Genomic DNA, 144179 nt, shown 5'->3' with positions numbered 1-144179 from the left:
AGACTTCTGTTTCTTCATTTATTCCTCCCACACCAAACTTCTCTACCTCTTCCCCCACCCAGCTCCTCCCCCCTCCTTCCCCCCTCCCCCTCCGAAAAGAAAAGAAAAGAAAAGAAAAGAAAAGAAAAGAAAAGAAAAGAAAAGAAAAGAAAAGAAAAGAAAAGAAAAGAAAAGAAAAGAAAAGAAAAGAAAAGAAAAGAAAAGAAAAGAAAAGAAAAGAAAAGAAAAGAAAAGAAAAGAAAAGAAAAGAAAAGAAAAGAAAAGAAAAGAAAAAGAAACCAAGCAAACAAACAAACAAAGAAAGACAAGAGAGAGAAATTATGATTGGTAAAGCAGAAAAATGGTTCATGGTATCAACCAGAGCAAAGCACTGTCACGGCCCAGAGCCTTGGTGTGTAATGAGTATGTGACCCCAATGTCAAAAAGGTTAGGACATTCCTTGCCTATCCAGACAGATTCCCAAAGGGCAAAAAACATTTTGCCCTCCTTTACAGGACGGTAAGTGAGAAGGATGGGAGAAAAGGAGTGGGGTAAGAGTCAGAAAATAACTAAGGAGTAAATCGATTTACATTTAAACGTTATATTTTTATTACTTTTTCTTTCTCTATTTTTTTTTTTCCTAGTTGGTGTGAAATCTCATCTTTTAAACAGGACAAACCAGGGTAAACTATTTCTATAGCACAAAAATATGATTGACACTCTAAGGTAATACTTTTTAAATTCCTCCAATTAAACAAAGCGAATTTAATTTTAAGTTTAATTAAAAGGAAATTTAATTAGAAAGAAGATTAAATTTTAATTAAATTTCTCCAAAATCCTTATCCTTGCCTTTACTGCTAATATTTCTCTCGGAACCAAATCCCTTTTTAATATTCTTAAATTCTATTCTAGTAAACTTCCCCTTTATATTAAAATTATATCTGCCTGGATGTACTCACTACCAAGAAAAAAAAGATCACTACCCCTCTTAAAATACTTGAAGAGTACACCTGAGACACATAGCAACTCAAGAGCAACCAGTGGAACATTTGGATATGCTTTGAGTGAGGCATTGCTGAATTAACCCATGTGCTGCTGAGTGCCCCACAGTCAGGAAAAGTATCTTTGTTTGGCAAGATATTCCTTTTCTGCACACAGCTGTCTGCTGCTCATTACAGCCAGTATGTATCGGCTGTACTGCTGTACTACTTATTCTCTGGCACTGCATCCTTCTTTCTTTTCTTCTGAAGCATCATATTCTGTTGTTGATGATGCTGTACTTTTTTCCCCCATCTTCTCCAAACTGTTGGACAGGCTTATGTTGGTTGCGGTCCTCATGATGGACTGAGTCTCATTTTTCCTTGCTAACTCCATGTTCCTCAGGCATGAGATCCAGTCTCCAAGGCAGACAAAGCTGTCTGACAGCAATAAGGTTATTGTTATAAGGTACTACAGAGGTAGTGTGAGGCTTTGCAAATCTCTGCTCATTGGTTCCTACAGGAGACAGCTGGAGTGCTGCCCATGGCAGAGGGTTTGAAACTAGATGATCTTTAAAGGCCTCTCCAACCTATGCCATTCTATGATTCTGTGATTCCAAGAACATTGATACACCCACTCTGCCTGTGTTTCTGACACAGCTCCGATGTCCAAAACAGTGTCATGCAGGGACTGGGAGCTGACCCTGACTGGACAGACACAGGAAGCAACCATAGTAAACAACCATGCTCTCTCACTTCCATTATTATTATTAATAATAATTTTATTTTTATTTTTTTCAGAAAGCACAATTGCATCTGATTGCAAGAACTAGGTGAGAGTTCGCTCCAGTGGGAAGGGGATATTCAGGGTGGCAGTTGGTGAGACTTTCCAGGATTCAGGGCAGCCCTGGCATCATGTCCCATCATCCAAGTTAGGTGGGCTGCCATAGCCTATCTCAGGACTTCTGTCCCTAAGACATTCCTTCCTCATAAAGAGAAAGCTTAAATACATCATACCATACTCAGATCCACCCATGTTTATTTTAAAATGTTGTCACAGTGACAACATTCTTGTCAATGGACACCAGATTGTATAGTATCAGTATTTATGCAGCTATTCTTATATATAAAATTTAATCTGCAGAACTCACAGATTGTTAAACCTGATAAATACCTATTGCTTTGACATTCGTTCCTTATCAGTAGGCAAGACTAGACACTTCAGATTAAGATTTAAGAAACCCTGCAATGGACCAAAGTCTGCCCAAAGGTAATGCTTTGTCTGCGAATCTGTCAACCAGAAAAGTCACATGACCACTCAGAGAAATACCTGCAAATATCTGCATCTCACATTTTCATGTATTTTTCATTATTTTCAGACAACAGTCTCCACGGGGTGCCAGTCTGTACTACAGTTCATTCAGCATTTGAAGGGCTGATCGCAGAAAACGTTCCTTAGAATTTGCAGGGCTCCATTTTCTTAGTGAAGGAAGGCAACGAAGACCTTCCTTTCCTGCTGAAATCAAAGCAGCATTCCCAGAAGCTGCACTGCTTGCAAGGTCAGTCTCAGCAGCCTCACCACCTAACAGACCCATCATAACCCTGCATAGTGTGCTCTGCGTCTACAGAAATTCTCTAGTAACTATCTGCCTGCTTTGGTCACATCTCTCCTTCTTATTGATATTTCTGGGTTCACTCTTGGATATCAATTTTTTTATTATTATTATTTTTATTATTAGTGTTATTTTTAATAATCTTCCTATGTTTCCTCACTCTGAAATCACCTGTTTTGTCCCTGATGCCATCTCATTCACCTTCTGCTCTTCATGCTCTCCATGCTTCCCTCCTGCCTACTACAGAAGTCAGCGAGTGCTGACCTCTCTCCTCATCAGCTGTCAGACCTGGCTGAGGTTCCTGAACAATGGAATTAATGTCTTGCAGGGTTTTTTTGTTTGTTTTTTTTTTTTTTTTCCCTGCCTCTCTTAAAGATAAACATGGACTAAGTGATAAAAATTCATACACTATGAGTCTTCTGTGGCCAATGACTGGAAAACACACAAAGCAAAGACTGACAAATGAAGTGGGCCAAAGCTAATATTTGCCTTATTTTTTTCACAGATGCAGCCCAAACAATTTTCTAGGAAAAATCAGATAAGATGGTGATAATATTTTATTCACAGACATTAAATTGTTAACATGATGGAGATTTATGTTCTCGTTATTTTATACCATTATTCGTTTCCAAAATCTCCTTTTTGGGACAAAAGAATTTTGTTATTAGCTTCCATTATACTAAGAGCTGCACAGATGAGATCTAACAGACAATCATAAGATACTGAGTAGGAAAGGAAACAGAGGAAAGGAAACATAATTATTGTTATTTTTGAAATGAGAAACTGAGGCAAAGAGAAAACAGTTTTGGGTGCTGACATTTTGAAAATGCTCTCTCTACATAATTTGAAAAATTCCACAAAGTTGAACCAGAAAATCTCTGCATTAAATTATAATTCTTATTTCCTTAACCCTAGACTGCTACTTCAACAATGGATAATTTCATTAATTTATTTGGAATACAAACTTAAGATATAACACAAAACCAAAGGATATCTGGATTGCTGACTGAAAGGCTTAGATAAATATTATGTTATCCAGGCGATGAAACATGATACAAACTAGATATCCTGGAGGAAATTGACAGATAATTTGGATTCATCATTTGTATGAGGGTTCAACCCATTGAGATGTTTCCCTGTGTGAAAAAAAAAAAAATCGCCCTGTTAAGGCAATTACCAAATGTATGAGACTGCCAGTATTATGTAAAGTTCCAGTGTGTATGAGATGTGCTGTACATACCTACAGAACACCACCACCAACAAGTCTAATGCTGTTTCAGCCATTAAGAAAAGAAAAACAAAAACAAAAAAAGGCAAACATTAGGGGAAGACAGAGTACTTTTGCTAGTCACCATATTAGAATGTGTTCTTTCTGCAAAAATAAACTGGGCCATGTTCTTAACCAGCATGCATTGTGGCTCTAAGCTGGAAATTCTGGTGTTGTGCTATGGTTAGTAATGTAGACTGTGATATGCTGTTTGAGAAAGCGAGACTTAAAAACTAAACAAAGCAAAACCATGCATGAAACTGTAAATAAAAGTCCAAGAGCATTGCACTTTATCTGTTTCCTTTGATTTAGACTTTCTGAAGTGATATACTCTATCTGTAGATCTGAATTATTTGCAGGAGAGAGGGGAAACAAGTAGTGCCAGACTGCTTGAAGCCAACGCTTGACCTGATACAGCATGCCATCTTGCAGTAACAAAGGATGCATCAGAAGGAGGTTCAAGAAATTTCTTACAAAGGAACTTTCTTCCTTTCCCACAGCAAGGTAAGATCTTCTTATGTCTGGAAGTATAAAGATTTATCTCCCTTCTCTTGCTGATGTTGAAAGAAAACTGTTCTTTACCATTAAGTGTATTCTGCAGACTATCCAGAGAGTAAGGAGCTTTCATCACGTAGACACAAAAATAGAGAGAGTTTTATGGGGTGTGTTTCATTCCCGTTGGGTGCCCACCAGCCATGACTACTGCCCTTTGGGCCACACAATCAACCTCCTCACTCATGAAGATAAATGTCGTATCAGCCCTGCAGTAAGCCATCATCTATTCTTGAGAAACAAAGAGAGTATATAGCATGACCTTCCTTGAAATATTGGATCTATTTACACAGGTTTGCGTGGACCACATTACTTATGAGTCACCAAGGGGAAACTGAGCTCCTTGTAGATAAAGCGATCAGTGCAAACCACTGTAAATAAATCTGAAATTTCTACGAAGGTCGCACTGTGTCTGATTTATACTTCAGCACCCTATGAAATAATGTTGACCAGGTAAGTGGTTTTCAATTATTATTTTTTTATTCACATAAGAGAAAAAAAAATAATCTTTTTTTCTTTTTTCTTTTTTTTTTTTCTTTTTGGTAGTGTAAAGGACTAACCTATTTTAAAGTGCATCTGGTTAGAGAGATGACACATGCACAGGAAGTAAGTTATTATTGTCTGGCAAAAGGCTAAATGTTCCTGGACCAGATTCTGCCACTCTCACTCACCAGGATGACTGGCACAGAGATGCATAACTGAATCAAACCCAGTAGCAGCAACAGATGATCCTTAGAAATTCTGAAGTTTCTTTTTGCTGATTAATCTATAGCTTTGTCTTCATGAAGAATCCCAGTATAGGTCGAGTATAAGTGAAGGCTTTATATTAGCAGTTATCATCAGTATAGACTTTAAATCTTAGAAGATACGTGATGCTCCAGTAAACAAACTACAGGAGTAGATGGCGTGAAACTTGATTCTGTCTTTAATCTGCTTTGTTACTAATTTCATTTCCTTAAGCATCTTTTACTTCGCTTCTACAGTAAAGTCTCTGTTAGCAGATAACAATATCTAGTGCAATTATAACATAGATAATAACTGTTTTGACTTTATTTTATGTTCAGTAGAGTTTTCTGGTTGAATGTTTATTCAGTTGCTTCCATTTAAAAATTCAGAACAAAAGCCTATGAACAGATTCTCTAAAAATACTGACAAGATTTCTACTTTCTCTCCAAATCATCATTGGTAGGGAAAAAAAAAATAAAAAAAAAGGTATTTGGTAAGGGAACTTAGTTATATATGCATTTCTAAGGACACAAGCTGATGTGGGAAACAGTCTGTAGGATCATGCTAGAAAGCATGAAGTTGCCTGAACTGTTTTTCCTTCTCACAGAAGTAAGCTTTACTTAACACAGTGACAAGTCAAGATTCAAGAAAACTTAGAGGGCCTTCAGAAAGACTAAGCAGTGTGGATGATGATAGCAAAGAAATCTGGAACAGGCAAAGAGAATTACTTTTTTTGGAAAGAAAAGGGTTTGAGTTACAGAATGACTCTTCCACAAACTCATATTTCAAATTACATATGAACAAGACCTGCCCTGAGCAAAAGTCGGAGATCTCAGACACTTTGAGAGCAGCAAAATGTCCAAAGTCATCCGGGTTTATTCCCAAATCCCTCAAAACAAGACCTAGCCACTGTAGCAGTGATAATAATATGGATCAGCAGTTACCCTTGTAAGGAATTAGAACCTCTCAGCAGAACTAATTGTCTAAGTATTCTTGCATATCTGATGTAAATATTTTCCACTGATGCTGAATCCAGCCAATGTGTTTTTCTTGCTGTACCTGTCCCTGTCTATGCAAGCTGAACTGGCCTTTCTTCCCATCCAGGCTGCCTCTAGAGGTGAACTCTGACCACTTCCCACCACAACACTCAGGAAAGAGAAGTGGCTATCTGCATTGCTGTGCTTACATCATTTAAGCATGCACAGAAAATAAAAAATAAATAAATAATAATAAAAAAAAATAAACAGAATTGGTTTAATGTTTTAGGTACACCTGCACCCTTACTTGCAATATTAAATTTGATTCATAGTATCATCATCATAGTATCATAGTATTGTGTGAGTTGGAAGGGACCTTAGAGATCATCGAGTCCAACTCCCGGGATTCGAGCCCTCTGTGTAGCAGAGCGGCACTTCTACCCCTTGCACCACAGGGGGGATTCGAACCCAGGCCCTCTGGTGTTGCAAACGGAAATTCTACCGCTGCGCCTCCGGGGCACACAATTCAGTTCATCTTTATAAAGTAATAAAAGGGTGGGCTTCTTAGACTGGAATTTTCATGGCTGTGGTGTTTCCTGGTGCAGCAAATTAACAATGGATGTAAATCATTTTATTGGATGTGTTTTGACTCTCCTCTTCAGTGTGTAGAGCAATACCCAATCAACCTTTCTGATTTGTATGGCTAGAACTTCACTGCTAAGAAGGACAGGTGTTTGTTAATTTCTGTTTTGTTGGCCAGCAACTTTCATGTTATAATGCTTCTCTTTCATAAACAAGCATAACGGATTCACGAAAGCTGTTTCATTTTTGTTTGTTTGTTTGTTTGTTTGATGGTCAAAAAGCCCTGTTCTTCCCAGTTCTATTTCTGATTTTTCATTTTCAGACAAAAGCTCAAAAACTATCTCTATATGGATACTGCAGTTTAAATAAACCTTCTTTAAAATTTCCTGTAAAATATGCCCAGCTCTGCGACTTTAAACATTTAATAAAGTGAGCTAAGATAGAAATGGGTCTGAGGCGCAGTCCAGATAGATTAAGTTTTCTCTAAATAAGATTGAAATTTTAAAATCAGATTGGTTAATTTAGCCAGACCAGGACCAGCTTTTTGTCATCATCAGCAGTTCTGCCACACCTCAAGACCTTTTATCAAATCTATGCCTCAGCAAATTTAAATGCTAGTTTAACTGCAGTTCCTAGTTAAATGACAGTTAATTACATTCTTGTAGTTCAGATTAATCGCTTTAGCATATGAGTACCTAACACATTGGAGAGAATGTATCTGAAATGTCTCTGTAAAAGCTGAGTCAGAGCAGAGGGTTTTCTCTCCAATGTGAAACCACCTTTCTGTCCTACAAAGGGCAAATATTAACACCCATGAGCTCTGAACTGGGGAGGTGATTCATGTGGGTTAACCACTGCCTCCCTGAGGAAAGGATCACAGAATCACATGGGAGGGGATGGAAGAGGCATCTGCAGATCATCTCATCTGAAGCCCATGCTCAAGCAGAGCCAGGTTGACCATGATCAAGACCTGAAACATAGGAGTGAAGCCCCCAAAGTGCTAAAGTATCATTAGCAAGTTTAACAGGTGTTGGTTTTTTTTTTTTCATTGTGGGTTTTTTTTTTTTTTTCTTACTACTGTTATGAAATTATTATGACAGGTTTTATCACAAGTAACCAAACAGAAACAAAACTCAGATTTGCCTGTGCAAAAGTACATCAAAATGGCAATTTGCGTCCCAGAGAAATGGAACTCTAGAAAGTTTACAGATGAAGTATGTCAAGTGATTTCTATTTAATTTAAAGTGGTGCAATGACTTCAGAGTAATTGCATTAGAAAACCATCCACGCAAAATATTAATTCATATTTTCATTTATTTCATTTGGCAGTTTGTTTTACCTCATTTTCTTGGCCTAGATTTATCATTAGTCTGTTGACCCTCAAAGACTATTTGAGAAGTGGTACAGTTTTGGCAAGAGCTAAATTCTAGCAGAAGACTCTTTGAAACTCACTGTAAATCTCCCTGTTCTGTTGCTCTACAGACCCTGCTTCACCATCTGCCTTGCGAATTGCATTTTTGTTGCGGTATTTCACAAGTTTTAAAATATGGTTATTACGATCCATAAACTGGCTTTCACTGAGATTATTAATTAAGTCCAAAATATTGAACCGACATGCTTTGTGAAATATAGCTCAAATGTCACTGCACGGCTGCCATTATAACACATCTGCATAATATTAGATTGGAGAGCTGAGAAGCTGTAAGTTTTTTGTTTGTTGCAGGGGGGAGGTTTGTTTTGTTTTCCCTTGTAGCCGTCCAAGAAGTAAAACCTGGAGCCTTAAAGTCAGGTGGATGAGATAAATTGAAACGGATCTTATTGCTCCCAAACACTCTCCTGGAAATAATGGCATCTTGACATTTTATCAGTCACTCATGCGGTCATTCTCAGCGGTATCAGCCAGAGCTTGAAGGATAGAGCCGTAAAGAAAGGATTGTCAGCCATAAACATTCCTCAAAACCATGAAAGCCACAAATGAAAGCTTAAGTAATGGAGGACGGAATACCCTTGATATTTCAACAATTACCTGCAACAACAGGCTTTGTTCAGAGCCCTGGCCATTTTTTCAAAAGCCTTTAGTTGTCATGGCCAGAATAGAATAGGGGAAAAAAAAAAATAAAAAATAAAGGAAAAAAAATAAAAATAAAAATAAAAAAGGAAAGGGGAGAAAGAGAGAAAAAGAGATAAAAATAAAAGGTTCAAAAGCTCTGATGTGGAAGGATAAACTTAAGTGCTTGCACATATTAGGAAGTCTATGGAATTTTTTTAATCAAGACTTATTGCCAGATATTAGAATCATCAGGCTTGTAGTGAGATTCTTTTTCCCCTTTTCCTCCAAGATATCATTAGAAACACATTCATGCTGCTGAGCTGCTACCTCTGCAGCCGTTCCTAATGTCAAATCATGGAAGAAAAAAAATGATGGTTGCGAGCACATGGCAACTGCAGGAGCTTCAGTAATGGACAAAAGTGAGCAAGTGGGAAAGCAAAAGTGAATTCAGTTTCATTCCACTTTGGACAAACATGATACTTTTTTGGTGGACATTAAGTTAGTAAATAAATAAATAGTCTTTGTGTCATTATTTTAGCAATTTAGAGCTCATGGAGACTAAGTAAAATGTTGTGCTTGGTATCCAAGTCAACCCAAACTCTGGAGGCAGCAAACATGAAAGGTTAAATGCTCTAGAAATTACATTTGTAGAGTTTCTCAACTTAGGAGATTAATAGTTACACAAAGCAATGGATAAATATTAGCAAAGCACCATTAACAAAGAAAAACACATCAGTGAATCAGAGCTCCCCAGCTTATCAGATCAATTTTAAATAGGTTTATCTTGGACTTTTCTAGCACCTTAATGAGGAACAAATTGGTTTTTTACCCCTTTTTGTTTCCTGAGCTTTTGTTGACTTTTTGATGTTCCCTACATTCAACCATTAAAATAAATGTGTTGACAGAGTAAGTGTGTTAATTCCCTCTTCCCTGCAGGTTCCTGAATACAGTCATTTTATAAAATTCCCTTTTATTACTCTGCTTATGGTCACCTAAAGTTTCAGAACAAATGAGTTACTGTTGTTCAGTGATTCCTAGTAAGGCAGAAAAAGAATAGAAGAAGGAGGCCAGCTTTTCTTTCCTCTTTTATTTATGTAGACCACAATAAGAACAGCTAAGACAGTGTGTGTTCACTTGTGTAAGCCTGTGGTCAGAGAGAAAAGAACCATATCCCGTGTTTGCAAACAAGTATTGAATCCAGCCAATTGAACAGGAAAGCTCCATTTTAGCTTTTAAACCTCCAAGAGTGAAAAAAGGGAGAAAGAGACAGGGAGGGGGGGAGAGCCATCTTTCTTAACTAAGCTCATTTGATTACAGGTAGATGTTTGAAGCCACGTGAAATGCCCCAGGGCATCAGGGCATACCAACAGCCTCCTCTGCCATCTCAAAAAACTTCAGTTACCTGACAAATCCTGGACTATTTCAGTCGCTTCAATTTGGACAACCAAAGGTTGTCTGAAATGATTCAAAGGTGAGGGAAATTGAAGTAAACTGGAAACACAAACTTCCCCAAGTCATGTAGACAACTTCCTCTGGGCCACTGACTTAACTTTTGGTACTCAAATGCTTCCATGGAAGACCCTTTTTGCTGGGGTATCTGGTGTTCATAACATTGCCCTAATTGCTCGGGGCTGGCTCATCTATTACACACCTCAACTTTCATTATCCATGTTTGTTATACAAGTTCAGTTTATTTAAACTAAGCTGTCTGCAAAATGGGAATGCCCTGCTTCATTGTAGAATCCCCCCCCCTGTGGCGCAGGGGTAGAAGTGCCGCTTCGCTACACAGGGGGCTTGAAACCCGGGAGTTGGACTCGATGATCTCTAAGGTCCCTTCCAACTCGCACGATACTATGATACTATGATACTATGAAGTAACATCAGCCTTCTTTGGGTTCTAAGTGCAGAGGTAATAAAATAGCTCCCACAGGCTTTGAATTTTTTGGATGTTGAGGTGTTGGTGGTCAGTTTGAAAGGTGTGCCTTGGAGTACCTGCAAGATGGAAATCTGTAGCTCTCTGAATGTGTGAGCTCTTGCAGAAGAATATTCCTTTACTTTACATCAGCACTTACAACAGCTCAGGTCAGGTGAATCATATAGTCCCCTTCTGACCACAGATCTAATGGATGAGTGACATCTTTCTAGTCTCCTCCATGATCCAAACCCCACAGGTTCCTGCAAAAGTCTTGATTTAGGTGAAAAATATGTGGTTTTCTTTTTATTCTTTCTTCCTTCCTTCCTTTCTTTCTTCCTTCCTTTCTTTCTTTCTTTCTTTCTTTCTTTCTTTCTTTCTTTCTTTCTTTCTTTCTTTCTTTCTTTCTTTCTTTCTTTCTTTCTTTCTTTCTTTCTTTCTTTCTTTCTTTCTTTCTTTCTTTCTTTCTTTCTTTCCTTTTTTTTTTTTTTTTTTTTTTTTTGGTGAAAACATTGCTATTAGACAACATCAGTTTTATACAGGTTTGGAATGTACAAGGCCTAACAGTATAATGTAGGAAACTTTCTATACAAATTGCAGCTGACAAACTGGTGCATTTTTCCTTTACATTTTTCTTTACATCAGGATTGTCTGAGTTCTGCAAATAATGATGCTGGCAAGTACAGAAACCTCCTTTGGATTCATATATTCATCCCATTTTCATGACAAAACAGGTGCTTTTTTGTGTGCATGTGAATACTTCATGCTTTTATAGAGGGAAGAACACTGTTACTATGAGGTTAAACGTTGCAGTGTAGGTCTGAACAAGTTGAAATACAGAATAATATTCCTACTTCCTCCAATGAAATATGTATTTTATCTCCTATGAAGACTTGTTTCTTGCTAGTCTCTGTCAGCAGGAGCCATCAACATAATAGTGTTTAGCTGACCTGTGAAAGAGCTGCTGGTAACCACCACTCAGGAGCTCCATTAAGACAGAATCATTTAAGCTGATTCCATAACAATGTGAAACTTTTGTAAAATGAGGTTAGAAGGTTGATGCATTTTATATAACCAAATGCAACCATTTTGGGTCTGAACTTGTGAGCTGCTGAATAGTCTCAGCTTCCATTAACAATACAGACATGCTCAGCATGTTAAGAGATTGATAACAATGAAATCTGGAATTTCAGGATAACATTTTAGTTACAGTAATAACAGTAAAAGTGCACAGGAATTTGAAGACACTACTAAAATGTAAGAAAGAAAACCCATGCATGTTTATTCATTACTGATGACAGTTTACTGTTAAAACTTCCCCTTGCCTTACCTTGCTTTACCTTCCCTCCTCCTCTTTACAGCAGAATGCCTCGAAGACTACATAGTATAGCTTATTTGATTAAAGACAAATTATTTGACAGTGTTCCTTAACAATCATGAAATGTATTATGTGCCAATAATTACTTAGGCAATTTTAGCTTTCATTATGTGCAAAATAATGCATAGTAGGTCTATTGAACAAGAATAAAGGGCCAGAATCCCACGTAGATGAATCAGATGAGAAATTTATCTTGGAAAAATTGCAGTTTAGTTCCATGTTTTCTCAGGAAGATTTATAACTTAGTCCCAAATACAAATGCATTGAATACTGTTTAAAACCTAGAAGTTGACTCCAAAAGGAGACAAAATCCAGAGCCATCTTAATCTGATAGCAAAAAATCCTTATCATTTATTTATTCATTTCTGTTTTATTGCTATCAAAAAAATCTTGGTGATATCAGTAATGATTTGAACCTGCAGAGTATCAAACTCTGGAATATGTTCAAGATCTGCTGTTTCTATTGACTGCAGCAGGCCAGGACAGATTCCACATCAGAGCTAGGGTGCATTCAAAATTAAATTCCATCAATGTCACTAGAAAAAATCACTGCTAAGAAGCAGGTTAAATAATAGTTTGTGGGAAGTTATAGACAATTTCCCAAACAAACTCACTTTCCTCCTGAAAATCCTAGGACTTGAACACACAAATCACTCCTCTTCCTTGGGCTATTTATCATTTTTAGAGGTTATAAATTATACACACCACGCTCCACTTTTATACACCAGCAACCATAAGAATGCAGTTGCAAAACAGAACACTTTGAAGGGTATATTCCCCTTCCAAAAATGAAAAAAATGGAATAATAATGCAATACCCAGGTTTGCAGTAACATTTTCTACTCAGGAATCTCAGACTGGTTAGAACCTCATTAAACCCCTGTGAGGCAGGAATCTAGCTATTATCTTTGTTACTTTTCATTAAAGGGGACATGGAACTATCTTAAGTCTGTGTATCTTTAGAGGAAGTTTTGCAAATGTTTCTCACTCTCACTATTACTGTTCAGCTCCCAACAGTTTTAAGCGGGTCTGGGATCAGTGTGTTGATTTTTCTGAGCCAAGATAGTGTACCTGATTTATAATGTTCTGACAGCAGCCCTGAATAGCTCAGGGCTCCTAACACTGACCAACTGACTGTTGTTAGCACAGTTAATAAGTTAATTCATAAGAAGTAGCCATTGCCTCGCAGAAATCATTGTCAGGAATTAACTGATGGAGTTTGGAGGCATTCGCTTATTATGGGAAAGCATGCCACAAGTTGGAAGTGCAAAATCTTACTTCCTCAACTCCCTGCAAAGGGGAACATTCTGAGAGGAGGGGAACAATTCACAAACCTAGGTCCAGCAGAATGAAGCCTCAGAGCTGCTCTACATCTCAGTTTTCCTTCTGGCTAGGTCTCAGTGACTTAGCTGACTCCCGGATCACAATTCAGAGCTATCTCCCTCTAGTCACTGAGCAATTACAGTGACCTGGGATACAAATAAGGCCAGATGCAGACTTTCATATTTGATGTGTAGCTGGAAAAATCTACAGCTGGGCTTAGCAGCCTGAGATTTCATTTCATTCAGCAGTGATTTAGTCAGCACTGTATGAAGCACTATTCATTCCACCTTAAAATGTATACTAGAATTTTCTTAGCTATCTGTGGTATTAATTAATTGAAGAAATAACCTTCAATACTTTGACTATATTGTGCTGACTGCAACAGACAAACAGACCCATAACACTTATAGAAACATTTATGTCCGGAGGTCTGAATCTTGAGCTGAATCCCAGCCTGCATTGCACTCCTGCAGTCAGGTATCTATTTTTTTCATGAACTCAGGATGCCAAAGTTAACAGCCTGAGTCTTGCCCTGTGGCACTTTGGATCTTCAGTCTTCTCTTTACTAGCAGCACTTTTTGCAAAGTTTGCTTAGGCAAACAGGCCTAGGGAGGCACAGCTGATTGCTCAGGGTCATCACCACAGAAACAGAATCCAAATCTCCTTCCATCTTCTGCCCCCAAGTCACTAGGCAGAACTCCTTCTGCTGTGGAAGACATGTTTTTCAACAGAGATAGCTTATTTTCTGGAGAAAATCTCCTCTGACATCTCCCCATGTTCATCTCCAGAGGCTGTTAGCCTCCATTCGAAAATCACTCAGCTCAGCCCTCACACCACAGAGGCTCAAGGGGGTCGTGCTTTCTCATGACACATTTGTCCTTCAGTTTTGCTGGTTTCTCTCTTTCTAATACCACATGTAGATCATTATAAAACATTAGGAGATTACAGATATGCTGTATTCCCCTAGAAACACACAAACTAATAAGCCATTTCCTAGATACCTGAAGTTAAGTAATATTTAGGTTCAGTCAGTACTCAGGAGGAATTTTCCAATTTTTGTTTTACTTCATAAACATTAAGAAGGTCAGCCTCTGTTCACCCTCATTACAAAGTAAATTTCCTGATAAATGTCAAAACTGCAGCATAAGCAAAATATCTGTTGCTTTACTGCTTTCATAAGTTTGAAGATATTTCTTGTGTTCTGCAGATATTAAGGGAGTTTGACAGGTGTTGGGACATGTGGGAGACTGGTTCCCCAAACTCCTGCACTGCCACTGTGGAAAGAACTGTATGTGAAGTGCATCAGAGCATCCCTGAATATCTAAACAGGCAAGTGAGACAAGAGAGGAAAAAGGAAATGTCCACAGAGGTACCTGGACAGAATTATAGGATAGGTCAAGGGAAGAATGAGAAACAAATTTCAAAGCTCTTGTCTTTCTAAGTGCATTTTCCACATATTAAAATAGGAAAATGACTTGTTTATCTAAGCTTGATTATTTTAGTAAATATCACTAAATAATAATCTCCCAATCTTTGTTTAATTATGCAGTTTTTTTTGTTCCTGACATTACTTCATGTTCTGGTAGTCTGAAACTCCAGCTTCAGTCTGACGTCTGGACTTTCTGACATCAGTGTGGCATACAAAACAAAATGAACTAAGAAAAATAAAATCTATTTTCTTTTGTCTTGCTACAGATATATTCACAGAAAACATATGTGTCACCAGTTGATTTTCCCCGGGGAAGTCTACATTATTGCACTGCACTGTGCTCTTAAACAAAAAATGAACATGCAGCCTATACACTCTAGTTTTTCCCCAGAACCTGCCAAATGTGTGTAAAACCCTAAAGAGTGTAGGCTTTGCTCTTTTTGAATGTGCTTAGTTAGGATATGAATTCAAATCTGAGCTGTGCTTTGCTTGATCTGGAACTCACTTTGCCAAGAGGATGCAAACGAGAACATATAAGTGCTGACAGTTCTCCAGTGCCATTCCCACAAATCCTCCTCCAGGGACAGATAAATAATGAAACAACTCATTGGGAAATAACACTAAGCCATCTCAGCCCACAGAACCACGGGATATCTACCAGGCATACATGGGCAAATGCAGAAACACTGAGAACATTTAGCAACACAGACAGGACTATGGGAATCCTCATGCTTGTCTAGGCTAATCGAAGCGTAAATCTGGAGTAAATGGAGCAACAGTGATGCAAACTGTCATAACAGATTGAGAATAAAACTCAGAGCTCCTTCCATCTACCTACATGATAGGAAAAATCTCCATCATTTCTATGTAAAGGAATATTTCCTAATATTTCTCTTGCAAATGCCTACTGTGCCCATTTCAGCAGTGCTGAAATAAAAATTATTCATTGTACATTCACCATAGTTGACTCTTATTCTGCTAATTCAGTTACACAACCTCGTACCTCTCTTTTTTTTTTTTTTTCCTTTTTTCCTTTCTTTACTACTTTGTAGGCAGCCTTTATGTCTAAGCTGTCAATGAACTGAGTTTGATCAGGCCAATTTTTACTCCCAAGACTGTGCTGCTGAAATAGAATGGCAGAATGTGCTCTCAGCTAAGTGCATTAAGTAAAACAGCATAGCAGCATGCAGCATTTTAGACTTGTAGCCTACAATTTCCCTTCCTTCCCAGAACTTATTAGGGAGGTCTATTAACATCCTGCAAGCACAAGATCTTTCCATTCAGCCACCATTTCCCTTCCTATGCATTACTAACATACTATTAACCATTTTGATTGCTGCTGAGTGTTGTGCTAAAACAATTCTAAGACAGTCTTTTGGTGTGTATTTCCTAAAGATCTCTTTGAGGTTTGTAATGTGTATGAGAATATAAATATTTATTTATTTAGAAGGATGAAAGACTCTGGAGGAGGACCATAGGCCGTTACAGTCCCACATACAATCTTTTTGACTTATCAGACACATTAGGGACCCAAAGATAGTGGATTTAATTGCTCTTGGCAGAAATGACTTTAGTTTATTCTGAGCACAAGAGAAGTGGAGAATTTACAATTTTATATTATAGTTTAAGCCACATGTAGTTCTCCTTTCTCCATTCAAGATTGTACTCCTGACTCTACCCTCTCAGGCAGTGAAATTAAGCACTGGCTCTAAGATGACAGCATCAGTGACCCAATTTTGTTTTACTGATGTTAGGTATACCAGACCTTATGTTGTCACTCGGTACTTTTTTTTTTTTTTTCTTTTTTCTTTTTTTTTCCCCCCCCTTTTTCTCATTCAAAATGTCTGGGAACAAAACTGTGGGCTCTTCTTTATTAATGTGAAATCCAGTCTTCTTAGGGAGGAGTTTTCAGATTTTTATGCAATGCAGAAGTGTCCTGCTCAGATCCACCTTTAACAAGAGGCAAGAAAAAGCCTTTAACCGGTTCCAAAGGGAAATACTTTTCATATAGCAGCTCTTCAGTTTTCATATGGCTCTTGCTCATTGTGCTTTGATCCTATTGACGCTGAATGCTCTCTTGCTATACCTCAGTGTGATATAATGGAAGGAACGCCATGTGGTAGTCTGCAGAAAAGTCGATTAAACTAGCAGACATAAAACTGCAAACAGCTTTTACGCGTCACTAATGGACTGGGACCGCTTGGCTTTTATGATAGCTCAGAAAACCTTACACACCTGAGGTGCTGTAAAAATGAGTAACAGTTAAAAACAGGAAGAAATGTAAAGGATGAGGGGCAAAGTTAGATGGCTTTTGGCATTAGCTGTTCAACAATGCCAGACCATGATCTGTTTACAGGTACAAACAAAATGATCTCTCCATCTCATGGGAGGCTGTCATTGTCCCAAATATACACTGGAAACTTGGTGATCAAAAATTTTACTGTTAACAAAGTCCCCTTCCATCTGTTAAAAGGAGGGAATGGCTTTGGTCAATAGGGATACTTAAATTGTAGGTTCAGTATTTGGCTAACTAAGGATGTGATTTGGCAGTTTCCTTTGAGTTAGCAGAAATACTACTCATTAAATATTTCCCCATATTGTGTTTTGCCTTGGTTAGTGCTGTCTGCCTTTTGTTTTCAAAAGAATTAGTCCCTCAAGACTTTTTCTATCACCACTGTGTTGCCATATGCAAGTCCTTCACAGTGCTGTATTCCCCTTTAGGGCCCAGGACTTGGGAAGTCAAAAGTTCTGCAAAGTCCTTTCTCCTGTCCTCAAGTTCCAGACACATGAGCCAGTTCACCAAGACAAGCTTAACAAAGCAGTACCAGAAAAATGACGAATTTCAGTAAATAATGCTGAATATTACATCTGACATACCTGAAAAAAAAAAAGAAAAAAAAGAAAAAAAAAAATCACTCGATCATTAAACAACAAAAAATGTTTTCTCTAAAATAAATAAACAGAGAGAAGAGAGAACAAATCAGCAATTTAAGATTAGTATGGCCAAATGCTGAGATGCTTTGTGTGTGTGTGTCATATACCTTTGAAAGATTCTGTCCCAAAGCAAAACTCAAGTCAAGTCTGACACTTGACTCATACCAACAGGGAAGACAAAGAAATCTCCAATGCTGGCTCAACTAGGCAGCAGACAGCAGGGTATTTTATGGCAAAATCTTTTGACAATCATAAATTTTCATGCTCTGTACCTGGATACCACGGTGAATGGCGATAGATTAGATCCATTTGTCATTCCTCTCTGAGTTGCTGTGTTAAAGAAACGTGACACTTAGCAGTCTTGCCATGAAAAAAAATACAAAGCTCTGTGATGTCTCATTAATATTCCTGCTTGTAGTCAGAGGAAAAAAGTTAACTTGCTGATAGTGTAGCTCAATTAAGTGGAAAACATACATCCTAAAGAAATCTCAACCTTAATTGCATAGCTTTGACCTAAAATGAATTGGATTTGATTTTAACTGGCTGGGCACAAAAATATATATTCTATTATTTTTTATCTCGCTGTGTTAATTAATGTAAGAAATGTTTCATGCCAAGTTAGTTTTGCCTGTAGTGTCCTCAGATTAAAGGGAAATAGAAATAGCGTCTCTGTCAGAATGGTTGCACAGTGTTCTCATCCCCTGAAGGAAACCCAAGTCTTGCTGACTAAGAAGACTTCAGCTTTTGATCATGAGTTATTGGATATCGACCCGTCATTCAGTCAGGGTTTCAGACTGACTGTCCTGAACTGAAAGGGTTGGAATCAGATCATATCCAGAGGGAAAAGCTCTCCCAGCAAAACTTCCCTCACATCTAAATCAAGCCTACAAATAGCAATTCATGTTTGTCAGACATTCATCAAACGTGGCATGCTTCATGGAGCCAGGCCACAAAAACACAGGAACCTGTCATAATAACCTCATGGAAGACAGTAGACAATTCTGATGCAGTATGACAAGCCAGGTAGCAGATATCATGTTTCCTGAAGTGAATATAAACTTCGATCTCATAGAAAGTAAATTTGTCATTCATAAATTGGGAAAATAAATAAATAAACAAATAAATGAATAAGAAGATGAAGACTACCTGATCCAATTAAAATATATCTTGATTACTGTCAGGTTGTGGCAATGCTATCACACAGGGCTGTGCCTATGGGTGTTGCAGGAAACAGCAGGCCCCATCACTGGAAACTGTTTATCTCTCCAAATGCACAACCAGATGCCACTGATCACAGCAAAAGAGTTCTCTGAAACTAGTTATCTCAGTTTATCCTTTCAGAGCACTACTGTTTTGGGTGATGATAATCATCTTTTCGTTGTTCTTGTTGCTGTTATTTTGCAGTGCATCCAACTCTGGTTTAGATATTACAGAAAAAGCAGTTCACTATCACCCTGAACCACTGATCTTCCTGCAGTAAACAGCAGTCTGCAGGACTGAGGCTATGTAAGGACAGATGCAAAGACATCACAGAGGACACAATATGATAAGGAAGAAGAGACAGTGTTTATTCAAGTCTAGCTTTCTTCACAAGTACAGCAGGACTGCTTCCACATGTGGCATGATTTTGAGGTGTAGATGAAATGATCAGTGAAAGAAGAGAATGGCAAGCCAGAACTCTTCATACAGAATATGTTCATAATAAAACTGACTCATTTTCAAAACCGGGGAATGTCTCTGGAGAAAATTATTTGTCCTCATAATGATTCATCCTCAAAATTTCCCCTTTATGAAGTGGACACATTTTCTCTCTATATTGCTTTTTGATATCCTTTTCCTCCTATTTCTCATCCTACCACTTTCCAATTTGTTCAGCAGAGGAAAGCAGAAATACATTCAGGTAAATGAAATTACAGCCAAATATTGTTAAAAATAACACCACGACAGAACAGTCTCACATAAATAAAAAGTAACTTCATTGGTATAGTCAAAAAATAATAATAATAATAATAATAAAAACAAAAATTGTAATGAAAAAAAAAACTTTTTATTTTTGTTTTTATTTTTTATAAGGCTATTTATTTCCTTCTCCTAATTAAGAAAAAAAAAAAAAAAAAAAAAAAAAAAAAAGATGGATGGTTTCATTAGGCTGGTAAATCTGTGATGTTTTTGTTGTTGTTGTTGTGTTTTTGGAGGGTGGGGGGCTGCTGTTGTTTGTTTTTGACTTTTTTTAATTGAAGCTTGTTTTCCTATATACACTCATGTCAGCTTGATTGTATGTTAGGAGGAAAAAACAAATAAAGATCAAAGTACAGATGACCACATTGTTCAGGCAAAAATACAACCAGTTCCTAGTGAGTGGTTCAGATGACAAGCTGAATCTGGTAGTTCCGTGTATATGGACAAGTCAGTACTAAAGACAGTATAAAATTATACCTATGTATTTAGATATCCAAAGGTCCTGTTGCACACTAGATAAATGTATCCCCTTAAGAAAAATGACATTGATTTTTCTAGTATCAGTTAAAAAAAAAAAAAAAAGAAAGAAAGAAAAAAAAAAGGAATACTGACATACCTTGTGCATCATTTGGAAACTTCTGTTTAATCCATTGACAGAGTTATAGATAAGCAATATGAAATTTCTTTGCCCAATTTATCTAATGTGTTGATATCTTTTAGATAAGTAGGTAAATTGATGCTGAATACCAGGCAAATATTTAAATAGACTGGTCAGAAGGAACAAAATCTTCAGTGTTCAACTTCTTAATGTTCTTTAGTACAATAGTTAGTTGATATAGCAGGTAACAGTTTACAGATTTTATTTCTTTCTTTACTTAAGTAAAATGAGAGATGCCAGTAGTTTGCTGATAGGAATTTTTGCCCTCCTGTATTACTGTGACAGATGTTTTATTGCCATCCTGTGTCTGTACTGTCTGTTTGGAGACTGGCAACAACACCCATCTAGTTCATGCACACCTCTCACTCTGCGAGCTAGAACTCACAAACCTCCCAAAACTGCAAGTCATCTTGGAAAAATCTCCACACAGAACTTCAAACATCCTTCTTCTTAACACAAGACATAAGAGATCTACTATACCACAACAAAAAATGAACAAAAAAGAGCCCTGGATTATTGACAATCTGCAGCTGGAATGAGGTGCCGTATGATTAATGCCCTGTGGGGAGGATGCTGTAAACAAAACATTATTTTGTATTGCAAATAAATGGGTCTGCTAAGTACTGTGTAAATCCCCACAGGTACCAATGGTCCGTAGCTCTGACAAAAATGCATTTGCAGAGCACTTAGTGTCAAGAAATTCCATCTCCTGATGCCAAAGGGTTGAGTTTCTCCAAATCAGAGGATAAACTCATTAAAATGGGCCATTACTAGAGGATGAAGAAGCCCCAAGACTCCCTCCCCATTTCTTTGTAGGGTTAGCAGGAAGAACCAAAAAGCATAATACAGGTTTGAGTGAACATAAAACAATTGTAAACTCCATAAGGAGTGAAGATTCCAAAGTAAATAGAATACTGAAAGTCAGCAGAGGCAAAAGTTAACTTAATATAAAATACTTGACCCTTAGGTAAGGCATTAAAATGCTGTTTTGGCAGCCAGAACTGATAGCAGACTTGCTGAAAGGGTATTGGCTTCAGAAAGAAGACAAATACAATCCTAATCCCTTTTTTCTGCCACAGGCTGGAGATGAGTGAAACCCAAGGGAAAAATTCTTATTACAGCAAATAGGTGCAAGTCCAGAGGAAAAATTAAGTCAACTTGACAATTTACAAATTTCCTTTCAAGCATGAAAGGTGGACAAAAACAGAAGGTTATTTTTAAATCCAAACCACGGTATTTTGTATTTGCTAATATCTGTGAGAAAGAATAAGGGACACAGGAAAAGAGTTCACAGTGAACCCAAGCTTCATCTCACTGGAATGAAGCCAAGACAAAATAACCTTTGTCAGACAAGCAATATTAGAAAATCTAATACAAGGAAAAGACATCCTTCCCTCTTCCCATCAGGGGCAGTGAGACTTGGCAGTTGAAATTTAGGCACATATTCCTACACGAAGATGCAAACAAAGGTAAAATCTGCTTATACCTGACTTTTCTAGGGTAAGGAATATGCATCACAATGTTCCTGGGAAAAACAATGTTCCTTTCCTGTTTGCTTAATGTTTTTCTTAATTTATTCACCTGCAGACAAACGAGGATTCAGTATAATCAACATTTGCCATCAGCATACCTGTAGTATTCCGCAAACTGTGAAACAGAGCTTTATGGAAAAAACTTGTGCTATCAGAAGGACATCTGCTTAACTCTTATGGACCCTTAACATGTACGTTAAAATGCTCAGGCATACCTGGATCACAGATCTTAAGCCCTGGCAGTGCTAAATATTTCTTTGGTAGGTGGAAGAATTGCAAACCATGCTGTGTTACAGTGAAGTGTTCGTACAGATCAAATTATATCCTGCCCACAACATTAAGTCAGATACTATTTGATGTTGAGACCTGGACTCAAGTACTCCATCTCTGCTCTGACATCAAGCAAACTGCACTGTCACTCTTTATCTTAGGGGTGGCAAATAACTCCATCTCCAAAAGCAGTGCAGTTTGTATTTACAGCAATACACGCATGATAATGTCAATGAGGATTATACCTAGAATAAAAATAGCTACTTTGGGTAAATGCAAACCAGTTGAGATTTAATCCATTCTTGGTGTTTCGAAAGGAATTTTCTTGAATTTTCTTTTTCTTTCTTTTTTATTATTTTTTCCCCATTGTGCAGCCAGATGTGTCTTCCTCTCATGTGAGTATATCAAAGCGGACCACTATGTTCAAGAAGCTGCTTGAGCTCTAAGCACATGTAGTTGCTATGAAAGCATACCTTACAATGAGAAAAGATCTGATACTTAGGAGCAGAGAAATGCTGGAGGAAAAGAAACTACATCTTAGGGACTAGAAGAAGCAGTTTTGCCCTTCCCTTGCAGACCAAAGTGGTGCTGAAGTGAGGTGGCAGATAAGATGAGAGAATATGTCCAGAAATCTGCTTTGCTGCTTCTCACAGAGGTCACCTAGGTGGAGAAATACAGATATTCCTAGGGGCAGACAGTGAACTTAAAACTGAAACTGTGGAGAGTTTAGCAGAGATAATTGCCTGGAGGAGAGAACATCAATTAAAATTCTGAAATGGAAAACATCACGAAGGCTCATAAACAGACAACATTTAAATGTCTCTGTCAGCAGATACACTGGATTATCATTTGCTACCTCAGATAGCAAAAGGATGACCAGCCAATAAATAAAACAAAAATATCATGCCCAACCACAACAAAATGCCACTGGAAATTTCCACACCATTAGAGGAGTCCATCTGGTGGCATATTTTTATGCTTTTCCTCCGCAACTTATAGTTGATTTGTAGTCAGACATGATATATGTGTACCTTAGCTAGCTTGATCGGGCCCAGTGTTACACAGCTAATGTTAATTATGTAATTGCTACCATGAATTGCACTGTAATGCTATTTATATACAAGATTGGGACCTAAGCTACTACCTCATGCAAACTTTCTTCAAATCCAAAATTATTCTTTTTGAAATACTGTTCTTCTTTGGCAGTGCCTAATTAGAGAATTGCTTGGTGGAGAGATCTATATGAATATCTATAGCAATATATAAATATTCATACAAATAAACATATAAATATCTAGCAATGAATATATAAATATCTTTACATAGAGATTTGAATAAGTATTAAAATACACCCAGCCACGTCAATAAAATTAAAACTAGGATGCAGAACACAATTTCAGTTAGTTTGTGGTTTTTTTGTTTGTTTGTTTTTTTTTTTTTTTTCAGATTTGTCATCACAGATTCATCCCCTGTAATTTTATATACTTAGTTGATGACTGTAAGTTATTACTTTGCCACCCTTCAATTTCTCATATCCCAGAGAGAAACAACAAAAAAGGGAAAGATACTATTTGAAAAGGTGATCTTTTCTTGATTTGAAACATCCTCTAGGTGACTGTTTTATTAACTGCCAAAGCAGACAGTGTACTTCTCACTTAGCAAGTTTGCCAAGAAGCCAAATATTGAATGGAATTTGGTCTCTAGCTCCAAATTCCATGATCATCTGCATAAAGTAATGCCTATCTTTAACTGGTACGCATAAGAAAGATGTCCGAATTCAGTGAATTTGGCCTGATCTGTATGATGGTTGGCGTAATCTTGAGACAGGCATCTGCAGCTGATGACATCAGCACTCATAGTTTCAACCTAACATGATTAGTCAGGCTTCAGTGATAAAACTTTTCAACACATGAAGTTACATGAGATGTTCCTCTCCATCCTCTTTACAGCATATGCATATTTCCACTCATCTGGGTGAGTCTCAGATTTCCTCTCATAGCCATCTTTTAAAACTCCAGCAAAGCTAGAATGAAACACAGCAAGTTTTTAGCAATTGCTAACAAACGTACAGCACAGGACAGAAAATTATTTAAACCTGAGCTCGACACACAGGCTCCATCACAGATAATAAAAAGTAGTAAACATCTTCAGAGGGCAATTAATTCTTTAGCACAGTCTTACTTTTGTAAAGTGAAAGCCATTTTGGTGTTAATATGAATTGTAGGACTGTCTTTAAAGAGTGATAAATATAAGAAGCATTATGAGACAAAAAGAATAAAGACAACAGTACAGCTCCTAAACATCTGAACTAGGAATGCAGAAGTTTGCGTTTATCTTATCCAACTTTATCCGCTTTTTAAAAATCATTATCAGGTTCAAGTTAATCATTTAGACTCTCTTCTACCCGATGAGACAGCATGACCAGAGAATGTTATATACCTAGCATCCTATAATACAAATGCAAATGCAGACAAAAATGACTATGAGGAGTTTCTATCAACTTCAGCAAAAAAAAAAAAAAAAATAAAATAAAAAATGACTGATTATTAGATGTCTTACTTACAGACAACTTAAGTGAAGTGAGATGAATCCTGTACCACTTACCTTGTATTTAGTCATATTTGCTTCATTTAACAGTTGAGGTGGGAACTGGACACAGTCCTTCAAATATCCTTCCAGTTTATAGCCTCAGAGAACATAAGACCTATAAAGATTTTTCATCTCAGTGTAACCACTTGGTTATCATTAGCTATTTATGGACAAACAACTATCATTGTTCTAAGCCCAGTCACTAGGATTTGGCTAAAACACTGTCTTTGGATACGTTTACATTTCAGCCTTGAACTGAAGACATCAAATGTGAGAAAATTCCCCACATTTCCATATTTTACTACGAGAATTAATTCTCATCTCTATTATAAGTGCACACCTTTTCTCTCACATGAATTTGTCTGGCTTCCAGCCACTTGCTCTTGTTAAAACTACCTTCAAGATTCAAGATCCTTCTATTCCCCAGCATATTTCCCTTTGGAGGCACAGTGTACACGGTCACAAAGGTAAAATATAACAGAGCAAGGAACGAAATCTTAACCTTCAAAATCTCAGGCTAATGCGCAGATCATCAGCTCATCCTTGCTGCTGACACCCCTTTGGAGGATGGGTATGGATAATGGTTATTAATTCATTCAGAATGGTTTCTATCAGGGCAACAGAGAATGAATAGTATTACTTCTGCCTCTTCCTGTCACATGCAGATCAGTGAGTTGCAGCTGGAGGGCAACAGAAGAGACATAGTTTTACAGGACATGGCTTGCTGAGGAACTCAGTTCTATCTGACACGGGCCTCTCTCATGAAGCAGATTGTTTCCTACAGTTCAACTTTTTGCTAAGGTAAGAGTAAAGCTTTTGATTGTTCCCCGACTTTCACAAGCATGATGATGCTACCTGTAATACTTCAAGAGCTAGGTGCCCATGATTTCAGTACACTTCCTCCTCTAGGACGGGCACCAGGCACTGGGCTGTGACCTGCAGCCCCATTCCAACTGCTGGTTCTCCTGCCTCACTCCCACCGCTGCTCCAGCAGCAGGCTTGGGAGCACACATTGCTGAGGCATAGGGCTGGGGAAGAAGGCCATTCTCTGTTCTTACCGGGGCCTTCTCTCCTTCAGGCTCAACAGCTCCAGCTCCATCAGCCTGTCCTTGTAGGGGACACTTTTTTTTTTTTCATTTTTGTTGCCTTCCTCTGGACACATTCCTGGTTTTATGTCTCTCCTGTACTGATGTCTCCACATCTGGACACTGTAATCCAGGTGAGGTCTCACAGTGCAAAGTTCTGGGGCAGGATCACCTCCCTCGCCCTGCTCGTCACCTTTCTTTCAATACAGCCCAAGTTGTCTTTCTGGGCTGCAAGGGCACATGCCTGGCTTATGTTGAACTTACCATCCACCATTATCCCCAAGTTCTTTTCAGTGGGGCTCTGTTCCATCCTCACATCCCCAGCTAGCACTGATAGCAGGGGGTGCCACAAACCCAGGCGCAAGACCTTACACTTAGATCTGTTGAACCTCATGAGGTTCTCCTGGACCCACTGGTTGAGTCTGTCTAGGTCCCTCTGGATGGCATCCTGTCCCTCAAGTGTGTTGTCCACATTCCCAAATCTTGGTGTCAACTGCAAACTTGCTGATACTCTTGATCCCAGTCAGTGTCATTGGTAAAGATGTTAAAGAATATTGGTCAAAGTATTGACTCCCAAGGGATATTGGTTGTCAGTGATTTCCACCCAGACATTGACCCATTAGCCACCACATTCTGGGTACAATCCTGCAGCCTGTTCCTTGGCCATTGAACAAGCCACCCATCAAATCCATATCTTTCCAGTTTGAAGGAAAAAAAATGTTATGGGTGACAGTGTCAAAGGTCTTAATGAAGTCCAAGGAGATGATATTAGTGATTCTTCCTTTGTTCATTGACACAGTTTTGCACTCGTAAGAAGCAAGAAGGTTGGTCAGGAAGGATCTTGGCAAAACCATGCTGGTTATCCCATATCATCTCCCCTTCTTCCATGTGCCATAGCATAGCTTGCATTGCTTGTTCCACGATTTTTCCCAGAACAAAGGTGAAGCTCACAGGTTTTTCTTTCTACTTTTCTTAGAAATGAATGTGATATTGTCTTTTATTCCATTCACTAGGGAATTCACCTGACTGCTATGACTTCTCAGTTATCATCAAAATGTCTTGGTGACTACGCCAGCCAGTTCCTTCAGGACTCTAGTATGCATCTCATCAGGACCCATAGACTCATGGACATTCAGGTTCCCCACAAGGTCATGAACTTGATCTTCACTTACATCAGGAGAGGCTTTGCTCCCCCAGTTCCCACTTTCTGAACCATCTGTTCAAGCCCTGTATGTAGAGCAGTCACTAGTGAAGATTGAGTCAAGCAAAACTTGTTGAATACCTCAGCCACCTTCTTGTTTGTTGTTACTAGAAACACCTTCTTGTCATTGCTGGTTTTTGTTGTTGTTGTTGTTGTTGTTAGTTTTGTTTGTTTGTTTGTTTGTGCCAGGTCTATGTCTCAGCATTTTGCTTATTGTTACTTGGAAAAGGTTGCCCAGAGATGCCATGAATGTCCCATCCCTGAAGCCGCTTAAGGCCAGGTTGAATGGGGGCCCTGGGCAAGATGGTCTAGTGGTTATCTGTCCTGCCTATGGCAGATGGGATCAAAACTAGATGGTACTTAAGGTACCTTCCAACCCAAGCTACTCTGCAATTCTATGATTCTATGAGTCTGTGATTTTATGATTCTACAATTCTACAATTTTACGATTTAATGATTAAATGATTCTTCTCTTATTATCCTGATTCATAAATCTTTGATCATACAGCCTTGATTGAATCAACGTTTTCACATTTTGTCTCTTTTCTTATCAGTTTGTTCAGCTGACTTTTCTTATATCTGATCACTGGCTCTGAGATTTTAAATCCTCTGTCTCTAAACCTAATGGAATAAACATGCCGGCATTCTCATATGCTCATCGGTTAGTGTTACTGATCAGACTTGTTTTCTGCCTCTGCCTTCCTTTCTTATTCTCTCTTGTTATTGTGGCAAGACTCCTTGCCCAGATACCCTAAAAAGGAGCAGATGATTTTCTTATGCATGCCCTTACAGCCGAGAGACATGATAAAATGATAGCATTTGTAAATTTAATGGAAAGTAGCAAATTTCACATACAAGAAAGCACCTTCCCCCGCCCTGGAACTTCACCTTGCAGTTGTGAACTGAATCTCTGCTCTCTGTCTGCTGCAGCCCCACATAAAATGAAAATTGTTTCTCATAAATTACTTTGGAAGTGCACATTGCATGTTAATTGTAAAATAAACAGTTTAAATTCATTTCATTGAGCACAACATCAGAAAGAAAATGAGCCAACTGCAGTAGATTATTTTTGTTGGATAGGTTTCAATCATCTTTACTGATGCCCTTCATTCTTCTCCTGATTACCATCACTAAAAACCCCCATAGCAAATTTCATCTGAGTATCTAAAAATAGAGATATTTATAACTTGGCTGTTTTTGTCTCGCATCTCTCCTCCCCCTTTCCTCTTTGCATTTCTGATCAGACTTATTTCAGACCCTGGTGAAATATGTAAGCATCCATACAAGGACTATGTATGGGGGAGAATCTGGGGGCTTCAAAAAAAAAGTCTGTACCATAGTTGGCCAAAGGAGTAGCCACAGTCATCCCATGACAATTGCCACCTCAGCTCCTTGTGTGAACACTATCATCCTGACTCAGCCACGTGAGCAAAGCTTCCTTAATTAGTCTAGCTAAAATAACCTGCTTTTTCTCTGAGGAGAGGTGGAAGTGTCCACCCAGCAGGCCAGCCAGGGCTGAAGCGAATAGAAAGGGCTGTAACTGTAACTTCTTCAGCGGAAGGAAATAATGTCACCAACACTGCACCATCTAGGCCTTAGTTCTCATATGGAAGAGAAGTGGCATAGTTCTACTGCTGGAGAGCCAGCTTAAAAGATGGATACAAAACCAGCAAGTTTCATAAATCTTAAAAAGATGAGTTGAATGTCACCCTTCTGACTTTCTCCTTGACCTCTGAGTTGACATCTTAAACAACTAACACTGAAGCCAGGAGTCTACATGCTGGGCCTACACAGTCATTTCTTAGGTTGTAAGTACTACCTCTAAGCCAAAGATAACTTCAAAAATAGCCGAGGCTTGTTTAAAATTCAGCTCATGTTCAACAAAACCATGAATCTCAGAGAACCTTATGTGAACTTGGCTCACTTTTAGGGTTTGAGTAGTCCAGTTCAGGTCAAAATGCATTTAAAATAAATACGCGCGCATTTAATTTTTATTTCATTTTATTTTATTTATTTATTTATTTATTTCTCAGAGGAGCCTGGGCAACGACTGAAAGCCTTGGGAAAAGTTCCCCTGCATTGGAAAATAGCTAATGCATCAAGTTATGGTTTCTTAATGGCATTCAATTAACACATCACCGTTGTTAGTTGATTAAAAATTAACTGTGAATACACATTTAACATTTAGTACTTACAAATGTTCCTTGATTTATTAAAATTGTCAGGAGTTAAGGAGTCTTGGGATAAGCAAGGAATATTTTCTTTGCCTATTTTGGTAGCTCTGTAATGAAGCAAGCAGCTTTTAATGGAGAATTCAGACTTGCTGAAAACTTTTCTGCAAAGCACACTATAAATCATTCTTCACATATTAAATACTCACTTTGCTCGGCTCACGTTGTTTGTGAAAGTTTGTATCAGCTAGAAGCAATTGCAATGAAAGAAATTTCCAGCCAACTTTCCACTTGTACCAGCTTCTCCTAAAGGGGAATCGTCAGAACAGTACCTTTGGAATAACTTGATGCCTAATTCCTGGGTCAGCGTCAGCAGAGTGGCACTGTGGAGGTTTTCCACACTGACCTCTTAGGCTTCAGTGTGCCACTAAATGCCACCTTGGGCCCTTTTCTACGCAGCACACCATTGCCACTGCTGTCAGCAGGGTTAAAGGTGCCACGCACAGCCAGCAGTTGAAGAGTGGGCAGAAAGCTCTGCTCAGGAGAAGCACAGACACATGCCAGACTGTGATGTGCATCTTCTTTGTGGAGGATTTTCAAGGGACTGGTGGTCCCAACCAACATCTGCTGTCATTTGCAGGACCACCTCAGACAGACCTGTTGATGTAGGCAGCCAGTGTTCCCTATTCCCAGTGTAGTTCCTCCTCTCATGCATGATCTGCCTAAATTTGGACATATCAGCACTGATGTTGTATACAGGGCTGATTCTGACTGCACATGTGGTTACTGCAGTCACATGTTCAAATAGACATTTAAGCCTCTGAAGAAATATTTGTACTCTCAGATGTGGCTAATGTGTTTACTGAACCAGGTCCAAGCAATGACAGGCATGAGGACACTGCGGAAATAGAAACAGCCCAACCAAGAACTAGCAATATGAGTGTAACTGCTCAACATTTCAGCTAAAGAAGGCAGGAGAAAGAGGGCTTTCTACCTGAGCACCGACTTTCAGATCTGCCTGCTTTATCCCACAACTATGCCTCTCTGATTAAGCGTGTGACATATGGATGCAGATCGTGACAACAAGACACCTACAGTATGAGCATTTGGTCACCCTGCTCACGAGATGCTGGCAAAAATCTTTTAAACACAGAAGTTGGTTTCCAGCACTATTATTTTTACGTCACTACCCTCTCAAATTGCTCTGTTCTCATAATAACACAAACACACACACACACACTCACAAAAAAAAAGAGAAGACAAATGAAGAAAAAAGCTTGCGAACACTTCATGTCACATCCTTCTCTGACTCACTCCTGGGGACTGCAGCAGTGCTTTTCCTTATTTCTACACTTAACGTAAAGTCTTGTTGTGATAGAGGGATTACTCTGATTATTTATTATTTGCAGTAGGACGGTACCATCTGCCCATCCCTTTCCTATCTCCTTCCCTGCGTGATCTGTTGTGTTCAGCAAGGCAGGTACCGCGCTAGAAAAGGTTGTTATCCCTATTTCAAGGAATTGAATTGAGGTGGGGAGAACTTCATAACTTAGGAGGAGGTTGCTGAAGCATTGCATCCTGTTTGTTTCTGGGGGCTCTGAACCAACCTTTCAGCATAAACCTGCTCTGTGTAAGACAGCACTGTGAGACAGAGATTTAAATTGGTTCCAGAATAGCTGGTTATCTGCACTGCAGCATTGCTGTCAGAAGAAGTGCTAGCCCTGGCTGCAGAAAAAGGATGGCCATCCCAAATTTGTATTGGTAAACTGAGGTGCTTTGGCCTCCTCATTCAGAGATGGCTCAGTGAGAAGTGCTACAAGGTGCACTGAGAAAATATGAGCACAGATGCCCAGGATAACCTGCTTAAAATCACTTAGGAAGTAGTAAAATAAACAAAACAAAACAAATTTTTCCATTCATAAGCTCTTTATTTTACCACTGTGTGTTTAAGCACATCTGCCACACGGGTGACACAGTGCTCAGGATGAATCCAAAAGCAAGATACAGCTTTTGCTTTTTTCACTTCTCATATCTTCTGTCATGTTTAATGTGTCCTCCATCATGCCCAAGAATCTAGTTTAGCCAGTAAGTCAGTGACTAACCATTCCCCAGAGAAAGGATAAGCATTGCATTATGATACTGACAGCATAACACCTAAACACTCTGGCAGAAATATTACTTTGTGCTCACTTTTAAAACGAAGAAGTTTCTATCTGAAAGTTCCCAGGGAAGTTTCTAAAGACATCTAGATACTTAAGGATATTCATAGGTGGCAACTGAAGTTAGAAAATAATGCTTATCTTCTGCTGAAGTTAATAGGAATGAAATTCATAACAACTTTTGAAAACCCCCCTCACATCTGCTGATCTTTAATCTAAGCATCCTTGAAAATCTGTCTTCTGTGCACTTAAAAATGAGATTTCAATATTACTGGTGGCTTGCATGTCTGGCACTAACAGCATAAGTATTTTGCTAGCATTACTTACAGACTCTGATGTCACGAGAGAAAGCTAGCAGTAATATCCCCTTTTGTTAAAAGGAGATGCTGACTTTCATCTGGTACGAAGTCCCTGAGCTGATGACAGGACTCCCAGAGCCCCACCAGATACACCCTGCTGTATTTACTAGACCTGTCTTGTCTCACCATCTCCCCACAAGAACCACATTTCTGCTACTACCAGCATTCACTGCTTAAGTCTGAACCTGACATTTTTCAAGAAAATGAAGGGAAAGGGCTTACTCACCCTGATGCTCTTCATGTAATGAGTATGACAGAGCTTATGCGCCTCAGAGGCAGAGCAGAATCGAGGCAGGCAACAAAAAATCTCACGGAAAGCAGATATTTGTCAGCTAGTGAGATAAAAGGCTCATCTCCATGCACACAGAGGAGCAGAGAACCCAGCAGTGGGGGGTGGGGGGAGACAAAATAACCTGAGGAACCAAAATCCCCTTCATTCGGATTACTTAACCCTTTAGGTTTTGCTTGCAATAAGGCTGGGACCCAGGAGCAGCTACTGGGCACACTGAACTTTTGAGTCTAGCTTCTAGTAGATCTATGTTTTATATACGTGTGCCTGCAAATACATAGGTTGTTCCGGAAGTAATGCCTCCTCTTTATTTCCATGGCAATTACAACAGGTACAAAGGACACAATAATGCTATTTGATAGAGCAGATTCTCAGATACAAAACACTATTTTTTCAATGCAGACACCACCATTAGTTCTGCATTTTCACCAGCAATGAACAAGAGCTTGCATGCTGCACTCATAAAAATCTTCAGCACCTGAGCTGAACCATTCTCATTGTTACTGCAGCTGAAACACACCACTCACCTCCTTACCATGATGATACCCATTGATTGGTCTCCATAAGCACTCAGAAAACTTCAGTGAATGTGCAGCTTTTCCAAATGGTGGAATTCAGTGGCAAAACTTTGCTTCACACACACTTCCATGTCAGCCACCATTCTGTCAGACTGCTCTTTTGCTGCCATCTGTCACACAGCAACAAAATGTAGAGGAAGACTCAATCCCTGGTGTGATACCACCAACATCCACCTCTGACATCATGGACCAACACAATAAAATGGCAGCTATTACTTGTGCAGCAGCCCTTGTGTACATACTTACATACATACACATATATATTTATATTATTATTATTATTTTGCACTGACAGACTTTCAATCTCATCAGCCAGACAGAGGACAGGATGAAGTGGTTTGTACAGGCTGTTTGTATGAGTGCTCTCTGTGTCTACCTGTGACCTATGTGGATGCGTATATATATTCCTAAATGCATATATGCTGCATATGAGTGCCTGTGTGTGTGTGTATCTATAGGCAGTGCATATCCAGCATCAATAGTGGTTGGATATATGGCACAGAGCTAGCTACAGCACACTTGGATCTGTCAGGCTGCCGGATTCAGTCTTTCACTAACAGTGCTCTCAAACAAGTGCCATATGCTAACCTGCAACAGATTCAGTGATCTCTGTATTTGGGGTCAGACTTTGGAGACTTAGAGAGGCTATGCCGTTAACGCTCTGTTTGATAAGCTTTGCCAGCCAGATCCGAGAAAGGGAATGAAAAAAGGAGGTACCTTTGAACATGTTTGCCAGGAAGATGGACAGGGGAGCCTTTCTTTTCAGTTGAACGATTCCAAGCACAATTGCATGGAACAGTTGATGGTGCAAAAGGAAAGATAATAAGAACCTAATGTGGGGGAAATTTTTAGATAACAACTGCCTTCTCTCTCTCTAAAGACAGATATTGCTTGGTACTTTCATTTTCTGATGCTCTTTATAGCCAAGTTGACTTTAAGCTCTGTTAATGTATGTGGTGGGACAAACAGAAGTTGGGTGCCAAAATATCTGCAGGTTTAAATATCTCAGTGGATCTAGCTCTGAAGACCCTGAACACCTGAAATTCAAAATGGAGTTAAGTTGCTCCAGCTGCAGAACAATGACTCTCACATTGTTTCTCCAGATAGACTAAAAGTGTACAATTTGAGACTTTAAAGGAAAGCTTAGAGTAATTGAGGTATCTTATTTCATATTCTTTCAAACACCGATAGCCTGGAACTTGGGAAATCTCATCTTTTGGTTATATCTAGACTCGTTTTTTCTTTGAAGGAAGACAGAAACAAGGCCATGCATTGATCCTGAAGACAGTGAAGATTGTTCAGCTTGTATTTATCAGATTCAGAGGCTTAACTTTCCCTAATTCCAGGATCTCGCAGAGATTAATGTAGGAGTTAGGCACTTGCTTTCAAATTGAGGGTTCCCTAGGGTATGTTTTCGGGGTAAAAGCTTACACATCCAGAGAGTTTTTGCTTCCCTTGGATCAAGAAGTTAAGAGTAGGTGTGGTTTGGATGACAATCTGGGGCTACTTTCACAGCCAAAGTCCTTCTTTTAGATTGCTCCTAAGGTTCACTTGTCTTCATTTCACCTTGTTTTTTCTCATTTCACTGGCTAGTACTGATCCTAAAGCCACCTGGGACACCTGGAGTCCCTGCAGTGATAGAAGTAAGCAGGTTACCTTCATAGTTTTGTCTCTCCCTTTTGCCTGTGAAAATGAATCTGGCCATTTAGTGTAGGAAGCACTTCATGTAACAAAGCATAACACCTGAATCTTGCCCTAACTGATGCTCCTTCTTTCCCGTATGCTTTCTGGACCCAACACTGAGTGTGAATCAGGAAGAACTTTGGGAATTGACTACTCGCTTCAAAATCTTACTGAATAAGTGGAAGATGTTCAGTAGAGCAGTACAGCTTGTTCATTATGAACTATTAAGCACACAAGATCACATTTTGATATCTTGACAGTGGTGGCAATCTTGTATACTGATAGTCCCGCAACACAAAATTGCCCATTAGTGCAATGGGTCCTTCCCAAGACTGCGAGTGACTCAGTGTGAATCCAAATCTGACGACTGATATTTATAACAGGAGACTAGATGACTCAGAGCTTTGTAACAAAAGAGAGAGTCTTTCAGCCTCTGGCTACCTGCTTTAATCTCACCATTGTCAGCTGTGACAAAAAGTCAGCACCACATGACAGCTGTTCAGAGACATCCTAATGAGCGGGTGATGTTGGAGGCCCTGGTGGACATCACCCAGGCAAGCAGCACCATGCCCAGACCTCCATGCTGACAGCCGCTGGGCAGCCAGGTTGGGATCAGAGCATGTCGAGTGGTACAAAGAATCCGTCACCCCCTCTGCTTGAGGCTGCTGGAGGAGAAAGGCACATCCTGAGGACAGCACTCCCCATCAGCATGCATGACAAACAAAAAATCTCCCCCCCCACACACACAACTTTGGCTCACCAGTGAGGCCTAAACTGTGTATTCTTCAAGGGAGTGCAGCAAACCCAGAGACCATAATTAAAATATGTTAATCTACACTGGGCACTTACCCATGGATAAATACTTCAATTTGGCACCATTTCGTGCAGTCTTCTTCTGAGATTTGAGACTGATCTCAGAACCCCACTCCTTTCCCTTCTGACATTATTATTGGTCTTACTTTCGATCCGAAAATGAAAGAAATAGGGAAAAACAAGTAAAAAGAAAAGATAGAGGAAAAAAAAAAAAAACACAAAAACAACAAACGACACTCATTTTCTTCATAAGCTTTGTAATTCCAGTTCATTTTACTGGGGGTGGGAGACTGCTGTAGCTAAGCTGTGTGTTCATTACAGCCAGGGGGAAAAAATGAGGTTGGCTCCCAGTTTTGCTTATGTTGTTAAAAGAGCCTCTGAAGCTGCAGTTCTGGAACAGGTCTCCTCTTTCTTTGAAAGCATGCTGTTTGATAGACTGTCATTTGTCCCCTCCTTTCAGAAGAGCCAGCTGGCAGCTAAGTGCTAAAGCCAGTGACTTGCATGTGTTTTTCTGACATTTAACAAATGGGAACAGCTTGCAAATCTGCATTAACTCACTCTGTCTCACAAATAATCATCAGCTACGCGGTGTAGACATTCGGAACATTAGCACAAACACAAAAGGGAGCGGGAGTCTGTGGGAAAAACAAGTTGGCAAATAAAAGATGTTTTACTAAGGGACAGATACAGCTTTTTTTTTTGTTCAGATGCAGGGTTTGGATATAGATGCTGAAGGAGGGGGTGGGAGGGGTGGAGACAGGAGAAATGTGTGGCAAAGGGACCTAATCCTCTCCCTCAAACTGCGGGGGAAGATCTTGGATTTGCACCTGAAATGAGAGCTTCTTTCACCTACCTCACAAGTGTTTATCAGTCGAGCATTTTCATTTTGCAGCCACCACCTGAGATAGTCTGAGAAAAATAGAGAAAGCACACCCAATGCTAAGTTATTTCCTCATCATTACTTCTATGTGAGAGCTTATGGATGTCCCTGAGATTTTCTTGTTGTGAATTAACATAGAGTCTGTTACCAGGAAAACGGTTATCATGGGATGGTTAAGGTAATAGAGAAGCATGGATAGCATAACATGTAATTGGTTCTGAGGCTAAAATACAGAAAACAAAACATTTACCCTATAGGCTGAGGTCAGAGCTTTTAGACTTTTCACTCGAAAAAGGAATGGATATTTAATTCCCTTAGCCTTTCTGAAAACCACAGCCACAGCCTTTCGAAAACAAAAGAAAAATTCAATTGGTATTTCACCTTAAACAATCTTTTTTCCTCCTTTCGGGAATGAGATTGACATATCCACTGGTAACAATGGGCACATTTTCCCCTGCTCTAAAAAAAACCCCTTCTTTGCAGGCTCATGCTCTCGTAGGTCATGTGGGGATGCAAAACATATGCAAAACAAATGATGGGAAAGCCTCACATATGGGCCATGTGAGTTTGGGGTTCCCTTTGTAATTGCACCCAGCCAGCAGGAACACCCAAATGCCTCTCTTGGTCAAGTTGAGGAACAAGTCCTGTCCCTGAGAGGGACTGGTAGCACCTGCAGGCACAGCTCCTGCAGCAAGGAATGATGAGATGTTATAGACTTGGACCCCAGTTAGGGCAGAAGAAAATAATCACAACACTGGCATACCTGAGTGGAAGCTGAAGCAGGCCATGTGTTTTTCAGGCAGTACCTGATGGGTTCCAGTCCCATTAAAAGCTGTTTTGCAGAGCAGTACTTCCTATTTCTGGTGCCTCAGTAGCCTCCATGCAGTACACTAACATTTCATAAGGTATCACTCAGTGTGAATGCAGTCATATTTCTGAGATAATATGATCAAGAGGACATAAACTGTACACTGCATCACTTTGCCCCTGAGTTGCTCTCACTTTGCCCCTGAGTTGCTCTACCCAGCACTAATTAATGTTTAAAATATAGACTACATGCATGTTTGTAACTTGTCTTACTAATGCCAAAAGCTCTGAATCAAAGTTGTTGCCAGCTTTTCCCCTAGGTGTTACTCAGCAGCCCCAAACACCACATGAAGACACAGTCCTTCAGGGATATGTCCCTGTACATTTGCAGCCACAAAGGAATGAGTCTACTGCTGCTGTCTGGATCGGATAGCACCTGGTGAACACTCTTACCACCAGGACCAGTATCTATCCTACTCCCAGATGGAAAGCTCCAAAGGCTTTCCAGTGCAAGGTGTCGTCCTCTCCTGGCCCAGCAATGTGTAGGCAAAACTTCAGTTCATGCTTGAAATTGTAGGTGTCCGGGCTGTCCTTCCAGCAGCAGTAAAGCAGCCCCCGTACTTCTTGCAGTGTGAAATCTGTCTCAGAAAGGATTCCCCCCTTATCAGGACAACCTGTAGGCATGCCTTTTGTATTTTATGGGTTAAAGACAAAGGATCCTGGGTAAATTAGTTTTGTTTGTTTTTGCTTTGTTTTTTTATGCTCTTCTCAGTTCAAGCCACACTCCCCACCTGAAGCACTTAGTCTACATGTACGAGTCATCTGGTCATCCAAATCAGCTGCACGAAGTTCAAGACCACGAATGATAAATTATATGCACCATCTCTAATTACTCTGTCAGCTGTTTTCCCATAAGTATTGGGCAATTTCAGCGAAGCCTTAAGTAGGGAACTCAAGTCACACTTTCTTATCACGTGAGTTTGCATTATCACTGTAGTGTTTGCATTTCTGAAATATAAGAGATGCCATTTCTTCTGCAGCACCTACACTTCTTTTCTCTGCATCCCTCCACCTCTTTTTCTCTCTCTTTCCCTCTCTCCCTCACAGCACTTGGCAAATTTCTCCCTGACGAAATGTCCATCTGTAAAATATAAACAAAACAATAACACCTTGTAGATATGATGTAAGTGTTGCTTGGGTTTTATTTTTGTATGGGTATTTATATATTTAATTAAATACAGTCCTGGCAGCTTTGTAATTGCTTAAGAGTATTCTAACAAAAGCTTAACTGCTGAAGTGGGCAGAATTGCATGTTCCTTCATTTTTCTTGTTCTCCTTTAGCACATTCTGTGCAGTGCAGCAATGAGTGCATGATTTTCTTTTGTCCTGGAACAATCCCTGCAAAACCTTAACTAGGATTCCCCTCCCCAGCTATGGTTGTTCATATGCAAAGACAAACGTTTTGCATCTAGAGTGGCCCCCAAGGATGGCTGTGGATCAAAATCATCCCTTATTAAATATTTATACATATATGTATGAAATTCTTAAAGTTAATGAAGTTTCCCCATCACAGATGAATTTGGCCCACTCAAGAAAAGCTTTGTAGAGGTAATACGAATGTCTACAAAGAGGTATCCGAAACAACCTAAAAGACAGTGCCTTCCAGAATGCAGAGCAGCAGAACAGACAGACAGATGGAGCAACAGACAGACAGATAAGATTTGCTCAGAGAAATACAGAAATAAGAGAATACTACCACAGCCAAGTTTGAGGCTGTGCAGTTCAGGATGTAGTTTTGAAAAGAAACTGCAGAGGTTTGGAGACAACTTGCAATTACTACAACAGAAATTACCAGCTGTAACAGAGAACAAAACATCCTGACCCTGGTTGGGTCTCATAGTTGGACATCCTCCATGCCATAGGACTCATCTGGCCACCACATACAAACAGTGTGTGACTTTTGAAGATGCCTGGACTGTATTTTTTTCTGAAAAATGCAAAATGAAACCTGCCCAGGAGTTTATTTCTCAACAACTGAAAACAGAAAATATGTATCTCCTATCCAGAAGGTACTTGGGAACTGAGCGGTAAACTGTACGTTCCAAGCTTTCACACATAGACTCATTACAAAATCCAGGTCATCTGGTGCAAAGCTATTACTCAAGAGTAAATCTCAGTGATGAGATCAATGTTACAGCTATTCCTAAAGCGGTTGTAGTGAAAAAAAAAGTAAAAAAAAAATTACTGCTCACAGGGGCTGCCATGAAGCTAACAAATGGACTTTGTCCTCAGGGAGAACTTGTCCCATATACAAGTAGCTTTGTATCAGGCTCATGGAAGTCACTTTTCTGTGGTGACACTTGTCATGGACCAGCAAAGAATTATGGAAATGCAGACAGGGCTTCATCTTTTTCCTAAAGAAAATTTAGGCCTGGGTAACCAAGCCATTCTCTATTAACTTGCTGGGCTTTCTAATACTTAATAACGTTTTTAGAGTCGTCTTTCCAACCTTAATCTCATTCATAGCTATTTGTAGAAAGATGCAGTAGAATTGCTTGTTCTTTCTGTTTTTATTGTTATTATTTTTTTAATAGTCAGTGATGCCAAACAAATATTAGGAGGTTTTTGAACTCAATACCACAGAACACCTCAGAGACAAATCCCTGAGATAACTTTAGAAATGATCCAGTGGCGTTTTTTCAAAGAATAAGTACCAGACTAACCTTTTCATGTACATTAAGCAATACTATTGATCTGCATACCTCCAGGCACAATTTATTGGCAGAAGAGGCTAAGATGAAGCGCTCCCAGTTGCACAGCAGGGTGTTTGATGGGAGGAGCTCCAGGAAAAAATTTGCTATTCCCAATTTTCTAGAAAATCTTATTGATCTTCCCAGTGTTCTTCCCTGTTGTAAATATTTAGATGGAGAATGAACCCAAAACAAAGCACTAGAATAAGCTGTTGAGGTTGGGAATGGGAGAGGTCACTCATAACAGAAGTGTATAGCAGTTTTGAGCCCTAATGTTTTGAAGTTGGGAATGAATGTCCAAAATCTGAACTCAAAGTACATTTTCCAATTGCCAGGTTTCCATTGAGATACTTTTCCTATGGAAGGAAACATCTTCCCTAGTCAACTTTTGAAATAGATTGCCCTCTCTGGAAATAAGAGATGGAAAAAAAAATAAATAAATAAAAATGAACACCTGTTATTGAACTATCATTTCTTCAGATCCTGTACCCTATTTCTACCAGCCTTTTCCCCTGAAAATATAAATACTGCAAGAGGTCAAAAAGTACCACATAGACATTTATGGGTATGAGAGCATGTGGTTGCATGCGTGTCAAAGAGAAAGATGGGGAGAGGACTCCTGCCCAGATGTGTGATTAAAACCAAAGAAGGTTGATAAAGGATCTAATGTAGTAGAATTTATTAAAAAAAGAGAGTTATTGTATCTTCTGAACTGATCAAGGTGATAAAGTAACTGATCACCGAGAGGAACTGCTGGAACTGCACCCAGTTCTACTATATGAGTAAACAGAGTCCTGTGGATCATTCAAGAGGCTATAAATTTAAGCTTAGTATTTCAGGTCTATATCTAAAGCGTGACAGAACCTCATATCTCCTGATTCATCCAGAAAGAATGCATCATCTTTTTGTACCAATCTAATCAGGAACACTTCTGCTATGTCCATTTTTCTTTTTAAGTCCAAAAAGGCACAGAAGAGACTTTCCCCAACCACCATCCCCCCTCCCCCCTTTTTTCTCCTTCCTTTATTATTTATTTATTTATTTATTTATTTTCCTTCTACGTGGATACTGGGAAAATAAAACCAACCTTGACTTCGCTAAGCCTCTGACATAGGCACCCTGACTATACGTTTCACAGAGCAGCACTTCATTTCAACGCCGTGCTTTAACTACCATCTAGTGGTTGGAAATATATTTGCAGTTCTGCCGGAGGATTTATTAGTAGTATTATTTTTTAATTCAGATTTCGGTATCTTTTAGACACAAAGCAGTCTCATCATTTCCTAAAGTAAAGAAAAAAGAAACACGTTTCTGCTTATTAATCTCCATTTATTTTACAGCGAAAATATTGATGTCTTTTTAACTGCTTTGCTTCTGTTTTATCAGGAAAACTGCAGCGTTTAGCAATTAGACAGAAAAAAAGGGCTCAAGAGAAAAATGGAGCTGCATTTCTTTTTTTCTTTTTTTCTTCTTCTTTTTTTTTTTTCTGTTTGTTTCTTTCTTATTTCGAGGATGGAAATCAATCTAAATGCACGATCCTTCTTTTACTTATATTTTTCAAAATAACTGATTTTTTCATTAAGCACCGAACACATAACTCTCTGAATACACATCTGAGAATTGGCCTTCAATTTGATCCACTTATTACTTTTTGAAAGTATTGCTCCATCTATCTGTCTGTCTTAAATTAATATCTCTCTTTGTGTGTTCCCCTTTCCATATTGTCTGCCATCTGTTATGCGATCACTGAGAGATTATGCTTGTTGATTATTTATCTTGCTTTCTGTTTCAGTGGACATTGTTCAAGAGTACCCTCAGCATTCCTCTCCTGGTATTAAGTTACACCACAGCCAGGTAGAGGTGACTCCCTCCTTTTCACCAATTCTATGTGATTCTTCTCTAGCACGAGGATCTGACAGTTACGCAAGACTCTGCTTGTCACATTCAAATAATCATTTGGAAGAAATTAGATTCTGTGTAGACATTTTAGATAGATTAAATGAAAACCCTGCTGAAGGCTCCTGCCTTCTCCACTTCTTACAAAAGCAGCTTACAGGTGCAATCTGGGTGATCATCATTCCATTCCTTTCCTCTATACCAAGTTCCCCTGGGCTGTGCAGGATGTGTGGGGGGCATGGGTGAGCATGAAACACTCTGCAAGAGATCTGGCCTCTCCCTGACCAGCAGCCCAGGCTGGGCATGTTGAAATGAGACAGTTTGGAGAGGGTCCCTGTGCGCCTCGACTCCCCTGACATGCAGGGGAAAGCGGTCAGAGCAGATCATGGTGCCTGGGGATGATGCTGCTAACACAACAGTGGGCACCAAGGCAGATGAAAAAAGGCAACCTAGGTGTCCTTAGCAGCACTGAATGCTTCTGTGCCAGATGTAATAAATGCCCACCTGAACATCAACACCCTAGGTGTCTAAATTCATGTTTCTCCTTTGTACACCATCCCACTCAATGTTTTAGTCAGCTAAAATTTGGCAAGACAAATTCCACCTCGGAAGGTTACTAATTTCACCTTGCAAGTCTAACTGGCAAGCGATGTGAGAAAAATAAAGACAATAAAACATTTATCATTCTCAAACTGCCTCAACACGGGTTATTACCCTCTCGGAGTTTGTCCCCACAAACATTCAATTTGGCGTTTGTCACAAGTGATGGAGCAGGATCCCATAAAGAAGGTACCGCCACTGATGGAAAATGTTTCTGTCCCTGGTTCTTGGTCCCTGAAGCTCATTCCCTCTCCCTTGCACTGGAGATTTCCAGCTGTATGTGGTCACGGTCTGACTCTGGAGACAGCAAGAATGTGTGCATAGGAGAAATTCTTACATGACAGCTAAAAAAAAGTCAATTAAGTTCCAATTGGGAAAAGCAAGAATCATTTAACTACTTCCAATTTGACAAAATTTAGATTACCTCTTTTCCTGTTAGAATACTGCTCATGCTGCCTGGATCATATATCATCAATTGCTGCCTAATGTTGAGCTGCGAAGTTTCATCCTAGAAATTCTGCTGGAGACATTTTGACACAAGCACAAGATTTATTGCTGGGCAGCTAGTGGATTTGAAGTCTGTGATGATAGATATTCTTTTTCTTTTTATTTTTTTTTCTCTCCCTCTCTCTCTCTTTTTTTTTTTCTTCCAATTGAGTATAATGATGCTGAAAGGAACAGGATTAACCTTAAAGTCTCTGAAACCTTTTTCTGCTATGCGTTGTGGGTGTACACACATGCAGATTTCTGAGGAACCCCCATCAACAGAAGCATGTGGAGCAAGAAAAAATGCATGTCTCTGTTCTATAAAGCAAACACATTTTGCCTTCAGGATTGGGGGGCATGTGAGAGGGATATGAGATAGCCAAGTGGGGAGATCCTATCCTGTTCTTAGACTGGAAGATACTGCACATGTAGGCACTAAAGCACATTTCTGTTACGTTACCCAGAGCGAATAGTTTATTACGTATCATTACCTCTGAACAACAGATAATCAATTTGGATGTGTCCTTATTTACCTGGACAAACACTGGAAGGCTTTGCAATTTAATGGCCTAACTGTTTGTTAGAACAAATAGACCTATTCAATTCTGAGATCACAGTCAATCTGACGGTTTATAGCTGGTTGGTTTCTGCTTTCGAACTGTGAAACCCTGATTTGTTTTCAGGGTGTAAAATTAGCGGTAACATTTTCACTTGCTAACGGATAAGTCCCTTATTGAAACATATGACTGCACTTGCTTGCTGCAGAGTGAAAATATCCCTGCTCAAAAACCCGGCACAAAGCCTGTGGCCCGTCTGAATTTCACATAAGCCCTGGTGTGATGCCAGGTGTGAACTGGCCCAGACACTGTCTGTCTGCACAAGAGTACATTTCAGCTATTAATTTACAGGTTGAAGCAGGAGGGTTTTGATTCATTATTAAGTTGTACTATTTGTATACACTCTGTAGAACAGCAATGAGGTGCTCGAACTGAACATGGGCATTTAAAAGCATAATTCTTCATTTCATCTCTGAAATGACTAGCCTTGTTTAATCATTCCAACACTGAAAATGGATGTCAAATTATGCCCTCTTCGTTTATGTATTTCACCTTGTAATCAAACTGGTGTAAACAAGTGTGAGGTTAAAAGATGAAAAGAAATCTGGTCCCAAATCCCCGCCTCCAGATGTGAGAAGACAAAGGAGACAGAACAATATATAAAGAAAAGATACAAGAAGAGAAAACACATTCTACAGCATTAATGGTTTGGTTTTGGTCTTTTGTTCTGTAACCAAAATTAAACGCTCAGAATCAGACAGCCAAGGTAAATTTTGGTAATCAGTGAGTGATAGTGAGAGTTTTGAAGATGGAGAAGAAAAGAATGGGAGAGGCTGCAAAAGCAGCAGCTCCACTGGAAAGCATCGACCCTATAAAACTGCTTTTCAGCCAGTGTGGGACGGGTAGCTGTTTTCAGCTCAAACACCAACTTGTCCAGAAATATCCCAGCACTAATTTCCTTGGAAAACTTTCTGAGTTTGGTCTTCTAAAGAAGAAATTTATTAGGACGCAGAGATGTACATTTGCAGAGTGCACATTAGAAGGTGATACTCCAGAACATACAGTGATGTTATATGTGGTATGTGAATCTTCCAGCACATCCTACCCAGAGGATAGATATATCCAGCCATCCAGTTTATATTAATTTCTCTTCATTTTCTGTTGCTTTTCTTTAACTTCAATAAATTATCCTCTTTCCAGGGATTTGCTCCCATGAGGAAAGGCAATTGTACAGTAAGAATATTATTTCCCTGTTCCCTTTCCTTCCTTTGGTTTAAAAACATGTTTTCTTTAAATCCTTCCTCATAAAACAGGTTCTCTCTTTCCTTCTTCATTCTCCCTGCTCTGTGCCTACATTTTGGATTATTCTGTTTTCTGTTGGTGTCTCACAGTTCTTCTCAGAAGTTACTTGTCTTTCTTGTAGTTGCAGTAGACACCTCCAACTTTTTAAAGTCCAGGTCATTGCCCTGGTAGTAAAACTGAGAAACTTCTGGGTTAAAAATGTCTCCAAAGCTCACTGATGATAACACAGTACTGTTTCAAAAGTGGTCCTCTGAGCAGGTCTAAAGGATGCCTCACAAAAAGCCAGGTACAGCGTGCTTTGACAAAGTCCATGTACAGTATGATCACCTTACCCCAGTCCACACAAAAATGGATTCTTTATCCAATAAAAGTTCCCAAACAAGTTATCTAGAATGTAAATGTTTAATGAACCGGGTGTTACTTAAAAGGTACAACTCACCAATCTGCAGAGAGCGGGTGCCTTATTAGAGACCTGACAAGTGTCTCAGGAAAGTGAGCAGCAAAACTGCAAGGAACATGGAGTGCACAGCTACACCAGCAGCTCTAACTCATACAGAGGCATTAATGAATTTAGGAGTGTCTTATTACCAAATAATAACAACTGTCTTGTTACTGAGTTATACCTGGTAATACCATTAGCACCTCTGATTAAAGGGTTCACCCACAGATGGTGGGTGCACACTTTGATTTCTCCATCATGAAGCTTCAAAGCACTCTGAATAAATGGTATTCTGCTTACACGAGAAGTTATCATATTTGACAATCTTTTCTTTAATTTACAATTCAAGGTTTTCATCAAACTGAAGAAAAAAAAAGAGATTTCAATGTGAAAACTTCTCCTTCTTACAACCATTATTGCTGCTATTATCATTGTGAATACCGGTTGCATACGTAAGATCTTTGGCTCCCTTTAATGAGACTTGTTTCCTCAGAATATCTGCGAGTGCCATTAAAAGGCCTTTTTTGGAGGTCCTGAATAAACTTCCAGAAATATTTTTTGGCCAGGGTGCTCTGAGGATTTATTTAGTTATTGCAATGGATTCATCTTTAAATTAACTGTGCCTTTATGGTACTAAAATCCTCCTTTTTCATTAGTGACATAGCTTAATTGCTTCACAATCAGGGGGAAAAAAAAATAGAAAGGAGAATTTAAAAAAAAAAGGAAAAAAAGGAGAAAGGAAAAAAAAAAAGAAAAAAAAAGAGTAGCAAATACCTGCCTGACTTAACCACATTAAGCAGCATGGTGCAGAATATAACTTAACAGTCCAGTGAACTGTCAGCGGCAGAAGTAATTGGAAATTGGTGGGATAGTTCTTCATGTGATGGGGATGGGAGTTTTTCATGCCTATTTTTAATAGGCAAATAGCTCTCAGGGCAGCTTCATATTCTTTCATTAATTTGTGAAGATCCTTTATAATGTAGAAAAGTTGAGATACGAAAAAAAAAATTCCAATTACATGTTTAATGACTTGGCATTTGTGGTAATGCTATCTAGCACTAATTCACCTGTTAGGAAACAGTCTATCTTTTAGCCCCTGGGGTTAATAGAGTGCAAAAGCCTAGCCTTATCAGAGGGTGGGAGAAAAGTGATTAATTTTTTTCCTACAAATAAGAAAGAAAAGCAAGAATGACAAAATTGATTATGAGTTTTTAACTTGCTTTTTGAGCTTTGACTATTTATTAAATATCTTTTTAAAGAAAGTAACTAACTTCTAGCTGCTGGTGTCTGTCCAACCTTCTTCTTTTCAGGGAGTCCTGGGGAACTTCAGTCCCTCTGTACCCAACATAAGCACACACCGCTTTGAGCCATATATCCATACTGTATTTGCAGGCATGATGCTGTATAGCCTGGGCTTGAGATCAAGTCCAGCCATGCCTCTCTATGGAAATGGGATTTGCAAAAGTAGTAGTCTGTAGACTGGTCTGTAGTCTGACCAGTCAGTAGGTGGATGGATGGGTTTATCTTGTCCTTAGATGCCTGCTTATAACTACACTGAAATCACTAGCAGAAGCTTAAATGTAAGTGCAAAAATTCTTCGACAGCAGCAAAGAAAAACAATTTAGGCAAACACACATATTCATTCACATGTCTGTTGTTATCAGTCATTGCTGGATTTGCATTCCACTCTGGACAAAAAAATTAGAGAAGATATTTGTAATGAAATCTTACACTTAAAACTGCTTAGATACTCCGTAGTATAAACTGCACATTGCAATTGGCTGCCCAATTTGTGAATTCCTGTATGCGCTGAAAGAAGGAGAGGCAGAATTTACTATGTTTATGCAACACCTTCCCTTTCTTAATGTCACATTTGTCTGTGTCAAGGCTAAACCAGGATTAGCAACATAAATATAAAATTATGATACAATTTGTCCTGTTTTGTCTATTCCATGCAGAGCACAGAGATATGAGCAATATTAAAAACAAAACAAAAGAAGCAAAACAAAATGAAAAAGAACAAGCAAACAAGCAAACAAAACCAAATGATTGTCATCAGTCCAATCTCTAAAACTAGAAGTTTCACATTAAAGGTAAGTGTTGTCTAATGGCTGGAAAACAAGTCTAGTAATCAAGGCTTATCTCCCCTGTTCCTAAGGCAGCTCTTGGTTCATCTGTCAGATGCTAATGAAGGCTGAATACTGAGCACCCAGTATGCTGAAATCCTGTGATTTCATCCAAAATTCTGTACACTTGGATTTCCTGAGCAGTCAGTCTATCAGATTTGTTACTCACTTCTGTAGGGTCAATAACAGTTCTGTCATTAAGTTCAGATGGGAAAAACTGAACTTCATATTCCCTGTATCTCAGTATCTTCCATCTGCAGTACAGAAGCAACAGGATGGAAGCTCATCCTGAAAGACCTGGACGGGTCTGGTGCTGAGAAAATTAACAATTGTAATATCCCATATAGACATCTCTTGGTTACAGAGAAAACAATGAATATCTACCCTAAGGGTAACATTCTTTTAATTTAAAAATCTTATAAGAGCAATGTTTAAAACAAGCAGGTAATCTAGGCCCCCTTTTAAATTTTTGGAAGAAAAAAACCCAACAAAACAGTTTTGGAAATAGCAGTGCATCCTACACTCACAAAATTATTGAAGGTAAATGTGATTATATTGATCTTAAATGTTACTGTCTCCTTCCTCTGACTCTAAAGCAAGGTGAGGTTCACATAGATGAGATAAAATGATGCACCATGCTCTTGCAATCTAATTTAAAAGAAATGAACAATCTTTTGTTGATGACCTAAAGTTTTATTTGGATTCAAATGCAGTGAAAATGAATGCCAATATTAGTGGATGGATGAATGGAAGAATACATAGGTTAAAATCTGCCACTGTACAAGCACAATTAAATTCATTTAATTGTTTTAAAAGTTATTATTCTTGTTTCTTGTATTGGGCAATACTAAAAGAGATGTTCAGCTACTTTTGGAAAACAAGAGGTCCAAGTTAAAATACAAGAGTCAAACTTGTTTTCCCTAAGTTAGTTGAAAGTGATATGCCTTCATTCTCATGGCAAGAAACATTTCCTTTTAGTGCAGCTGACGAGGTTTTCAAGGTGTTTCTGCACATCATGTAGGGAGAGCAAATTGTCATCAAAATTGAAAATTCAGAATATGTTGGGTTTTTTTTCCCCTGAAGGTCCTTAGGGCTCTTGAAATGCTAAATAGAAAACCGAGCTCAATGCATATGGAGGAGATTTTCATATTTTAAAAGACAGACAGTGTCAGCCGGCAGACACAGCAACTCCAAGAATCTTCAAAAAGGCAGAAGCAGAAAAGTTTACTGCTAGTTCGGTGGACATGTTATTTTAGCCTGTGTTCTACAGATTGAGAGGCAGATTGCCTAGGGTCAGAGGGTGAGCCTGCCCTGCAGCATGAGCATTATTCCGCCTTTTTTTCCTTAAAGTGTAAATTTACATTTGTCTGCAACCTGCCTCCTTAATGATGGATCAGCCTTTTGTGCAGGTATAAGCTCTGATTGATGGGGCACAGGGATAGGAGAGGAGAATGGAGAAAACAAGTTTATAAATTTGACATAAGATTTGAATCTCAGCAGGAACTCTGCCAGTCTCCTTACGCATAAAATTGGACTGGCTGGAGATATGTACTGCATGTGTGATGTTTCAGCACTTATTGCTTTCATTATATCTTTACTTACTCAGTTAACAGACTACTGAACTTGCAAAATCTAGCAGCCTGGATTTTTATTTATTTATTTTTTTAAACAACTGTTGTGATATAAGAGGAGGATGGGGGACTGGGGGAGAAAAATAAAATATATGGAAGATCGTCATCTGGCATAATCCAATATCATTTACTGGAGTTACACTGATCTTCTCTACCTGATGATCTGATTAGTAGTAGTTTTGTTCTGCTCTAACATTTATTTATTTACTTGTTTATTTTCTTCATGGGCTTCACTAACATTTCATGTTTCCTTTCCCTTCTTTGTTTGGGAAATTATATAGTTTATTGATTAAACACCATTTGAAAATTAAAGTCTATGGGCCAAACTCTAACCCTAACCCTGCTGCAACTTTACTGAGTTCAAGTTATACAGGGATGAATGAGTTTAGAGACTCCTACAGAGAAGGTTACTGTAGAGGCTGATTCCATAATAAAAGGGAAGTCTACAACTTTGTTGTCATTTCAATGGAAATTACATGTTGTAAGAAGTCTATTGCTTTCAGCTTCAACTAACATAATGAAACCTGAGAATAATGACCCCCCAAAAAGTTAACATATATGTGATTTTAATGAATTAAAATCTAAGAAGGTACCTAACAATACTGCTTTTCATTTCTACCCATAAGGGTCCCCCAGGGCTCAGTGCTGGGACCGCTTCTGTTTTACATCTTCATTGATGTTCTAGATGAGGGGATTGAGTGCACCCTCAGTAAGTTTGCAGACGACATTAAGCTGGGAGGGAGTGTTGATCTGCCAGAGGGACCAGATCTACCAGAGGTGCCAAGGGCACTACAGAGGGACCTGGATAGACTGGTTCGATGGGCCAAGGTTAACAACGTGAGTTCCAATAGGACCAAGTGTTGGGTCCTGCATTTTGGTCACAACAACCCAGGCAACTCTGAATACTTGGGGAGGTGTGGCTGGAAAGCTGCCTCATGGAAAGGGACCTTGGTGTGCTGATGAACACTCAGCTGAATATGAGCCAGCAGTGTGCCCAGGCAGCCAAGAAGGACAATGGCATCCTGGCTTGTATCAAGAATGGTGTGGTGAGCAGGACTAGGGAAGTCATAATACCCCTGTACTTGGCACTGGGGAGGCCTCACCTTGAGTACTGTGTCCAGTTTTGGGCACCTCAGCACAGGAAAGACATGGAGGTGCTGGAGCAGGTCCAGAGAAGGGCAACGAGGCTTGTGAAGGGCTTGGAAAATCAACCCTATGAGGAGAGGCTGAGGGATCTGGGGCTGTTTAGTCTGGGGAAAAGGAGGCTGAGGGGAGACCTTATTGCTCTCTTCCAGTACCTGAAAGGTTCTTACAGTAAGAGTGGGGCAAGTCTCTTCTCACTGGAGACAAGTGTCAGGAAGAGGGGAAATGGCCTCAAGTTGTGCCAGGGTAAGTTTAGGTTGGATGTTAGGAAACATTTCTTCAAAGAAAGGGTAGTTAAGTACTGGAATAGGCTCCCCATCAAGGTGGTTGAGTCACCATCCCTGGATGTGTTTAACAGCTGTTTGGATGTGGTGCTCAGAGATATGATTTAGCAGAGGGTTGTTAGGGTACTATGGTTAGGCTGTAGTTGGACTTGGGGATCTTTGAGGTCTTTTCCAACCTGGGTAATTCTATGATTCTATGATTCTATACCTTAGAGTACTCTGATTCCTATGGTCAAGCAGAATGGCTATCTTCTCTACCATATTTACATCAGTAGTAATAGAAAGAAAGGGTAATGGACAGGTTCCATAAGCAAAGGTTTTGCAATTTAGGACCAGAGGAAATTGTTTCAAGCTGTGGCAGGGGAGATTCAGGCTGGACTTGAGGAAATATTACTTCTCAGAAAGGGTGGTCATGCACTGGAATAGGCTGCCCAGGGAGGTGGTGGAGACACCGACCCTGGGGGTGTTCAAGGAACGACTGGATGTTGCGTTGAGGGACATGGTTTACTGGGAGCTATTGGTAATAGGTGAATGGTTGGACTGGATGATCTTTTAGTTCTTTTCCAACCTTGCTGATTCTATGATTCTACCTATGAATACTGTGAGGATTTGGCTCCTGAAGATTGTAGAAATGCAGCTCCAGTCTGGATTGAGCACAGTGCAAACAGACTCTATGGATGGGAGGAAAAAAAAGTTTTCAAACCAGGAGAGTTCTGGAACAACGTTCTCATTAACTTAGTGGAGACAAAACACTGTTTTGCTTGTAAAATGGAACTTGAAGTGACAGATTTGAACAGGTGAGGTTGGCAGTAGTAAATGACAGGACTGAACTTGCAAAGAATCTTTAAGTCCCATGTTTCTCTAAGCACAAGGAATGGTGCTGTTGTGCTTGGGCAGAAAGCTGGCAAGATTTGGGAGAGAAAAGTTGTTCAGTGGCAGTGTCACTGAACAGGGCCAGCACAATTTTTTGTGACTGAGGGCTGTAATGTGAAGCACACAGCAGGAGTGCAAAAGGGTAGATGACTTCTTTCTCAGAAAACTCCACCCTAAATCTAATAGCCTTAAATTACAGAATGATGTATGATCATCTGGAAAGATAACCCTTTTAAGTGGAACATCATTTCATAAATTGATGCACTAAGTTTTCAAAGAGCTTTATTTTTGGCTTTGCGTTATATAGATGACAATCCACAGAACCATGTTTGTAAAAGCCTCAGCTCTCTACAGAGGTACGTATAAGCTACTGGCCAGACACCGTCTGTTATAAGTTGGACATCTGCTCTCTGCTCTACATGTTCCCTGAGTACATTACAGGCATAGTTTTATTCCAAGGCTAGAATTGTGAGAAGGGTCCAGAATGACACTCCTAAGTTTGAATTTAATTCAGAATTATATATATGTATATTTAACACATAACTATGTTTCTGCACAGATACTCAGAATTACTCAATATCTACAGTATATGAATCACTGACATTTTAATGCATCTATAAATAAATGCAAAGCATATGTTCAAGGAAAAGAAAGATATGTTCTTTTCTTAAACCCCAGTTTTTAAAGGATATCTGATAATTGTTATGATAGCCACTACCCCACTGTGTATCTGCAGACCTGTCCACCATAGTGGTATATGAACAGCAAAAACTCTGTCACATACATATTCAGTATGTAAAGTCTTTCTCAGGATATTACTAGAGGGAAAAAGGCTGTTGCCTGTTCTGTTTTGTTCTAGTTCATTAGTGACTGAAAGTCATTACTATTTGACAGATGTATAAAGGTTTATGTACAGCTTTTAGTTGTCTCAGTTTGGTTTCTAGTGGACAGATGTTCACATTTAGAAAGAACAAAACAAAGTAAGACTGAAAACATAGATAAATTTAAAAGCTTTGATGAAAGTCTTTGCCAAGAATGTGAGACCTGGCTGAAAATCTGAACTGATCAGTTGCTGTTCTTATCATAGTAGTCCTAGTAGTAGAAGATGAATGGTATATATAGAAGCAGGACTTTCTCTCACAGATGGCATGCATTTCTTACTAGGCCTGAGAGATGACATATTTATCTATGGCTATTGATAGAATATGGACTGCAAGTGACACTTTTGCTTCAAAACAAGGAAATAGAACCATCCCCTCCAAAGAGAATCATGTCAGCAGTAGTGCTCTCTACTGTTCCCCATATTTCCTTGATGCTTCACCTCAGCAAGCCTCAGGGACTTGACAGACTATCAGGTTGAGAAACAGAAAAGGGTTGAGGAACATTTTAATTCATGAGCAAAGCAATGAAAAATGTCACTCTTGTCATTTTACATACTTTGCCACAGTTCTTCCAACAGAGAGAAAGGTGCAGTATCCATAACTAGATCTAGGTAACCAGTTTCCTTTACTTTTTTTGAGGAAAACAAACAAACAAACAAACAAAACCAGAACAGATTTCACTTCGTGTTCATTGCTGAAAATTTTGGAAATGCTTGCACACATTGAGTTAAAATGATGTTTCAAGATAAAGCGCTTGATTAAACCTCAGGGTGCTGGATGAATATAAGTTTACACAGTGCTGTGGCAGAAAGCCAGGGCCTGTCCGACCACCCAGCCATCAGGCAGGTCATGCTGGGGCAGCCAGAGGAGCTGTGGGCACCCTCTATGGAGACAAACAAGTCTGAGGTATCAGCCCATGTGAGGCACCCTGCAGGATGCCCTATGGCTGCATCAGGGATCCCTTAAGAATGGACAGAAGAGCAGTCCTTAAAGCCTGGAAGAGGATACTTGCTGTTGCAGTTGGGATACAGAGGGTCCAGTCTGCATGGGCCAGGTACATATATAAGCCACACATGCTACCTGACTTCACAGACTTGTAGGTAACATCATTCCTAAACATTTTTTTTTTCCCTTATCTTGCATCAAACAGACTTAGTTCATTTATCTACACAGATACAACAGGATCTGAGAAAACTGGGAAATATACCATTTCAAAAACTCTTTTTTTTAAATGAATGCCAGTTTCAGAGGTCTTCTATATTTTTTCCCTTTTTTTTTTTTTTTTTTTTTTTTTGAGGAAAAAAAAAACAAAAACCTGAGCAATGACCTAAAAATGTCTCCGTAGTGGTGAAATTGATGCTGATAGTACTAATTAGATTAATTGAAAATGGATCAAATTTTTCCTGAGATAAAATCATATGGAAATGACATACGAATGTCTGAATACTTTCAGCTTGCATACACATGGAACTGACCAATTGCCTAGCTTTAAAATAATGAAATTTATGCATCTTTTAAATTTTTACAGGTCTTTCTTTAATGCTTAGGTTTAGTATTCCCGCATAACTAAGCAGAGTGATAAGTTTATTTATGTATCATCTGGCAAGCAGAATTTTTATGTAAATAACTGTCCAGGAACTAAACTAACAAGCACACAGAATCCATAAAAAATGATGGGGTAGGTAGTAAATGACTGGCAGCTGCTGAAGCATTAGGAACTACAAACGTGATCAAAAAGAGATAGAGAAAACTGTTGGAGAGAGAAAAATGGATAAAAGATTAATAATAATAATTGTAAAGTTATTTTAATGTAATCTGTACGTAATGTAATTTGTTAATTTGACTTTAAATTACATTTTGCAACCACAGGCAGTTTGGCAGCATTGTAAAGCATGGGCTGCACTTTTAGTGATGCATCACTGCGGGTTAAAACCTTCTCTAAATTGCTGGATGTTTTGGAGGAGAATTTAAAAAGTCCTCCTGCTCACAGCATCTGAATGAAAAACAGTGTTAAGGTGAGAAAAAAAAGAGGCTTTCTTCCCATGCTTTGGCCTCTTCCCTCCTCACAGTTAGTAGCTGAGAGGGGACTAGTTGATAACAAATCCTCCCACACCTGCTAGTTAACGGTTCTTGATGTGAAAATGCAGAACAGTTCTATAAGAGCCTGAGTGCGAAAGAAAGGGGGAAATCCAGCGCTGCTGGGGGCTCCTGCTGGAAAACTGCACCGGATTCCCTCGGTGATATTGCTGCAGGAGTGGGACAGGTAGCCATCTCGCAGCCAGATGCTGCCTTCAGGCAGCCATCTTGCCTTTCCTCCTATGGGAGCGGCCATCTTGCGTGCCGTACAAATGGGGGCAGCCATGCTGCTGAGAGGAACACGGGCGCAGCCATCTTGGGGCCGCCTCCAGGTCAGCGTCGGGTTGGCGGCCATTTTGGTATAGGGTAGGGTGGATGTATACCTCCTCTTTCCTCCCTTAAGCAAAATGGCGGCGCGGGCGCATGCGCGAAAGCGGGGGGCCCAAGCGGCGGGCTCGTGATCTACCCCGCGGGCTGTTGCGGTGCGGGGTGCAGGTGTCGTTGGGGGGCACCGGGTTTGTGGTCGCCATGGGCGAGACCGAGAAGCTGTATTATGTGTACAGCTGCGACTTGGATATGAACGTGCAGCTGAAGATGTGAGTGAGAGGGGCGGGGGTTTCAGCACTCCCCTGCTCCGCTCCGGACGGCCGGGGGTGTGCGGGGCGGCCGCGGTTGTGTGCGGGAAGGAGCCGGGTCCCCGCCGTCTCGGAGGCGGCTGGGCCGCCCGCTCGCGTGCTGTCTGAGGTGGGGGTCGATGTGACGCCGCGCCTGGAGCTCCGCGGGGTCCTGGAGTCGGGCGGAGGGTACCGCGGCGTAGCAGGGCCGGGGCCTGCTGCAGGCTGCTCTGAGTGCTGATATATCCGTGGCCTTAGGTCTTGTAGTGCTGTAAGGCGCTTGTTAATTCACTTCAGGCTTAATGTCTCTGTAACCGTTCAGCCGCTGGTGGCACAGCTCTTTTCTTAGCGTTAAGGGATGGAGAGAAGCTGAAGGCACTTCTTCCCACTTGCTTGCATGCAGGTTGCTCATAGGATCTTCCTAGGCAGGCCCAGCTGCTGCAGCACATAATTGTGTTTTGGGGAAGGTCAGGCACTCTGTTCAGCCTCACATTTGCACATGCTGGTGTATTTGCTGGTTCATGTTTTTATTTTTATTTTTTTTTCCTGTTTTTTCCCCTCACATCACAGCAGTGGGAAGTATAAATTCATGTGGGACAGATGTGACTTGTCCTAAAATTTATAGCTCATGTAGCTACCCTGAGGTATGTTGCACTTCTTAAGTAACTCAGGGAAGCCTAATAATGGGCTTATTGAACTTTTATATGAATAGAGAATAGCAAGTATATTCAAGTATGTGTCTGAACTCTTTGCTAACTGATACCAAAAATACAAACAAAAGTACAGATTTTTATTTATTTATTTATTTATTTAAAGTACAGTTTGTATCCTCCTAGAAGGTACTGTGCTTGTTTCTAGCAAGAAACTCCTTCATTGACGTCTTTTTTTTTTCTATTTCTGAAAGATTCTTGTTTGCTGAAATGTGTATCACTCCTGTCTGCAGAAATGCTGCGATTCCTTTTTTGTTTTTATGTGTCAGACATTTAACACTGCAGTATCACAGAATCATTAGGGTTGGAAAAGACCTCTGACATACGTGCAGGTTTGTCTTTCATCGCTGTCTCTCTAAGGCCTGTTAAATCTGGCACTAGCATTCACACATTATTACAGGGCTTTATTCAAATTTGGTCTTAATATTTTGATTTTTGGCATCCAAAGCCAACCATACCCTTCAGATTTCACACAGTTTTAAAATAAGACTCATCTTTTTAATTTTCCTTTTTCAGGCAAATTTATGCTAATGTTTTGATGTTTATAGTTGGTGTTTCTTTTAATTAAGATTGCAGTGTGTATCATCTCACTGTTGCCTTGTTTTAGCATACCTTATATGATGCATTCTAAGAATCTACAATTTGTACTCGAAGTTATCTCTATCTCAAATGAGTAATTCTTCCATTTTCTGCTTCTCTTTTGCCCCTAGATCAGTATTTCAGTGAGTTATTCTTTTCAAATGCAGAATTTCTTTCAGATGTTTAGATTTCACTGCTTGCTAGTTATTCAAAACAGAGGTATCTGCGTTCCATGTTGTCCAAATATAAGTAATGGAAATAAAATTTTCAGTGTGGATTAAAGAAACAACAACAACTTTTTTCTTTTTTTTTCTTAATGCAGAGGAAGTCTGGAAGGGAAAAGAGAACAGAAGAGTTACAAAGCTCTCTTGGAAGACCCAATGCTGAAGTTCTCAGGACTGTATCAAGAGACTTGCTCTGACTTGTATGTAACTTGTCAGGTGTTTGCAGAAGGGAAGCCTCTTGCCCTTCCGGTTAGAACTTCCTACAAAGCGTTTAGCACTAGGTGGAAGTAAGTCACTGCCTTTTATTCCGTTTATCTGTTAGCTGTTGAGGCTTTTAGTTAAAGAAGTAATTTCGTGTGTCTTTTGTTTGCATAAAAAACCAAAAATTCCTATAGCATCTTTTCTGTTGTTTTATTCAAGTAGCTTATATTTCTCTGAGTCTCTGTGTAGTTAAGTTTTGCTCTGACAAGCACAATACCAGTCTTCCTGTGTATAGATTAGGTAATAATACAGTTATTTGTATTTTTGGGCATGGCTCTGTATTTAAGTAAGTTTCACAGCCTAAAACAGCACTTTTTTTTTTTCCCCTCTGTGTACTGGACAATGATTTTTTCTCTTTTGCTTGCCTTTTAATTGTACATGTATGTAATGACTCAAAGCAGCACTTAAATGTTGGAATAATTAAAGCCTGTAGGTAGTCAATGTGCCCTTCAAAGTGCATAATTTAAGGAGAACTTAGATTCTGTAAACTACTATAGGGTAGCTTGAATTTTGAGGTTTCATGACTAATGTGAAGTATTTCCTTGCAGCTGGAATGAGTGGCTGAAGCTGCCTGTGAAGTATCCAGACTTACCTCGCAATGCTCAGGTGGCTCTAACCATCTGGGATGTGTATGGGCCTGGTAAAGCAGTTCCTGTGGGAGGAACAACAGTCTCACTCTTTGGGAAATATGGGTATACTTCTTTTTCTTCTGTGATGCTAACATGAAGCTCACTTGTGAATGGTAAAGTGCAATAGGACGTACATAGAGGAAATCAAAAAATAGGGTTTTTTTGTTTGTTTGTTTTGTAATGTAAGCTTACATTTAGACATAGCAAATGCTGAAATAACTTTCTTCTATAGTTTCATAATGCATGAATTCCAGTGCCAATTTATTTAAGTTAACTTGCTGTTGGACCCTTAAGACACCATTATCCATAAGGAGAAAAGGGTAATTCAAGGAACAAGGAATCTTCAGGATTAATAATCTGTCTGATCCAGTAGAGAGTGGAATCAGTAAATTACAGTAGATAACAGGGAGCTGGGAAGAATTACAAGTTAACTGGAAGGTGGCAATGCATGAAAGAATCTTAACCAAGTACAAAGGAGACTGAAAAAAAGAACACAGGATACAGTTTAAGTATGAGGTAGTGATACTCTATAACTGTACAATCTGTGTGATTGTAGTCAAATCAAGAACAGAGTATCTGCCCACTAAAGCTGAGGAAGTGATTTAGGTTTTAGAGTGTATCTTAAATTTTGCATTGGTTGAAGTACTCAAAAAGCTATGAATATACAAACAGTCTCCAAGTATATACACCAGGGTCAATATTGTATCCTGCTTCTCATTTGAGATGTGTCCCAGAACTACTTTTCTGATATTTTGGGATGTGTCCAGTTCTGTACAACTAATTTCAGATAAGTTTTTCACAATTGAGAGTCTAGGGGAGTAGGTATTGAGCATCTAGTAAATAGGTGTAGTGGAGGAGAAGTAAGTAAAAGTGGGGCTGAAGAACAGACCACAAGAATATTTTTCTAGTATGTAGGCAGTGTTTGAAAATGGTGAAAATCCCTTTGTCAGTGAATATGGAATAATAAGGCTAAGCTGAACCAGGCTAAGTTTAGGTTAGCTTTAGGAAGTTTGTCTTAGTGATACTGAATGTGGAAGCTGTCTGTAGGGGGAGGTTAATTTTCTGTCATTAAAGATCTTGTTTTGACAGAGAGATTAATGTTGTCTTAGATTAAAAAATTGTATTGGAAAAATTTGCCTTTATTTCCAGTGTTTTGGGGAGCAGTTCAGACAGAAATAAGTATTTCATATTTTTCTATAGGTTTGTGAACTGGTAACCTAGTTGCAGGATAGTACTATGCTTTCTACAAAACAATCTGTGATTTTAAGGTTAGTTGACCCTTCTGTAGTCAGTGTCTTATTCTTAGATGTGTGACTTCTGAGTGTTCCTTCTGGTTGTATTTGCCTGAAGTTCTTAGTTGATCCCCTCTTATTTGCAGAAATAATGCATTTGATTTCCTGCAGCTTTTTTACAGATGGATGAATGAAAATATGCAAGGGACACGAGGGTCTGCAGAAGAGAGGTGTAGTGAGTTTCGTTGCAAAGTTCTGCTCACTGCACAGTGAGCAATTACCAATTCAATTTCAGGCATAGATGGAGAAAATGGTATGGTGAGACTTGTGGGTTTTTTTTTTTCAGCTGAGAAAGCTGCTTTTTATCAGTTGACCTTCACATGAAACTTATATCGTTTTGTAGTTAAATTTTTTGTCAGGCAGATCTAAAGTCAATACTGTAATTTGCAAGTCAAGAGGAATTTTTTCTGCTTCATTACAAATAATAAAAAAGTGTGAAGGTCAAGCTCTTTCCTCAGTTCATGTTTGTGCCACCCCATTGACTTTGGGAATTATCCATTTTTCTTCCATTTGCCAAGTAAGTTATCTCAGATTTGTTTCTTTTAAACCCCGTGTGCTAGTAAAAATGAAGGCCAGAGAGGGCATCAGGCTCTAGGCACTTCTACTGTTCAGTTATGTTGTGCATGGCAATGTGTGTTTGTAAGTTTGGCAAAAGAAACTTTTTCATTTTCTTGCAGCTGCTTTGATTCCTGATTACAGTTTGCTGAAACAATGCTGCCTTTTTCCCTACAGTATGTTTCGTCAAGGAATGCATGATTTGAAAGTCTGGCCCAATGTAGAAGCTGATGGCTCAGAACCCACCAGAACTCCTGGGAGAACCAGCAGCACAGTCTCTGAAGATCAAATGAGCCGCTTGGCAAAGGTAATGGAATGCCAACCTTTAAGATGGGCATGGAAAGCCTGCACTGGCATTGGAGTGAAATGCAGGGGGCCTTTAATGAAGGCAAACTTTCAGTGGTGTTTTTTCCCATGAAAATTAACTGCATTTAATTGCCTTGATAAGTCAGAGAATTTACTCAAGGAAACAAACTCATTTGCCAAATGTATATTCCTTGAGATAGGACATAAATACCTATAGTGGTATAAGAAACTTTTAATATATCTGGCATTCTGTTATAGCAGCTTAAAATCCTAATTCTTTATAAATAATGGATATAACAATGTAACTTGATGATGCTTGGAGCCAGAACTCTTACCTGGTTCATTTCATGCATTAGAGTTTTAGTAGACCTACAAAATTAACCAGATTTGCTTTAACTTTAGATCAAATGTAGCTGTCCGTGTAAATATTTTCTCTTCCTAGTTTGTTGGCAGACTATTTTTGCTGTGGAAACTAATTCTGGAATTCAGTAGATGTTAGTTGTTGAACTGCTGAAATAGGTGATCATGCTCTTTGATGACCTTATGCTAAGCTTTCAAGATATCTCAACTCCTCTTTATCAGCCTACTTTCATCTTAATTTTGGTTCCCTGGTTTTCGTTGTCAGCTTTTTTTAAAACTCTGTATGAAAGAGATCTGGTGCCATAAATATGTCTGTTCTTGCAGAGATTTATAATAGCAATAAACTAATTCGCATTTACGGTCTGTTTTAGTCTACATCACCTTGAATTTATAATGCAAAACTCATTATAAATACTTCTAAGAGTTGTAGGAAGTAGGTTGCTATAAACATTCAAGGATGGCTTTGAACTACAAGAACCTTTAGATGCAGAGGAACAGCTTTTAGAGGAAGATACAGAAGTGGCATGCTTGTGTAACTAAATAATGATTTTTGTTGAGAGTTCAAACTAATAGCTTGTGTTTCAAATCACATTCTAAACAAAAGAAACACTGTAGGTTTGTGTTTGAAAAGAGGAAGAGTATGAGAAGATCTTAAGGTTTTTGTACACTTCACAGGCACAAACTTAAGTTTCTCTCGTGTTAGTGTAATTGCATATTCTTTTTCTGCATAAATGTATCTGTGCAAAGCTTTCTGCAAGCCTTGTCTCTTGTGGTAGTGGAATAAAACCCCTCTAGAGGAAGGAGGCTCTGTAGACAGGCCCTACAGATCAGGACTTGTAGTTTATTACATGGATATGTGATGTAGTTAATGGGTCTCTGAGAAAGATATTGGTGTAAGTCTTAATTTTCATGTTAGTTTGTTGTGCAGAAGTGACCATACCATACCAACGCTTTACTCTTTTCTGCTCCCTAACTCAATATTCTCAATATCAATAACATAAATACTTCAGTCTCCAAAATACATGTGTCTGTTCTAGCTTGTTCTTTTGGCAGCTGGAAGTTGAGGGCCTAAAACCTTCAGAGAGGATGACAGAATTCTCCTTTCACATCCCAGATGAGAATTCTAATTAGTGGTTATCTCCACTTCTGTAAGCTGTTTTTTGAAGATACTAATTGCGAAAAGATTCAGAAACTGCTGTTTTCAGTGGAATTTTGTTTTGTCCCCTTTTAAAAGCATTTTATCCATGCATGCTTGCAAAGTGAACAGAGTTTCTTGGTACTGTCTGCAAGTGCTTTCATTTGCACGGCTGTTTGCCGTAGTGGATGAGATGCTTGTAATGTGTCATTCCTAAAAAGTTGTTGTTGTCTTAATATAATCTGCTTCAGTTTTTTCTTTCACTTGCTCATCAGTTTCTGAATGCCAGCTGTTGTTGCTGTGCAGGAAGGTATATTAAATGTACTTAAGAATAGTAGGACAAATTAAATGCAAGATGAGATAGCATGAGCTTTTTTTGCTCTTGATTACTTTTTAGGGGTGGTTTTTCATGTTTATCTATTGGAAAGACTTATGATTTGTAACTCTGTCATGGTACTTTTTAACATCTGATACCAGATGGTAAATTGGTCTTACAAATAGTAGTAAATAACTTCAGAGAAGAGCTTGGTTAAGGATGTTTATCTAGAAGGTAACTTCTTTTTCCTTCTTCTTGACGTCCTTCTGAGTTTTGCATATAACTGTGGGTGGCATTTGTTATTATAGGAAATTAATCTTCCATATGTGATGGATTGTTTTATTCCACATAAACAAAAGGTACTCCTAGTTCTTTTTGATTCATTAATTTCCTTTACTCCTTCGGCTATCTGAAAGAAATTATCTAATTATGACTGTGAGATAGCATTTAAAGGGGGACATCTTATTTAGTAGCAGAAGATTAATGCTTCTTTCTTTGAAGATACTCTCATTTTTAACTTTAAATATTAATCTAAGAGAGAGGTTCTTCAAGTATATTTTCACCTACAGATTTTCAGAGTCTTGCATTCTGGCATAGCTCCATAGTGTTTTGACTTTTTTTTTTTCTTGTTGAAAGAGAAACTTGTGGAGATTTGAGACTAATACTTTTCTAGTAGTGCAGTGAAACTAAAACTTGACAAAGGTATTTAAATAACTTATTTGGATCTTTTTAGCCAAGGTTTTGGCAAATGCTGTCATAAACCTATGTGAGTGCTGGGTTTGAATATGTGATTTTCTGAATTGCTGGTATAGGGTGATTAACGTGGGGCTACGTTGGCTAAGAAGAGTTCTTTTGTTAGTTAAGGGAGAAAAATGAATGTAATTTAGGAGTGGTTGCAATAAGGGATTTGTGATTGTAAGGAACTTCTCTTGTAATTGAGGATGAGTAGAATTTTTTTATGATTTAGATAGGACATTTAGAAAGTCATTAAATGATGATAATCAGCCTGCCTCAAATGATTTTGGTTGCATGCTTTTGATTCTTTTTCAGTAGCATATATTATGAAATTCTATGAAATATATTCTGAAATGTATATATAAGTCAAAGGCAAGTGTTGTATTAAACTTTGAGTACAGTTCTGGTACACATTGGCATTGTACTGCCAAGAATCAAGAATCAAACCCATTCTGGAGCCAGGAGAAATGGACTGTGTGAATAACCTGAGAGTTCTCTCTGTTTTTTCAGTGGTTCTATAAGCTTCATTGGCTTTTAAGGAAAGTATATTTTATAATTACTGCTTTCATGGACAAGGGGAGAGCAATGGATAGCTTGATTTTAACAAGTCTTTTGATACGTTCATCTGTAACAAATTATTGCAGTAGAAACTAAATAGATACAGAGGTGGAAAGAAAGTTGGCAGAAATGTCAGGAGAAGGGGTTTAACAGTAGCAGCACAAAGTCCAACAGGATGCCAGTATTGGTCCCAGTGCTTTTTAACATGTCCTTGATGATGTGGGTGTTGTGGCTAAGTGCATCTTCTGCAGATTTGGAGGTTCTACAAAACTCTGAAGCAGCTGGTAGAATGGGTAGTTGAGCCACTGTTCAGAGGGGCTTCAGCAGGCTGGAGAAATAGGCCTGTGGTTATCTAATTGAATTTGTATCAGTTGATGCATGCTGTAAAGGAATTTTGAAGAGGCTTCGAAAATGTTTTGCAAGGTCTTCTGCCTTTGCAGCAAAACAGGGTGGCAGCAATGTCCTGGACTGTATTAGGCAGTAGTGGTAGCAGGTGAAGGGATTGTGTCACTGATTAGATGTATCTGAAATGCAGAGTCCAGTGATGGCCTTCCAGTGAGAAAAGAGATGACTTTACTGGGGTGAGTACAGAGAAGGGCTGCAGAGATAACTTGGAGCTTCGAGCATCTATCATTTAAGGAAGGCTTAGGAACTACAGTTGTTTAGAGAAGACAAGGCACAAGCAATTGGTATGTACAAATCCCTTACAGGAGGAAGCAAAGGCCAAGCCAAGCTTCTGGGTACAGATTGAAACACAGGAAATTCCATTTTAAATATATGAGAAACTTTTTTTGCTGTGATGATGATAAAAAAACCGGAACAGATTGATGAAGGATGTGGTGGAATTTGTAATTGTTGGTGCTCATAGCCTGACTGAACAATGTCTTGTGCAGCCTGCAGTCAGTTACCCTGCTTTGAGACTGTACAATTTCCAGAGTCCTTCCAACTGTGTTCGTCTCTGAGTAGAAGATTTTGGCAGGTGAGAATGTTTTTGGAGAGACAAGGAAGTGGAGTATTTATGAATAGCTGGGTAGAGTGGCAGCTTCCTTGTACCGCAGGAAATAGCAACTAAACAGACATCTCCCTTCCCCCCTCTTACTAGACTTTCTGGGATACTGGTTTCAGGTGTCTAAAAAGAAAGGGAAAACAAACTCTGACTTCACTGACCTTTATGTATAAATCTCAGTTTGTGAACATGTTTTTATGAAACTAACAAAGGCATGATTCATTTTGTTCGGAATGAAATAGCTTTGTTTTGTTTGATTTGGTAAATTATACTATATGAGAACAAGTAACTCAAAAAACAATGTTTTTGTTACATAACTGCTTAAAAAACAGGTTCCTACTTTTTAATGTTTAATCTGTTTAAAGATCTTACGCTTGTAATGTGCTTTTGTCTTTCCCATGATTTTTGAGACATTAGAAGTGTTATGTCACGGCTTAAGTGTTTACAGAGATCTACTGTATGCACAAGCATTTCATGTATTGATGCCTCTGCAAAATTGATATTCTTTTTGTTGCTGCCAACAATTTAATAATTAGTGTTGTGTTCTTCTATGCAGCTCACAAAATCTCATAGACAAGGTCACATGGTGAAAGTGGACTGGCTGGACAGACTGACCTTTAGAGAAATAGAAATGATCAATGAGGTAGGTTGTTTTATGTCAGAGTTGCACTGATTTTTTTATTATTTTTTTGTTTGTTTGTTTTTTGTTTTTTTAGATTTTGCTGATGTGGACTCCTCACTTAGGAGACTAACTTGTTCTGTTTTTCTTAGCTGATTAGATGGTGCATGTCATAAAAGAAAATATGATTCTTTACACTTCTGTCTTAAACTTGATTTGGACAATTAATAAATAGAAAGCTATTTAGTTGTGAACTTTAACTTGTATTTATTAATAATTTGTGCTAGCTTGGAACAAATGTTGATGGATTTGGCTAACTTAATTCTAGGATTTAGATTGTGATGGGAAGCTTGTTTGGCCAGACAGGCTGTTCCTTGAATTTTGACCTACTCAGCTTTATTGTACTTGATATTTTTCAGGTGTTGAGGAAACACACTTTTAAGTGAATTTAAAATACAATAACAAACAAAATAGACCTCAAAATAACTCTAACATTTGAATATGATGTTAACACTTGCTGAGTAAAATCACTAACTGATTATTCTCATCCTGCACAGTAAAACTCCTTTGTTTTCTGTTTTGTGTTCTGAGACTGTTGTTCTTACAATAAGATCTTTAGGACTCAGGTTCTTTTGTTTGAGATATATATATATATATGTGTGTGTGTGTGTGTGTGTGTGTGTATGTATATATATCTCTACTTACTAGTCTTTCTGAGAATTCAGCTCATCCTACATTAGAAGTGGGTATTGTTTTGCTCTCTCTCTTTTATGATACAGAAAATTCAGCATCCTTTATTCCTAGACCTGTGCCTTAATGTATAGAACACCTTTGCCTGTGCTGGCAAGTCCAACTCAATATCGATACATTAAATGAGCCTGAGGTGCTTGCTGTTAATGGTTATAGTTTTTTGAAATTAAATATATGATGAAGATTATGTATAATTTCTTGGTTTCCCATCGACATTTTGAAATTTTAAACATTTAATAAAGGTTTGAAAAATATTGCACATTCGCAAATCGTCCTCTGAAAGGGAACGAGCAGCAAATCTAGCCTTAGTCCAAGTTTTATTTGTTCCTTTCATTCTTTCATCTAAAACGTGATTTTTTTCATGTCTTCTTGGTTTTGACTGACATGCATCATTATATGTAAGTATTAAAAAAAACAAAACAACAAAAAGAAACCAACTGGTTATTCTTTGTTGCTTTTTTACTGGTGTTTAGGTCCACAATTGGAAGCCACTGATGTAATAAAAGCCGCAATGTAAAGTGTTTACTTCTGAATGTTCATTGTGAAGTAGGGGTATGAAGAAGTAAGAATGTCAGGAAAAGTCTCATAGTGTGATGAAATGATTAACCCAATAATTGTTTCAGCAACTGATAATGTAATTAGTTATGGCATGAAGCTGTGCTGAGAATGCTGAAGATTGATACTCTTTAATATGATTCACATCTGTGATGGTTCTCTTCTCAGAGGGAGAAACGAAGTTCTAATTTTATGTACCTGATGATTGAATTCCGTTGCGTCAAGAGTGATGATAAAGAATATGGAATAGTTTACTACGAAAAGGTATGTGCCTTGCAGACTTTATGGTTGTCTTTAAAAAGCAGCGTGTGCATCTTAAATGGAATTTTTTTTTCCACTGAGGTGAAATATTCTGCTGCAGGATAGCAGCAGGCATCTGTCAGTGGCAGCTGTTTATGTACATACAAATCAAGTGGTATAGATGCAATGAGATTACTGAAGTCAATCATTCACGCAACAGTTGAAGATTACAGGATTTTCTAAGTGTGAGTGATTAAAAACTTTTTGATTTATTGTTCCTTCAGTCATCCAGTGTTACTTTCAGTGTAGCTGTAGGTAAAATTGTCTCTCATCAGGAAGAGATGTACCTGCGTTGATTGGTAATTTTATAAAAGATCAGTTATTAAAAACATGGCACAGGTGCTCTGCTTGTGAACATTTCCTTGAAAATGAACAAATAAGTTTACACTTTAATGCTGAAGATGTTTTGAAAGTGAACTTCTGTATTGAAATATCTTTCATCTTTTCTTTCTGTTTACAAAACAGAGCTCCAATGCAGTATCTGGTGTTGGTGATTATATTAACATCCTTGCAAAGAAAGATTATATGTAGGAATAGATACCAACATAGCATTCTCAAAACAGTATCCCTGTGTACTTTCAGTTTATGTGGAGAAATTATTCAATGTCATTAATTTCTTGCTTTTCAGGTTTTTTTTATTCTGAAGTATCCAGAAAAATAGTATCTTTAAAAGTTGATGTTTAAAAAGATCAAGACATAAGATCATAGTGAGACACTTAAGGAGTGACATTAGCCTTGTGCGTACAAATTTAGGGGAACAAAGGATTGACAGTGAGTTTAATAAGCAGCATTGGCCTATTGCTACAAGGGCTGGAGTATCTCCCCTATGAGCACAGGCTGAGAGAGCCAAGTCTCTTCAGCCTCCAGAGGAGAAGGTTCTGAAGGAATCTCTAGTGGCCTGAAGCTGGGGAGGGACTTTTTTGAAAGGCATATGACAGGATGAGAGGAAATAGCTTTAAACTGGAAGAGTAGACTCAGAGGAAGAAGTTCTTTACTGTGAGGGTGGTGATACACTGGAGCAGGTTGCCCAGGAAGGCAGTGGATGCCCACTCCCTGGATGGGGCTGTGAGCAGCCTGGTCTAAAGGGAGGTGTCCCTGCCTATGTCAGAGTCATGGAACTAGATGATCTTAAAGGTCCCTTCCAATCCAAACCCTTGTATATGATTCTATTGTGGCTTTGGCAGGCATTACCAGCACTTCCATGGTTTTGTTCATTGTGGGCAGATCCACTGAAACAGAGAAAACAGTATTTCTTAACGTTTTCAGTATGTTTACATTCATAAGAATTAAGAAAATTTCTGAATGATGCTTCTGTATGGAAAGGAGAAAGCAGAAAATAATAAACTGAAATCCCAGTGAGATCAGGGGTACTAATTTAAAAGCATGTTCTGTTCTGAGAATTAAAAAAAAATAAATAAATGTAATATAGAAAATGTTAATACAGAGGAAAATAGATGCGACAAAATTACTACTTGATCTGAAAAGCAGTATTGTAATATATTCTCTATAATTTCTACAGAATTTTCCTGGAGCTAGCAGTTTTAGAGGACCTTATTCTGACACAAGTACATTACATTACAAATCATAATGAAATGTAGGATGTGTCAGACTCCTCCTTGAAAAGAAATAGTTATTTACTTCGTTGGAAATCAATGAATTTATTTATTTATTTTCTGGAGAGCACAGTGTAACCATAATCAAAACACTGAAACACTACTAACAGTTGTACTTGCACTGGGCTAAAATCCTAAATCAGAATGTTCTGTACTTGTCATAGGTACAAAATAATAAGCATCGTTAACATACAGCTTTGTATTGTCTTGGCTTTTTTAGTTTTGTAGTTGAATGTGATGTTCCTAAAAGTGGTTTCTCTCTCTACATCCAGAAATGTACTGTTACAGTTTATTTATGTGCTTCTTTTTTTTTCAGTCATTGTTATGATTTTACAGATATCAAAAGGGAGGGAAGAAAGACTCAGACTTTAAAAGTGCATCTGTTTCTTTGCAGATTTTTTATGAATTATGCTAGAAATACCTGGAATATATGAAAGCTCGAACTGCAGTTACATGGAGGGATTTGTTGTTATGAAGTAGCTTTTCAACACATTCTTGACCTTTTTTTCTGGCAGCAGTAGGAAACAGTACATAAATTAGTGCCTGTCTTCTCAGTTTTTTCACACCTTCAATTACAGTGTATAGTATACATATCCAATATATTGAAACTAGGTTCTGTTGTCACCTGTCTGTGACCGATAGGCAAAGTGGAGATTACTTGTCAGAGTTTTGTTGATAAATTTGTTTTCAGCTGTTTACAAAGAACTGCGCTGTTAAAGAATCTCAATTCTGTCATCCCCTGCTTGACTCAACCTTCAATTACAGCGGAGTAAGGTAGTGGTGACTGTTCTCATGTTCTCTGTTAATTATAAGTGGCATTTGTGATAGGAAGGTTAGCAGTCTGTTAGTAACAAGAGCATCACTTCTGATTCTCCGTTTAGGCAAAGTTCAGTGTGATTTTTCCAAATGCAAATAACAACAAGGTTTTTCTTTAGTATGTATAACCTTGTGGTGGTTTGAACTGAAACCTTTGAATAAGTGGATTGCACTACAGCATGCAATTTAAAAAAAAAAGCATTATTCTTAGTGAAAACCATTTTCATTGCTTGAAAGAAAACAGTAGTATAGAATAAGAGTAATAGACCTTACTTATTGGTATTGTGAAATTGCGTGAGGATAATCAGGAGGGATATTTTGAAAGCACGCACCTGACCAAATTCAACTGCTAATTCAGATCTGACTGTCAGGTGCGGATGTGGTTTCATAAATTTGTATGATACGGGGGAATAGTGATCTACATGATATTCTCAAAGTATGACGCAAAATTAGAGCCACATGTTAATCTAGGTGAAAGGCGTGGAAAACAAGGTGACTTCCTTCACAGGAAGACTAATTGACAGAGTAGTCTGTTCTGGGCAGTATCTTGGTCCATGAATGCTTTTGCAAGATTTGATTCAGTAGAAAGATCTAACTTATGGTTTAGGTTTACACCAGAGTTTTCTTACAGCTAAAACTCTTCAGGATTATATAGCTGTATTTGAGAAGAGGTGGTTAAAGATGTCATTGTAGGTCTTCAAGGACTTAAGAGAGACATCAGCAGTACATTAGAGATAAAAAAGTGTCTTTGCATTTACAAGACATAAACGTTATGACGTTAGTCACTGGAAAGTATGGTGCCTTTCGAAAATTCTGTTTTGTACATATTCAAACTTCAGTCAGCTGTAATTCTCATCTTTGTTAAGCTAGTAGTCACTGTTGTAGGCTTTTGATTGTGGAGCCAAAGTCTAAAAGCTTTGTCAGAATTTACAACTACCTATTTTATCAGTAAGTTTTCAGAGAGAAAGATTAAGTGGTACAAGCATTATTACTCCCCACCCCTGGAGAATCACTGGATCTCAATGTTACAGATGCTTCAGCAGGAGTTTTGAACCTCTATTAGTTTCTCATGTATACACCACAACGTCAGGGTTTTCAGTTTTGTTTTATGTGAAGGGTCCACACTAAGTGAGGTGTTATCACTGGGATATTTGTATTTTCGTTACTTAACAAAAGACACATCAGATTGCAGGTTTTTTTTTTATGGCTTTGATAAGGAACATAACTGATGAGTTGATTGAACTTGATCTGTAATATTTTATCATCAAGTTTGATTATTTTTTGGATTGGCATTCCTGCCAAAGAATCATTCATTAATATTTTGTTGTTCTTACCTAATATCCGTAAGTCCTGATCTGAAAGTTGCTGCCAGTTTGGTGGCAAAAGTTTTAGTACAGTGGGAATGCTGATCTGTCTGTCAAGCTCCTGCTCTATTAATTTGCTGTTATAATGATGCAGTAGTGTTTTGCTATATTGCAGCTACTTCGGAATTATTTCCATACTATTTAGATAATGCTAAGTACATTATTTAGGGGATGTTCTTTTAAAATAAACTGTAAACTAATGTCCTTTTCTGTGTTAGCATGCATGCTTTTCTAAAAACTCAGGGGAAGAATAATCCTGTTTATATTCTGGGACCATCATCAGCCACAGCCAGATTTTGGATACATTTTAACTTTGACTAGAAGGGATGCATGTGTAGTTCGTGGCATTACCATACAAATTCAAAAAGGTATAGGACACTAACAAATGTGGAAGTATCTTCTTGAATATGTTTTTTTTAACAATAGTCAGCAGTATATCAATTTACATAGTTTTAAGAAATTTTTCCCCTGAAAGGGTGGTAGAAATGTTAATTTTTCTCTCTTGTCTGTGTCATTTAAGTAATTTCCCCCCTTGAAATAAGCTTCTCATTTCTTTGAAAGTTAAAAAAATATAAGGTATGTAAAGAATTAGGTTACTGAGGGAGGTGTTGATATAGTAGAAAATGTGTATTCTTGATTGAAGTGCAATGCCCATTTTTCTTAAAATGAAGTTGAACCTACCTCACCGAAAGTGCTTAGCTTTTAGATTTATATGTATTACACTCGAAAATGCAGTGAAGCCTTATTCCTGTATAATGATTTGATATTTTGTGTGTAATATGTATATGCCTATAATTTCTTCAGTACTATATATATATATAGAGAGAGAGAGTGAATATAGGCCTGTGTGTATATATGTAAATTAGTACAACGTCAAAACATAAGAAGCTGTTCTGTGAGTTCACCTCTCTCACAGACTACCAAACATACTGATTGTTAGTTTTTAGTTTTCTCAGCTAATGCTGCATATCTTTACCAGGCCTACCAGTCTTTCCTCTCCCTTTACATCCCTGGTGCCTCTGTAAATTGCAGAGAGGCAATGCAGTAAAGACAGGGGAAAAAAAAGTCTGATGAAATAGTGGGAAGATTGATAGTTTTCAGTAGCCTTTTGATTAAACTCTTGGCTGATTTTTAAATGTAAAAATGTAGATTGTGATTAAGAAAATAATTCCAGTAGGTGTTTTTAGTCCCTGCTTATCTTTGAAAATGTGAATAGATGTTCAGTCTTTGGAAGTTATTACTTCTGTCCTGTTTGATCATTCTGACATATTCCTGTTAGGATTCAATACTGTAATCTGCTCCAGGCTAAGTGAGAAGAAACTTATTGAAGTATGAAATATTAATTATTATACTGATTTTTATGTGTTTTGTTCTGTTGCATTTTTTCATTTTGTTTTGTTTTTTTGTGATTTTTTTTTCCTTAAATATTTTGTATGTCATGTCAATTCATGCCAGATTCCACTTCTTTAGTAAAAAAACAAACAAACAAACAAACAAAAAAAAAAAAACACAACACTAAACTGCTGGATGTTAAAGTAAACAGAATTACTGGATTTGATCTTAGTAATGTTGGGCTTTGTTTTTACCTCTTGATGGGTTCAAACAGAAAATATTTTGCTTCTCCTATGTTATTTGTGGAACAACAGATTTCCTTACTATCGTTCTGCCCCAGAATAGTGCAGCATGAACTTCTGGAAGAGGCTACAGTGTTATTTGTGGAATCAACAATAGACATATATGCATCTTTTTAAAGTTGACTGTTCCGGAATAACTTCTGTAATGTAGCTGCTGTTTAAAAGAAAGGATTTGTCTTCTGTTGGAAATGTAGGTCTTACTTTATTTTATTTTCTTGCGTCCAGAGCATGTGTGTAATGGTGGCTGCAAATTTCTCTACTCACCTGTGTGCTATCATGGTGAAGAGTTGCCAAGATGTATTTCACTGGATGAACTTCAATCTGTATTGTGACCACGCTTATCATTTGGCAAAAAACAGATAAAAATTGTGTCTTTTCTCCTACAGGTCCATCAAAACTGAAGGGTGTAGTTGCATCATTTTTTCACTTAAATATAATGTGCTCTATGTTAATAGAAAAGCACTATGCTAGAATGACATTGCTTTAGTTTTAGAATTAGAAATATTAAATAAGCTTTTAACTGTCTTTCAGGATGGTGATGAGTCATCCCCAGTTTTAACAAGTTCTGAAATTGTTAAGATTCCAGATCCACAAATGTCTATGGTAAGCAGTATTCCGTATAATACAGTCTGTAGCACAGTATTTTTGCTGAGAGGTTTCCACGGATGGAGATTAAAGCTTATCTATATTCCTATCTGCAGTAGTCCAGAGTCCCATGGGAAGGACATAATTGACTAGTTGAAAAGTACTATGGTGTGATTTGTAGAAAATGTTTATTAATTCTGCTAGATATAAAATGTGGCAATTTATTTAATGCTTATGATGAATTTCTTCCTTTCTATACTTAATGTACTTTCTTCTGAAATGGGGGAAAGTAGTTTAGGGGTACTCTTGGTAGAAGAGAGGGTGGGAATATTGTACAAGAAGGAGCTGAAGAAGATGAAAGAAGTTTTGAAGAAGGTAACTCCTGGTCACTTCATCTGTTAAAATGTTTTTTTTCCCTACACTCTCTTGTATGTCGTTTTTCGTGTAGACAGTGCCTAAGTACAGTTCTAGAAAAGATTTCCATTATTGTGGATGCCAATTCAGTGCGACTGGTATTGGCAGCTTTGGGAACCTTAATGTAAGTGGGCTTCTACTGGCAACACTGTTTGAGCACTGTGTAATCTAACACCGCAAGAGCAAGTCTGACAATGCTGAAAACTGCCTTGGCTGCTGAAATCTTGTTGACACCGTGGCTCTTATTGTGGCTCCTACTGTTGCTAACATGGTATTAACAGTGGGAAAACTTTTTGAGAATGTTTTTGTTGCATACAAAGCTTCATGCTGCAAACATCCTACATATGTTTAGAAAGCAGCTAGCACGTTTGCGTGCTGTCTAAATCACGGGTGTGTTGACTGAAACACTTGCATTTTGCAGCAATTCACCAAATGGCAAAATAGGGTTTGTAAGTTGTGTGAAGTACAATAAATGCGTAAATTCAAATCCCTACAGCCTTCCTCTCTTTTACAGGGTAAAAGAGTGTATTGTTGAAGGATTATCTGTTAAAACAGCAGTGATGAGAAAAAACAGTCCAGAAGATGCTGTATTTTTAGATATGAATTTTACATGTCATGCGCTATTCAACATAGTGATGAGTTTTTGCTAGATGGCTTTAATACTGTTTTTCACTAGTGTTTAAGTATTTATGTATATTGACTTACCCTCTGCATTTAGGAAAACTTAGTAGAAAGCAAACATCACAAGCTTGCTCGAAGCTTAAGAAGTGGACCTTCTGACCATGATCTGAAGCCTAATGCAGCTACTCGAGATCAGCTTAATGTAAGTCAATCATGTGAGGACTAAATTGAAAGTTCTTGTAGGATGTTCGCTATTAATATGTGTTGACAATTTAAATAAAATGTTAATTTCACTTTGAACGAAGTCATTAATCAAGAAAAATCAGTGTGTCTCACGGGTAGTTAGTTGAGTCCAACTCAGAAAAAAACCACAGGAATGCATTTACCTTTGTTATTTTATCTTTTTGGAAAAACATGTTTCTTCTGTTTTGAGGGTTTAATAATGAGTGTTGTGCACATACCTTGATGTTGATGGTATTCTTATCTGCTTATGTTTACCTGTGTTGCAAGCTTCTTCAACCTTATAACTAGGAAGCTTCACTGTGACAACATGAGAAATTTATATTGTTTTAAACATTTTTTTGCTACCATTTTTGTGTCATCAGTGCTTTGTTTCATCACAGTATATTCTGTTAACTTCACTGTTATGCATGCTCATGTTTTTTTAAACTGACTTTCTGACTATGTGTCTAATAGATCATTGTGAGTTATCCGCCAACAAAACAGTTAACATACGAGGAACAGGATCTAGTTTGGAAATTCAGATATTACCTTACTAACCAGGAGAAGGTAAGCTCAAGTATTTGGAAGAGTTATTAGTGCAAGAAACATTTCATCTGACACTGACTTTAGTGTTCTTCAGTTGCAGATACAGAGTTTCAGTGCCTCAGTGGCTAATTAATGTGATTTTAACTTTTTCTACAGAAACTGATTTTAAAAATTAAAATCCCTGTAAATCATAGAATCTAGCTATTATTGCAGTAGTTTTTTATAGAGCCAGAATGACAGTTTAAAGTGCTAGTGGTGATGAAGAGAAATGAATAGAAATTGCTTGTCCATCCTTTTTCAGTCAAGATTTAATGCTGTGTATTGCCAGAATACATAGCAGCATACAAAAAAAATGATTCGCATTAAGTAAGTAGCAATCCAGTGGTGGCTACTCTTAAGTATTGATGATGGTGGTAGAGCAGTAACCTTTGACTTCACTTTTTACTTAAAGATAGCTACAGATTTTTAAAGACTTATTAAAACATTCTGTGCTGTATTGTCACATGTCAGTTAGTCTTCTCAGATCTGTGCTCATGTCAGTATAGTTCAAATTGAATTTTGCCTTAATGTGAAACGTTAATTTCTTAAGTAGATTTGTTTGATCTTTCTTTCCAGGCCTTGACAAAATTCTTAAAATGCGTCAACTGGGACCTACCGCAAGAGGCAAAGCAAGCACTGGAGCTACTGGGCAAGTGGAAACCAATGGATGTGGAGGACTCCTTAGAACTTCTGTCATCTCACTTCACAAATCCAACAGTACGACGATACGCTGTTGCTAGACTGCAGCAGGCTGATGATGAGGTATTCGTTGTTCTGTCATCTCAGAACTTGAAACACAGAGTGTTTTTAGCAATTGCTTCTTACCTTCAGAGGCATTTAAATAAATAATAGCAATGGAGATGTTGCTGGGCTTTTTTTGGAAGGAAATTCACCATATTGGTAATTGTATTAGTGTGAACAGTCAGTGTTTTTTTGTTGTTGCTGTTTTGTTTTGTTTTTTGTTAAGTTGAAACAAGTGTTATCCCCTCAAACTCATCGTGTATTTTGAATGTTAACATTCATAGAAGTATGCCAAACTAAAAGGTTTCCAGCTGCCTTGTACATTAAAGTAGTACATCTTCATATACTTCATGAAGAAAATGAGTAGATAAACATCTACAGAAATAAGGTGATTCCAATTTTTACTGATTAGAATGTGATGAGCTGTGAATTGCATGTGGAGTCTACTTAATAGATGCTAATCAGTTTAAATTGTAATTATTTACTTTTGACAGTAAAAAAAAAACAAAAAAAAAACAACAAAACTGAGAATAGACTACTGTAGATCTTGAATTCTTGGCAATCAGGGATTAAAATCAGGGATTAAAAATATATTAAAAATCAGGGATTAAAATAGGGAGTGCGATCTTCTCTAATGTTAGAAAGTGCCCTTCAGTGGCCAAGGTTGCACTGCCTTACCTTTGAAGTGCACCTTTTACTAGACTTTTGAATCCTACTCAGAAATTTGAGTAGTAGAGGAAACTAATTTTAAAGAACTAGTGATTAAAATTCTATCTTTCAGTCGTACATCAGACATACTTAGTCATTGCTAAGGATAAAAGAAAAAACAAAACAAAAAAACTGTACAGAAGAGATGGGGAAAGATTGTTTCTTGGTACTGTGGTCCAATTTTTTGCATCATTCCTAGAAGCGGTAAGCTAAAATTTATTTTGTGGACACTAGAAGCAAATAGTGCAGCTTAACTAAAGTGTGCTTTAAAAGCATATTTTCTCTGAAAGAATTAGTTGATTAACATTTTGTGTAACAAAGAAGTAATGATGTAATAACTCTTTTGGGAGTCTAACTCCATCCTAGACCATTTCTTTTGTTGTATATTGTTTGCTGGTGAGGTGCTATTCCATTTCTTTACATCCTGACCAAGTTTTACTATTATTACAAATTCTGAAATGTAGGCAGCTTTGACTTATCCTATGATTAATTTTCTTTTATTTTTCCCCCCCTCCATGAGGATTTACTAATGTACCTGCTGCAGCTCGTCCAGGCATTGAAATACGAAAACTTTGATGACATAAAAAATGGACTGGAACCTAGCAAGAGGGATAGTCAAGGTTCAATGTCAGAAAGCATGACAGCATCTGGAACTAATGGTACAGAAATAGACAGGTAAAAAGCTAAGATGTTAAGTCTCAAACTAATTTGGTTAACAGAAGTCTCCTTCTGAAGTTCCTGTGAGTATGTATAACAGATTTCCAAGTCTTAAGCTTCAGTGTCTAATTACTTGTGCCACTAGTATATACTCTCCATATTACAAGTATACTCCTTTTCACTTATTTAACTGCAGATCTGTAGAGTAGATATACTGGGATGCATGCTGCAGTGACACTTAGACATTAATAGAGGTCTTTGATTACTTCCTTTTACTTTGGTAAATTTACTGTATAATAATTTGACCTAACAAACACTGGATTTGCCTACTGTGTGTGATTGCATTCCACATTTGAGTGTTTGCAGGTGTTGTGTTTTAGAAACTTTGTCAAAAACATTTTTATAAAGCATGAATGTAAATAAATCTGCTAAATTCTCCTGTATGTCTGCATATTTTCTATGGAAGCTGAAACAAAACTGTAAAATTGCTATGACTAAATGTCCTGCACAACCATAAGTTACGTAACTTACTGGTCACAGATTTTTGATGTTTTCAGGAGCAGTAGTGATTAAAGCTGCCATTCTGTTTGTTCGGGAACAGTGTTGTGATTATTTATTTGCTTGTTCTGTAAAAAATACTTCCTTTACAATTTTCTGAGTTTATTGTTCTGTAGAGGTCAAATGCGTTGTTATTTCCACGCTTGCTTCTTGTCCCCCATAAAAGAACTTTGAATCATGGCAATTAACTTGTTCTCCTTTTTACAGTTCCCAGATCATGACTCCTATTCCATCTGTTTCCTCACCACCTCTAACTTCAAAAACGAAGGAACCTGCAGACAATGAGAACCTTGATGTAAGACAAGTGATGTACATTGCAGTTGTGATGTTTGAGGCGTTTTAGTGTGTTCTTCTGTGTGTGTGTTTTGGGATTTTTCTGTTGTAGTGTGCAGAATATTTAAATTCTGTAACAATATAAATGCAAATTAAATACAAAAACAAACAAACAAAGCGGTAGCTTATGTGAATTTCCACTTACATTATTCAAAGGGGGGACTGAGCATTGAATTGGTCAGGATAGCAAATGACTCTATTAAGTATAAGACAACTGCAGAGACTATACATGCTGATTAGATACTGACAATTGTGTGATTGTGTTTGAGCTGTATTTAAGCTCCTTTTTTAATGGAAAACAGTTATCCCAATGCTTTTAATAACTTTGGTGTGTTCTTCCTTTAGCCAAATTGGCATTTTTCTTTGTGTTTATTAACCAAAGGATGCTGTTGATTTTTATCCACCAGGGACTTTGCTCGTCTGTTTAAAGTAGAAAATGATCAATAAAAATGGGACTACAGGGAGGGAAAGGTACAAAGTAAAGACAGTTTGGAGAAGTTTAATTTTTATCTCATATATAAATGATAGGTGTCTGAACAAAAAGTCCATTCCTTTTTACAAATTTGTCTTTTTGGTTATTAGAACTGAGTAGCAAATAATCCTCAAATGAAGCATATGAATAAGGATATGCAGATTTATTCTTGGGCTGTTACGCCTTGGATAAATAGCTAAATGCTCTGTGAACTCTACAGATTCGTTCATTAGAATGGAGATTTAGAAGATCATAAGTGTTAGTTTTTCTGGATACAAACTAGGTAGTGAATATGCTATGGGCTTGAATGTCATGCTTGGAAAATTCCATAGGAGGCAAGTGTAAAGTACTGTATGTAGAAAGTTAATGCTGAAGATCTGTAGTTGGTAAATATGCTACTTTAGTAGGCATTTTTTACTTAGAGCTTACTGCTGGGATTGTTCCAAGTAAAAATTGAAGGTAGTAACTTGACTGTTGGATGAGTTGTGTTCAACCTTTAGAAGGGAATGTATCTTAAGTTTGAGCATTGTTTGCTGTTTTTCCTTGACTAAATTTTACTGACGTGTTCAGACTTCTTCTGTTACATAATTTTGCTTTTCTTAAATCCCTCACAGCAAGACCTTTGCACTTTCTTGATATCACGAGCATGCAAAAATTCTACGTTGGCAAACTACTTATACTGGTATGTAGTAAACTATATATAGATAACTAAATATAGATAACTATATTATCAGTGTATAATTGAAACCAAAGCTATAATGTCCAGAAGGATGCACAGGAAAAGATAACTTGTTTTCAGGTTGAGAGCCTCCACTTCTGTCAGGATGAAGTAGTGTATTTTAAACAACATACATCTGAACAAAGTACTCAGTGAATAAGTGGCATGTACACAAATGTAATTGACTGATGATCTGTGGAACATTAAGTACAGTATTTAAGAAAAAAATATCTAAAACCAAACATTTTAATGTTGTCAGTCAAATTGTATATGGTGGTAGATAAGAAATAAAGCTCATCTTCTGCAGTGAGTAAAGTTTTTCAATCGAGTGGACTTCATCATAAAGCACTAATTCTTTTGTGCTAGTGTAATTCTTCTTTTTAGATTTGATTTGTGCCTATGTTGTGATCACAATCAATAAGTCATTGTAGATGCGTATTTTCTTAAGAGATAACTTTAGTTATGAATTGTTCATCAAAATAATGATGTGGTAAGGTCTTGTCTCACTGTGCAATTCAAAAACTAAACTAGATTCTTAAACTAGTCATTTGTGTTCCCTATGTACTTAATAGAATAATTTTTTGCAGATTTGGAGTACAGCTCTATTTTACTATTAAAACAAGATAATTCACAAGTGTATATATTTGTGCATATGCATATATGAACACAGAAACACATAAACAAGAAACAAATTTTATAAATACGTACTTCTGATTTTAGCCAAATTAAATGATTGTGATTTCTACCTTTTAGATTTATTTACTAAATACTGATATGGGTAGAAGCCAAATGTTTGACCTAATCAAACATTATTCATTAAAAGAAATGTTGGTAGATTAGCTATTTTTTTATCATGTTGATATAAGATGTGCGCTGACGTTTCAGCAACATCTCAGACAACCTATATAATGTTTAAATGTCCAAAGCTCAGAAGTGTTTGTCTTTGGATAGCAAAAAAAAAAAACAAACCAACAATAACAACAAAAAAACCAAACAAACAAATTAAAACCTGAACAACAAAGCAGAGAAAACACCACAAAGTCAACTTGTTCGTTTTTTTCCTTCATATAATTATAGAATAGCCTGGGTTGAAAAGGATTGTAATGATAATCTAGTTTCAGCCCCCCTGCCATGTGCAGCATAGCAACCACTAGACCAGGCTGCCCAGAGCCACATCTGGCCTGGCCTTGAGTGTCTCCAGGAATGGAGCATCCACAACCTCCCTGGGCAACCTGTTCCAGACATCTCAATTTCTCAGTAATGGAATATAAATGTTGAAGCCACTGTTCAAGCTTATGCAGCCAGAAATCCAGTTGGTTGGTGATCAGTTTCTTGTTTCAGCTATACACACACAGTGTACACCTGAAATAGTGGATAAGTTTGATAACTCTTGAAAATTAAACCTCCATCCTCATTCACTTACTCTGAAGCTCTCCTATCACTGTACTTTAACTGTGCATACAGTTAATGTTTTTTTTACTTTCCCCTGTTAGGGCATATGAGACACCTACCCAAGTGTTGTTTTAAAATAGATTTGAGAAATTGTATAATTTGTTTTTTTTTGTTCTAGCAAATGAAGATGATAATAACATATTTCAGTTTAATACATCCAGTTTTCCTTTTAAGTTTTAGTGTTCAGACTAAAGATCTTTGTCTTCATGATCATACCACTGCAATCTAATTTTGTCGCTTTAGGAGTGCAATGGTGTAAACTACTGTAAGATACTGCTTTGGAAGTGGTTTCCAGTTGTCAATGACTTTCAGAGAAAATGCATAGAATGCTTTACATATTCCTTAATATTTGTATGTGTTTATAAATAAGACTAGTCGAGTTAAACACATACAATTTTTAAATGGTTCTAGTAGAGTTCTTGCATCAGTGTGAACAAGAAAATTCAACAATTCTTTAAGCATATAGAACTTAAGGAAAATGAACTGAAGCTGCAATGTAATTCTTCTATCAGTGCAACTTTTTGTACAGCTGAGAAATGTGGATGCCTGTAACTGCTTTTGAGTTGATGATATACCTTTCTGACTCTTCTCATTCTTTTCAGGAGGAAAGAAGTTTGATTTGTAGAACAAGGGAGTTGTTTTTGACTTGACCTGTTGACAGGCAAATTCCTTTCTTTTCTTTTTTAGTTACAGCAGCAGTTTCCCAAATATCATTTAAAATAGATGTCCAGGGTGTTTTGTCATTTATGTTATACCATATTAGAGGTGATCTCTAATCAGTACAAAACTGAAATGTGTAACAACGACAAAAACAACCCCACGTAGCATGCATAGCATTCTTGAACTCTAGCTGAAGAGGACTCTGAAAATAGAATTGCTCATTCGCAGAAAGCCCCTAACCATATGAAAATGTAAATATAGAGGAAAAGAAACATGACAAATATATGTAGTCACTTCAAACACTGCAGTGTTTGAAAAGAGACTTTTTCATCTCTACTTTTTTTTTCTTTTTATCCAGATAAAACTTGAGATATTAAAAAAAAAATAAATCTTTTGTGTACAGCTGTGTTTGCTTGTCAGTGCTATCAGTAGAAAGAAACGTCTTCCAAATTAGTAATTGCTACATCAAAGTAAAATACTGATAGTTACAATACAGCCGTCTGAAATTATCCTATTTGAGTTTAGTTCTGACATAATAATTTCAGAAGTGAGAACTTGATTTGAAATGTAGAGCTTGCTACTTTGGGATCCGTATACTTTCTGTTACTGTTGCTGGATTTTTTTAATGTATGCTTGAGTCAGAAGTTTGCATGATGCCTGTGCTGTAGAGGTTGGCAGCACTTTACAGTGCTTGTTTGGAGTGTTCTTATCATTTCTTACTTGTGCTGTTTAAGTGACAAGATGTTTGCTGTAGTGAAGCACCTGAGAAGTGTTATAGGTTGTCTTAATTCAGGTGGGCGTTTGTAATTATGAATTGGAGAGCTCATCTGCAATCTCATTCAAGAATGAATTTGTTTTCATATCCAGACATACAGTACAGGGCTTTGGTTTCACTAAAATATGTTGTAATCTGATGCTGCACTAACTTGAGTTCTTTTTGTACTGCAGGTATGTAATTGTGGAATGTGAAGACCAAGACACTCAGCAGAGGGACCCAAAGACTCATGAAATGTACTTAAATGTGATGAGAAGATTCAGTCAAGCTTTGCTAAAGGTAATGCCTTTACATAGTGTTTTTTGTTAATCATTCTGTACAAAGACACACATTTAGAAAGAAGACACTTTGTCATGTTGATTATTGAAATGTAGAAAACTTCCACTTTTGCTTGAACTTTCAGTGTTTGTAGTAAACTAAAAGGGCTACCTAAATATTTCTTGCTTCCGTTAGTAACATGCTGATTCTAAAATCTTCTGTCTTTTATAAGTAGTCACTTCTTTCAAAATTGAAATTGAGTCAAGAAGCCTGTCCTCCAAAGTCAGTAAAAGGGTTGTTCTGTTTGCCTTCATCAGAGGGTTATGTAGGGAAAAAAGCAAAACCAAAAGTTTTTCTGAACTGCTGTCTCTCTCTCTATATATATGTATACTTATATATATGTACATATGTATGTACACACATATATATGTATATATTTTTTTTTAGCAGATACGTGGTCTTTCCTTTTAATGCCTTATGCTTTGTATTCCCATTTTAAAAATGCTTTTTGAATCTGACTCTTAGGCTTTGTAGAATGTTCTGTGTGCTTGCTCTTACTAACTTCAGTTGCATGAATATAAGTTTGTTGTGCATGAATGCTCACAAGTAAAATTATTGATACAAATTAAAATACACTTGTAGGTCAAATAATTAATTGCCAGTTGCAGTGATTTTGATTGCATTTTACAGAAAATATCTTCTGAATGGAAAGGAAATAGATTTTTATTCTCTTACTTCTTAAAGTCCAAAATTGTAAGACCACAGGAATAATTTCTAGGTAAGATAATTATGGAACAAAAAGCTAATTTTTTTTCTTTTAATTCACTTAGGGTGATAAGTCTGTCAGGGTTATGCGTTCATTATTGGCCGCTCAGCAGACATTTGTGGATCGGCTGGTTCATGTAATGAAAGCAGTGCAGCGTGAAAGTGGGAATCGTAAGAAAAAGGTAAATAAGAGATTAGAAAACTTATCTCTGGGTAAGAATTAACAGCATGAATGTTAGCTTTTCATGAAAAATTCTTAGCACTGAGATGTTAACAGACAGTTGGAAAACTGTTAGACAATTTCAGCTAATTTTAGACAAATCCAGGAGATTATTAGATGGGTCAAAGTTATAAAGTGCTCTGAGACTTTAAAAGTTGGGTAAAACAAACCCCTTCAGAGAAAAGTCTCAGGGAACTAAGGCAAAAGTAAAGAAAGTATTGGAATAATAAGAGTTGGTAATATGAGAGTGAACAAGTCACAGAAGACATAAGACACAGAAGACATAAGAAGGGAGCAGAGATTGTTGTGTGGGTTTTGTGATGATGCTGTGAATTGTTGTGTGGTTGTTGTGAATTGTCAAATTATGCAATGACTGAGATTGCATGGCACCTCAGTAGTTCATCTTGTCTTACCCATTTCTCAAACATACCCCCTTTAATAGCTTGTTCAGGGCTATGCCTGTATAGCTTTTTGATCTTTTCAAGATTAGAGGACTCTAAACAGTATTATCTGTTGTTCAGCCACCCTCACAGCAGGCAGCTGTTTCCTGACATTCAGATTTACACTCCCCATGCTCATATATTTGTCCCTTCTCCCTCTTATTGTGGTAGGGGGCATCACTGAAGAGAAGAGCAACCAAGATAGCTAGACTCTTTTCATGTATTTCTGTATGTGAATAATAATCCATCCTGAGGCCTTCCCTCATGGCTTAGCAGCCCTAATTCTCGAAGCTTTTTCTCTTAGGAGAGATGATCCACTCTGTTATTTTTTTGTGTCCAGATGCTGTGACTCTCTTCAGTATGCCCAAGTCTGTCTTGTGATCTGGGTCCCAGAACTGGACGCAACACTCCAAGTGTGGCCTCATCAATACTGAGAAAAGAGGAAGGATTATCTCCCTTGAGCTTTGGGTCAATATGCCTAATACATCCCAGAATACCATTAGCCTTCAAAGTATCTACCAAACCCTCAGGTTTTTTTTGTGTGCAAGGGAACTTATGCCAGTGTAACAAAATCAAGAAATTCAACTAACAAGATTTATTTTGTTCTGGGAGCAAAAATCAAAAAGCTGTTCCTTTGTAAGATGAGTGTATAACTGAAAGGGAACTGTTAGCCTTGAGTTGAAGAATTTCTGTCATAAGTACCTTCTTAGATGCTTCACCCTTTTTAGTTAAAATACTGTGTGTGAGCTTGACAGGTATGGGGAGGGAGCAGGATCTCCAATGGGATTTCTGTATACTTATTTTCTTTTTCTCTGATGTATACCATTATTCTTAAACATGAGTTTTCAGTGTCTTGTCCACTATCTTCTTTATCTGTGGGGTATGTTTGTGCAGGAAAATGAAACATTTACACCTTGTATCACTTGTGTGAAGTTTGTGATTGTGCTACATACATGTACACATGCTGTGTAAGAAAGGTATAATCACTAAAAGAGACTAAAAGTTCTTTCAATCCATAGGAATGTGTTGCCTGCTTGTACAGTGTTTTGGTACTGTTCTGTCAGATGTTCTTTTTTCAAACTGAACCACAGGGCTTTGATTTTGAAACATAAAGAATTTTAAAAGTTAGTGATTTATTAGTAGTTAGTATATGTTAAAAGACTTGAGTTGTTTATGTGTACCTAGTAAATGTGCTTTGAGTGAAAAATCAAGCATTTGATTCTTTTTCTTCTAGAATGAGAGGCTTCAGGCTTTGTTAGCAGATAACGAGAAGATGAATTTAGCAGATATGGAACTTATTCCTCTTCCTTTGGAACCTCAGGTGAAAATTAAAGGAATAATCCCTGAAAAAGCCACACTCTTCAAGGTAAACATCATCTAATCAACTGAAATAATAAGCTACGACCAGCACACTCAGAAATACCAGTTGGAATGTTGAAATGGTCTGATCTTGTCAAGGCAAGATATAACTGTAACATGTTCTTAGAGTGGTTGAGTAATGGTTTTGTTTTGTTTTTTTTTTTGTGGAAGTATTCTCAGGCACCAAGTTCAAGCAGCTTTAAGACTGATAATGTTTATGAAGTAACACTATTCTTTAGAAAAGGGTAAAATTTTATGTACAAAACTGCGGTAGTGGTTCACCGGCAAGTGGTTCACTGGACAGATTGCAGTACCTCCCTGTAAATTTAACATCAAATCATATAGTTGACCAGATTATATTTTACTAGACAGGCCTCTAACCAGCAGCTTAACTACTAATTTTAAAGATGAGAGAAAAGATTCAAAGCTGCAAAGCTGCTCTTGCTGCCAGTGTTGCCGGCCTCTTTTGTAGGCTGTAGATTTATTTATACCTGCAAATTTCAAGGAGTGTGGAATGCATTACTTTCTGTCAACTTTCTTTCAACTTGTCAAAACAAGAAACATCCTTCCATAGTTATCTGCAATCTTTGATTCCCCATCAGCCTGTTGTTCTTTTTTAATGTATCTATTCCTTTGAAGAGTCCTCATCTTCCACTACATGCTCTATTAACTTGTTGTCAAATTGGAGATAACTTTGGTTGTCCTGATTCTGAATGGTTACTGATTTCCATTTAATCAGTAATCTTGTGCTATGAGGAAAAAAATCAAACTCTTAGATGAATGACTAATTTTGGTGCTTTTGGACATCATATGTCAGATTTATGGAACTTTACCTTAAAAAAAAAAAAAAAAGTATTGCATGTGGAAAATATAATATAACTGCTTAAATATTAAACAGTGTCCTGGATTTTTATTGTTTTTGCTTTGAGGAGAGCAACTCATTCGATTGCAGTAGGTGAAATTATTCATGTAGGTAATTGATCCCTTTCAATCCATTTTATTTGAAGAAACAGCAAACAATTAAATTGATTTTTCACTAACGACAATGTAAAATGGCATTTTTGCTTTTACTAAATAGATTAAGGAAGCAGTTAATTTTTAGAGATGACTTGCCTTCAGCCTTTCTTTGATGTTTATCCTATAATTGTGTCTTTTTGATCCGGTCAGTTAAAATTTGTTTTGTTGTGACCTTTTGTTCAGCGCTTTCATGTTGATTGGAATTAAATGCATGCAAACAATTTGAATCCTTCTGTCCTTCCATCTTCAGTGGCATGGGTTGGGGGGGTGGCATTTAGGGAAAGAGTGTATCTTTTACATTTTGTTTATTTTTCATGTTTAGCAATGAAGATCTGGAGGGGATATAATTTATTTATTATTTTTTTCAAACATGCTTAGACGAGAGTTCTGCTAACTGAGACTGACGTGGTCTTATTGATTCCTAAAAAGTAGTTAACTACTTTAAGAAGTTCTTGGATTTGCTTATTTTATGCCAGATTTGTAGAACATCGAGTAACTTCTGGTCCTTGCTGCCATGCTGCTAATAACCAAGGAGACTTTTATGTAACTCAGTTTTATACCTTATGCATTATTCTTGCCTATTTCACTTACTTATAGTGGTGTAAGTAAGAATTTACAATTTAGAAATGTACTGTACTGAGATGTTAATGTGAATGTTGCTTTGAGCCAGCTCAGTAGATTTTTCTGTTCCAGAGTGCCTTAATGCCTGCTCAGTTATTCTTCAAGACGGAAGATGGAGGCAAATATCCTGTAATTTTTAAGCATGGAGATGATCTACGTCAAGATCAACTTATTCTTCAGATTATTTCACTTATGGATAAGGTGAGGATTACCATCCTTTGTTGCATTTCTGAGTTCTTGATTGTTCTCAACAACAAGACTAGTAAAAACTTAATGCAGCTAATATGACTATTGATGTAGGTAATATGTTTCAGGGTTTTTCTGACCTCAGATTCCTTTTTTTTTTTTAATAGATATCTTTTGAGATTCTATTAATATGAAAAATGTTAAATTCTCAAACCAGCCTTTGTCCATTACTGATTTCAGTGAAGAACTTCAGAAATCAATTTCCAGTATTATTTTTGAAACATAGCTGATTTTTGTTGTTCTCACTTTAATTCTTCTTTCTACTCCATCCCAGCTGCTAAGAAAAGAAAACCTGGATTTGAAACTGACACCGTATAAAGTGCTGGCAACTAGTACAAAACATGGTAGGAGTTTTCTTTGTTTTCTTAAAATACAGTATTGTGAAGAGTTTTTCTTTCCTTCCCTCATAGACTGTTGGTGACATAGATATCTTACTTAATGTATAGCATTCTGTAAAAAAGAGCTCAAATGTGTAAGATAATGTATATGAATTACTGAAGTAACTAAATTAAGTGATGATGGTATTCCATAGGTTCTGATATGTGAGGAATGTTAGTCTATTTCCAGATGTCATTTTCATGCTAGCTTGCTGCATGATGTTGGACAAATCAAGTGAATGCTCCTACTGATCTCTGCAAGAACAGGAGGGAGAAAAAAAACAACAAACCTGTTGTTGCTGTGCTTTCAGATCCATTGTGGACAAGCATTTAGGATGTCACTGATTTAACTTCTCTTCAAAGTTTGAAACAGGCTTTTTCCGACCTGACTGGGAGTTAGGATAAGTGGTGATATTATTGAGGCCTGAAAATTGGGGAAAAAAAGTGTTCTGTTTTTGTTTTGCTTTGCCAGTGAGAAGCAGTTGAATGAATGTGTTAGTGACACTTTTTAATAAAAATGCTTCAGAAAGTATCTTCAGATGCCTGTGTGCTCAAATTTTTTGATGTTTGTTTCTTTCACAGGCTTCATGCAGTTTATTCAGTCAGTGCCAGTTGCAGAAGTTCTTGCTACTGAGGAAAGTATACAGGTATGTGATGTAGTACTTCTTAAGTCTTCTACTCGCTCATAAGGCAGTGTAAATTGCAGCCTTAGATCTTATGCATCAGTCTTCACATTCTGTCCACTGATTTTTGTGTCTGCCATTTAGAAGATGGATGCAGACTTCAAATGCACCAGATATATATATATATATATATATTTTTTGCTTTAGAAAAACACACTTTAATCACCACTAGTGTCTCATGACCTAAGAGTAACACCATATATATAATTAAACTCTATCTTAGTTGTGATACTGAAGATGTGGGTTTCCTGTAATGATGTATTCTTCTATTCTGAGATATTTCTGTTGTTTACTTGGTGGTTTTGATGCCTTGTTAAAGCATGTAGTAATGTTTTTTAGATAGAACAATGAAGCATTTTGTACATTTAATTTTTGACATTCATTTCCATTCATGGTGGATGTATGGCTACTGCATGATATGCTTTGGAGCAAATTTTCTGTAAAATTCATCAGATTAAGTGGGGAAATGTAATTGAATAGTGTCAGACAAAAAATCAGTACAGCATCAAGCATAGCACAAGCTGTAAAAGACCTCTAAGATTGTCTAGCTCAGTTGTGAACTTGTTGCCACTATACCCATTGACCATGTCCCAGGTGCCACATCTCCATGTTTCTTTAATACCTCTAGGGGTAATGACTCCATGACCTCCTTAATCAGCCTGTGCCAGTGCCTGACCACTCTTTCTGAGAATTTTTTTTCCTATAATCTGTTTTCGTTTCCTATAATCTTCTGTGGCACAGTTTTAGGCTGTTCCCTCTCATTCTGTCACCAGTTACCTGAGAGTAGTGGCTGACCCCCATGTTGCTACAACAGGTAGTTATAAAGAAGGGTAAGGTCTCCTCTGAGCCTCCTCTTCTTCAGACTAAACAGTCCCGGTTGTCTCATCTGTTCATCCTAAAATTTGTGTTCCAGACCCCAAGCCAGCTTTGTTGTTGAAAACAGAGTTTTCAAGGTGCAGCCTCAGCAGAGTTGAGCACAGTGGTTGATCACCTCCCTGCTCCTGCTAACAACACTTTCTTTACAAGCAAGGATGCCATTGGCCTGCTTGGCCATCTGGGCACACTGCTGGCTCCTGTTCAGCTGGTTGTTAACTAGCTGTCCCAGATTGTTTTTTCACAGAATTTGAGTCAGTGTGATCTTTTTTTTCTGATCTGTCACAAACCTATCCCTGTGGAAATTCTTTCGATTCATGCTTATTAATTAGTATATCCTTATTGCGCTGTTTATTTTCTGAGACTATTTTAAAGATCTGCATTTCAATTTAAACTTCAGATCTGTTCAGTGTACAATTATGATTTTTAAGATGAAGTGCAAAGATAGCAATATAGAATTATTACTACTTAGTAGTTTTGATGGGAAGTGGGAGGTGGCTGTTAGCTTAAGATGACACTACTGGCTATTTGTGGTCTTGTTTTATATCTTGAATTAGTAGTTATAAAAATCATGTTATGGGTCCTACAGCATAGCTAAATGTGTTTATGACTTCTCTTCTAGAACTTCTTCAGGAAGCATGCACCCAGTGAGACTGGACCTCATGGGATAAGTGCAGAGGTGATGGACACATATGTTAAGAGTTGTGGTAAGTGGCAGTACAACAACTGGCAATTTTATATCTGAAATATAATGGTTGGGGTTGATGAGTTACTGAGGCACTTCAATTTAGATGTCAGCAGTTGGATGACTATACATCTGCTTGCTTCCAGAACCTCTGTTGTAGCAAGGGTAGATCTTGTTTATATAGCCAGTGAGATCTGAAGTCTATTCAGCAGAGCAGTCATTAAGTGCTTTGCTATTAAAGTTAGCTTCCGTTTTTAATTGAAAGATTGTAATGGACAAAAAGCTAGTCATTAATTTGTCAGGAATACAGCAATGTTCAGGCTTCTTGCTGCTTTCAGGGTAGAATTAGAAGCCAGGAGTTTTTCTACTTATTAGCATCAGTGCATAGATTTTGAGATAATGTAACAGAATTTGGATATTCTTTTCACCTAGTGCCTTTTTTGGGGTTGGGGAGGGCAGGTATACATGAGGGGTATTGCAAAATATTTCCTCTTGTTTCCTGTTATGATCAAGGAGTTCGCAAAGCCCTCAAAAAGGAACGCCATTGACTAATGAAAAAGGCAGTTTTGAGTTAAACATGCAATGTATGTTTCACTCCTCTGCCATCTTTCCTTCTCCTTGAAGAGATTAGAGGTTAAAAATGCCTTTCTTTCTAGCAGTAATCTTACCTTTGGTCCCTCTATTTGATCAGTTAGATTTTTCGTACAGTAATTATTCATGTGTATTTGTTGTAGAAGATTCTAATTTGTGAGTAAAGCAAGTGATTTTTTTTCTTTCTTGGATGACACTGCTTAATTTCTTATTCCATGTGAATACAAAGAAAACATGGTAGTGTATTTTTTGCTCAGTGAATGGATACATAAAAGAAGTGTGAAAGCATGTTTGCTGTCCATTAAATTAAATCCTACAAAAAATGTTATTCAATTGTTACTCCACAGTGTTGTCTTTTTTATTTTTCCTGATACAGTCATTAGAACTTCTTAAAATCGTTCTGGTTAGTTGGGGAAAGAACTGAGTTTGCATTCAATTATAATTTATTTATCACGTTCTATCTTTCTGCCTAGCTTGTAAATACTACTGACATATGCAATCTGATTCATTTCAATTTCTTAATGCTTGTTTGCAGTTTGGTAAATGTCTTTAAACGTTTGAAGTGTGGGCATTCATTTTGCCCAGAGTGTTTTGAAGTATCTTAATCCAAGTATTGAAAGAAATTGATTTTGTTGGGTTTTTTTTTTTTTTTTTTTTTTTTTTTTTATATATTATGCCTGTAATTGGGTAGCAAAAGTTTAATTAAGGCTTCTGAGTAAGTTTGAATTTTAGTTTATTACTTTGTGTTCTTCATATTACTGATAATCTTGATTATTCTTCCCTGTCTAATCCTCTGTGGCCTACTGCTTGTGAGTAAAAATTAAGATTGAATTATATGCTGTTGTTATTTGTACAGAACTTGTTGCTCCCCAGAAAAGGTACTTGTATTGATGCTTACAATTTACTTGTTACAGCTGGTTATTGTGTAATTACTTACATCCTTGGAGTTGGAGACAGACATCTGGATAATCTTTTACTAACAAAAACAGGTAAATTCCTTTTAGTCGTATAATTTTATAATGACATTTGTTTAATTTCAGGCATGTGGGTAATGTTCAAATGTAGTGGCTCAGATTTCCTTGTGGACTGAACCCTATGAGTATTGGAGGTCAAAATATATTCTTGTACTTCCAGTAGTCTCATCTAAGATAGTATTTGATTCAGTAAGTCTAAGTTTAAATTTAAACTGCTAGTAGTATAGAACCATCAAAGAGTTTTGTTTGCAGGGGACCTAAAAGATCATCTAGTTCCAACTCCGCAATGAAAATCATGTGACAGATGAATAGTGAGGAAACAAGTAGATTGAGCAGGTTCTAATCAAATTAGGCAAGAAGTAACTTTTAGCTGGTACATGTTATTATTGTTTGTGTAACCACAACTTATATGTCTGAATTCTTCTAAACACAAAAGTGTTTGCATACACTGGATTTTTGTACAGATTTCACTTGGCTTATTTTACCATCTTGTATTCTACTTCGGCATTTTTTTATACTGACGGAAGCTTGACTTCAGAGTTGTTTGTTGTTTTTTTTTAAGAACACGAGTTCTTTCTTAAGTGACACTGACCTTTTTGAAAGTAGTGTGGCCGTAGGATAGAGTAAAACTTGTCTGCCTTCCCCCAAGATCAAAAAACCTGTTGCTGTTATCTTAAACTTGTACAAGAATCATACTTAATTTAAAAAAAAAAAAACAACTTATTCAAAGCTGAAAAAAGGAATGCTGTAGTAGGTAGCTGCTGTAACTTGAAGTATCGTAATTGATCTTTATCAAACAGTTATCATTAAATTGTTACATTGCATGTTAGGAAATCTGAAAAATAGGAATTGAAAGCGATTTCAAGATTTACTAATTGCATGCCAGTTGCATTTTAGTATTTTACGTACACATTTGCTAATACAGTAGATGTTAAGGCAAGTATTATGTGTAGTCATATGGAATTAGACATAATCTTCATAATTTCCCTGAGATATCCCTGATAATTCTCTCTGATTTGACTTGCTTCTAGGAGAAATGGTTCTGTGAACTTCTCAGATGTTTTCAGTTTATATTAAAAAAACATAATGCAACCCTGAAGTTTTTTCTTGCCTTTTTATTTATGTTTATTTATTCATTTTTATTTTATTTTTAGAAAACCAAGCCTCTGAAAAGTAAAAGTCCAAGTGTTCCATCAGACTAACTGATGGTCAGGATCAATTCAGAGCCTTGCTGAAGCTGGGTTTTTATTTCTCCCAGCTGTTCGTAGAAGGGATTAGAGCCTAAATGACCTACCTCTTACAAATTCACGATTGAGGGAGCAATAGTCATTGAATGAGATATATCACAGAATCATAGAACGGGTTGGTTTGGAAGGGACGTTAAAAATTTGATAGTTCCAATCCCCTGTCACTAGACTAGGTTGCTTAGAGCCCCATCCAACCTGGCCTTTCAGGTAGAATTCTAGATAGTTTGCCATGTTGATCAACCTATCTTCTGGAATTTCTGTTTCAGTGCTTAGTAAGCATGCTTACTTTTGAAACATAGCTTCTGTAGGTGTTTTGATACCTTAAATATATTCATTTACTTATGATGAAGACTTAGATGTTAAGTGTTTATAGTAAAGTAAAACATGTTTTGAATGAGAAAAGTATAGATAAATTACCTTATTTGTGGAAAAGAGACATCTCCACATGAATGGCTTTGTAGTATGCCTGAAGCATATGTTACAGTGATTCAGACTACTTCATATGGATGTGTTGGAAATTAATTCTGGTAGAATATCTTGAAGTAAGCTTGTGGGAAAACAACTAAAGCAAATATGTTTTCACTTATTTGATTGCGACTGTGCAAATGAGCATTTAGAAATCTGTCAATAAGTCCCAATCATTTATATGAATATGGATAGAAAATACTTTTTATTACGGTTACTGTTTGTGTAGTCAGACTGATAATTTAGTTTTTTTAGTGGTAAAGCTGCATTAGGAAGTAACTACTCTATAGCTCAGTTTGTGTTAATAGAAGAGTTTAAACAGAACAGCAGAGGGCAGTGCACATCCACAGTAAATTCAGAACCTGCAGTTGTTTCATTTTCTACCTTTGTTCTCACACAAACCAAGACATTGTAAGTTGGGAAAGCTAGCTTCTTAGCTTGAGGAATGTAAGCTAGAGACACCTTTCTTAAATGGTATGGTCACGTGTACATATCTTCTTGTCTAATATTTAAACAATTGACTTTTTACTTTGAGTATCTCTGAACTAGAAATCTATGTCTTTTATTTCTAGCACTACAAAAATGTGTCTCGGGATCAGATCTGTTTCGCCTCTTATTTTAAGTAATTTCCCTTTCTGTTTTTTATTTTGTTTTTATTTTTGAAATGATTAATATCATAGGTTTGGTAACAGTCATTCAGGAGCTGTAATAAATCAGTTTACAGATAATTGTACATAAACACCATGCTATGTAGTATGAAATATTAATCACAGAGAAGGTGTCTGAGCCCTGGCAGAGTTTGCTGAGAAGTCTCCATCCTTGTGGATATACTGAAATGCTTTTTAGATGTGGTCCTGGAGAAACTGATCTAGATGGTACTACTTGAGCAGTGAAATTGGATGAGATGTGCTTCAGATCCCTTCCAACGGGGATCAGCTCCATGTATGCACTGCTGGCTCATGTCATTTACCCGGACCCTTACTGCCTTTTCCACAGTTTTTTCATGTGCTAAATGCACTGGATGTATTCAGATTAAAACTTTTGGTGTACATTCTTAGTCGTAGCCTAAAAATTTGCAGAATGTTGAACCACAACTAGAGAAACTGTGATGATGATAAAAGATGGTTTCATCTTATACTTTATTTTATTCGTCATTAGGACTGAGGTATAAGTTGATGATCTTCTGAAGTCCCTTCCCTACAACCCCTACAATTCTGTTTGTGATTTTCTGTATGAACTGATGTATGTTCACAAACATTCATGTTAATGTTTTTGAGTGGTTCAGATACACCTTAGTTACTAATTTCTTATTAATTAGTGCCTCTTATTCCTTATCTCCAGTGCAAACTAAGAAGAGATTTAATTACTGCTAGAAGAGTTATTCTTTTATTCAGATGTTGTCCCTTGACTCTTCATTATGACAGATTTGGACAAGTGATGTGAATACAGACCCTCCCCCAGCCTCTTTAATGAAAAAGATTTTATAACGCAGTGGAGATGTGTCTGTGTATATCAATGTCTACTAAAGAAAACTTACTTTGTTTTTGTGAACAAACTTCTATAACAGTGTGGAAACACTCTTCATGAAGTTTTTAGCACAATTAGATATGCAAAAAAAAAGTTTGCTAATTAAGTATTCTCATGCTCTCTCTTAGAAAATTCACCATGATGGACTTTGTTTCTTGAGTTGAGGAGTGATTATGACAGAACTCAAGCAGTTTTCTCTCATGGTGGAGTCTGTTATTCAGTGATATGGACAGACAGATGACTAGCTGAAAAATATTAGTTGTTGCTGTTTTTTCAAGAATGGTCATCATTTAAATCATCATTTAAACTTACTAAAATGAATATAGATGCTTCAGGTTATGATACTGGTAAACAAATATAGAACCATGGAATCACCAAGGTTGGACAGTACCTCTTAGATCATACAGTTCAAGCGTCCACTTGCTACTAGTATTTCCTCACCAATTTCTGTCCCTCAGTCCCACATCTAAACATTTCTTGAATGCAGTACCTCCAGTGACGGTGACTCAGCCACCTCTCTGGGTAGCCCATTCCAGCACCTGACCGCTCTTTTGGAGAAGATATTTCTAATGTTCAACCTGAATCTGCCCAGGTGCACTTTGAGGTAATTTCCTCTAGTCCTATCACTAGGTAAGTGGGGAAAGAGGTTTTCCCCCTACCTCACCACATCCTCCTTCATCTTTCTTTTCATATGTAGGGAACTATAGTGTCTCCTCTGAGCTTCCTCTTCTCTGGATTGAACAATCACAGTTCCCTCAGCCTCTCTTCATAAAGTTTGTGGTCTAGACCCTCACCGACCAAATTGCTCTGTAGGGTCTTCCTATCCCCTTGCCCCTCAGCCTTTTTACTATCATTGCAAACACCTGTTTGTCCTCTACCTCTTGATTCCTTCTCCATACTGACTGCAGGAAGATAGTTTCTCTCTGTCCTAAGGGAATGGTTCAGCAGGCCAGCAGTAATAGGGAAGTGACTGTACATTCAGGGTGTGGGGAGACAACACCTGCAAGGAGGATTTGGAACGGTGCAAGTGTATGCGAAGCACAGCTGGTGAAAGGACTAGAAAACAAGCCTTAAGTGAAACAACTGAGAAAATTGGGGTTATTTAGTTTGGAGAAGAGGAGGCTGAGGGAAAACCACAACACTGTAGCCACCTGAAAGAAGCTTGTGATGACAGCTATCTGTCTTTTCTTGAGGTGACAAGTGTTAAGAGTTGGTGGGACTTAATACCATTTTCCTCAGAAAAGAATTAGGTTGGACATAAAGAAGAATTTCTTCATGGAGAGGACATTCAAGCATTAGACTGGACTGGCCAGGGAAATGGTGGAGTCTCCATCCCTGGAGACGTTTAAGGGACATAGAGACAGTGCATTGAAGGGCATGGTTTAATGGTGGGACATTAAAGGTAGATTTTGATTTGCTAATTGCTAAGATCGTTTCCAACCTATATGCTGTTCTGTTTCTGTGAACTTTCACATAGTATGTTCCTTTTTAATATAAAACGTTTTTACCAATTTTTTATGCAGCTTAGTATTGTTGAAATGATGCATTTCAAAATTCAGTTTCAAAATCGGTTTGCAAAACACTTTCAAAAACACGTTTTACTTTATATGGTCAATATTTACCATTTAAGAAGCAAATCATAAGTTTTCCTAGAAAGTGGCTTCTTAAGAAGTAATGAATTATGCCTCTTAACGTTTCTGATGACTGCATTTTTGTTTGCATATGTAAATCTATATATAATCTCTAGATTATGCAAATGTTATTATGTTTGAAATTGCAGTTTCAGGTTTGTTTGTTTGTTATTTAGCTCCGTACTGCAGCTCTCATGAAATTCAGCAGTATTGAAAAGAGAAAATAGTTTTAAACTGGAAGAAGGTAGATTTAGACTAGATATTAGGAGAAAATTCTTTACTATGAGGGTGGTGAGACGCTGCAACAGGTTGCCCAGCAGACCAAAGCCAGTGGATGTCCCCTCCCTGGAAGCATTCAAAGACAGGCTGGATGAGGCTCCAACCAACCTGGGCTAGGGGGAGATGTCCCTGCCTATAGCAGGGGAGTGGGAATGATATGATCTTACAGAACCTTTCCAACCCATTCTGTGATTCTACATTTTGTAACTCTATGATAAGAAGGACAGTGAATGCTTTGCAATAAATTTATGGATAATATTATTGTGAAGATTGCTCCACATAGGCTCCTGGTAGGAACAGAAGTTGCCTCCTGGATCCGAAATGAGATGTATCTAATTTTTTTGTCAAGATGGTGCTGTAGTAATGTTGTAGGCGTAGTTGATCTGAGAAGAGAAGGGTAGTGCTCAAATGCTGTAACTTGTATTTTACTATTAGAAAAACACAGGAGAATCTTCAGCATATTCAAAACAATTTGATATGGTTGTCATATTAATTCAAATATGAAAAATGCTAAAAAAAATATTAAAAAAAAAAAATCCCAACCTCACTCAAAGAAGAAATGGTCGTAAAGGACCATAATTCTTATTTTCCTGTGGTAAAATTAACATATGACTGAGGTAACATATTGTATGCCAGAGCAACCAAATGGAGTATTAAAAACCATGTAGTATGTATATTAATATTTTTATTTGTATTTATTTATAACAAGTTCTTAAGGAACAAAGTGTTTTTGTTGTTGTTGTTTTTTGTTTGTTTTTAACTGCTCTGAATGAATTTTATGTTAGCTTTAAATTTGTTAGCTTCAACTTGTTAGCTGAAGGTGCAAGCTGTATAAGCTGTAGAGGAAGCAATGAAATGTGCTCAGTAAAAACATTTTATCCTCTAGAAGTCGTACCTGGGGATTTATCTGTTTTTTATTACTGTTTGTTATCAATATTTGATATGAGTTTATGAAGTAAGCAATTGCGTGCACTTTTTGTCTTATAGGGAAACTATTCCACATTGACTTTGGTTATATTTTGGGCCGGGATCCTAAACCTTTACCTCCCCCAATGAAGCTGAATAAGGAGATGGTGGAAGGCATGGGAGGCACACAGAGTGAACAGTACCAGGAGTTCCGTAAGCAGTGCTACACAGCCTTTCTCCATCTCCGCAGGTATCAATACTATTTCAATGCTAAGTTATGTGAGCTAACATAAAGCAGAAGAGTAAGCGAATAGGGGAAGATGCTTATGTTGAAAAATCAAAACCTGTCTACATTCCTAATTCAAACAGGAATTTATATGAAATAAAGGAATGAAAATAGCTTGTATAATGGGGAGCTTGAATGTGGTTGTCTTTTAAGATCTACAGTTTTGCTTGTTTAGTAATCTCAACAGCTGTATCATAAATTCTGTGCGGTATGAAGTTGTATCTTGTATTTTCGATGTTGTTTTGCCCTTAGGCAGTTTTTTTCTGTAATTACTCCTTATCAAGTAACTACCCACTTAAATCATTTGCTGCTTTACTGCTTTTCCCTGCTTCAGTTTAGATCAGTATGATCAGAGTCAAAATCTTTCCCCTGAGAATGGCATGCATAAACTTAACTGGATGAAGATCCTGCAGGACAGTTATGAGCTGCTGTGCATAGTAGTCAAGTCAGTTAGTAGCTTCTGGAGATACCTGCAACAAGTTAAATCTTTTTAGGTTTTTTACTTACAAGCAAGCAAGTCACTCTTTTAGAGTTGTTTCAGCAGAACACAGGTGAGCACACTTGTGGCTGAAAATTGACTTTAAGTACATCTTCCTTCAATATCCGGATTACGTAGTATGAACTTACAAATATGTGGAAAAAAAAAAAAAAAAATTACTTATATGAAAAGAATACAAAAAATGCATGATAACAAATACCAGAAAAAAAGATACAGGTAGTTTTCCTGCTAATATTGAAATGAAGTAAAAATAAAGAATTTTTTGTACCCTAATAATAGGTTAAAAGCAGCACAGCAGAAAGAAAAGTAATGATGCAGTGTTGCCAAACAATACATATAACTTAAGAGAACAGTCAGAAAAGCTGACATGTATTCCATGTTCTAAATGCTACTCAAAATTTACTGATAATACTGTAATTGTTAGTTTTCTGACAATTCAGGGTTGTTTTTTGTTGATTAAACCTGTTTCAGTAGAAGGGTCTGTTACATTGGTGAGGGATTATCCATTTCACTAACTAGTTTCTGTAGCTATTTGCTACAGAGATTCTAGTTAAGCATGAAATATAAGGGTGATTTTTTGAGTAAAACTAAATTGCAAATCAGTATGTTTTCATTTTAATTTTGTAATTGTAGTTGTAAGTATTCTCTCCAATGTTTGTTCAAGATAATAGAAAAGTATTTTTAAATTGTTCTGAATATATATTTTCAAGGCTTTTAACATAGAAGGATAATATTGGTATTACAATAACTACGATATTCAACAGCTGGAATTAAAAATGATCATCTTGCTTAATGGGTTGGGAAAATAATTGGTAGAGAGGAGTGGCTTACCTCTTAACAGTCCTATATGTTGATGCAAAACTATTCAGATATGTCTTCTGGCGAAGTACGGTGAAATCATAACCTCTTTGCCGAGTCAAATTTCACATACTTGTGTTTGTCATCTTCTTCAGTGTGTATTATTCTTAATTTCCCTGGGTTATAGACAGTCCTCTGAATATTTCAAGTTCTGTATCTCAGTCTTCTAGTGTTTCTGGTAGGATGTGTTTGCACAGCAAAAACAAAAATAATTTAAAACTTGTAAGTGGGAAATTTTGTTCTTTGTTTCTGATAGGAAGTAGTTTGTTACATGATCATTGTTGAGGGCTTTTTGTGGTTCTTTTGTTTATTTATTTATTTTCCCCCGGGAGATGCATCTTTCTACTTTATTGAATCCTGATCAGTTCTGTGTGTTTGTCAGCAATACTCTAATGAAGTAGCAGCCTCTGTGTGCTAACTCTGCTGCAGGGCAGACTGTGGCTGGTGAATTTTCCTTCTCACTTGATGTGTAGCAGCATGTTGCACTCACTGTACATGTTGAGCTTACTTAAAAATGTTCAAGTCCTGTTGTGTCAGCTTTTCCCTTCCCCAGTGAATTTCTAGTCTTCTTCAGCAGGATCCAGTAGGAAGGAATCTAACATCAGCATCTGTTTGGTTTTTTTTGTTTTGTTTTTTGTTTTTTTGGGGGTTTTTTGGGGGGAGAAGAATGGGGGGGTGAGATTCTAGATTCTGTTACTCCACACCAGTTTTGATGTTCAGTTTGAATAAGTGGTTATGGGTATGAAAAAAAGAGTAGGTAGTAACTATGGACCGAATCTATAATTCAAGCTGATATTTGTTCAGTATCAATAATAATATCTAGCTGGGTAGACCAGAGTGTTGTTCCCAGACTATTCATGGTGGTATCGTGGGCAGAAGAGGGGTCGTAACATAAAGAACACAAAAACTGTAGGTAATGAATGTAAAGGTATGATGACTGTTAGGAAGGACTGACTCTTTGAAAAGGCTGTAGCTGGGCAATGCAACCGCTGTAGTCTTCTAGAAGAAGGGGGATGACTGTTAAGAAGGGGTGTTCAGTCCTGTCATCCTCCAGCTTGCATTGATAGTGGATGTTGCCTCAACCTAGGGTAACCAAGACCTTCAGTTTGGACTTATTGAATCTCATAAGGTTCAGCTGGGTCCTCTGATTACTAAAAGAGAATTAGAAGCAAAGAAAAGAGTATGTCTTTGGAGATTGCTATTGCTGTAAGCTACCAATGACTTAGAAAGAGCCTTGATAGAGCAAAGCTGCAAGATTTAAGTATGTTTAACATGAGACTTGATAGTTTCAAGCAAGTAGAACAAATTTTCATGAAAACCTATGGTAATTTCTGGCTCTACAGCAGCTTGGCTGCCAGATTTCTTTGCCCAATGTTTTTTTTCTTTTTTTCTTTTTTTTTTTTTTTTGGGGGGGGGGGGGGGGGGGGTAGGGAAAGCTGAGTAAGTTTTATTTCTTTTTATTTTAATCTGTACTAAAAGTAATTTGAAACTTCATAGACAGAATATTTCTCTCCAAACAGTTCAAAATAATTGCTTGTGTGCTAAAGAGTTAAACCTTACATTGGAATGATCTAAGTTCCTGTTAGTTATTAAGTGTGAAAGATTTTGTGAGTTAGAATTCTGTGTTCCATACAGTTGCCAGCTTGTATATATTCTGAAATTTTCTAATAGGTTTTACTGCTATGAATTCATTTTCTATCATCTAAAAACCTCCTAGTGCTTTTAGGAAAGCAAAATTACAGGTTTGGAAGATTGTTGCATACATTTTTTCTATAAGGAAACTATTATCTCTTTAGAGAGAGCAAAGGAAGTTTCAGTTCATGTTGTACGGCTTCAAAATTATCCTTTCAGAAAGCAACCTACAGTTAATTTCCTGTGAGGGCAAAATGATGTTCCTTAGAAGATTTGGAGCCTTGTTAAAGTTAAAAACTGCTGTCTTTTCTCTTCAAATGGTTCTAAATGATAGCCGCTCTATCAAAGTTATTTCAGCTTAACTGGGCAACTACAGACGTGGTTAAACCACTTACATTCAGCCTGTTATGGCAAGAACCCTTGTGGCAAAGTGAAAAATTATTCCTTCTTACTGCGAAGACTTCATCTGTTTGATTGTTAATTTATATAATACTGCTGCGCCCTTGTTTATATGGAAAATCTTTGAATTGATAATCTAGCATATGTTTATCCAATTGTGTGAGAATAACATATTATGTATGAAAATTCTCTGAAACATTACCAACTCATATTAAGATGATTTAGTTCTTTCTATATTCAATTGTTTACAAAATGTTTTCTTTTGTTCAGTCTTCAAAGTGCATTTACCTGATTTACTCTTCTACTCAGGTACTCCAACTTGATCTTGAACTTATTTTCCCTTATGGTGGATGCCAACATTCCAGATATTGCTCTTGAGCCTGACAAGACTGTAAAAAAGGTAACTGGAAAGCTTTCCTTATCCTTCAATGACTAGACTCATAACATCATGAAATGTTTGATCACTTAAAGTGACTTGCATATAACCAGTGAACTGAGACTATGTGGACTGAAATTGCCCGGCATGTGCTCCCTTGTACACAGAATTGATCTTTATTGTCCATGGAGTCCAAGCATAAGTCTGTTCTAGCACTCTGTTCTGAGTGATATTTCAACATTCTGCTAAGAAAATCTTCTGATAGCTGAAAGTGGTCAGCACTGACCATATCATGAAAGTCTGCAGGGTCTGTTTTACAGAGCAGTCACAGAGGGTTTTATAAAAGAAATCTTCATTACCAAGAAGTTTTTGTTGTGTAAACAAGCTGATCAATGAAGGATATCTCCTAATTCTAAACTTACCGCTTTTATTACCTTTCTGAATCATTCTTCTCCATTTAAAGTTTCAACAATAGCTGGCATTAAAAATACTAGATTAACATTCACATAATTTTCATTACACTTACGTTTTAAGCAAATGTTGTGGGTGATTGGTTTTTTGTTTGGTTGGTTTTTGTTTTTTAAGTAGCCTGATTTATAGTGAAAGGCTGTCTCTTTTAATTCCAGTAAAGACTTTGCGGAGCCTGTGAGTCCCATGGAAATCACTTATATGTAATTTTGATTCAAGCAGTATATTTTCTCTAAAATAGGTTGATCTTCAGGTTGGTTGGCTTGTTTCAGTAAGCTACGAATGCAGATTCAAAAATATATTATTTTTCATGTTCCAGTACACTTCTCTTAAAGAAAACTGAATTGTGGCTACAACCAAATTTTTCCTCCGGCTTGTACGAGTTTGTGTGTTTCTGTTTAGTGTTTCTTAGTTTTAAATTGATATAAAGAATTTGTGTAGTCATTTAATTTCACTTCCAGGGAGGCTGATGTTTTATGTTTGTTTTTCTTTTTTTTTTTCTGTTGCTAAATTTATTGTGATATTGAGCTCTCACAATTCTGGAGCTTCCAGATTTGTGACTTTTACCTTGATGAAGTCCATTGTTTTCTTAGAGGCAAGAAGAGCTAGAAGAGAAGCAGAGAGGCATGTATTTCTGATAAGGAATGCAAATCACTTGCACATCTTAAAATGGTCTACATACTCGCTACCATCAGCTATACATTTTCAGTAGCAGTGAACTGCGTTCTGTGTTTTTAAAAATCTGCACAAGTGGAGGTGACCCACTGTTTCATAGCTGCATCATATGTCAACATCATTTCTAGGAAGATGCTGTCAAATTATACAGTTGGTGTGGTAGAACAGTCCAGTCAAATTTGGCAGTCTGCGCCATGGCCTTTGAACTGGTAGGGGGCCGTAAATACTCAGTGAGCATCAATAAATGTCAGTGGGTGCAATTCCACATGGAGTAATTCCACCTGTTACACCCCTTTACTTCATCCACCTTCATTTCAAATGGCATTTTGTCAAACTGTCCCTCCCTCTGCTTCCATCTGTCACACAACAACAAAATCTAATGGATTATTGTTGAGAAAGATCAACCTCTTCTGCCTTACCACCAGTATCCACCTGTGACATCATGGGCCAACATCATAAAATTAGAAGTATTTCTTTTGGAGCAGTCCTCATATATGTATCTATTCAGGTTTGGTCTAGTCCTTTTTCTCATTAGTCCTTTTGTCTGATACTTTTGTCATTGGAATACTTCTGGATTCGTGCAAAAATGGTACTTTGTGATGAGATCTATAAAGAGCAAGTAAACAGTGCAAAGGGGGGACAGTCACCTCCCTCTCCCTGCTGGCCACCTCTCCTTTGATGCAGCCAAGGTACAGTCGTCCTTCCAGACTACAGGCACAAACTGCTGTCTCATGTCCAGCTTTTTGTCCACCAGTAACCCCAAGTCCTTCCTCTCAGGTCTGCGCCCAATGAGGTCTTCTCCTAGTCTGTACACATATCTATTCTCCTCATTTGTCCCAGGAGGTACACTCTCCTTTATCTTCCTCTTCTGTCCAGTGTACGTAAAGATACCTTTGTGCTGATTTTCATATCCTTTGCCAAGTTCAGTTTCATTTGCTGCTAGATCATGTTGTCAACAGAGCTATGTTCATAGCAATTACAAAAGTGCTTTTTTAGTGTTTTTTTGTTTGTTTTTTTTTTAAGAAGAAATATTAGGGAATCAGCTATAAAATGGCTGAGCAGCAGAATCATCTTAAATCATCTTAATCCATTGTAGAAAGGTGAACAGGTAGTTCTTTAGATAATGTGTTTGGAAATTTTTTTTGGATATTTAATGTCCATTAGCCTGCCTGAAAGTAGTTTTGGGTTTTATTAGTGCTTTTAAGAAAAGTCACTTAGAAAATAAAAGATTATTTTGTTTGCTGTTAAATCAGAGTACTTTTTATCATTAAACTACAAGGAAACTTGTATGTTGTTCAAGTTGTTCAGCATTCCTAAGTATAATAATTTTTCATTAGATGCAGCTAATACCCCTTTTATGTTATAAGACAAACCTGTTCTTTCAGTTTGGCTTAATAGGATGAAAAAAGAAGGCAGTTTATAACATGTTTAATGTATTCTGAGCAAATTCTTCTGCTGAACGGATTGTGTGTCACATGTTTCTGTTATTACTGAAGCAGATACATTAGAGTACATTGCATAGGGTTGAAGCAATAAGAAATAAGAATTTTTCATGAATGACCACCATGTGATTCCTCAAAGTTACAGCATTATGTTAGGCAGTACCTGGGGTTGCTTCACAGAGAAGCATAATGTGTCCTTCTTTCTTCTAATATGCAGGGATGTACTGCATGTTGCACAGAGTATCACAAAGCATGCTCATGAGCAACATGACGAGATGTAAAACACACTGGCAAATGTTGCATTAGAAATATCTTAGTGTTACTCTTTTATAAACTTTCAGAAAATAGTATATCTTACAGCCTGAATACGTGTTAAAGTTTTGTAATTATATAATTCTACATGAAAATAAAATTTCATGTACATGCAATACATCCATTTTCTGTGGCTTCCTTTCTTGTGCTTTTTTTCTCACCTTCTGTGGTATAAGTTGATATAATACGATGGTAACTTAACAGGCTGTAAAGGTCATTGAAAGTTTGCCTTTCCTGGGTTTAGACATATTAGAAAACAAAAGAAGGGAAAAAAAGTATTATGTATTTTCTCTTTAATGTGTCGCTGGGTGACCTTTGTCTTTTTAAAACACTTTCATTCTGCTGTGTTGAGACTTTTTAGAAATATTTGAGTGCAAAAGGCACCATTAGGGAAAGTAATATCCTGAAGAACAAGGGAAGGTGCAGAGTCCTTAGAGTTGGAAGCTGTTTTTGATGAAGAGTAATCTGCATTCCAGTAACACGTTACATCCTGAGGAACTGTCAGAATGTAATTTTATAATCAAGCTTAATATCTATGAGAAAGCATATTGTCTGGGTGACATTTCTGTCCAATGTTTGTGATACATCTTGGGAGAAATATGTATTGAGTTAAGGCAGAATTAAAATAGCAGCTTGTCGTGTACAACATTCTGTAAAATAAGTATAGATTACACCTGCTTGACATGTTTGTGGCATAGGATGATGTAAGTAGAGCTGGGCTCTCTGTTCCTGTCATTTTTGAAGTTACTTTCTCATTCCTCTACAAAGGAAGCGGGATCTGCACAGGCTGATTTTGCTTATCAGGGAGATAAAGGCAAAGTGTCTGTTTTCTTACATTTAGCACAAAATGTACCAGAAACTTCCAGTGACTTGAGCTGGAGATGTGGATTTGGAGCACACTAACATTGGACAGTACCTTCTTACTTTGCATAACATCTATATTCAGAACTTAAACTGGTGCAGACCTTGATGATTCATTCTCACGCATAAGAGTGGACTGAAAAATAGATGTCCACGTTGGCTTTGGTGGGGAGGACATTTACAGTCTTAACTTTCATGGTTATTCTTTCAGTATGCATAGAATATTATTTTTTCAACCAAATATCCTCCTACATTGTTTGTACCCTGTTAATAATTTTTAAATTGAAAGAAAGTATTGTTGCTGTGATTCATTTCCCTCAATCCAGTTTAATTTGGGGGGAATCCAGTTTCAGTGGGGGGGGGAAGGAAAGGACAGAAATGGTTACTACCAGGTATAAAAGTTGTCTCCACCCCATAAAACCGTAGGAGCCCTTCTCAGATTTTATTTTATTTTATTTTATTTTTTTAATGCTTTGTATACCAATAAAGAATTTTGGACTGAGAAAAAGTAGCAGCAAAGCTTAAAATTTGTTTTATTCTTTAACCTTTTGTATCCTTTAGTACTCACTGTACTACTCATAAGGAAAATTGTCAGTCTACTGTGCTTCAGTTCATGGTTAATGATACCATTTCCTACTGCTATTCTCTGATTCAGTCTTCTCTGAAAACCTGCCCTGGCTCAAAAATGTCAAAAATGAAGTTAAACTGAATAGTAGAAGAAGATCCTCCCCAGTATATGTTCACTTTCTCCAGTTTCTGAAGTAATCACCTTTACATTTTCCAGTCTTTGCTTAGTCTTTCCCACTTTTCATTTTTCTGGAAAAGAACTGGGCCATAAATTGTTCAGGTTGGTTTGTCAATGAATATCTGATGGTACAGTGCAAATCCACCTCTGCAGTTTTTCTACTACTGATATTAACTAGTCTTTTCATTTTCTGTGCAGCTCTAATGCTTATTGCTAATAGTTTATTTCCAAAATTGAATAATGCTTTAATTTTAAGTAGAGATAACTAACACAATGCAGTAAATTACGCAGCCAGCTTTGCCTAAGGAGGAAGTAGGCTATCACTTGTCAGACATAATAAATGTAGTCAGTATTATCACCTTTAAACAAAACAAAAAATAATTAAAATAATAATAATAATGTTTTTTCTGCAGGAAAGCCAGATGGCTCCTGTCTGTCCTTCATAGCAGATTTGACCTTTGAATTAGAAAACATCACTGGCCAGTGATTCATTGTCGCATAAAGAACTCGGCAGGCATTAAAGGACAGTGTTATAATTGATTGAACTGTGTTTCAGATGCCCATTGATTAAAGAATGCGCTGTAAAGATGCTTCAACAGGAGTGTTTACAGGCGAAGGTGAAGGGAACATAGATGGCATAAATATTGTCTTCCTGTAAGCAGAAGGTAACTGCTGTTTGTGAAAGTAGCTCCATGTTTCTTTTACATTAAACTCATCAGGGTGAAATGATTCTTGTTCTACAGGTAGAGAATCTGAAAATACATTGGGACATATTTTCTTGATTTCAAACCTGAGTTCATTTATGTAGTTTTTCTGCTTTTTTTTCCTCACCTGGTTTATAGTAAAACACTTTGTCCTCTTTCTCCCTCTTTATCACAGTGGACAAATGAGAGTTGAGTTTGCAGGTCAGTAGAAAGACTTCTAATTTGTTGTCTGATATGCCATTGTTAAATACAGTGGATTTCAGTCCCTTTCCACCTAATAATATTTGTTGAAAGATGGACCTAGGAAACATCTCTGAGATTTATTAATATCAAGAGGAGATTTATTATTTTCTGCATTGGAGAAATAAACTGAATTTTGCTAAGCTGGAATTTCTTGGTTTCAGTATTTATATTTACTCCCTCCTCCTCAGAGGTTTATTCTTTGTAATACTGTCACATTGACACTGAGCTCATTTTATCTGGGCAGAAGTTTATCTTTTTTACCCATTTGGGCAATGATGTTGCAGCTGCGCATCCAGCTTTCCTGTTTATAGCTATTGATTCTGTATATGTATTTATTTTGAAATTCAAAAAGGCTGGAATAAACCAGAGTGAATAGAGTGCAAGAACACTCCTGTATTCCTGTTTCGTTCTGTTATGCTGTTCATTTGATTATAAGTACATATTTGGCCAATATTAGGAAATTCTAAAACGTAAGAGTGATTGTTGTATGCTACATCAGCTAAAACCCAGATTTTTCTGGAAATTCAACTTAGAGATGTCCTTACTGGCTTCTACATAAGAACAGTGATGCTGGAGTTCATACCAGCTCATTTAAAAACGACAACCTGTTCAAATCAAAGCCTTGAAAACAAAAGATATTGCCAGGATAGCCTTTCAAACGAAATTATTCATGTGAATAGAGCATCTGAATAGTTTGTACCTCGAGTTGTTTGAACCATATTGTAATCAAGCAACAAAAAGCAGAGGAAACTTTTTGTAAAAGGTAAAATATGGTAAGGGGTAAGTAAAGAATGAAATGACAATTGCTGCTACGTTAATGCTGAATGTTGGCTATTATTATCAGTCCTAGGGCATAACAGTAATAACTCAGAAAATCTCAATAGATTTTATTTTATTTTACTATCAAATGACTTTATTTTAGCCTTTAGTAGTAGCTGGTTTCTATATCCAGTGTGTACTGTCACTCAAAGAGAACACTGAAGATTCTCTTAAATTTGAGTAGACAACTTTGCAGTGAGCAATTCTGTATTAGAGTGATGAAATTAGCTAACAGTTGCTAGTTAGCTAGCTGTTGCAGTAAACATCAGCAGAGATGCTTTATGTTGGTGTGAGAATACATGCTAGAGTGGCCATCAATCTTTGGAGTGGCTGGCTGGCAGTTTGAGAGTGAAACAGAACGAAGAAAGTTTTCTTTTGTATATGCAGTAAGTTAGCTCAAAATATGTTGCTACTTTCTTCAGTAATTCTGCCAGTTATATCTGCAAATGTTCATGAAACATGGATTTGGTTAGCCATACTAATACTAATTCTAAACTGAGTTTGTGTGTGTTAGCAGTTGTGCAGTGTGTAAGGACTTGATGTATTTGTAGGAAGTAAAACAAACCAAGAACCCTATTTTTGTTACTCTGTTGTGTTTTCAACTATTGTTTGACATTTAATTTGAGGAAGATGAAGAAGCTTCCACTTAACTAGTTTTTCCTCTTGTAGTTTTTTTTCACTTGACTTTATTTCAGCAAGAGTTGATAAGCCTAAGCCTACGGTTTTACATGTGATGATCATGATGCAAAGCAGTATTTACTCGTGATTATACTGTAGAACTTGTTTTGGTTGTTTTGGCTTGCCACCTGCAGGAGTTTCCCTCTTCTTCCATATGATTCCATAGCAAGTGATAGTTAGCTTTTGTATTCCCTTCATCAATTCATTTGAAACTAATCAGTACTTGAATACTTATCCTTAAACTTCCACGCTCCCATATAGTTGTCTGAGCAGTTCTGCTTAGTTCATATGCATTATATCCTTTCCTTCTGAGTTTCTAAGTCTTGCAAGTCCATGTAACTGTTCTAATAAAACTATCCAGTGTGCAGGTTTATAGAAAGTGGGCAATTTAAGATGCTGAAGTTCAGTATTAGTGTTTTCATGGATGCTGTAGTTTAGAGTGTCTTGTCACCCATGGCAGCTGAAGTTCTAATAATGAAACGTGATATGTTTAAAGTCATTGTATTTACACAGTGTGGGGTTTAAAACTTTCTCCTCTGGAAACAAAGCAAGCGTAAATATCTTCATCAAATATATTTATTTTCTCTTTGATTAAAGCTAATAGCAAGCTAGTAAGAACTGTTTTAAGTGCCAAAATGAAAACTCTTAGTAAATAATTCAAATTGAATATTTTTTTAAAGTATTTGTAGTGACAGTTTTTCTTAAGTGTGTAAAATGAGGTAGTTGCTGAACTCATCAGATTGTGACCTTCACATTTGCATAATATCATGCAAAAATCTTTTGCGGGTTGCACATCTTCTGTGAGAAGCTGCTGGCTTTCAGAATATATGGTTTACTTTGGAGCTGAGAGAATTCAGATAGCAATTACTATTGGTTTTGTTACAAGAACCATAAGTCAACGTATATTAAACTTGTTGGTGCTGTTGCAGCTGTAGAGGTAATTTGTCATCATGCCGTGCTTCTTCTCAGATAGGTTGCAGCAGCTGTATTTAATTGCTCTGCTGAAAAGCTTTCAGGTAAAGATCTCATGTTTGGCAGCATTTGATCCTGCTGTTACTTGCAGGCTGATTTTAGACTCCAACTGTGGGTAAATCTTTCCATGTATGTAAGTGTGCCAGTCTGCTCCTGGGGACGGTGGGAAGTAGCTGAGTCATTAATCCCACAGAGTAAAGCAACATCATAACATCAGTAACTGCGTGACTTTGTGTTCTTCTGTGAGCAGATCAGAAAATAGCTGAAGTGCTTGATGACTAGATGTGAGTTTGTTTTGGTTTTTTTGCCTAAAATCTCATACCACCATTCCAATAAACGTGAAAATAATTATGATAGAGGCCTCTGGTCTCAGCTGGGGGAGGTGTTTAAGCTTGTGCATAGCTGCAAGCATGTGAAAAGTCCATTAAGTTCAACTGGATTCTATTTCACATCTAACTATCAAACTTCTAACATGTATGTGGGAGATAATGAACACTTACTATGAAAACAGAGGTTCTACAGCATTAGCCTGAAGTGCTCCCTAATTCCCTCCCTGCTGTTTGCTTTCCTGACATTCTGAACATTTCCAGCTCAATCTGTCCTCCCATACTGATCATACTTCTTCTTGAGAGAAGATGGCTGGAGAATTTAATTTTTTACTGAGACGTTGAAAGCAAGAATAGAATTATAACTGTATTTTGAGTGCAGCAGGATCACATTTCCACACTTGGCCCATTAACATAGGCATTTACTGTAGTGCTGAAGGATACTTCTCTAGAATGCTTTGCTTTTAGAAAGAATGCAGAGTAATAATTTACTGGAATCTTAGATGGTTTTGCTGTTATAAGGAAAAGGGTGGCTGCATGTATGGTATCCTTGATACATAAAAAGGTTACAAAAGGGGGGAAGGTGATGATGATATCTCATTAATACGGCTTTATTAAGAACACTGCTAAAGTGATTTGGCATTTTTGACAGTGCATAAAGGTAAATGAATAGAAAATGTTCAAAAGAAACTTCATTTTATCATACAGTCTGCGCAAAAACTTAGAAATTATGTTTTGATATTTGTAGTACTATATCAATTCTTCGCATCAGATTATTTGAACTCATCCCAAATGTTTATTTATGTACCCGACTCTCATAGCATGTTCTTGTGGGATAAGAAATGATATCTGCAAAACTTACTTAGCTCCCGAGAAGCAGATTTTTTGCTTTGTTCTATGTCTCTTTCAGCTCTTGCCAGCTGTATGTACAGAGGTTTTAAATACTAAAGGAAAGACCTGTAAGTCTGTAGTATTGGTGCTTATGAGATGTTGCCATCTGGAGCAGTCCTGAACAATTGCCTTGAAATTAGGTGGAATTCACAAAAAAGGCACCCACTATGCCTTTGTAAATACTCATGGATCGTGGTTATTGCCAAGGCTTAAATAGGGCAATATAGATTCTGTTGCTTTGTTCTTAATTACATCACTTTTGGCTTTTAATTCATATGCAGATTGCAGTGAACAGGCAAAATGCTTTATTTGGATAATAGATACAAATTTTAAAATATGTTGCTTTAAAAGAAAATAGACAGTGTATGGAATAGCAGTGTCTCCATCTAGCCATTGATGGAGATGGCGTTGGGAGGGTTTTCTTGTTTATTTAAATACACATTGTAATGAAACAGACTACGAATTTGGCATTTTACATAAAAGTTGCTAATCACCAATGATCTGCTGTAATTTAGAAGTAAGTAGACTATTTACTAAAATTCTACAGCTTTAATCCAAATGTCTGCTACTGTGTGGTTCAGATACAATAGCGTATTCTGCAACTGTTGAATTAAATTCATATTTGACATGTTTTTACCCATCGCATTTCAGGTACAGGACAAGTTCCGTTTGGACCTTTCTGATGAAGAAGCTGTCCATTATATGCAGAGTCTAATTGATGAGAGCGTCCATGCCCTCTTTGCAGCTGTGGTGGAGCAAATTCATAAGTTTGCACAGGTGAGACAGTTTGCACAGCTCATTTGGCATTTTTTTCTGAAAGCTGAGTGAAGTGAGATTTGGAGTGGTAAGCTCAAGACTTCATTGTTACCAATGCTTTAGTTCATTTTTCAGCAAGCTCAAATGTGTTCCTGCCAGCAGGACTGCAGAGCAAACTCTCACTGGTCCTAGGAAATTCTTTCTAGCACTTAGCAAGCATGCTAGATGGGATGTAACTGGCTGCGTTATCAAGGGTAAGAGTTGTGAATTGGAAGGGTGAAGTTCTAGAAGAGAAAGATGAAGGACTCTTGTATCTTTCATTTCCAGAGAAAAAGTGTGATGATAGATTTTCTTCCTTTCCTATGTTTGTGATAATTCTTGAAGTGTGCATTGCAGCTACTTATGTCTGTAATTAAGGCAGCAGCTTTGCTCAGCAAGGTGCATAGGAGGGGCCAGGATCTCTGCTCAGATAGCATCCACGTTTTCTTCAGTAGAGACAGTAACCTACAAGATGGGATCCCCAGCAGCTGTGTAAGCAGCTATCCCTGTTTATTAGAAACCTCAGAACAGGCATAGTTTATTCAGGAATGCAGCTTGGTCTTAGGCCTCATACTCAGACAGTGGAAAAAGGGCTCCTTGCTTCCAGAAGATGTGAGGTAGTGGAGGATCTGCATCTCCAAGTAAAGGATTGAAATATTTTCTCTTAATAAGGAAATATGTTTCTGCTAGAGTTTATAAACTAAAGTTGTTAACCGTATGTATGACTGCTATCCTACTGTAATTCTCAGTCATTAAGAAAAAGTTAATTATTTATGTTGAATGAAGTTGTCCTAACAAAAAATGCTTTTTCCTTACAGCTATTAAAGTTTGTGCTTATCAGAGATTTAAGATATTTCAGCACTTGAATGTATTAGGCTCATGAGAAGAAAAAGATTTGAGAGGAAAGATGAAAGTGGTCGCAAAAGCCAGACATTATGCTGATACTTTTTTAGTCCTTCAGAAAAGTGATCAAAAACTGATGAAATCAGATCTCCTCAGTTTCTGTGGCTATTCATATTGCCAGAGGAGTTCCAAAGAATTTATTGTTCTGCAAGTTATTTTTTTATTTTGAAGAACTTCATTACAGAGCGGGGGAGAAAGTAGAAGTGTCAATTCCATCTACTTAATGTATTTTATAACGGTGATTTTACATGTTCAGGGAGGGGGGAAGGGAGATGTTGAAAAGTGAAAATGCTTCAAAATTTGTTATTTATTATGGATTATTTTGATCATAGGTTGTGGAATGGTAATTTCATAAAATGAAAAATGCCTAACGCTTACCACAGGTTCTTATAAATAAATAAGGCCTTTACAAAGATCCAAGATTAAAATTTTAAAGTGCCTCCAATATGTGCGTAGACCTTTCTTTTAATCACATACCAACAGTGACTTTTTAAGACATATCTTTTTACTTCGTTGGTATTAGGTGACGGCCAGTCTGCACTACATAATTGTTATTGCATTTGTGAAGCTGTATTAGTAAGTCAGAGTTTGTGGATTTGATTTAGTTGACCTTTTCTTTTTCCGCTCAGACTTATTCTAGCTTGACCTTTCTTCAACCCTTACAACTGCTTTTAAAATCACAAGACAGATTTGTTCAGAATACATAAAGTAACCAAGAATTTGAACCTGAGGCTTCTAGATCTAGAATGGTGTTTTAACCAACAAGCTGTTTTTCATGAGGCCGTGAACTTTGTGTGTAGAGTTTGTGCTGCTGCAGTGTTTGACATCTGTGTCCTTCAGCTTTTCTTTTTTGTTTCCTGGGATTATGGATACAAAAAGAACAGTCACAGATGAATTGGCAGTTGATAAGTATTGACATTCTGGAGACTGAATCTAAAAAATTAAAGGACACTTCATACTGATACTTACAACTTCAATATTCAGAATTTTCTGAAGCTGTGTTCTTTTAAAATATTTGCTGGTGAAGTCTTCAGAGTCTGTAAATAACTGAACAAATGAACACTGAATGCATAACTGACTTTACTGCAAAGTAGTCACCTTACACAATGGCTAGTTGAAGCTTTCAGTCTGTTTGTGTACAATACTGCATTGAATTGCTGATGACCTTTCTCTAAATAGTCATAAAAACTGTCTAAAAAAGAAAAAAGCCAAAAAACCAAACAACCTACTCAGGTGTAATGATACTCACTTAAATAGTGAATTAGGTCCTAAAACAACACAATCTTCCATTTTTGAAATGCCCTCAAGTATTTTATTTATTTATTTTTAATTTATCAATAAGTATTTATTCTCCTGCTGCCTCCAAAATAGCCCTTTAGGGAATCTGTGCTACAGCTAAGAGCTTTTTAATAAGGTTGGTTGTTGCAATAACCATCGTGTATGAACACTCTATATGTCACTCTGTAGGTAGTAGTGTTCTTCTGTAAAATAAACTCTGTATTTTGGCATCAGCGTGGTAGGGTTCTCTTGTAATAATACTGTGAATTGGATTCAGTTCACAGCTCTGCTGCGATGCCTTTTGTTTCTAATATGTTATTAGGTATTTTACAGACCTTTTTATGTGATATTTATTCATAATGGTTATCAACAAACTGTTGTCTTGATGTAAATAAATTTAATATTTAGAAAAAGTAAATGGTGCTGTACTGCACTGCTTGAGATGAGAAAAACTGCATACTAATCTCAGTTGATAGTAATAAAGATGGGATAGCTATTTCTCCCCGGAAACCAGCTTTCATTTTAGCATTGTTTCTGCAGAAGGAGGAAACAATCTCCAGCTGGAGTAACTAACTTTGCATTTGTTCTTTGTGAATTTACAACTCAGATCAGTTGCATCCTGGGCTTATATTAAGCAATGATTTTTAAAAAGGGGAAGCATGGAAGATGAAGAGTGTCCCAACTAAAATGTATTTGTGCAGGTGGGATTGTGCTATTGGCTGTTCTCTGTTAAGGAGCAACATCAATTTAGACAGTAAATGTGAAGAGGCTTTAGGATATCCCCAAGCTGTGTTCTCAGTACTGCTGCATCCCAGAATGTAGTTGTAGTTCCTTTTACTCAAGACAGTGCTTCTGGTTTTATCCTTTTGGTGGAGCCAGTCTTGCTTGTCAAAATAAAACATGGAATATCTACTGCCAGGACTGTGTACGTTGCATGATACTATTTGTCCAGTGCCAGATAGAGTTGGTTTCTAAGTTGTCTGTTCGCTTGAAGGATTGTGAACATCACCTCACTTTTTAGGTGGTGATTTTCAGTTTCTTTCAAACCTGGAGTTCATTTTACACTTAACTTTGATTTCTGAGAGTAAGTAAAGGTTGAACAAATACTTTTGTGTTTGTTTTTTTTCCCCTTCCCTTTTAGTACTGGAGAAAATAAGCCTTTTCCAGTGGGTGGAAACAAGCCTCAGCAAACATTCAAGAATAAAGTTCTCAAGCCTTTATGGATTTCACCAAACAGTTTTGGAAGGCAGAAGACTTCGGAGTTTGGAGAACTGGGAGCTCAGGAGAAGCTTTTTGAGTCTTTGTTCTTTGAAGGTTTAAAAATAACTTTTTTTTTTTCTTTTTTTCTTTTTTTTTTTTTTTAAATTATTATTATTTTTTAATGAGGAGTGTTTATATCATCCATCAGGCATGGGTACTCTGGAATTTCTTTCTGGTGTAATGTATGAACCTCAAAGGTTGAGGTGCACAATTTCCTCCCAGTTTACCTGGAAGAGGCTGGGTTTGATGGCAATATTTTCGTATTTAAAATTTGAAAAAAAAAAAAAGTTAGATACTGTGCTAATTATGTGTATGTACAAAGTGCAGCAGTCAAGGTAACTGTTCTTCATTGCAGAGAAACATGGGATTGTTAACCACTCTCCTCCTACCAACTTTGTTCCAGGAGTAAGTTTTAAATATGAGTTGTATGATCCTTTCTTTCCAACCTTGGGCAACGTTATCATTTAGAAAGGACAATCATTTCTTCCCTGCTTACAAAAATGTTTTTATCTGCTGATAAGTTAGCCAGCTGTAGGCAGTCAATTAAATGATCACTAACCGGCTCAGCAACCGTAATGCACAGTAAGCAGTTCAGTATTTCACACTTTAACTCTGAATGTTTTCTGTACAGTGATTACATATTCTTGACTCTAATAAACCCTTTGCTATTACAGTCTTGAGGTGTTCTGTATTGTCTTTTTTATCTTACCTGCTGAGACATGGTGTGGTAGAGGATTATGTTTTTAACTCTTAGCTTTCTGCAAGGGTTTCCACTACTGAGTTTTCTCGAGTCAGGAATAAATTGACTTTTGTGCCACATATTGAGTGCTTAATGAATCTGTTTTGAATGGTCAACAGAGTAAATAAGCGGTTCATAAATGCATATATCTTTGCAAAGAGTACTGTTTTCTTTCTTTTTCAGTAACTGTCAAGAGGAAATCCTTCCCAGTTATAAGAAGGACTGATTTGGTTATGAATATGATATTTGTGAAACAGGTCTTGCTCTTTGCTGCTTCTACTAACAGGTTTAACAGTTTAACACGTTTTCTATGTATGTCTCCACGTAATCCGGTACTGTGGGAACACTGTGTTCATCTCCAGGAAGTTCTGAACCTCTTGAATAGCTGCTCAGGTGAACGTCAGACGACATTTTTCACTCTGCACATTTGTGTTAAAGAGAGAAGGTGGCATGAAAGTGTGCATGGAGTGGGGCTGTGAGCTCCGTCACATCTAGTGGAGCATGATGCTGTAGTTGGTGGGAAACAGGGCTGTACCAGCTGTGTCACTGTGTAACTTGTCATGTCATTAACCTCTCCAGCAGCAATTACAGGGAAGATAAATACAGCAGATGAAAAGCTGTTTGTATTTTGTATAACTGGAGATAGAGCATTAGGAAGCCATCTTGTAAGTTCTTTTCTTTGTCTTTCAGCATTCATCTTGGTCTTGTTTTTGTTTTTGTTCTTTTCTTGTCATCTCTGTTGTTTCTGTTGGGTTTGAGAGTGAGAGAAGCAAAATAAATGATTCCACGTATTCTTTTTTTTTTTTCTTTTCCTACTCTGCTATGCAGTCATGGTTTCATTTCAGTTGCCAGTGCTTCAAGAGCAGGAAGTGGCACAAAGTGTATTCATATGTAAGTGTATACATGTATGTATACAGATGTGTGTATATATATGTATATATATATACACATATATTTATTTATTTTTGTGGAGTGGGAGTGTGTGTGTAAAGCAGTAATGGGCAAAAGTATTTCACATTGAGGGAAAATAAGACTGCTTTGATATAAAGAGTTGTGCATCCTTTCAGCAGGAATTGTCCCTGTTCTTATAGACAGTTGTGTGACTTTTCTTTTTGTGTGCAGTCTAAAATAAGAAGCACTTCTGCAAGAGCTTGGGGGAATAATAGCTTTGGAAAAGAGGCAGAGGAACAGAAAATAGGTACTTTAACACCTCACGGTGTCCTGGTAGCAGCAAGGAGAGGTGATGTTACTGAATGGCCTGTCCTTTGTAGTCAGCAGAGGTTTTACTTACATGACCCAGTATCATCAGTCGATGATAAAATATAGTGGTTATTATGAAGTAGCTGAGTGCGTACATTTATGGTATCTTAAGGGAGTCATTGAAAACAGATTGCTGGTGGATTGTGTTAAAATAGATTTTTGTAATCCCTGCAGTTGATGTGATGATTCCTTGTAATAGTGAAACTGCTTGAAGTACAATATTTGTTTCTTCCCGTCTTTCCAAACTTCCATGATTTAGAAGAGACTTTGTCTTGAGGGGAGTAATCTCACATTGGAAAGGAAACTACTGAACCCTTACTTATTTCTAGAGTACCGAGCAGTGAATTGGTTCACCTGCATGGATTCTAACCTGAAACAGCAGGAATGCTGCTTGGAGAGGAATTTGTAGCTCATCTGCACACAAAAATCAGTAAATTAAGCTGGTGTGATCCTTTCTGAAGTGGGTTAAGCTGTACGGCAGTGAGGCATGAAACTTCTCCACAATTAGAGATTGTGCTAAATGTAGCAAAGCCAGTTTGAATTCTTTCACTTGAGAGAAGTGTGGTAATCCAAATTTTTTCCTCACTCACCTCTTTATGATGAAGGATCAGAAGAAGGTGATTTTGCAGTGTTGTAGAAGGCGATAAATTCATATATTGTAATATACAAAAAGTAAAGTAATAATAAGGGAGGACTGAGTCAACGTGGGGTGCTCTGGGGAGCTCTGAGATTGCTTCTTCCATGGGCAGTCTGTTCGGTATTCTTCAGTATACAGTCCTGACAGTGATGCCCAAGAATGGCACTTTTTCTGTGCTGTCAGGTGTTTAAACATTAATTGGAAGATATAACTGTTGGATCACACAGATGCACGTTCCACAGTGTCAAAAAAGAAAAGTTTATTCTGTCCTTGATCAATAAAATAGGAAGAGGATCCACAGGGTTGTTGCAGCTTTGCAGCGTTTGAAAGGATCTTATAAACAGGAGGGGAGGCCAGATTGTTACGTGGGCAGACAGTGATAGAATATGGATGGATGATTTTAAACTAAAAGGGGAGAAAATCGGGTTAAATGTTAGTAAGAAAATTTTCTCTCAGGTGATGGTGAGACACTGGAATGGGGTTCCTAGAAATTATGGATACCCCATTCCTGGAGGCAATGAAGACATGGAGGCTATGAGATTTTCCAGGAGAATATTGTGGGAGATGGTGTCAAAGGTTTTACTGGAATGTAGGTACATTACATCTGCAGCCTTTCCCCCACCCAACAGGCTGATCACCTAAGGAGATCAGACTGGTCAAGCAGGACGTGCCTTTATATCAACCCACACCTGTGGAGTCTGATCCCCTGCTTGTCCTGTGTATGCTGCGTGATCTCACTCAAGATTATAATCTCCATTAACTTCCCTGATACCAATCAGGCTGTTTTAGCCATCTTAGAAAAGTCTCTGCTCCTGATAAAGGATTCATGAACTTCTTCCCTTTGAACTTCAGGTAGAATTACCCAAATGCTCCATGCCTACATCCAGGTACAGAGAGGTGCCTATGTGTCCTACCCAGCGAGTCACAGCTCCCCAGGACAAGGGGTACTTTGTCACCGGTGCAAGGACAGGGCTTCTTTTTTTCTAGTACACAGTGGATTGGGTTTTTCTTCCCTTTTTCTGGTGATGTGGTGTCATGTAATGTGGAGGTGTTATTTCTTAATCACAAAAGCAAATATGATGTTTTTTTATCTCCAGATTTGCTTCACATTTGGTGGATGCTCTTTTTGAAATGAGAGTTAAACAGAGAACAGTTGCAATTCTGTCTTGTGGCTTTCATTGTCCATTGGCCTTGAAGACTTTTCACTTTATGAACTTCAGTTTCCCTCTGAGCTCTGTAAACTTGGTGGTGCAAACTCATTTTTAGCTTCTCGCACTAAAGTACCATAGCTTGGGGCTCTAATTACAGACAGATCTGAGAAGTGCCATTATAATCTGCCAAGCAGCAAATCGTTTTGATTGTGTTTTACATTCAGCCTTGGTTTGCTGGCTTGTTATTTGTTCCGTACTTTAGAGTTGAATGATGCCTGAAGAAATGTACTTACTGGAACTCATGTTCCTGTCAAACATTGTTTTGCTGGTTCCCTCCATCTTAGAAAGCTGTAATAAAAAAAAATATAGGGAGAGTGAAGCTATTTCTTTGCTTTCCTTTGCTAATCCCAAAGTTCTAAATCCTAAATTGTTTATATAGCAAACTAAGATGATTGTGTTTTTCAGCTTAAGCAAGCAAGAGCCATAAAGACACATTGCCAGACCTTTTTTATCAGGGTCCTGCTTTTCTGCACGCACGTCATCCAGCTTAATGGGTACCCAATCCTGACTTAATATGCAGCAATAGATAAATTGTTATTCAATAATGAGATATAGCCAGAAGGATGGCTTAAGGCTGTACAGTTTTTATAGCTTAGCACTACATGGATTGTAAATGGGCATGAACAAGGACAGCTGAGAATTATAAGTTCCAAGGTTCTCATTTACAGTCAAAGCTGTGCGATAAGCTTTAAGACTTGTAAATCAACATACCCACAGTTCAGTCTTACATCTTCATTATGTAGGTGTGCAAAAGGCTTAGCATATGTTGTTCTGCTATTTCATAACTTTATGTAGCACACATTAATATCCCTAGTTGTATACCAATATTTTGCAATAGCAGTTTTGCTTTTGAGCCTCTTGGTAAGTCATAAGAATTTTTGCTTCTCAGTTTTTTTGTTATATTTGTTTTTGTTTCTTAATATATTTATATTAAGAATTAAATATTAATATATTTATATTGTACATTACTGTTGTAGCTTGCTGCTAGTGCCCCATCCGACACCTTGAAGTGTTCATGTGAAGAGATGTTGCATCCATAACTGCTCTAGGAAACCTGTTCCAGTGCCTCACCACCTTCTGAATAAAGATATTTTGAGGCATCTGTGGACTATTCCATAATTACTTGAAATCAAGCATGATTGCGCCTAGAAAAAAAATAATAATAATAATAATAATAGTTTTTGGATTTTCAACATAAAGAAATTAAGAAAGGAGCTTTACTTTAAATGAATTTGAAATCATTACAGCAAATTTCTGCTGACACAATAAAGTAAGAGTTGATCACAGCGCTCTGTGGATATCAAGCAGCTGATTACTGTTTCATATCCAGTCTCCTTGAAATCCTTTATATCTGGCATCTGGGATCCAAGTGGTTCTTCTTTCATCTCTTGAATCCATTTGTGTTGTCTTTATCATTTTAATTCTGTAAGCTGATCTGAGGAAGCATCACATCACTGTGTTTGCAAAGTGGTTCTCATTTGTATGCCTGGAAGATCAGAGAAACTCTGTAGTAGAAATAATTATGGTGGGAACTATTAGTCCAGGCTCAAATTAGAAAGCACGTGTAAATGGATGCAAATAGCATGTGTAGAAATAGATGTTTACAGTTAATTTGTTGTGAAAAGTAGAAAGACCCAGAGTCTTTTTCATTAGTGCCCAGTGACAGGGTAAAAGGCAATGGGCACAAATGGAAACACAAAAATCAATCTGAACTCAAGAAAACATCTTTTATTGTGAGGCTAGCCAGACATGGGGACAGGTTGCCCATAGAAATTGGAAATCTCTGTCAGTAGAAGTATGTAAAACCCAGTCATCTTTGACAGTGTGCTTTAGGTGACCCTTGTTGAGCAGCGGGGTTGGACTAGTTGGGCTGAAGAGACCTTTTCTGTCCAAGATGATTCTGTGAAAATTTGAAGTAATGCGACAAAAAGTGAAACAGAATGGATTCTTTTCTTCTCTTACTTAATGAACAGATGGTATCCACCAGAAATTAGTGAGAGAAAGGTTTGAAATAAATAGAAGAAAGCGCTTTCCACGCAGCGTGTGATTGAACTGTGTAATTATTGTAGTGTTTTGTGGACGCTAAATGTCAGTTAGATAAATGTGTGGAGGAAACATTCATCAAGGCTAGTTAAACATAATATTACAAACATTTATTGAATGTCCTGAATCTGCAAGCCATTGGAAACCAAAAGACTGCAATGGAGGTATGTCAACATATTGCCATTCTTCCCCTCTCTCTTCTCTTGGCATTTGTCATTGGTTGGTGATGAAGGTGTAGCATAGTACAGCTGACATCACATCAATGATCAAGTGTTTAGAAGTGTAATGCATGTCCGTTTTGTGATACCTTTTCATTACAAATACTCTGATATAAAGTTTTTAGCACAAGAGAGAAATTGTCTGTCACAAGGAGAAAATACACCTTGAGCTGGGACAGGAAGGATTTGCAGAAAGGGCTGATTCGAATAAGAAGGTTCCATTTTTTTGTGTCCAATTTTGATGAATATTGCATCTGAAGACTTAAAAATCATAATTAAAGATAAATACAAAGAATTCCATTCCCAAGACTGTTGTAGCAAGAGAAAATGTAACATGCTTTTCAGAGGCTTGAAACAGTTCTGAATTAAATAATAAAATGGCTTAATAAAGTGAACTGTGTCATAAGGCATCTGTTCCTTTTGCAAAGTATATGTATGTATGAGGAGACTGAGCAGTTTCCTATTTAAACAAAAAAGAAAAATCTTACCATTTTATAAATATATGATTTATGTGTGTGTGTGTATATATATATATACGTATGAAATATCAGATGAGAAAATGGCTGATCATAATTCTTAGGCAAAGTAGTAAAGAACTTAATTAGCATAAGACAGTATGCTAACACTCTGTAATAGACTACAATAAAGAAGACCAAACCCTGGTGGCTATTCTTGTTTTTGCTTATGAGAAATGAGGGAAATACAAAAGCAGCTGTTATCTAATCACAGTGCAGGGAAGGAGAGGTCTGGACAGGAGTGTTTTCTTACGTTTTGCTGAAGGACCGTTTAGTCAAACTGAGGTTAAAGCACAAGTGAAAGTGGTAGGATTTCGTGCAAAGAATCTGCACAAGGTTTAAAATGCTGAAGATTAGACAATGTGGGAGTTAATTGAAGTCTGGGTAAGAAAGTTCTATCTTGAAGATGAGAGCAGCAGTAACTGCCTTTGAACTAATGTCAGTGGGGCACTGTGATTAAATACATCTTGTTTATAAAACGCTGCTGGTCTCTGGAGCAGTGATTAGGAACTCAGATCAATTATATGTCTACATTGTTTTAAGACCACTTTTTCCTGTTGTTGCCTTCACTGCAAGCTATTGGAATGAGAGTGAAAAGGAGGAACTTTGGGTTACATACATGGAAAAATAGGTTATGTTTGAATAGGAGGAGCCCCATGGGATATCACCATCTGTTATTTCCTCCAGGTTCATTTAGGGTAGCTCAGCTAATTTTTTTCAGTTTTTATCTTGCATATCTGCCCTGGGTGAGAACTGACCTGCTACGCTGGCAGCTGAACCTGCTGCTTTTTGTTCCTTAAAGCTGACATGGGCGTCGTCTGGAGAGCCGAATGCAGCTGTAAGTGTTCTAAATCCCTTTGTCTACGGTTTGATTACTTTGATAGCATTCTTCCATCATATGTGATGACAGAACACTTAAAAGCATCAGACACAAAATAAACATTAGAGAACAGTGCTGGATTCAGGGGGTGGGGGTGAGGAAATGCTTTCTTTTAAGTAATGAAATCTTAAAAGGGAAAAGAAGGGGAAAAAAGACAAAAAGAGAAGAGAGGAAGAGGGGAAAAAAAAATGGAAAAAAAAAAGAAAAAAGAGAAAGGGAAAGGAAAAGAAAAAAGATGTACCTGATTTCTTTTTGTCAACTGAGAGATTTCTTGATGGTTTTATTTTTAACCTTAAAGTTTGTGCCTCAGGGTAAGCACACAACATTACGCCTCTTTTTGTAGGGTTAAGCCAGACCAACACTTAAATCAGGAAATCAAGAGCGTGGGTGATCCTCTCTGCTTATGGCATGCTGTCAGACAGCTCTGCTCTGTGGAATTGTAATGTCCTTCAGGAAACTCAGACATCGCACGTGGTCACATCAGCCGTATCACACTGGCTGCCTGCTGCCTATAAAGCTTTTTCATAACAAGGAGGGCTGAAGCCAATGCGTTTTCTGAGTGCCAGGCTGCAAATCAGAGGCTGAAGCCCTTTTTCCTGAGCACTGCTCATTTCCATTGACTGTTCTGTGATTTCTGTCAGAATTCTGTTTTGTTTTTTTCACAACATGGCAAAGTGGAAGTCCAATGTTAGTCCAGGACATAAGGGAATGACCAATAACCCCATGGAACATGAACCGTGAAGCTGCTGTCCTCCTTGGGTATTAGAGTTCCCCAACAGAGCTAGTTTTGATGACTGACTGATATTAATTGGATTTCAATTACCAACCTTCCCGTCTCAGGCTAATCAAATACTCTCCTGAAAAGTGAAAAGAGAAAAGAAGAAAAATCCCCTCTCGGAAATGGTTTCCATATTCATTTTTCTTAACCCATTGGTTCCTAATTATTAGATGTCAGTGAGCTTTATGTAATTGCATGCTGCAGAACAGGCAGTGTGAGCACTGACTGGTGGAAGATGCAGTAGATAGCATTGATGGAGACAACAAGCATTGAAAAAGTACTTTTAGTCCATAAGACAGACTAGCCTGTGCTCCAGTGAGTCAATGCCTCTCATACAGATTGGGGACTTTTCTAAGACCAAGCATATACTGATTTTGTTCTCTTTAATCACATAGTGATTCTTTAATCACATGGTGACTTGCTATGAAAGCAAATCCTGCCACACTGACAAATGAGATTGTGCGTGTTTAGAGTTTCCTCCCGTTCCTCATAGTAGTAAGATCTATAGCTAAGTTTCCACATATATACTTAGTTCAATTTTCTTTTCAGTGCTGCGTTTTCAACTAGTGGAGCTACCTTGTTCAAAAAAAATTAGCACTAGAAATTGGAAATAGAATTTGCTTTTGTATTAGATTCTCTCTAGTCTATTAGCCAACACTAGTCTAGTTTCTCACCGAAGGTCTGGGATTCCTCTGTAAGTTGTGTCATTGCCTCTAAGAATGTAAAAGAGACCTCTGTCAAAAGGAAATTACTGGCTACCAGTCACATAGAGTGACAGGAGAAATGGAATACTGTTTTGAGCGGGAATGATTTAATGGCTCAGCACAGGGACCAAAGTGAAAGCTCTTATTTAATTCTCTTACTACCTGAAGGACCTGGAAAGCTCACCTGTTCTGTGGCTCAGGATTCCTGTTTCAGATCTTACTTAGTAACCGTCATAGAATCATAGAGCCATAGAATGGTTTGAGTTGGAAGGGAACTTTGTGACCATCTAGTTCCAAACCCCTGCTGTAGGCAGGGACACCTCCCTCCAGACCAGGGTCTCACAGCCCAATCCAGCCTGACCTTCCATGCTTTAAGGAAGGAGGAATCCATGCTTTAAGGAAAGACTGCCTCACTGGGCAACCTGTTCCAGTGTCTCACCACCCTGACAGTAAACAATTTTTTCCTAATATCTAGTCTAAACCTACCCTCTTACAGCTTAAAGTCATTTCCCCTTGTCCTGTTGCTATCTGCCCCTGTAAAAAATCCCTCCCCAGCTTTCATGTAGGCCCCTACAGGTTTTGGAAGGCTTCTATAAGGTCCCCCACAGAGCCTCCTCTAGGCCAAAGAGCCCCAGCTTTCCCTGTCTATCCTTGTAAAGGAGGTGCTCCAGCCCTCTGATCATCTTTGTGAGCTCTACTCAGATTCATCATTAACTGAGTGGATGGATAAGCTGACACTGTCACATTTCATGCGGAACAGTGATTGTTTTCTTACACTGTTTTCTTCTAAACATGAACATGAATCCAAGGGGTCTTCTGTTTGGGCACCCAAAATAATGCAGATGTAGCCATTTGTTCTTTGACACTTAGAAGTACTGAACCGGATATGGGTCTCTTACATATTGTCTCATAGCTGAATGTTATTGTGCTTTCTGTACTGCAAGCAGTGACTGGGACTGTTTGGTTTTGTTCTACCTAAAGCTTGGCGTTCTGTAAGAACTTCTGGAGCAGCTTCTGTGATTAAGAATTCTCACTGTTGTAATCAGCAGAAAACTTAATATTCTCTCACTTCTTGCTTTAAGATTAATTTCCATTAAGCATGTCTCTGAGACTCCCCTGATCTTCCACACGTAGTTCAAATGGGCTAACAACTTCAACAGTTGTACTATGAAGAGTGGACAGGCAAATGAAAAGCTCCTAGCATTGGGCTAAATCTCCTAGCATATTATCATTAGAAATGTTGTCCATAGTTTTTATATCTGACAAATAGAGTTATGTTAGCCTATTTCTTTCCTGGTAATCTCCAAAATTAGTTCTAATATGAGCTTGAATTTAATGAAAGTCTAATTTATGAACCTGGTTCAGTGACTTGTTGAAACATACTGTTTCTAGGAAGCAAGCTTTCATCTTTGCTAGGAAGCCTTAGCCCTCCCTTCTCCTTCACTGCTCTGAACAAACTATTTTGTTACACATTTTATTAGTATTTACATTGCATTTTAAATCATTCAATGCTGTCGGTCCAGTTTCAGCTTCTGAGGATGCCCTTTGGACTGTCCTTCAACGACCTTCCAAAGAGCAGGGGGCAAATTCCTCCAGCAGCTAATAGATGTAAAGTTTCTGTGATAGCTTGAACCTAGCTTGAATATCCTAGCCTGCAATTTATTGCAAACAACTTGAGCAATCTGAGCCTAATGAAGGTTTTCAAGTCCTGCTACGCAGGTTTGGGAGACCCTCGAGCTTATAGCCAGCCCAAACAAGGCAAAAAGCTGCACTTTGGTGGGATTAGATCAGCGTTCAATCAAGGTTCAACTGTTATAACAGCTCTACCCAGTTTTGCAATGCTGGCTCCAAGCATTCCAGTAAATTACTGTTTCCAAAGCCTTGATGGTTTGTGATTTCACCTCTCTCACAGTGGACTCATTTTTTCCAAGATTCAACATCTGCAGCGAGGCTGAGTGGCTGCATGTGAAACAAGGAGACAGAGAATGATCCCCCTGGCAAAGGAAGGGATGCAGTTAAGGGCACAGTAATCTCTTTCTCTCTGAAAAGTGATGGAAAAGCTCCATAATGGAGCAGACATTCCCTGTGCTGTACAGATGTCATATTAATGTCGTTACCCTGCTGCCCAATGGAAGCTAATTGAGGCAATTGAGCAAAGGGCTGGTACATCACAAAGAGTGTCAGTCCTGCACGGGGAACCCAGGTGTTCTGTAGGAACTAATTAGATCAGGAGTGACAGCAAGATGAGGCTTTGATAGGGGAGGCAGGAGGCTTGGGAGGGAGAAAAAAAACAAAATGAAGGAATAATTAAATTAAAGAGTTCTGTTCAGCAAGGAGGGGGAATAGAGCTGGAAAAAAATTGCATAGAAAGTGGCAGAGCTGTGGGGCCATCAGTAAGGTGTGGTGAACGTCCCACAATGATGTGCAAGGAGGGCTTTTCCACGCTGTTGGTGCAGGTGCCTGGTGGAAATGCAAACTGGCAGTGTTTGCAAGGGACGTTGTGCAAATAAACTTGTCTGAAGGAAGCTCTGAGCTTCTACTGGAGCACAGGCACTGCTCAGTGGTAGATGTGGAGACATGAGCCCATTGGGAGCCAGATTTTCCCACCTCCAGTGCTGACTTAAGGACACATTCAGCACACAGCTCTCTTTCTCTCTGGATGACAGAAAGACACAAAAAACCCTGACTTAGATAAGATGCCTCAATTTTAAACTTTCCAGCTTCAGGAATGGGTTCTTATTCTAACCCTACTCCAGCACTGACCTGAAAGCTTTTCTGCATAAAGATGTTTGTTCACAGTCCATGTAGTTGCTTGCTATCGTTTTCATCCGTTTGCAGGCTGAGTATTCACTTTCTTCATATTAAGATAATTTACTGCTTATTCTTACTGGCATCATACAGTAGTAATGCAAATAGTAATTATTATTTAAAAAATATATATGAATTCCCTTAGAATTTGATTTGTTCTGCATTACTGCCCATCAGAACTGTAGGCGTGGGGATAGACTATATCAGCAACTCTCCAGAGGTAGTTTTGTCCAGCCATCTCACTGGTGTTCAACATTTCTAGTAAAACGTGATGAACCCTATTGATTATAGAATATCTTGGGTTGGAAAGGACCTTAAAACTCATCTAGTTCCAACCCCGTGCCAAAAGCTAGATCAGTATGCCCAGGATCCCATCCAGACAGGCCTTTCATGACTTCAGGGAAGGGGCACCCACAGCTTCTTTGAGCAGCCTATACCAATGCCTCATCACCTTCTGAGTAAAGAATTTCTTCATAGCATCTGACAGAAATGTTCCCTCTTTTAGTTTAAAGTTGTTCTCTCTTGTCCCATCACTATCAGACTGCTAAATTTTGATCCCCCTCCTGCTTCTAAACTGACTTCATGTACTGGAAGGCCACAACAAAGTCTCCCTGGAGTCACCTTTTCCAAACAAAACAAGCTCAACTCTTTCAGATGTGCTTCATATGAGAGGCTCTCCAGCATTTGATCATCTTTGTGGCCCTCTTCTGGACCCTCTCCAACAATTCCATATTCTTGCTCCATATTACCGTATCCAGGCCCCACACCTGGATGTGATACTCTAGATGGGGCCTCACAAGGTCAGAGTAGAGGAGGACATCCACCCCTGTCAACCTGCTGGCCATGCCTCTGTTAATGCAGCCCAGAATACTGTTGGTCAACTGGGCTGCAAGAGCACACTGCGGGCTTATTTCCAGACTTCATCCAAACAGTAGCTACTCTGTAATGCTCTATCAAAAGCTAATGAAGCTCTTTAGACCTCTGTGCGGCTGCACTTGTATACCTCTTAGCGTTCTTCAGAGAAGTTTAAAAATAATAATAATAATACAAGAAAAAAAAAAAATCCAAAATTTAATGAGGACGAGTGTTTTATTTCTTTAAACAGTGGTTTGTTTTGGAAAAAAATAAAAATAAAAATAAAAATAAAAATAAAAATAAAAATGTTTGTAGAGAATCTGATGGGATACAATTTTCCAATAATTCCTGACAACAAAATGCCAAGAAATGCTTTCAGCTTCTTATTCATTTCAAGCATATAAGGATGCTAGAATGACTGCAGTCCCACAGAGTGCTCTGGGCTCAGTATTTTTAACTTCATAAAAGATCCCAGTGAAGGTGAGGTTGGAGGTGTACTTTAAAGTTGGGATTTCTAACTTGCTTTCTACACTGTTGTTCAGGAAAATGCATTATTTAACATATTTTATTTTATTTTATTTTATTTTATTTTATTTTATTTTATTTTCTGTTCTCAGAGTGTATAAAATTGAGAGTTTATCTAATTCGCTGAAATTTTAAAGACACGATGCCTTGGCTCTTTAGATGACTCCTTGTATTTCCATTTTTTTTTTCTTGTGTAATTTCCTCTTAGTCTCATTTGGAGTCTGTAAAGTCAAAATTAGGTTAGTGACTTAGTTTAAAAAGATCATTTATGTGCATTAAGTCAGGGGAAAAAAAAAAAAGCCATTACACAACAGTTTGGCATTGAGCAAGGTCCCAGCGGCAGAGCAATCACATTGAACTGAATCCATCCTAAAGTTCGTTCTCCCCAGGCAGAATGAGCATGGTCAACCATTTGACTGAATGTGTCCTGCGGGAGTAGTTATATGCTACATTTTCTTTGGCAGTGAAGCCAACTAGCAAAGTTCCCTGCTGTCCCTTTGGCTGTGTTGTTGCAACTATGTATGAGGTTCTAATGTAAAACAGGACTATGAAATTATCAGGGTCAAAACAGGAAACACAACCTTGTTCTGCTGTATTCTTTTATCATTGTTTCTACATTTTTCTTTGCAGAGCAGCATCACAAACACTGTAGTGCTGATACAGAGGGGCGGGGAGGTACAAAGGCAGGGAATGAAAGGCTGAGAGAGAAGGGAAAAGGATGAGGGCAGTGAGAAAGTCTTTAGAGAAGGAAACAAAAGAAATGTGCGCAGTGTCATTCTTGTTGTGAGGTTTGCTTTCTTGATAGGCAAATGTTTGAGGTGGTACATCAGTAGCAGTTCACTTTTAAAGGGGAAAAAAAGAGATAGTGACCTCAAGTTAGAAGGGAAGGACCAATGCATGAATGTTTTTATATGGCGTGCATTTTTTTGGCACTGATGATGGATTCATTTTTAATACTTCCAGCACTTTGTAATTTGATCTACTGGCTGCAATTTACTTTGATCTGTATCATTTCTCTACGTTTTGTTGTTTGTTTTCTTTTCTTTTATCTTCCTGCCCAATGCTCCTCAAGTTTTGAATTTCTGGCCATATTTCCATAATATTAGGAAGTCTTCTCTGGATCTGGGGGCTGGGCTTCTTGTGGGGAGGGAGAAGCTCAGTAAATTATACATACAATTTGTAACTGTCAGAATACGAAATACAAAGTACTTTAAAAAATTAAAAAATAGAAACTAAGAAAATAAAGCGAATGTTTGAATTTACATTCCATACTGGGAACTAGTATTTTAAACTGAAAATAAAGCCTTTATCTGAACTGTCAGTGTTATAGATGATGCCTTTTTATATATATAAACATTTGCATAGCTTTTATCAGCACTTAGCTGATTTAACATTCTAGCCTTTTATTTAGGAAGGAGGAAAAGATAATATTTCAAAGGAATATGAAAAATGCATCGCTTGTATTCAGGCCAGTCCATCAATCTGTCTCGCACTGGTTCACTTTGAACACAGAAGCCTTTCTTGTTGGCTGTTCAGGACATGCTGTCTGTGAGAAGGATTCTGGGTCTGGCCTCCCATCTTGGTTTTCATACTGTATCTATTAAGTGTCACCCCTTTTTGCTCCAGTAGTCCTGGATGTGACGATGAACGCTTTGGCCAGTGCTGAAGATTAATCGCGAGTCCATCACAGCCCAACACAGCCTGTCAGAGTTGCTTCCCCTGTCCCAGTGCCGGGCAGCCATGTGATGACCCATTTCAGGGAACAAGCCAGAAAAAACCTGATCCGTATCTTTTGTGGTATTGGATTTCTTATAGTTGAACTCCCTAAATTGATTTACTTAACAATCTCAGGAACACGAGTGCTGGTGCGGATGGGGCAGAACATCTGGCTATGACATTCTTGTTATAGCTTATCTGGCCATGGAGCAACACCCTTGAACTATCACAAACTACTGACATGGAAGATTTTAGCACAGAAATATTTGTTACAGTCCCTGGTGCCACATGTATGGTGGGCGGTATAACAGTTCTAACCAGGGAAATGATATTAAGTGTTATTCAATCCAGTGTGCTAAAGCATAATAGAACTAGATAGCAGGAAGTTTAGGTCAAATAAATTCAAATGGAAAAGAATGAATTCTGTCAAGGTGTATGAGCTCGTTCTAAGCATACCAAAGAAGGTGATAAATTCACAGTGGAGCCTTTATGCCGAGACTGGATGTCTTACTTAACAATAAGCTATAGTTCAGCCACCAGCAAGTTATTGGACTTAATAGTGTTCAGTTAGGAAGAAAGAAAGAAAAATTTCCTCTACTACAGTGGGTGAAATTCCATGGCTTGTGTTAAACAGAAGGTCACGCCTGCAGAGGGCTGTGATCAATTCTTTTCAAAATCTATGTATCTCTGCTAGTAAATGCTTTAAAGTTGTTCAGTAAAACACATAGCCATTTGCTATATGTTTCACTGAATAAGTGAAGTCTCAGACCTCCCATATGTGAAATTGGTTGCAGAAGTATTCAGCTGTCAAAAAGTATCCACCATTTGAATACACACTTCTGAGCTCATGTAGTCGGGAACCCTAGGGTCATCCATGCATTCTTAGGTCCCTAAAATTAGTTATCGTTTCTATAGATTAAATTGTGTTCCCAAGAAGGCAATGGAAATTGGAGGAATGTTCTTATTTAAGCCTTAGGCCTCTGTCGTCAGAATGGACCCTACCACCTTGGTATTAGGTAACCTCAGTTCCCACAGCAGAATCCAATGGTGGGAAATGATGGGTCAAACTCCTGTAAAGACACCACAAAGGATTCAACATTAGGCACTCAGAAGCACTGAGGAGTCTGAACAAAGTGAGGAAATATAGCATTGGGAAGTCTTTTTTCTGGGGTGCTCTATAGAGAGCAGGCACCCCCTTTTTTCCCTCTCAATACTACAATTTCCATCTTTTAAAATTATCTATTATTATTATTATCATTACTATATTCTGTACTGCAGTGCTTAGTCAGGATTGTGAATTCACATTCCACCCATCTAGACTGATGGAGTTTCACTCTAGAACCAAGATCTTCTGGAGGCTGATCAAAACATCAGATAATTGCCATCCCTCCGGATGAATTTCTAAATCTGAACAAGAAGAGAGCAAGAAAATAAACAAAAGCCAACAACCACGATTCCCATTACAAAGTTCACCTCTCTGCAATCTTTCCTCTCCATTGAAGTCTATACTTTCCCTGAAGATTTTTCAGAAGTTCAACTAAAAGATTAGAATTGAGGTTCAAAACTTCTTCCTTGTGCCAGGTCCTTTTGCTGCAGCTGTCTTCTTCAAGCTTCATTGGCCCATGGGAAGAAAACCTAACTCAGGGACATGCTGCAGCTTAAATAATGCATTCTTCTTCCAGTCTTTCTAGACCATACTTAGAGCTTCCTACAGACATGAGTAAATTGGAGAGACTTCTAAACAACACGTTTTCCACAGAAATATGACAGAAATGGTATGAAGTCCCATGCCCTTTGGTCTCAGTTTATAAAGTGCTGACAGTTGAATTTACCTTATTCTCATGAGAATTACTGATGATTATTATTTTTTTTTTAAAGATAAAAATCTCTCTCTCAGTTACGGAGAGTTTACAATCTCCGTCTGAGAAAAAGCTGAAAGCTGTAAATCAAACCATAAGGGTTTATTTTCTTCTTCTTGAATATTATGTTTCTTAAGCATCATCTCAATTTTTGGGGTGGGGAAGGTCAGGCTGGCATTGTTATCCTGCTTTCTCCGATTTCAATATCTTCTATTTATTGCTGCTCTGGAGTAAAGTGAGTTTTACTGCTTGTCAAGTTGATGTGAATCCAAGGCAATGAAATACAATGTGTAATGCCAGGGCTGTAGTTCTAATGTGGACAAAATCCCCCACTGCCGTCTCTTCCTAAGAAGCACACATCTCATCCATTTTCATTGTTTCCTCTCTTTGATGTTCTTAGTGAAATTAATCATTTGACAGCAGCAAAGGCTTGCTATTGGCCTCCTGTGACTTAGCTATCTATCATGGATTTTATTTAATATAATAGTGCAAAGCCTTCTTGCATTCAAATCTGTTTTGATGTTTGTTTAGGAAGTTCATGAGTTATTGTCTCCTTTCCCCACCCCGTCAAGATATGCAGAGTTTAGGAATTGCTGGTTGTCACTCCACAGCCTCTGTAGCCATTTGAAGTGCTTGTGGTATTAAGCTTCTCCTGCTCTTTATGCATGGGTTCTCACTTTCTTATCTCTCACTGTAGATAAAAGAGAATCTCTTCTGCACTTCTGCACAGGGCCTGTGAGACATTCCAAGACCATAGCCACTCTGTAACACAGCACACCTTTAGGTTGGAATAGCTTTCTGATCTGCATGTTTGTTAGGCTGGGATATTTGATGAAAAACTCAAGCACAAACTCCAAACAAGCACCAAAAAATAGGGATGTATTGAAAAGAGACAGGTGGGGAACCTATGTGAATTTTAATAGGCTTAAATGCTGTCGGTTACATCAGAGGTAGTCTCACTGCACAAGCAGCCATTTATTCTTGAAATAGTTGTCACACAGAGCTGATTCAGCTGTCTTGGACCAAATCTTGATGAGGTGAGTTGCAATGTGTGTGATCTAACAGACTTCACACACAATAAATGCATGTCACACTGGAGGAATATGAGTTCCTATCCAATGCTATCAACCCTGCTTCAAGTCCTTAGGAGAATTTTATGTTATGCTGCAAAAACAGATGGTTGAAATTAAGAATAACCACAGCAATGTGTTAACAGTGGTGAGAGCTGAGGAGGGACTGTTAAATTCGCACAACAGGAGCTGTGTTTTTTTAGTCCAAGTCAAGACTACATTATTGTCTGCTAGATTTTTCCCAGGAAGAATGGCCAAGAGAGTAGGAGACACATATATACAGATACTTGCTTCCTTTACCTGCCAGATCAACACCATCTTGGTATGTGGTGGAGACTTACTGTAAGAAAAAAGCATCTCTTTGTTAAATTCAGCAAAAGCCAGAGACCATCATATAGTAATTTCATCAGCTATCAACTACATAATACAATTCCATTATGTATTGTATTAATGCAGTGGTTTGATCATTGTGAGACTCTTGATTTACTGATTTAATTTTAATTGTGATCTCAATGTGACCATTGCATTGTTCAGACTTTAATTATCCTAGTAAAAATGCAGTATATTAGCTCACTAATAGGTGCTTTTAAGTGAACATTTGCTTGCTCATCCTTTTAAATAAATCCATTAAACATATACAGAACTGTTTTATTCTGTCTGTCTCCAATGTAGGTCACACACTTTGAAGATACAATTAACCTCAAGTGAGAAATTTGCAAGCCACTACGTTATTGTACTGGATAGTAAAACTGAGGTCTTTTCACCTTTTAATGTAAGATAGTATAGAGACTAAAGTTTCTTGCTGGAGAGAGAACTCCAGAGCACAGATGAAAAAACAGGATAAAATGAGCAGAAGTGCTGAAGTTTGAGGTTTTCTTTTTCTTTTCTTTCCATTGAGATATCACTGTGGAAATACAGTACCATGAAGGGCCCATCTGGTGGCACTGTTAGCTGAAGACTTTCTTTCACAGACGGATGGGCAAATCTTACACAAGGAAAAAGAAAAAGAAAAGGAAAAAGAAAAGAAAGAAGAAAAAAAGAAAATGAAAGAAAATGAAATGAGAGGAGAGGAGAGGAGAGGAGAGGAGAGGAGAGGAGAGGAGAGGAGAGGAGAGGAGAGGAGAGGAGAGGAGAGGAGAGGAGAGGAGAGGAGAGGAGAGGAGAGGAGAGGAGAGGAGAGGAGAGGAGAGGAGAGGAGAGGAGAGGAGAGGAGAGGAGAGGAGAGGAGAGGAGAGGAGAGGAGAGGAGAGGAAAAGGAGAATTCTTTCTAATGTTGTTATTCGTGTTGCAGTTGTTGAGTAAGAAGCTCAAGCTTCATTTTATGTGCTAGTAATGTTACACTCATTTCAGTCCCATTCTCAGGATTCTTTCAGGAGGGAGTACAAGATTTTTTATCCCTTTAATTCCAGCTAAAATAAACTTAAGAGAATAGGAAAAAATAAATAAAATAAAATAAAAATCTGTTAAGGAACATTAAATAAATGCCCTAATGTTCAATTATTTATGGAAGAGGGAGAGATGCCTGTATTTTTTCCAGTAGTGTCAGGAATTTAGTAACATTTATCCTGGTGAGCTTATTAATATTCATAAATAGGAATTCTGAAATTTGAAATTTCAGATGTGCAGATCACATCAATGTATGAAGAAGATCTTTAATCTTTCCACTTATTTTACATCCAAAAGCATTCAACTTGCTTCTTCTTGAAACTATTTATAAAGACACTTGTGTTCTTTCATTCTTTCTGTGTAAATGATGAGTTAATATATTCACTTTTCTTGGACTAAATACGCATCTTTAAAGTCACCGTGATTACTACATTTTTAGTGTTAGTAACTTTGGGTCACCAATAGAGAGAGGTGTCTAAATATAGTTGTCCTGGGCCGTCCTAGCTACTGTCAAGTATCTAAGATGCCCATAGTGATGTAGGTAAGATACAGAAGATCTGGAGTGCTAACATCCCCCTGGGGAGCAGATGAGCACCAGAGAAGAATTTACTTGGGTCACGTCTCCCCAAGTGCTGTAAGAACTTTCTAAATTCTGGATGCCCCGGTTTTTAAGGGACTGAATCACAGAATCATAGAATGGCCTGGGTTGAAAAGGACAACAATGATCATCTGGTTTCAACCTCCCTGCCATGTGCAGGGTTGCCAACCACCAGCCCAGGCTGCCCAGAGCCACATCCAGGCTGGCCTTGAATGCCTCCAGGGATGAGACATCCACAGCCTCCTTGGGCAACATGTTCCAGTGCATCATGACTCTGTGTGAAAAACTTGCTCCTAATATCTAACATCTGCTGTCTCAGTTTAAAACCATTCCCCTTGGTCCTATCACTATCCATTCTCATAAGCAGCTATTCCCCATCTTGTTTATATGCTCCCTTCAATTAGTGGAAGGCCACGATGAGGTTTCTCCAGAGTCTTCTCTTCTCCAAGGTTCTTCCTTCCTTATACATTCAGTCTTCCAAGCTTCTTCTTCCTTCTTCTTCTACAAGAATGGAAAGGGAGTTCAAAGACACTACCCAGGGCATGGAGTGTTTGAACCTGCTGGTGGCATGTAGGTGAGATGTTTGAAAACTTGCTTGCTAAGATCAGCATCTACATGTGACATTGATTTGGAGCTCTTTCTATCTTCTTCTTCTGGGTGTCTTCACCTCCCACATGTCTGTTGCTGGCTTTGACATTCTCAGAACTTTTGCATGAGCTAATCTACCTCACTAAAATGGGAGAAAATATCTTGAGGGAGGGGAGAATGGATGGTTTTCTGCTATTTCAATAGCACAGTGTCCGACAGCAGTGAAAGTAATTTTATAGGAGCGTGGGACCTCAAGGCTATGAAAGATGCATAGGGATTTCTTCCAACAGCGGAAGACCATTACGGCACTTTCCTGCATTTGAAGCCACATCTCTGGTATCCCACCTTGGCAGCACTATGTAAGCTCACCTGTGGAGCTATGCATCTGACTGTGTGCCCCGTGTCTTTTGAAGACGGTGTTTGGATGCTATAAGTAGAAAAACATTCCATACCTCAGAATCTGAGTGGGCACCTCTCCTTGGGGCATTTCTGAAAACAGCAGCAAGGAGGAGATCAAACTTCAGATGAACACCTTTGGAAGTCTTACTGTTTTCTGCAATTTCTGTTTCAAAAAAAGGAATGTGATGGCTCATCTCAGAACTACACAGTTACCCCTCCTCAGTAACTTAAGTACTTATCCCTCTGAAGTACTTCTAATTAGTCTGGCAGGGGTGGACTGCAATTGTGGTTGCTGTGGAATTTTCATTGAATTTAGATCCCTTTCTTAATCAAGCCATTAACTTTTAAAGAAGTGATAGAGATGAGCATAATGTAGCAGCAATAAAAATAATTAAGGTTGCAAATGGGTCTTTGTTACTGTCTGGGAATTTGCAGAGGAAATCTAAGTTTTGACATATACTGTTATTGTCATGCTGCATTGATATTCAGTCTGATAGTTGCACAATGAATCTCTATTTTTTTTCCCAGCATAATGTGAGACGAATTTACACAAGATGAGAAATCCACACAAGATGAGAACATCTACGTGTTCAAAATGCAGACTCTTAGCCTGATACAGTGAGGAGGGAAGTCTGTAACTGAAAATTAATTCATACTGGAAAGTGCAGTCAATAGACAATTACTAAGATACAGCTTGTGTTTATTGCTTGAGGAATTTTACACAAGATTTATAACATCTAAAAGCAATTACCTTTACATGTAAAGAACAGTCTAAAAAGATGAAACCTAATTACTCTAGAAGCCTTCAAACATTCTCTGTCTCCTATAAATAACCATCAACCAGACAGCAATTAAAAATAAATAAATAAATAAATAAAAAGAAAGAAAAAAAGAAAAATAGCTTGAAAGCCGACATGTTAGCCATGTCAAAAGATTACAAATACATAAATAAATAAATAAATAAAATAAAATAAAATAAAATAAAATAAAATAAAATAAAATAAAATAAAATAAAATAAAATAAAATAAAATAAAAAATCCCCACGTTGTTCACACTTCTTCCTCTACCCATTTTGCAGTGATGGAACTACTGTTCTGCTCCAGATGTAAGCAATGAAAATCCGACATAATGTTTGGGAACTGGAAATCAAATAGGCATATGGTCTTTAGAGTGGTCAGGTGCATAACTGCATCTTTCATCTGGTATGCTGACTCTTTCTACCCCACTGATAACCTTGGGAATGTGGGGGATGTATTCTTCCTGCATGTACAGGCAGTGTGCGATGCAGCTTCCCTGTGAGCATTAATGTGAGAATGCAACAAAAAATGTTGGAGTGTTGACTCATTCAGAAACAAAGAAACGCCCAGATATACTCAGAGATCTGCCTTGTTTGTTTATGTATGTGCGTGCTTTTAGAGGTGTAAGAGGGGAAGGTTTGTTTTATTTAATTCATGTTTTCGTTAAAATATGAATCAGATACTGCACAGATCTTGGTCCTGTAATCCAACTTTAGACTCTTAAGCAATGAAATGCCTAAGAAATGAGGTGTGGGATCTGCATTAACATACAGAAGACATAGCTAATAGGATACCAAAGGTCCAGTGGGACTGGATAAAGTAATAGTTCTTTTTAAGTCTGTAGAATTTAACCTATGTACCTTGATCTTTGGTTGAGCTAGTATTTTTGTAAAATTTTCCCCCATTGTACCAAGTTTAGAATGCGATATTCAAAATGAGAACAGTGAAAATTCACTTTCTCATTACAGTGACCATTATTTTAAGCTATGCTCTTTTTTCTTCCTTCCTTCCTTTTAAGACCAGCATGTGAATAAATGCTTAATGTTTCACAGTTAAAATAATGAAGAACTCCAGTCTGTAGCCTTGTGAATTCATCCTGATGGTTGCAGGGGAGTTCTGACTCCATGCACAGGTGCACAGAAGCGATGAGAGTTTCAGTACATTTTCACCCTGGAGTGAAAAGAAGCTACAAATTGGTTACAGAAAGCAAGCGTGTGTGTGAATGGAATTCTGTCTCAGATATTCCCTCTTCAAATTACTACAGAGATTAAAGGAGTAATTAAAAAAAAAAAAAAAAAAAAAAAAAAAAAAAAAAAAAAAAAAAGTCACAAGATTTATTGGCCTGTGCTTCTAGAGCTGTGGTTTTCTGCTTTTGTTAGAGCTGCAGCAATCTCTTGGTTTATTTTAGATGCTGGGAAGGCATCTCTGGCAGCTGCTTAGAAACAGCAGGTAGTGCTGAAGTGATTTGGGAGAGGGAGAAATGTGCTCAGGGAACATGCAAGCTCCTATGATTTCCTGAGCAGTAGCATGGACTCAAAGCAGGGAGTTTTCCTTTGCAAGACTCAGACAGCAACCCCAGGTCTTCTTCGTGTCTGTTCCATGTTTGGACTTACCAAGTTAAGTTAGCTGTCACAGTATTTAGCATCAGAAAGGCAGACAGACGGATATCCTCAAACCACAACCCCTTCCCTGAGCTTTAAATCTGCAAGCAGACTGTACTCATGCTCAGGATACAGATGAGCAAGGGAAGATTTTTTCTGCAGAGCTGATGGAGTGTTATCAGGGATAGTTCAAGATGGAGTCACAGCTGGAGATCTGGCAGCAGTGTCAGACCCCTGGTGACAGCACAGAGCTGCCATGCCTTGGTCCGGCTGCTCCTTCATCACATGTGATGGGGGAATCAGGACTTGATGGCAGAACAGATTTTGTCCTTTGTGAGCTGCTTTGGTACAAAAGGCAAAATGTATGTGTGGGCTATTATGCACAGACCTCCTGGGTGACTTCTCAGTACTTGATTACATTTTAATTATTTTTGTAATGTAAAAGTGAGCCCACTCTCCTGAGAAGAAATAGCTGTTTCTATTAATCTACCAGGTTGTAACTGCGGATCAGCAATTAGCTCTATGCTTTTTTATTACGCTGTAATTATTAATAACAAGGGGACTACAGGAGCACTATTTTCCACAGCAAAACCCATTTGATCAAGCAGTCAGATGTTTTATTTTGGTCCAAATTTGACAGATGGAACAAAGGGGTTGTGAACTGCACTGAGCTGAGAGAAGCCTCAGGTAGCTGGGGAGGGAATGTCTCCAGCTTAGGTAGGCCACATAACATTGCATCACCAAGAGCACCAGTTCTAGGTTTTACACAGGAATGTTTCAAGCAAAAAACAGCAAGCAACCTGCTCAACCTACCATCATTGCTGTTATAATTCATAACAGCACAAATTAACTCTCCAGGATTTCAGGCTACTTCTACTGGCTGTTCAGCTGAAGGTTGACAGAGAGTATCTGTGGACTGTATGTTAAATGCTTGTCCTGTTCTTTTGTGTCTCTCATCATCTGGAAACAGACACTTCTGCGAACAAGACTGTAATATGGACAAAAGTAGATATTACAGCATCATGTTCCAGGCTACCTATGAATTGTCCAAAGTTCATGTTTTCCATGTTATACATCTGCAGACATATCTCAGAACAAACTCAGGGAGAATTATTTTTGCATATTCCCTTTCTACACAGGCAAACACCATTTGTAATATCATTTTACTGAAAATGCAGTTACTGAGCATGTCTACAAAAGTACCATAAAATCTCAGAATTATTTGGGTTGGAAGGGACCTTTAAAAGATACCTAGTCCAATTTTCCTGCTATGAACAGGGATACTTATAAGGTTACTTTGAAGCCTGTTCAAGCCTAACCTCAAATGTGCCTCAAATGTGGACAGAGCATCCACCACTTCTCTGGGCAACCTATGGTGCTTCACTGCACTTATCATGAAAAACTCTTCTCTTATATCCAGTCTAAATCTCCCCCTGTGATATAAACATATAGAAATGACTGTGAACTAAAAACTCTTTTCTACTTTTCTACATTTTTCAAACCTTGGTAATGTGTTTAGATTATTCTTATAGAAATGGGTTTGGTTACTGTTTCTGGACATAGTAACTTCCCAGCAAAACAGATTTTAACAACTAAAATTTTATTAAGGAGTCCTGCTCCTATTTGATAGATTCTGTTAGGAAAAGAGCTTTACAAGATTAGTGTCCCTCTGAGCAATTAAATAGCAGGGTCCCCTAATCTCTGAAGTCATACACAAAACAAATAGAAAAGTAGATATTGCTTCTCTGGGATCATAACAATTATTTATAGCTTTTAATACATGTGAGCTTACTTGGATCTGTCAGGATATCGTTCTGTGCTAGTGTCAATAGGAGTAATTCTAGCTGTCAGTGGAGTTGAGGAGGTGAAATTGGAATAATGACTAATATATCTTGATTTTCATGCCTGTTGAGGTTAAAAAAAAAAGAGCTTAGAGAAACTTTGGAGAACTTCAAAATCTGTAGTCTATTTAACTCCTTCATAAAAAATGCAAATAAACAAAAAACTCTGCTTTCTTAGTCTCATGTTTATAAGGCTTCCCAACTCTTACATATCTTGTAAAACTGTTTTATAATGAACTTCCACTTTTGAAAGTATTATAGGACAGACAAACTCCCATGTTGATCTGCTGTCACGTTTATTATTACTATTATTATTTTAACCAGTTGTGACATAGCTCAGGTTGCAACCACTATCAGGGCCATGTCAAGGCTGCTTCCCTCTCACATGAAGCACTCTGGGTGCCCCAATAAAATATGACTATGGACTATAACTTCTGTAGCCTACCCTACACCTTTAGTGATACCTAGCACTGCACCTGCCACAAGGAGGGCAGGACCAGATCCAGCAGGATAGGCAGGGATCCTGAGACAAGAGGATTTATGAATCTGTAAAGCATTCAAGCCCCAAACTAAGACATGGATTCTGAATCTGTTTTTCACTTGGAAATGCCATGACTGAGGAGATTTCATTATCTATGGGACCATGCCATTCTGCAGCCATTCTGAATTTCCTTCTGCAAATGTGAGATCATAGAATCATAGAATGGCTTGGGTTGGAAGGCACTCAAGGATCATCAATCTCCAACCCCCTCTGCCACAGGCAGGGCCACCAACCTCTATATCTAATACTAGACCAGGCTGCCCAGGGCCCCAAACAACCTGGCCTTGAACATCTGCAGTGATGGGGCATCCAAGCTTCTCTGAGCAGCCTGTTCCAGTACCTCACCACTCTCTTGGTAAAGAAAGATCTTTGAACATTGCGGATAAGTCCTTATCTCAATCCAAACAGAAAATCCTGACCCTGGCTGAAAAATTAAGCTTTCCTGAGGCCTGGTCCATCAACAATGTCAAGACATTTCCCCTTGGCAATGCTCCTGGACTAGAAGCCAACAGAAAATGCTGCATCTTTGTTGAACACCATTCATTTATCACATGGCGCTGTATTAGGTCAGAAGCAGTGTGTTCTACGACAAGAATTCCAAACAGGGGCAATCAAGTAGTTGTTAAAAGTGTAAAATAGAAAGAAATGCGGTATAAATGAGAGAAGGGGTCATGAGTACAAATGACCTTGCCTCTGTGTTTTCGAGGACACTGTGGTGCTATACAGCTTTTAGTTATTTTGTTGTTTTTCTCTTTCTCTTTGTTTCCTCTCTCTCTCTCTCTCTCTCTTTTTATTATTATTATTATTATTATTATTATTATTATTATTATTATTATTATTATTATTATTATTATTATTATTTTCTTACCCTGGGCAGTCACACCACTATCTTTAGCCAGTTTTATTTGATAACAATACTTGTCCACCTCACCTGTTTGAGCTGGAGGAGTGCTTGCAGTATTGACTCGATTGCATTTGCTTCTCAGAGCCACTTGATGGCAGTCATTAATGTTACAAAAATCTCATGTACACCCATATGTGTTTGCCTGTGTTTATAGTACACACAGTGTGAATCACTTCTTAGGATCAACTACATTGTATTATCTGCTGCATTGTGCTTAGTGTGATAATTGTCTTTCTTGCACAATGATTTTCTATGTTTTCTTTATTTTATTTTATTTTATTTTATTTTATTTTATTTTATTTTATTTTATTTTATTTTATTTTATTTTATTTTACTTTATTTTGTTTTTGTAGCCTTTGCAAAACATTTCCCAGCTTACAAAGCTCTTCATCAAAAGTAAATTCAGTATGAGGATGTGCTCTGGATGAAACCAGGCTGTTCCCAAAGACTACAAGCAAAGTTTGCCAATGTATTTTCACTGTCAGCATGATAAATTATATCCACAAAACAGCCTTCAAAATGTGTTGGTTTTATACATATTATACTTGGATGATTTTTGGATATCATGTACATCCTGCCATTCAAAATGTCATCTCCCAGTAACTGTGTATGTAGAAGTAGACCGCTGCTGTGCATCAGCTCACATATCTAAGGGGATATGTGAGGATAAGGGACGGAAACCTCTGGTTATCAGCTAGAGGAGATGTCATATTGAGTAACTATCCAAACTGTGATCTTTTAACTTCCCTAGGAGATTCCAAACAAATCTACATCCCTCTCCTTCAAAAGGAAAAATAACACCAAACCAAAAACACTTCCCCGATCCCTCTGAAGATGAGTTTTGAACTGTAATTCATAGCTGCGCATGGTAAGACACGGATTCAGGAGAGATACTGGCTTAAGGTTTGGTTCCTCTTCCCTCCACTTGCTGCCTCTACCTCTCCCAGAGGTGATAAATCACCTGGCATTGCTCTCCCCATAGGAGATAATCACCTCATCACCTTTTTTCCCTGTGAATCCTTATTTTTGCTTTACAGATAGCAGCAACTTTTTCTCTCCAGTGATTTAACTAATTACCATATCAAGTTCAGCTCAGAACAATTGTTCTCAACCTGAATTTAACACTGACAGTTGCTGCTTCTCTTTCAAAGTGAAAGAAGAGATTATGTGTCAGAAAGCATGACAATTTTTACATTTCTACCAGTGGGGTTTAAAAAGATTTTATTTTTCCCCAAAACCTCACAAGCTTTTAGAACCATACAAGAGCTCTAGGACCAAGGCCTATGTTTCATGCCTTGAGGACCATGGCAAATATTTTAAATGCAATTATTTGATACTGCAGTTTCAAACGAATAAATTATCTTTTCCTATTCAAATCTGGACTGAATCTTGGTGAATGATAGAAAGGTTATTGCTTCAAGGTAACTCTATTCCACAAAGAGTTTAGAGTTGATAGGTTGGGCAGTTGAATAGTGCCTGGGGTAGCAGACAGGAGATATGAGTCACTCCTGTCTGAACACTAGCTTGCATTCAGCTTTGCACAGAGACTGAACTCACTGCCCATGCTACAAATACTTTCTTTCCACTGCACTCTCTTTCCAAGTAAGTACATTGCTCTGAAGGTAATGTCTCCTATTTATTTCCATGGAAACTGCAACAGATACAAAAAAGCACGATAGCACTGTTTGATACGGCAAATTCTTAGCTGCAAAACACTTTTTCATCATTACCACCATTGTTTATGCATTTTTGCTGGCAGCAAACAAGAGCTGCATGCCATGAAGCTACACCAGCGGAGGTGACACAGTTCACAGCTGCTATGATGGTGTCATGGCTGGGAAAATGTTGCCCATACAGTCTTACTTTCACTGATCTGAAAAGATGGAATTCAGAAGGTGTCAAATCTGGACTGTATGATAGATGTGATCAGCAATATGCTCCATGGTCCGCAAATTGATGTGGGGCCTGGTGCTATGGTTTTGTTCAGACTGGGGCTCAGTCTTAGAGAGTAGAGGAGTCCAAGACAGCTGGCTACTCTTCAAGAAGGAAGTATTAAAGTATTAAAGGAGCAGGCTGTCCCCCTGAACTGCAAAATGTGCCAGCAGGGAAGAAGACCAGTGTGGATGAATAGGGAGCTATTCTTGAGGCTCCAGGAGGAAAAGAGAATCTATCTCCTGTGGAAGAAGGGACAGGCAACTCAGAAAGAGTACAGAGAGGTTGCTAAGATGTGTAGAGAGAAAATCATAAAGGCAAAAGCCCAGCTGGAATTCAACCTGGCTGCTGGGGTAAAAAGGAATAAGAAACTCTTTTACAAATAAATGGACAGTACGAAGAGGACTAAGGAGAGTCTCCAGTCTTTACCAGATGAGGCTGAGAATGTGACCACTGAGGATAAGGAAAAGGCAGAGGTTCTGAATGCCTTCTTTATGTCTGTCTTTAAAGATCAGACCAGGGTACTCCACTCTCTGACCTGGTAGTCTTGGCTGGGGAGCAGACAAAACCCTCCACAATTCAGGAGGAAACAGTCAAAGACTACTGCTCCAACTGGACTGCCACAAGTCCATGGGGCCGGATGAAATTCACCCAAGTGTACTGAAGGAACTGATGGAGGTGATAGCTGAGCCACTTTCCATCATCTATCAGAATTCCTTGTTGACTGGTGAGGTCCCAGAAGACTGAGGCTGGCCAGTGTGACTCCCGTCTACAAGAAGGGTTGTAAGGAGGACCTGGGGAACTACAGGCTTGTTAGCCTGACCTCGGTGCCAGGGAAGGTTATGGAGCAGATTGTCTTGAGGGAGGTTATATGGCAAGTACGGGACAAAGGGGAAATCAGGCCCAGCCAGCATGGGTTCACGAAGGGCAGGTCCTGCTTGACCAACCTGATTTCCTTCTATGATCTAGTGACCTATCTGGTGGACAAGGGAAAGGCTGTTGATGTAGTCTACCTAGACTTCACCAATGCCTTTGACACCGTCTCCCACAGTGGAGAAGCTGACAGCCCGTGGCTTGGACAGGTGCTCCTTTGGCTGGGTAAGGAACTGGCTGCAGGGCCAGGCCCAGAGAGTGGTGGTGAATGGAGCTAAATCCAACCTGTGGCCAGTCATGAGTGGTGTTCCCCAGGGCTCAGTGCTGGGGCCTGTCCTCTTCAGTATTTTTATTGATGACCTGGATGAGGGCATCAAGTGCACCCTCAGTAAGTTTGCAGATGATACCAAGTTGGCTGGAAGTGTCAATCTGCCTGGGGGTAGAGAGGCCCTGCAGAGGGATCTGGACAGGCTGGATAGATGGGATGAAGCCAATGGGATGAGGTTCAGCAAGACCAAATTCCAGGTGGCACTTTGGCACTTTGGCCACAACAACCCCAGGCATTAGTGCAGAATGGCTGGAAAACCATATAGAGGAAATGGATCAGGGAGTATTGATTGATGCTTGGCTGAACATGAGCCAGCAGTGTGCCCAGATGGCCAAGAAGGCCAATGGCATCCTGGCTTGCATCAGAAGCAGCGTTGCCAGCAGGAAGAGGGAAGTGATTGTTCCCCTGTACTCAGCTCTGATGAGGCCACACCTCAAGTACTGTGTCCAGTTTTGGGCCTTTCACTGCAAGAAAGACATCAAGGCCCTGGAGCATGTTCAAAGAAGGGCAACTAAACTGGTGAGGGATCTGCAGTACAGACCTTATGAGGAGCAGCTGAAGGAGCTGGGATTGTTCATTCTGGAGAAGAGGAGGCTCAGGGGAGACCTTATAGCTCTCTATAACTTCCTGAAGGGAGACTGTAATGAGCTGGGGGTCTGCCTCTTCTCTCATGTAACTGGTGATAGGACTAGAAGGAATGGCTTCAAGCTGTGCCAGGGGAGGTTCAGGCTATATGTTAAGAAATGCTACCTCTCTGAAAGAGTGAGTGGAATGGGTGTTCCAGGGAGGTGGTGGAGTCACCAACCCTGGAGGTGTTCAAGGGACATTTGGACGTTGTGTTGAAGGACATGGTCTAGTGAAAACTACTGGTGATTGGTGGATTGTTGGACTGGATGATCTTGTAGGTCTTTTCCAACCTTGGTGATTTTGTGATTCTGTGTTGCAAGAGAAATGCTTTCTTCTTCTCTTGCTTGACTCTGGAAGTTTGGACGTTCAACTTAGTGTCACAATGAAGTAGTCAGATGTGATGGTATATCCACTTTGCACAAAATGCATAAGGTTCCTACCTTTCCTATCCCTAAACACAGTACACATCATTTTGCCTACTGATAGCTGTATCTTGAAGATTTTCTTTGATGGCAAATTCACGTCACTAGTATAATAAAATAAGAGCCATTACCTTCTGAACAAACCTCATCTGCAGTAGGAAGAAAATTGTCAGGTTATTTGATTAAAGACAAATGATAATAATGAGCACAGATCAGGAGAGGATCAGAGGAACAACAAGTGAAGGAGCTCAAGAAGCTTTGATAGTCAGTGAAAATGAAGCACACTGAACTGTTTGCTCTTAAGGCGTCTACAGGAAGGATGGAAGCTGGAGAAACTGAAGTGTGAAAATCAGTTTTTTGACCAATCCCCAAACTTGCTTGCTTTGGGAATGGGATGGTAGAAGCTTCACTCTGTGTCTGAAAACCCAGTAAGTCCTCAACCTCAAACTGAAGTACTAGCAAAAGCCACGCAGGAGGGCAAATTACAGGAGCAGTCTTTACAATAAAGCACATTTTCTCTCTTGCTTGGGAAAGTAAGAGTTTTCTTAGAAATGTTTGCCACAGTGGTTCCCTTTCTGAAATTTCACAGAATCACAGAGTCATAAGAGTTGGTAAGAACCCCTGTAGATTATTGGAAGATTTTAAATCTTTTTCTATTTTCCTGTGGCTTGCAATGTCAGCAGCGCTCAAAGGTGTAAAATTAAGAGCACCATACCCAGACAAATAAGCT

General features: G+C 38.0%; 1 protein-coding gene across 1 annotated transcript; it reads left to right on the top strand.

The window, feature by feature from the left end:
• The first annotated feature begins 54183 nt into the window (after nt 1-54183).
• Nucleotides 54184-113471, top strand: PIK3C3 (phosphatidylinositol 3-kinase catalytic subunit type 3). The gene is made up of 25 exons (XM_072360197.1): nt 54184-54371; nt 56001-56189; nt 56712-56855; nt 58817-58946; nt 63612-63698; nt 65148-65243; nt 71238-71309; nt 72424-72528; nt 73023-73115; nt 73710-73895; nt 75103-75257; nt 76005-76092; nt 77217-77284; nt 80381-80486; nt 81296-81412; nt 83125-83256; nt 84960-85088; nt 85408-85477; nt 86093-86157; nt 87689-87773; nt 89257-89331; nt 95453-95621; nt 99355-99445; nt 109209-109334; nt 112675-113471. Exons 1-25 carry the CDS (start codon nt 54199-54201, stop codon nt 112687-112689), a joined length of 2766 nt encoding a protein of 921 aa, XP_072216298.1. The 5' UTR covers nt 54184-54198; the 3' UTR covers nt 112690-113471.
• Nucleotides 113472-144179: the final 30708 nt, after the last annotated feature.

The sequence above is a fragment of the Excalfactoria chinensis genome, chromosome Z, assembly GCF_039878825.1.
Source record: "Excalfactoria chinensis isolate bCotChi1 chromosome Z, bCotChi1.hap2, whole genome shotgun sequence".
Lineage (NCBI taxonomy): Eukaryota > Metazoa > Chordata > Aves > Galliformes > Phasianidae > Excalfactoria > Excalfactoria chinensis.
Note: the sequence above shows the minus strand (reverse complement) of the source record. Positions and strands in the feature narration are given on the sequence as shown.

Bases quoted from the DNA above. Each gene is read 5' to 3' on its own strand.
- PIK3C3 (XM_072360197.1), top strand. From the start codon at position 54,199: ATGCGCGAAAGCGGGGGGCCCAAGCGGCGGGCTCGTGATCTACCCCGC. The intron at 58,947-63,611 runs GTAATGGAATGC...TCTTCTATGCAG, and splicing joins AAATGAGCCGCTTGGCAAAG to CTCACAAAATCTCATAGACA. The intron at 83,257-84,959 runs GTAAACATCATC...TTTCTGTTCCAG, and splicing joins AAAAAGCCACACTCTTCAAG to AGTGCCTTAATGCCTGCTCA.